Source organism: Sturnira hondurensis, unplaced genomic scaffold (genome assembly GCF_014824575.4).
Source record: "Sturnira hondurensis isolate 20B ecotype Veracruz unplaced genomic scaffold, ASM1482457v3 Scaffold0003693, whole genome shotgun sequence".
NCBI lineage: Eukaryota > Metazoa > Chordata > Mammalia > Chiroptera > Phyllostomidae > Sturnira > Sturnira hondurensis.
Genome location: NW_028076324.1, coordinates 3,272,526 through 3,394,691, shown reverse-complemented (window position 1 = coordinate 3,394,691; position 122,166 = coordinate 3,272,526). Strand labels below are relative to the sequence as shown.

Here is a 122,166-nt window from a genome sequence, read left to right as displayed (position 1 = left end):
CACTTCCTGCCCAAGCCCCTTCAGTCGAAGGCTCTGGTACTGCTCCCTCTCAATCAGCAGGGCACCAGGATAGGTGGGACTGGGCCTATCTTCCTGTGCAGGCCAAGCCCCACCCCAGGGCCCTCCTAGCTCCAACCTGGGTGCCTGCTTTCCTATGCGAGTTCCTCACCCTTTTGAAGCTAACAACGGGGACATACTTATTTTTAAAATAGTCCACTATTTTATCTTCTTATTCTCTGAAACAAAACTTTAATATACAAATATAACCTTTAAGGCAACATTTGTTCATGGTAAAAATTCAAATAATAATGCTCAAGTTATAAAAAGATCCCACCCTTTAAAAATTTCTTGAGAATTTCATGAAAGTTTCCTGACAACCTGTTTTCTTTTCACAGCGACCTCACCAGGTTTGGATGCTGAGCAACATCTACGTGAAGGCTTGCCTGTGCCAAGGTTTTACTCAGATACTTAATTTTTCTCCACCACCGTCTGTCTTCGTTAAACAATAAATGTTCCAAAGGCAGTTCACTTCTTCACCGTCACACAACCCCAATCTCTGACTGCCTTTCTTCTGCGCCGCCCTTCACCCCACCTTTGGTCGCCGCCGCGCACACCTGAACCCATAGGTTATGAGACCCACACGCTCCCCGCCCCGCGCCCCACGCCCCGCGGCCCCCGCCCGGGTAGAACCCGGCGCCCACCCAATGATGACAAAGCCCCGCCCATCCCACCGAGAGGGGCAAGCCAGGCCTTCTGCGCACACTCCGGAGCGGAACTCCGTTCTACGTCCCCCCCAACACCCAAACAGAGTCACGTGCCCACACAGGAGCAGGGGGCATCGCTCTACACCCGCTTTCCAGCCCTGGGCTAGAGCCCGGCTCCCGGCTGCCAGAACGACGTTGAGCGCCCAGCCCGGGGTCACATCCCCGCGCAGACGCCGGGCACCCAGTACTCCCAGCTCCGGTGGCGGCGGGAGGGCCTAGCCTAGGGGCTGCGGGCCCGGAGCCGGTGAGTGCAGCAACCAGCCCGTCCGCACGGGCCGGAGAGGGCGCTGCCCGCGCCTGTTGTCACCTTGTTACCGGCGGGAAAACTCAATTACGGAAAATTTTACTAGCGTCTTCTACGGAATCCGCACCCCTGGCCATTCCCCCCCCCCCCCCCCGGGAGGGATGCTTACCCCCGGGTCTCCCTCCATTTTCTCCTGGGAGGTGCACCAGAGTGCCCTGTCTCTGCGCCCACCTCTCCCCACCCCCCGCCCCGTTCGCTTTCACCCCATCTCTAATCTTTGAAGTCTGTGGTGGAGGCAGTTTGCTGCTCAGTTTTCCATCTTCATAAGTATACCTAGAAGAAGCACGCCCTGTGTCCACGTACCTTCAGGATTAGGTGCATTTCAGAGGGAGGCTTTTTCAGAAGCTTCCTCATTAGAGATGACCAGGTCACCGAGAGCTGGTCGAGATGCAGGTCCGCCGCGGGTCTTCTTGCAGCCCATCAGTTGTACCGCTGTAGACTCGTGAGTGTCTTGAAGGTCCCATTAAGGGAATATCACTACATTTTAGTGACTGTAAAACACTCAAATTTAAATACACATTGTTGAGTGTGCCGCTCACTGTGGGAAGGCGTGGATTGTAAGAGACATCCCCATTCCAGAGATTTTAAAATGTTCTTTTGACTTGCTTAAATAGAGTGGCAGACACCACACCAGGTACCTACTCAGTTCTTTGGATTTTCGTCATTACTTAGAGTCTCATGCAGGTGAGGAAACAGGTAGTTAAGCAGTGTGCCCTGGGTAAGGGCACGGGGTGGGGGGGGACCCCTGCGTGGGAGAAGGGGGGTGCAGGCCATGCAGACTCAAAACACCTGAGTGCCTCTCAGACTCTTAGTGAACATGGGTGGTTTGGAGCAGGGAGAGAGATGTGGAGGTAACCCTACATCTGAGTTAAAGTGGAACCCCAGCTGTTTCTCAGTTACCAGGGATAAAGATCTGTAGTTAAGCTGGGTGTGACCTCTTACCAGCTCGGAACCGACAGGTCTCTGTGTCTGCACTTGTCCTGATTCTGAGCTCTACACTGTTGTCACATACACAGTGCCCTTACTAGTGAGGTGATCCTGGGAGGGCTGGGTGCCTTTCAGCCTTCTCTACCAAGACCATCTCTTCCCTAAAAAGTATGTGGGGGGAGGTGAGTGGAGGTGGATAGATCAGCAGCAGTGGGTTGGATTGGTTTTGAGAGGAGGACAGAGAGTGTGGAGATGAGTAAGGGGCTCCTGTCCAGGCTAAAAGCCGCAAGGGGCTGCTCCTGTTCAGAGCTGCTGCAGGCTCCAAGTGCAGGGCTCCCTGAGGCGAACTGTCGTCCCACACTGCAGGTGCTTGATTGTTTGCTACATGAAGGAAGGCGAGAGGACCTGGAAAGGGAACCCATACCTGGGAAGCTGGTGCAGCTGCTCAGTCTCTTTGACACTCCTCCCAAACCATGCCCCCTTTTGGGCCATGTATACTGTTTAAGTTGGCAAAAAAAAAAAAAGCACTGCTTGGAGCTTGACACCCATCAGAGATGCTAGAGAGAAACAGCCATGTCATTTCTGCCTGCAGGGATGCCAGAGGGGCCATCTGTGAGGAAGTTTCACCACTTGGTGCGCCCCTTTGTGGGGCAGCAGGTGGTCCAGACAGGGGGCAGCAGTAAGAAGCTGAGCCCTGCCAGTTTCCAATCCCTGTGGCTCCAGGACACCCAGGTGAGTTCTTCGTCTTCCTCACACAGGTGGGCCGGCTCCGTCAGCATGTCCTGTGCCTCCCCTAGAATTTATCTCAACACCTTCCATGCCATCACTTCTTTGAACCCAAGACAGCCATCATAGGACTCCACGCAGCCCCCACCTCTTCCAGTCTGATGTTTCTCAGCCGGAAGGGGCATCACAGTGGCCCATGGAACTATAAAAAGAAAAAAAAAAGGTACAAACACTGGAGATTCTGATTCAGGGAGCCTAGAGTGGTTCTGATCCCTCCAGCTGACTCTACACCTTTGGTTGGGAACCACGCTTCATCCCATGAGGCAGCAAGGACATAAGGGAAGAACATAGCCTTCTGATAGTTTTTTTTTTTAATTTTATTTATTTATCTTTAGAGGGGAAGGGAAGGAGAGAGGGAGAGAAACATCAGTGTATGGTTGCCTTTCGTGCATCCCCTGCTGGGAGTTGGCCTGCAGGGAACTGGCCTGCAACCCAGGCATGTGCCCAGACTGGGAATTGAACCTCGATCTTCTGGTTTGCAGGCCTTTGCTCAATCCACTGAGCTACGCCAGCCAGGGCGCCTTCTGATAGTTTTTAACCTGGATCACCTTTGCCTTGGATGTTAGGCAGAATTCCCTCAAGGCACTCCCAGGGTTGACCCTGCCCTGCATCTCTTACCTAATCATATTGAAGGTTCTGGAACTCCTCTCACACATCCTTCTTGCCCATGGCTTTGACTTGCTTCTCCCCTGCTTAAACAAGTCTTACTTTATTTTCCACCTCTGCCCCCAGTCCTGTGTCCTCATGTTACCGTGGTAATTCTAGTCTTCTGGATTTAGCCTTGCCCTCACACTGTCTGAGAAGCCTGCCTTGCCTGCTCTGGGCTGGGGAGAGCATTCTTCTCTGTGTTTCCATGGCACCCTCTGCTTCCTACCGTTGGGCCCTCATAGCTGAATTTTTCTGCCTGCTTCATGGAGGAAACAGATAATTGGGGCAGGGGGTGTGTCCTCATCAATATTGTATCATTGGCACTTAGCGCAGGGCCCAGCACTTAAGAGGCATGTAATAATGGCTGTAGAAAACAATTAAGGAGCTCTGTTGCTTCTTAGCTGTGCGCTCCTAAGCAAGTTGCTTAATCTTAGCTTTAGTTCCTGCAGTTGTAAATGGGGACAAATCACTGAGCAGTAAAAATGGTTGTATGAAACAGGCTTTAACCCTAGCTGGTATAGGTCAGTGAATTGAGCACCAGCCTGTGAAACAAAGGGTCACTGGTTCCATTCCCAGTCAGGACACGTGCCTGGGTTGTGGGTCAGGTCTCCAGTAGGGGTCACATGAGAGGCAACCACACATTGATGTTTCTCTCCCTCTCTTCCTCCCTTTCTCTAAAAATAAATAAAATATTTAAAAGACAAAAAAAAAGAAACAGGCTTTATGCTTGGTGCATCATAGGTGCTCAGTAAATCCTAGTTTGCTTTATTGAGATAAAATTCACATAGCATACAATTCACTCCTTTAAAGTGTGCAATTCATTGGCTTTTAGTGTCTTCATACAAACTTGTGCAGCCATCACCATGATCAACTTTAGAACATTTTCGTCACCCCGAAAAGAAACCCAGTGTCCACTTGCAGTCACACTGCATCTCACCCCAGCCCTTCGCTGCCAGCCCTGAGCAGCCAGTGACCCATTTTCTGTTTTTCTAGATTTGCCTTTGTTGGGCCCTGTACACACGTTGAATCCAGCACATGGTCTATGTGTTTTCCTGTGACTGGCTTCTTTCACTGAGCATAATGTTTTCAGTGTTTATCCCTGTTGTGCACGTGTCAGAATTTTCATCTTTTTAAATACTGAATTCTGAGAGGGAAGGAGCAGAGATCTACTCATCTGGGTGCGCCTCACAGCCTGGGACACTGTCTGGCTCATTTAAACTCAGTGAGTGATCAGCTGTTTGCAGTGCTCTCGTGTCCCAGGAATTGAAAAGAGGGGCAGCAGAAATTGCCATGGTTGGAGCAGGTACAGGAATATCCTGACAGAAGCATTTTTCACCCCGTAAATGATTTAACCCAGAGGGGCATTTGGTAAATATTTTCTTCAGCATTATGCCACCATGGGTGAATCTGTATCGAGAAAGCATTTTCTGGAGCAAATTCTGTTATGCCCACTTAATTCCTTGCTCTGCATTTTTTATTTTTGAAGATTTTATTGATTTATTTTCAGTGGCGGGGGGGGGGGCGTGCAGAAAAAGGGAGAGCAACATCAATTTGCAAGAGCAACATTGATTCATTGCAGGGCCCCAACCAAAGACATTTCACTTTGCTGGACGATGCCCAACCCACCGGGTCACGCCGGTCATGTACCTGGCTCTATTTTTTATGTAGCACGCGTTCCTCGTGTGTAGGTGCAAATAGCTGTGCTCACATTTGCAGATAATGCCCTCTTTTGGAGAGAGGGTTGCAACATACTGCTACAGTTGGAATTTCTCTGCTCACTGAGAAGTTGGAGGTCCTGTGGTCAGAACCGTGGTCTTCAGTGTGTACCTTTGGTGGCACCTGGTTTTACAGTGTGCTGTCTTTAACGGCTGTCAGTCTGTATGTGGAGCATGTGTGTGCTGTTTCTTTTTTAAAAAAGCATTAATCTTGAACACAGGGATGACAATTTCTATTCATTTCTTAGCTAATCCATGAAAAACTTGGGGGTGTTTCCCTTCAGGTATTCTAGGATGACCGTGCTGTGAGGAATGGATCTATTTTGCTGCAGATCCAATTCCCACTTGATTCTAATCACTTTGAAACTGTGCTAACTGCCCACACCTCTGGAGCAGTGAGCAAAAGTCAAGTCCAAAATCCCCAGCTTGGGAAAGCTTCATGGAAGGGGCAAAGTGGAAAGATTTGCATTAGGATAAATGTCCCACCCACCTGCTCTGGCCCTCCCCTTTCTGGGCCTGTGTAGTCTGTTTGTGCTGCCATCACAGACTGGGCAGCTTGTAAAACAGATACTTATTTCTCAGTTCTGGAGCCTAGAGATTCAAAATCAAGGTGCTGGCAGATTCACCTTCCTGACTCAAGGACAGTCATCTTCTCCCTGTGCTCTCACGTGGTGGGAGGGACCAGGGAGCTCCCTGGGGTCTTCTTTATGCGGGCAGTGATAAAGGAGGCCCCCACCTGAGTCATGACCTCATCACTGTCCAGAGGAGCACCTCCAGATACCATACCTTGGTGGGTCGTGTTTTCAACACCTGAATTTGGGGGGAACACAAACACATCTATAACAAAGGCTTGGGTTATGTTCATTTTTTTCTAGGTCCATGGAAAGAAACTATTCCTTAGATTTGACCCGGACGAAGAAACCAGGTTTCCTGGCAACAACCCACTGCCAGAACCTCTGCAAAAAAGAGAGCAGAAGGAAGGGGCTGGGGACCAAAAGCAGACCTTGGGTCCCGACTCCCAGAAAGTCTCAGACCAGTCAGCCTGGCCCCTGGCGCGTGTCCACAGCGGGGACAATGGCTCGGAGCGTCTGGGGGCGGATGGCCCTGCGGGAAGTGCTGAGAGGTGGCTGCAGATCAGCTTTGGTTTGTTTGGCAGCATCTGGGTGAACGAATTCTCCAGAGCAAAGAAAGCGAACAAGAGGGGTGACTGGAGGGACCCCATTCCAAGGTAATGGCATGGTGGGGTGGGCCATGGGCAGTGTCTCTCTGCTTCCCCGTGGGGTCTGCAGTGTTCCCCACAGCCCCCACGGTGTGCCTCACTCTGTGGGCACACTCAGGTGGCTCTCCAGCAGTCTGCTTCCTAGGAGAGAGAAGACACTTTTCTGTCTCCCTGTCATAGAATGTAGACTGTGGTCTGCACCCGGAGAGGAATGGTCACATCCTGGGTAGGGTTAGCGAAGGGGGACAACTTGTCCAACAAACGTGGCCCTGGGTGGTGGAGGTCTCTGAAGAACATTGGATGGTTTAACGAGTTTAACTCTGAATTTAGGGACAGAATTGTCTCAGTCTTTAATCCATTAACGTTGAAACGATCTCAGGGCATAAAACGGCATCCGTGTCGGGGTGATTTCGTCACTGCACATTCCCAGAGGGGTCACTGCTGAGCAAAGAGGGTGAGCATCCTCAGGGCTGAGCGACCTTATGACTCACAGAAATGCTCACTCAGCTGAGTTCTCGCTGCCATGGATTGTCTGTGCATTCCATTTATTACTTTGTAAAAGCTTTTTGATACCGTGTGTTACCTTTTGTGGTATGTGGTCCCAGTATTGTTTCCTCTCTGTCCTTTGGGAGTGTTCGTGCCCTTTGGCATTCAGAATTTTCCATTGTATGGAAAATACTAGTCAGCATTTTTTAATAAATAATTCTTATTTTTCAATTACAGTTGACAAAGAATATTAAATTAGTTTCTGATGTACACCATAGTGATTAGACATTTATATAACTTACAAAGTTATACAGTCCAGAACTATATAACTATATGGGGTCAGTATTTTTCTTGCTATCTCTGAAGTTAACCCCTTTTTGCTAAATAAAGAAGACCCTTCTGCCCGAAAGTCACATTGCTTTTTCTATTTTCCAAAGCCTCATATTATATTTTATTACGCTCAGATCTATAATCTTTCTTTCTGGTGTGATTTATGATCCAGTAGGATTCTTTGGACTGTAAAAAGAACTCAGGCTGGCTTAAGTTGGGAGGTGATTTTTCTGTCTGTTCACATAGTTGGAAGTTCAGAGGGAGGGTGGGATTTGGCATCGACTCACATCCCAGGCTTTGGCTTCAGGTTCTTGTGATTCTCCGGTATTTGCGCTTTTCCACACGTTGGTTTTGTCTTTGGAACAGCAGGCCTATTGCGCACAAAGAGAGAGGAAAGAGGAGGAGAGAGGGTCGTTTTGAAACGTTCAGTTGAGCAAGGAGAACTTTCTCAGAACCCCCGCCCACCTCCCACTGCTGCGTGGCTCCGGGTAGACCCCTGCAGGTGTGGGGCGAGGGGGGTTTGCTGCTCGTCCACGGGGAGGGTTCCCCCCAGGTGTTCAGACCAGTTAACCCATCACTTGACATTCCTTTTCAAGACTTGTCAAGTTCTGTGTCCCTTCTCTTTTTTCATGTGTTACCTATTACTTTGTCCCCCACCCCTTTTTTCCTTAATTAGGCTTGCCAGAGTTTTATCTACATTGTTGGCCTTTAAAATAAATAACATTCCTTTTAAATAGTCTGTATGTCAGAGTATTTCCTACTTATCCAGAGGGTTGAGAGTTTGGAGTCATTCTTTTGTTCGGCTGTAATTTTTTACCGGACTGTGATTGGTATTATGATCATAGCCTGCACATTTTCTGCTTTGGGCATTAAGAGTTGCAGCCAGATACATCATTGATCTCTGCTTACACTTTATGTACGTAAGTGCACAGTGTGTTTGTTCAAAGTAGAACACACTGGAAATGTTAAGAACAGATTATGACATCGGTAACTCAAATACTCTTATGTTTTGTTTACTTAATACATTGAACTTGGGAAGAGGCACCCAAAGGCTCCCAGAGTAGTCGTGGTTTTGTAAAGTTTCTCCTTGTCTTTTTGAGCATTTTTGTTTATGTGCTTTCAGCCCAGAGGTTCCAGGCATCAGGTTCCCTGACTCTCATAGGTTCTTTACAGCTTCATTATTAAATAACATGCTCTTTCTTTGCCTTTGGTCCTGAATTATACTCTTCTTGTTGCTGATAGTGCCACTCGGTTCTGCTGGCCCATCCCTTGCTCTTCCCTCACTTAGTTGTAGGGTTTTTTTTTCATTTATTTTAGGTATGTTTCATATAACCTATGAACCAAAGTTTTATATATTTCTAAACTCAACCTGAAACTATTTTGAAATGGGGATAACTGAGGTATATGGATTTTCTTTCATTTGCCATTTTATTGTACTTTGTTTTCTTTTCTTTTTTTGGATGTATCATTTCTTATATTTCTTATCAGCTTCCCCGCAACCCCATTAATTTAGAAGGATTACTATTTATCTTCATTCTGTTGGTAATAATTTTATCTTAAATTATACTTATTGTTTTCTGAGTTAATAGCCATCAAGTTAAAAAAATTTTTTAAATTATTTCTCAGCCCTGGCTGGTGTGGCTCCATGGATTAAGTACAGGCCTGCAAATCAATGGGTCGCCAGTTCGATTCCCAGTCAGGGCACGTGCTTGGGTTGTGGGCCAGGTCCCCGGTTGTGTGTGTGCGAGAGGCAACCAGTTGATGTGTGTCTCACATCTATGTTCTTTCCCTCTCTCCCTTCTCCTCTCTCTAAAAATAAGTAAATAAATAAAAATTTAAATTATTTTTCGATTACATCTGACAGTTAGCCATCACATTTTTAATGACATTAATAACTTTTCTCCCTTGTTATTGAAACTGGTTTTTTGGTCACATTCCTTCACCCCTCTGAGATGAGATGAAGTATTTCTACTTCACCACTTCTGTTCTGTTACATCAACACCATCTCCTGCATTTGCTGAGATAGTTTAGAATTTTAGTTCCAGATTGCTAACTAACTATATTGTGTAGCTAATTATGTGTAACTAAACTGCTTAAGAACCTTGTGCACCCACAGGCATCGGCGGGGTGTCTGGTGCTGCAGTTGGCCCCCCTTCCTGCTGCAACTCTCTCCTCTCTCTCAGCTCTCTCCCTACCAGATCCCCGAGTTCTCCCTCTGTCGCTTTCATTGGAGCCAAGAATGCATCCTGTCTTGTTCTTCCATGCTGGTGCTTCCTCCACGAAGTTGAAACGCATATTGGCTGACCTGACACCTAAGGAACAGGACAGAGTTAAGACAATTGTGGGCTGAATCACTGTGGACATGGTGTATGGTGGCATGAGGGGCACGAAGGGGTCAGTGTATGAAACATCAGTTCTTGATCCTGGTGAGGGTATCTGTTTCCAAGGCTACAGCATTCCCGAATGCCAGGAACTGCTGCCCGAGGCGAAGGGAGGGGTAGAGCCCCTAGTGGAGGGCTTATTTTGGCTGCGGGTAACTGGGCAAATCTCCACAGAGGAACAGGTACCTTGGCTCTCAGAAGAGTGGGCAGAGAGAGTGGCTCTGCCTATCGTGTGCTCACCATGCTGGACAGCTCTGCCGCCAATCTACACCCATATCTCAGCTCAGTGCAGCCGTTACAGCTCTCAACATTATAAAACTTTATAAACCACGACCACCCTGGGAGCCTTTGGGTGCCTCTTCCCAAGTTCAATGTATTAAGTAAACAAAACATAAGAGTATTTGAGTTATCGATGTCATAACCTGTTCTTAACATTTCCAGTGTGTTCTATTTTGAAAAACACACTGTGCACTTACGTACATAAAGTATAAGCAGAGATCAATGATGTATCTGGCTGCAACTCTTAATGCCCAAAGCAGAAAATGTGCAGGCTATGATCATAATACCAATCATAGTCCGGTAAAAAATTACAGCCGAACAAAAGAATGACTCCAGACTCTCAACCCTCTGGATAAGTAGGAAATACTCTGACAGAAAGAAACTTTGCCACAGCAGAGCACATCAACAGACTGGGCACTGGGAGTTAGTTTATGAAGACTGTGGATCTGCTCGCCAAGCTGCCTTGCATTGCCGGAAAGATCTACTGGAATCTGTGCCTCGAGAGCGGCAGTACTGGGGCCACTGACTACGCTGAACTTGTCCCTCAGTTTCACCAACGTGTTAGGCTGTAACGATGCTCAGTTTACTGAGCGCGTGCACTTGTACCTCACCCTCGACAGTGACCGCGAAGGCGGCAGTGCAGTGCCTGTACCAGCCACTTGGGGGGCAGTGCCTTTCCAGATCCTTACCTGTCCTTCACAGCAGCTGTGGTCGGCCTGGCAGGGCCCCTACATGGACTGGCAAGGTGGATCGGGAAGTGCCTGTTTGACCGATGCAGCCAGAGAAGAAAGCTGGCAAAGCTGTGTCAGACGAGAAGTCACAAGACTACATCTGGAAGTACTCAGCTCAGAATGGGGTGTCCCAGGCTATGTCCCAGGCTTTGTCCCAGGCTATGTCCCAGGCAGTACTGAGGAAGATGGATCCGCGGTGTATGTGTCAGTGAGAGACTGTTCTGAAACACCTGCCTTATGACGCCTAGTTGAGGCTGGTTGCTCAGCTGTACAAGAGTGTGTCCAATGTTCTCTTTGAGCAGGGCAAGGCCAAGAGTCCTTGGCCCCATGCAGATGCTCACGGCGGGATGCTTAGGCCCACCTTAGGCCAGCAGACCAGGAATCTGCCCGCTCTGTTTCTGTAGTCACCACGTTGGATTGTCAGCTGCACCAAGATCCGCTGCCCTCTCCCATGTGCATAGACACTTCCTGGAAAGGCCCCTTGGTCAGCTGGACAGGCTTCGGCAATATTTTTTCTGCGCCAGGTGACCATAAATGGCATTTGTTGTTACTGGTACCCAGTGTTTGATTTTTATCAAATTATCCCATAAAAATTGAGATCTGGGACTGTTCTATTCCCCACTACTTTAGTACTCCTGTGAGATTTTCTGTACGTGCTGAGCTCAGGCTAAGGATGCTCTGGACCTTCCCCGTTTGGTCCCTGCTAGAAACCTTTCAGCAGGTTGTATAAACTGCTGTCTGAGATACGGTCTTTTCCAGTCACTTGGCTCTATCAGAGCTTAACACGAACTAGTATTTTTAGCCATTGCCCTCTGACTTTTGTCCCATAGAATAGGGACTTGGGAATGAGCAGCTCGGTGTCTTCATGGTTCGGTCCTAGGGCTACTAGCACTTTTTTCTGAGCAGGGAAACGATTTTACTTTGGACGTAGTCTCCTTTGAATACCAGGGTCTAGGTCTGAGCACATTAAGAATAGTAAGCCTCCCTCCTCATCCCCTGCCACATGGGAAGATCCCTTTATGTATCAAGGTCCCCGTCCTGCCCGCCCCTTCCCTGAGAGCTCCCAGGACAGGATCTGTTTACAGCCTGGTCTGCAGGGGCTTCAGTGACTCAGGATGCTCTACTGCCTTTGTTTTCTATAAGAAGGGGTTGCAGTACACTCCTGCTGTGCCCGCTTCCTCCCGCACAGCTCCCGCCCGTTTGCATGGGCCCCTAGTCCCCAGGACCACGCTGCCGAGGTGGACACGCTGTCCGTAAACCCCTGGGCGACTTGTCAAGTCGTGATGCATACACTTCAGGCTGCTCTGTGTGAAACACAAAGTAGATGATTTCATTAAACAAAAGACATCCCCCAAACTAATAATATTAAAAACATACTAAAATAAATATCTTTGGTTTCAGAAATTCTTTCCCAGCACTTGTAGTTCTCAGTTGCATAATCATAATCCATTTTACATTTTACATTTCACATTTCACAATAAATATCACCAATCTAATGCTGCTTACTATGTTCTTTCCTTTTCATTTCCCCCATCTTAAGATTTTGGCTGATGTAATTAATCACATCAGATACCCGGCATAGGTGTTTTGGGGGTTCCTGTGCTTTTAAGGTCACCTTTTATTGTCACATAGAACATCACCTGGGTCAGACGCATGAATCCCACTCTTCTTCCGACGAGGAGGAAGTCCCATTCCAGCCTGTGTGTCTTCTTCCTTTGCAGAGTGACCCACCCTCCCTCCCTTCTTTCCTTCCTTCCTTCCTTTTCAAAGATTTTATTATTAATTTATTTTCAGAGAGAGGGGAAGGGAAGGAGAAGGAAAGGAGAAGGAGAGGGAGAGAAACATTGATCAGTTGCCTCTCATACTCCCCCAAACTGGGGACCTGGTCCACAACCCTGGCACGTGCCCTGACTGGGAATCAAACTTACCACCTTTCGCTTTGCAGAACGATGTGCTACCCGCTCACCCACGCTGGTCAGGGCCCCATTTCTGTATCAAAGTTCATAAGGGTTCTTCTCTGTCCTCAGGGTTCAGGAAGCCCATGGGAGCATGTTTAGGTGTGTCTTCCTTGGTAAATCTTGTCTGAAACTGGGAGTGGTGTCTCTCTAGCATCTATCTGTCCTCCTTTCTAATAAGCCTGTTTTTGTGCAGGTAGCTTTAGCTCCTGAACTTTAGACTTTCTGTACATCCCAAGTTGTCTTCAGTGAACGTGTATTGTTACGATCAGGAAAATGAAGTGCGCTGTATGTGTTTTCTTTTAATTACTTCATTTAGCCCCGAAATTTTTATGATTCTGACAGAGCCACTCCTTTCCTCTGCCGGGACCTTAGCTCCCCCAGGTTAATCCTGACAGGGGTGTGGGCTGCGTGGACGTGTGACCTGACAATACTGTGGTTACTCTAGGTGCCTGTGATCTTTTCTTTCTTCCCAGGTTGGTCTTGCACTTTGGTGGTGGTGGCTTCCTGGCATTTTATAGTTGTCAGATGTCTTGGAGCTCTTCCCCAGTGATCAAACCCACCTCTGACATCTTGTCTGCAAAGTTCCATCGAGGACAAGCGTTGGAAGCTCTGGGCCAGGCGCAGCCCGTCTGCTACACACTGTTGGACCAAAGATACTTCTCAGGCTTAGGTATGATGGATGGGAAAGGGGTGAGCCCTGCAGAGTTATTTAACAGAAAAGTCGCTCGTCTGGGAAGCACGGAACTGAGATCCACCCCAAGTGTGAGCACTACTGGTGTTGAGGTGAACCCTTACTCTCTTTGGCTTTGCTTCCCCACATTTTTAAACGGAGGCAGTTAGATTAGACAGTTTCTGACTTCTTCCCTGGCTTCAGAATTCATACCCTAATCCTGTTATCAGTTGTAGACTGCCTGATAGCCACATTAGCATGTGACCTCCAAGAGGGCAGGGTCATATCTCATCTATCCTTGAACCCTTCAGTGCTTAGCACTGTGCCTGGGACACAGCAGGCACTTGAAAGGTGACTGTCAGGAAGCCAAAGGCATGCAGTTTGCTAACAGAGAGCAGAGCATTTGTCAGTGGGGTTGCTCAGGGCAGATGGAGCTGCCCGATAGTCAAAGCAGAGCTGTCTCAGGTCTACACCAGGATCTTATGAGACATAAGTGAAGAAGCAGGTTTGCCCTCTCTGTTCAGGTTTCCTGAGCAATGAAACTGTGAGTGTTTTGATGTGGAAAGAAGAGTTGAGCAATTTGAAAACTAGGGTGGCTAATTAGCTGGCCTGTAAGAATATAACCGTCCTTACGGTAAGAGGGGCGGAGCCAGCAGCGAGCAGGGTCGGGCAGGACAGGTCCCCCGACCTAGGCGCGCAGGCAGCCCGGAACCAGTTGGGGTGCAGGGCAGACTGACCACAGTCGCACATTCGCGCACAGTGAGACGGACCACGCAGGCCCCAGGGGGCGAGGGCTGACGGCGGTGGCATACTCGCGTGCAGTGGGACAAAACGTGTGGGCCCGGTGATGGCAGCAGCTGCGGCACCGGTGAGGGCCACGGCGGCAGGCGGCAGATGGGACGCCATAGTCCCTCTTTGACCCCGCCCCCACATACAACGTCACAACCCAGCGACTTAGTTGCCCTGCTCTAGTGAACACCTTAGGGCTCCGATCCTGCTACCTAACAGGCATGAACAGCCCAAAAGATGGCGCAAGAAGAACTCAAAGTCCCAGAGCTGATAACTCTCAGCAACCGAGAAATTGCCAGCCTCTCAGAAGCACAATTCAAGACATTGTTTATCAGGATGCTAACAGAACTGGTTGATTATGGTCACAGAACTGGTTGATTAGAGGAACATGTGAAGGCTAAACTAATTGAAATGAAGGGAGATGTCCAGGAATCCAATAGTGATGGAAAGGAAACTGAGACTCAAATCAATGGAATGGACCAGAAGGAAGAACGAAACATCCAACCAGAAACGAATGAAGAAATGAGGATTCAAAAAAATGAGGAGAGGCTTAGGAACCTCCAAGACATCTTTAAACGTTCCAACATCCGGATTATAGGGGTACCAGAAGGGGGAAAGAAACAGCCACGAGTGGAACACTTATTTGAACAAATTATAAGGGAGAACTTCCCCAGTCTGGCAAAGGAAATAGACTTCCAGGAAATCCAGGAAACTCAGAGAGTCCCAAAGAAGTTGGACCCAAGAAGGAACACACCAAGGCACATCACAATTACATTAGCCAAGATTAAAATGAAGGAGAGAATTCTAGAAGCAGCAAGAGATAAGGGGACAGTCACCTACAAAGGAGTACCCATCAGACTGTCAGCTGATTTCTCAAAAGGGACCTTACAGGCAAGAAGGGGCTGGAAAGAAGTATTCCAAGTCATGAAATCCAAAGACCTACAGCCAAGATTGCTTTATCCAGCAAAACTTTCATTTAGAATAGAAGGACAGATAAAGTGCTTCTCAGATAAGGTCAAGTTCAAGGAGTTCATCATCACCAAGCCCTTATTATATGAAATGTTAAAGAGACTTATATAAGAAAAAGAAGATGAAAAATATTAACAGTGAAAGGACAGCAAACACACAGTTATTAACAACCACACCTAAAACAAAAGCAAACCAAGAGGACAGCTAGATCAGGAGTGGAACCATAGAAATGAAGAATGCATGGAGGGTTAGCAACAGGGGAGTGGGAGGAGGAGAAGGGGGGAGAAGGCACAGAAAATAGCATAGACAGTAGGTAGAAAATAGATAGGGGGAGGGCAAGAATAGTGGGGGAAATATAGAATCTAAAGAACTTGAGACACGTGGTTATAAACTAAGGGGGGGATAATGGTGGGGGAGGGAGTGTGCGGGTGGAGGGGAATGAAAGGGGGGAATAGAACAACTGTAATGGTTGTTCAATAAAATATATTTAAAAAGATAAATAAATTTCTAGAAGAGGGAAAAAAAAAGAACATAACTGTCCTTATTTCCCACAGTGGGACAGCACATGTCCCTCTGATTGGCTGCCGAGGCAGTAGGGTAAGCTGTTGACGATGGAGTCCCCTCCATAACCAAGGCATTGTTTTGTCCCCTGCAGGCACAGCTCACCTGGGCACGGGAGACCTGGCCCAGTAGCTCACCAGACAGTGGCCTTGCATTCTTATGTTAGTACCGTGGGGGTCCCTGCACCTTGAGGAGCAAAAGGCTTTTACGGTATATATAGCAAGAGCTGATGCTCCACTAACAAATCATTATCATGCACAATAGTAATAACAGGCAGTATTTTACAGGTGACTCTAATGTGCCAGGCATGTGGTTTCATCCTTATTGCTATTCTGTAGGATAGTTATTTACTAGTTTACTCTTCATTCAGATGAGGAAATGAAAGCAAAGGACATATTGCCAGAAAGTGGTGCAGCTGCGATAGGAATCCAGGTAGTCTGCCCGTGAGTTTAGAGAGAAATTCTGTGTGTAGCCGGGAGTGTGATGATGAAGCTCTTGGAAAGGGAGGTCGTTTCATTCACCCATTGACTGCACAGGGGTTGAGCTTGCCTCCTGCCCAGCCCAGCCTTTGCTGCTTAAGGAGATTATTGTTTAACAGCCCAACAGTTTGGGCCCAGTTCACCGTAACTTGAGACAGATTGAGATAAATGCCTAGTAGAGATTAAAGAAAGTGCATTGTTGGAACATTATGAAGAGAATTATTGACTCTAGAAGGGATCAAGGCCAGCTTCACAGGGAAAGAGGCAAGAATAGAAAAATAATAAAATAATACCAAAATAATAAACAAATAAATAATACTAAAATAATACCAAAAAGTGCCTAACACTTTTTGTATTTTAGGCATCATGCTTGGCATTTTAAACAATAATAACAGGTACTATTTACTGAGTACTCCATGTACTAGTCACTGTGCTCAGCGTGTGTGTGTGTGTGTGAAAATTCCCACTGCTCACAAAAACTAGGCAACGTCCCCATTGTACAGACAAGGAAACTAAAGCCTAAAGAAGGCGAGGGACTTGCCAGGGTTAGATAGCTAGGATCTGGAGGAGCTGGGATTTAAATCTACAGAATCAGGTTGCAGAGCCTGTTTTGGTAACCACTTTGCTATTACTTGGGTTATGCATGAGTTTTATCTCCTCCCATCTGCAAAGTAACCTTATCAGTAAATGTTGCCAAATTCATTATATAGGTAAGGAAATTAATTGACTCAGGGATTATGAAACTTCCCCAAGAGCCTGGTGTACATGGCAGGGCTGGCCTTGGGTTCTCCTGAGGCTCTCCCCCTGCTGCCATCCGCCTCGGTCCTCTTTATTAACTGTGCGCACTGGCTTTGTTATAGGTATGTTCTTTACTCTCCCCTTGTCCTCTCCCTGCTTTCTTTCAGGGAACATCATTAAGAATGAAGCCTTATACAGAGCTGGGATCCATCCCCTTTCTCTCGGCTCACTCCTCAGTCCTCGGCAACTCGGGATCCTCGTGGATCACGTGGTGGAGTTCAGTGCAGACTGGCTTCAGGGAAAGTTCCAGGGCAGACAGCAGCACACGCAGGTCTACCAGAAAGATCAGTGCCCTGCCGGGCATCAAGTTGTGAAGGAGGCCTTCGGGCCTCCAGGTGGCTTCCAGAGGCTCACCTGGTGGTGCCCCCAGTGCCAGCCCAGGGTGTCGCCAGATGAGGTGGAGCAAGTTCAGCTTTCCTGAGGCACTCGGGCCTCTTCTTCACAGAACCCTGCCCTTCGGGGAGCACGATGTTGGAGTGTCGAGAAGGGAGTGCGGGCAGGGATTGGGAGTGGAGGCAGAATTAGAGGGAGGAGGGGTCAGGAGGATGTCAGTCCTCCAGATACTCATCTCACTGAAGTTCTGTCTAAGACAGTTTTCACAGGGTTAGTTGTTTTTTTTCAAGTGTTGGTTAAATTTTTTTAATTAAAAAAAATTTTATCCTTACCCAAGGACATTTTTCCATTGCTTTGAGCAAGAGAAGAAAAGAGATAGAAATAGCAAGTGGTTGCCTCCCGTATTTGCCCCAGCTGGGGTGGATGTTCCAGCCAACTGAGCCACGCCACCCAGGGCGAGTGTTGGTTAATTCTTCCTGTCTAATTCTGCCACTGTGAAAGATGAGAAAAGTTTTTTTTTTTTTTTTTTTTTTAAATATAATTTTTAAATTTAATTCTTGTTCAAGTATAGATGAGAAAAGTTTTGATGACAGTTAAGGGAAAAGCCTCCCAGAATGACAATGGGGTAATGTAAATATAAGTCTGTGGAAAATTGCTGCACCCCAGCATTGCGGTTTGGTTTGGGTTTTGAAAGGCCCTCCATTTGAGAAGGGGGAACACAGAATTGTCTTTTTTCATTCCCCTGGAGGCACCCAGGGGTGAGGATGGAGGAGCATGAGAGTCGTACTCGTATTCAGCCTCCAGACTGGGTCCTTTTCCATGGGAGGGGGACACCAAGAGCCGGGGTCAGGGAGGAGGGGGACCAGGAAACAGGCCACCTTTCTGGTGGCCTTTAGAAACAGCTCCGTGTTCCCTCCTCCAGGAGATTTGCTTGTGACCATCACTCTGGGGGACTGCCAGAATCCAGGGTCATAGAGACACTGTGTAAAGTGGTTAGCAAAAGCTGGAGGGAACTAGGGTATGAAAATAAAGTTCTGTGTGATTTTCTGTGGTTATCTTTATTTGGCTGGAACAGTTCCTACTCTGTAAATAACCGAGTTCTTTGTGAAGGTGGCGGCGTAGGACTTGTTGAGGGGGCCTGTTGGGGCCACTTAATGTGAGTAGCATGGGGAGCAGGGATGAGAGCACCCCTGGCCGCCTCCTCCACCCCACGGGCACTGCATTGGCAGCAGGTCTGGTGAAACAGATAGATTTGACTTCTGTTGCCCTATCCTCTGGCACGTAGGCGCCAGTGATTTGTGTAAGCAAAATTAAAAACAGGGGCTCATCTTTCTGGCTTTCCTTTTCTCTCACCTCCTTAAGGAATGGAGAGTTGTCAACAGTGGGTTAAACCCCTTTTTGGCAGACCTAGAGCCTGTACAATAGCTTATAAGCACTGACTGCTTGCCATGTAAAGCATGTAGCGTAGTTCTTGCCATGTAATCTGCAAAAAAAAAAAACCAAAACAACACACACACACATGAAGATAGCTAGTCACTCTTACTGTCTTTGTGTTATAAATGAGGAAACTGAAGTGTACACAGGCTGAAGAACTTGCTTGCGTTCACACGGTTAATTAACCAGGGCCAGGGGCACAAACTTAAACACACCTCATAGCCCCCTCTGTGTCGGGCTTGGACAGCTGCACCGCAGGCATTGGTCAAGTCCTGGCTGACGTCATTAAGGGTACGTCTCACAAAGCAGCCAGCCTTTGAGGTGTATGGGTTGTCAGCATCATCACAGACTGGGTTCCGCATGAAAGAAATGGGGAAGCGGAAATGTGGACCGCTAGCAGAAACCACATCCACAATGCCTCTCCTTAAGATTAATTCTGCGTGTCAGGAGGCTCTCAGCAGAAGTTTTAATTTTGTTCTAAAAGGATCAAGGGGAGGGAAGAAAGGAGGTAACGGTGGCACAAACGGCAGGGGTGGGGAATTGAACAGTGGGAATTACTCCTCTTGTCCATGTCTCTGGTGGGTATAAAGAGAGGCTTTTGCTTGACAGAACCATAGATGGGGGGCATGGAGTGGGCAAGTCCAGGTTTCCCTTTGACGTGAGGAGAGGGGCAATATTTGTACTCAACACATTCCAAGCGGTATGTTAAGTACAACATGAGCTTGAGTTTCCAGGTTATTGATTGACATTGTGGAAAACTTGGAATGTAATGTTAGGTTTCAGTGGCCTTAGCTATTCAATAAATATTTCTTAAGTGCCTCTTAAATGCTAGGTTTGGGAATACAGGATAAAGAAGACAAGAAGACCCCTACACTAATAGGAGGGCAGCTTGTTACAAAGAATGTTACATGCTTTGGTAGGTTATGAAAGAAGTGCTATGTGAAGCTGGGGAAGACACACAAAAGATCCAGCACAGTCCCAATTCCAAGCGTTGCTGTTCAACACAAAGCAGCACAGACTTGTTAGTGGCAGGCACTGTGCAAGGTGTACGTTCAGACATGGTCTCAGACCTTGAGGGGTTTGTGGTGAGGCGAAGGGTCAGACGAGATCGTTAGAATACAGAAAGTTGAGGATGAGAGTCACTACTGGACAGGGTTGAAGGGGTGAGGTTTGTGGAAATAAAGACCACCTAATAAGAACAAACATGACGCTTTTTAATCAGAGATTACTATATAGCAAGGGCATCGGCTACCATTACTAGCATTTGGCAGAGACTCAGTGGCAGCCTGGGAAGTGGGACAGCTTTATAGTGGAAAAAAAAAAAGGCAAGTCTTCAGGTGTGCTTGGGTTGGAGGAGGTTGGCATGGGGAAGCTGGAAGCAGGCGAACTAGTAGTGGGGTATCTTAAGTGATTGGTTTCGGGAGCATATTTGGTTATCTGTGGTCAGTCCTGTGTTGGAAGTGGGGGCAAAAATAGAGAAGTACTTGATTGAAGCCCAACCATTCCAAGCCAGTTGCTGCAGAGGTTGTGGAGTAGTGTGATGTTACTGTAAATGGTCTGATCTTTGTCCATCTGTGCATGCAGTCTTCAGCTGGACACACAGTAGGTCAGATTGTGTGAGCTGGGTTAGGCTCCAGCTATGTAATTGTCATCCTCTGATCTGGAAGTTCTCTGGGGTAGAATATCATTGTACTCATCTTTATTTCCAGCGCTTGCCATATCGTTGGTGTTGGATGCATGTTGGTTCAATCTGAAGAGCAAATAAAGGAGAGGCCAGTGAGCTTCAGAAGAGGATCCCTGAAGCAGGGTATTCCACCTGAGCTGTAATGAACGCATGGCAGTAACTAGATGAGAAGCAAGTGAGGAAAGGACAGCCCAGGCAGGTGCATTACTCGGGCCAAGACCTGGGTTGTAAAATCCTGTGGACTCTTTAAGAAATGGAAGTGCTGCCAGGACTGGGTCTTGGTTTGAAGGATGTGAAGTGACTGAATAGGAGGCTAACATTCAAAAAAGGGCATGTAAGTGCTAAATGACGAGGGAATTTTTATTCTATGCCAGAATTCTTGATTTGATTTTGGAAGGCATTTCCTTTGAGGAATTTAAAATTGAGGGATTGTTGGCAAGAGAGTAACATAATCAAGTATATGTTTTAGGGAGATGGGAAGTTGTTCTCAAAATAGTTTGGGAGAGGAGATGGGGCTTACACCAAGATGGAGCAAAGAGGAGAGATTAAGACAGAGATGGTTGTTTCTTAGACTCCACAGGATTTGGTGAGTGATTTCAAAGGGGTGTGAGGGAGAGAAAGGAGTTAGGGGTGATGTCTGGATTGTATAATTGGTGACTAGGAGGCTGTTGGTGCTCTTCCCGGGAGAAGCAGACTCAGTGGGAGAGACGTCAGGTATGGGTATGTCAAGCTTGCTCAGTTTGGGGGTCATTAAAAAGGAGGTATCCTAGATGCAGCTCAATTCAGTAAGTATTCATTGTGCATCTAGTGTGTGCCAGGCATGAATCTAAATGCTTGGGGGTGAGTTAATGAACAGAACAAAGACCTGTTGTGATTGAGCTTATATTCTAGCAAGGGAAAACAGCCAATAGACAGCATAAGTAAATTATGTGTTGTAATAGAATGTGGTAAATATTATGAGAAAAAATTAGAGTAGGATGGAGGATCAGCAGTGCTTGTGATAGGATGGTGCGAGTGAGCTTATATGAGGTGAGGTTTCAGCGAAGACTTGAAGGAGGTGAAGGAGGTAGCTAATTGGATGTCTGGGAGCAAAGTGTCCCAGGGAGTATGGAGTGAACAGCTCGATAAAAAGGCCCTATGGTCAGAAGTAAAAGTTGGGTGTCAAGAGAGGTAATGGGGATGCAGGGCTAATCATGCAGAGCTTTGCACATCATTATAGGGATCATTGTAGGGGCATTGGCTTTGTTGAGTGAAGTGGAGAGAAGTTGTAGGGTTTTATTTAGGCAGTGATCTGATCCGACAAGTTTTTAAAGGATCCTGGTTGCTGTGTTCAAAAAAGTTGGAGGGTGGGGGGCTGCGGTAGCAGGTAGTTTCTAGGGCTTGTGAGAAGTCTAGGGTGGAAATACAATTTCCTCATCACCTGTGTTATGTTGAGGGAATGCTTGAAATCCTTTTTGGGGACTACCTGGGCCTAAAGCAAGCATCTTGAAGAGGGGAGCTGAAACTCCAGAAGAGCGTTTGATTATCACCCTGAGAGAAGTGAAGCCCATCAACAGGAGTTTTATTGCTGGGTTGGACAGCAGGTATTCTACGGGGCTGCATCTGTAACAAGAGGCAGGTGAACGGTACTGTCAGGCGTTTGTGTCCTACGTGGGTTTGCCAAGCTTTTGCACTGTGTGCTGTTGACAGTAAAGACCCGACAACTTCGTGGTGGGGGCATATGCCTTTTAAATGTTCGGCAGTCGGGCGCGACCGTGAACGCAGCACATCCAGGAAGAGCTAATTTGGCCAGCAAGATAAACAAAATTTAACACGTGGAGGGCTTGTTGAAACCATGGCGGACTCTGCCTTCTCTCCTAGTCTCCTCTGGGCTCTCACCCAACGCCCAAGCCTGAGCTGGACTTCACTACGCTGGAACTCCGGGAGGGCTAGGTCTGCGTCCCCAGCCCCTCCAAGGGCAACCGGAGAAAAACAAAAGCCTGGTCCTACCAACCCCGCTCCCCCTCCCCTTTCCTACCCCTCAGTTGGCTTCTAGGCGAAGTTCTCGTGCTATACTCTTCCTACCACCAGTCGGTCAGCGCCTCGCGAGTTGCCCTAGCCAATCAGCGCCCCTAGCCCCGCGAAGGGTTGGGGAGAAAACATGGGCCCGCCCCCAGTAGGAACACCAATCTCGCTTGCCTTCATCTTTCTCTCTTCAATTAGCTTCTAGGATGTGGTCATCACGCCAGATTATCCTGCCTCCGATTGGCCAGCGTCTCTCTGGTGCGAACAGCTCTGGCCAATCCGCGCATGTCAGTCCAGCCTACAAACCACCGGAAGTGTCTCGAGAGCCCGGGGCTCGTTAAGAAGGGCGGGGAAGTGGGCGTGGCGTTGCCTCTCTGGGCCCGCCTCTGTTCCTGCCGGGTCCTCTGTATATCTTCCACAAACGGGTGCCAGTTGGGAGAATTAGGGAGGCAGTCACCGAGGCTTCGCATCCTGCTCTCATTATGGAGTTCGTAAAGTGCTTGGGGCACCCGGAGGAGTTTTACAACCTGCTGCGCTTCCGGATAGGGGGTCGGTATAAGGTGATGCCCAAGATGGACCAGGTGGGTTGAGCGTCCCTGCTTTCCTGCCAGGTTGGAGACGTTGTGCACGACGCGGGTCTTTCCGACCTGGCCCGGCGGGACCAAAATGGGGAATGAGGGGCGCGGTGAGCGGATGCCCAACGTCTTAGGCTCCCTTCTTCCTTCTGGGAGCAGACACTTGCCAGCCTGGTTCATTCCCTCTCCTTAATCCCGGGAGGCGCCCGGCTGGGCTTGGTCTCCTACGCAGACCTTTTCTGGCCCCTACCCTCCCTCAAGTTCTTTGCTGCTTAAAATGTTTCTGCTCGTTCAAGACATTGGTTTTCAGGTAGTTTTGCTTCATATTTTGTTCTTTTTCTTTAAAAAAAGATTTATGTATTTTTAGAGAGAGGGGAAGGAAGGGAGAGAAACATAAAGGTATGGTTGCCTCTCTCACGCTCGCGGGGGTGGGGCCAGCAACCCAGGCATGTGCTTTGGCTGTAATCCAACCCCCATCCTTTCCGTTGTCAGGACAATTTTCAGTCCCCTGAACCACACCTGTCAGGGCCACATTTCATTCTTCACGTTGATGATTATCTTGATGTAATCTTTGTTTACAAAATAGGCTGTGTGGATAGTGTGAGTGGGACAGGACCTTGGCGAAGAATATGTGAACAAAACGAACTATGTAGAATGAAACCGGACTTATTTTTCCAGTTTTCTGTTATTCCATGTCCTGCAGAAGCTTCCCTCGCTTTCCTACAGTCTGATCAGTATCTTCCTCAATGCTTTCTGTTTTTTTATAACACTTATTTACTCTTCCAAGTTCTTAGTAGTACACTTGTATGTTGATTAGCTACATTGTTGGCTTCTTGAAGGCCAGAACTGGTTTTTTAATTCATATTTCACCTGCCTCATTCATGTACCTTTTGTTAAGTGAATACTTACAAAGGTATTTATTCCAACAAAAAGTTATTGTAAAGTGGCTATTGAATTACTGAACACCTTCAGTTGTATTAGTGGGTTATGTCAAGAGTTGTAAGTTATTTTTCCCCAGTGGAACTATCACAGTGAAATACTGTTCTTTGTTTAAATGTACCCATAATGAGTGTTCTTTGTTAAAACACTTTAATTTCAATGAAAACACCTTTTTTTCTCCTTTGTCTCATGACTCAGAGTTATCTTTCAAGGTCTAGCTTCAGTGAGTACCACCTATTGATCATTCAGCAGTCATTTGTTAAGCGTCTGTTCTGTGCTCAGCGTTAATAGAGGGTTCAGCATGTATGATAAATAAAACACCCAAAGAGCTCATCATCTTGTCAGATCAGTAAAATGTGATGAAACTCATGTCACCTGTGACAGGGAAAACCGTTTTCTCTAGCACTGTTTTTTACCTTGTATCAGTATCATAACCTTGTGTTGTGGTTATTTGTGTATTGGCTTTATGTTCCCCAAATCCCTTTCAGATTTAAGATTCTGGATTTTAAGCATTTTGAAAACAGTAATCTTGTTTGATGTATCTTTAGTGAGTTAATGAACAAAAAGTAGCTGCACTGCCCTGAAGAAGTGTGTAGCTTTTTAAACAAGATAAACATAAGTAAATGTGGCAGATAATAGTAAATGCCATAAGGAAAATCATAAAAGTGAAAAATCACTTTTGGATGGAATAAGGGCTTAATCTTTTGAGGAATGCCTAGAAAAAACATGGCTTTAAGTTGCCCTTGTGCCTTACTCAATAGATATTTTTTTAAAGATTTTTTATTTTTTATTTTATTTTTAGAGAGAGGGAGAGAGCGAGCCACATCAATGTGTGGTTGCGTCTCATGCAGCCCCCACTGGGCACCCAGTCCCACAACCCAGGCATGTGTCCTGACTGGGGATCTAACCAGCAACCCCTTTGGGCCAGGGCTCACAGGCCAGCACTCAGTCCACTGAACCATACAAGCCAGGATTCAATAGATACTTGTTAAACTAGAGATTCTTACTAAGAGTTCTTACTTGGAGCTTACCTGAAATTATTTGGAAAAATTTGTTGGGAATTTGTGTGTTTTGCGAGGAGGAGAATGATGTCCTAGAGAATGTTGTCACATCCTCCCAGGAGGGATCTGTAACATAAAACAAATAGTTGTTTACAACCCAGGTGGTACAGTCACCTGAACACCTCCTATGACTCGTAATTCACTGTCTTTGGAGACGGCCCATTCCATCTCCAGATAGTTTTGGTTTTGAGACATTGTTACCTAAAGTGAGTTGAACTTCCTCCACTCAGTTCTCTCTCTGGAGCCGAAGAGTCTGATCCTTATTTCATAGGACAGTACTTGCAGCGTTTTAAGAGAACTTCATATCCTCTCTCTATGTAGATACACAAGCCAAATGTTCTTTGTTCTTCCACTCGATATCCATTCCTCTTTCCAGGTCATTTACCAACCTGGTCTGTCTTTAAAGTCTATTGTTCAAAACTGAACAGTACTTTAGGTGTGATCTGGTTATTTCAGACTTGAAATTTCTTTCTTATGGATGTTACATATTTTTGATGTTAATATTTTATTTATGACCAGAGTAGCATAAAAGATTTGTTTTCCATGCTCAAAAAGAAGAAAAAGCTCTTAAGCAGATCTGCTGCTTATCTCTCATTCCTCACATCCCAACCTTCTGTTTCTTGGTTTTTCCATTACACCTATGGAGAGCTTCATTGCCATTGTGAGGAGTGTCATAATGCTTGGCAAGGCACGTCACATAAAAATAGTCCGCCTTTGATGTTGTGTTTCTAATGAACGTAGGTTAAGATTGCTTTAACTTTAAAAAATGTATTTTAGTTATAAAATATTTCAAGCAAATAGAAAAATACTGAAGATATTGTATGTAACAAGCTATTTTGTGTCTGTCTCTAAAATTAACTACGTGTTAAGTTTTTGCTGTATTTGCTTCATCTCTTGTGTTGCTTTTGTTAAGAAATAAAATGTCCAGATACAATTACAGTTCTTTTCCCTGTCTCACCCTCCCACACCAGTGTTCACTGGCCTTTTTAGGCAGGCTCATCATGCTGTGGACTTGAAACTGTGGCCACTCCTAATCCCTAAATATACTTGTTCAGGACCGGTTCGTCCTGAACGAGAGACGGGAGACCTGCCAAAAGGTCATCTCTTTAAATCTAGACCTTTAACCTTTTAGATAAAGGCTGTCCTGATAATGCTTACTGTTTACTGAGCTATTGCTGTGTGGCAAGCGCTATTTTAAATACCTCCTTCCATCTGTTGTTTAAACCTTCCCAGTAACACTATGAGGAAGCAAGGATATACTTTTTTTGTCTTATAGATGGAAAAGCAGGCACAGAGAGGTTAATTGCCCGAGGTCCAATAGCTACTTAGGGGTGGAGCCTACTATTGAGCCTGGCATTGTGACCTGGAGCTCATTCTCTTAACTCCACAATGCTGCTTACCATGAGGGTGACAGGTCTCAGAGAGACAGTAAGCAGAGTGTTGTCCAGATTCAGCTAAAAGGTGAACTCACTTTGGTGTGGTGGATGCAGAGTTGGACATGCCTACTCTAAACACAGTCTGATGGAGGATGGATGTACAAAAGATAACCTAGGAGGTGCCAAGTAAGCCGAAGGACATTTTGGTTTCAGGAATCTTTACTGAAATGGATATGTTTTACAGTGAAAAGTTTTCAGAAAACACAGGAATCATGCTTTGTAAGGGTTAAGGCCTTGAACAGGTATTAGATTCTAGATTAGGAGGGAGGATCCTCAGTGGAAAAAGTCAGCAGGAGCCAAGTCCTGTAGCTAGGATGGAGCACGAAGCATGTGGAGTGACAAGGAACCCACCCTGGCTGGCACTGCAGAATGTAGACTGGAAGCACGAAGTTGGGTGAGTGTGGGTTGGGGACACAAGCTGAGCTGCACTCAGTCAGAGTGTAGGTAATGGTTAAAAGCAGAACTAAGTCATGATGAAAGCAGTGTTTCTGAACCACTCCTCTGGTGGGTGAGGGGAAGTAGGAGATTACATTGTGAGTCAGAGTAATCAAATTAATGATGATGTTAATAGTAGTCATCATTTATTGAGTTCCTGTGTTTGCTAGGCACTGTGCTAAGCTTTTTAAGCCTGTTACCTCAGCATAGGAGCAGCTGTCATAAAACAGTAAGTTTTATGTTACATATATTTACTACAATTAAATGAAAACAAACGGACCGAAAATGACAGCTGAGCTCACACATCTCTAGAACGGGGGTTCTAGTCTGGGCCAGCTCGGTCGATTTCTCCTGGGTTTGCTCAGCTGACCCGTTCGGCTGTGGCCGGACAACCCGGTGGTGAGCACACTGGGCCCTATGGGTCTCATCCAGCAGGCCAGCCCGGGTGCTTCTCCTGGTGGCTGGAAGAGCACAAAGTTCGGTGTGCGTGCACTTTTCAAGCCTCTGCTCAAGTTATATTTGCTACTTTTTGGCCAGAAAAGGTCAAAGGGAAAGCCCAGAGGAGGTGGAAAAGGCCCCATCTCCTAATCAAAAGAGCCACAAAATTTTGCAGCCATTTTATAACTTAACCACACTAGTCAGTCTTGACAACAACCCTGAAGAGAGAGAGTCCTATTATTGCTGCCATTTTACAGATTAGGAGATAGTGACATAAAGGAATACAGTAACCTTTGTGAGGTCACACAGCTCCTTTGTGGTGGTGCCACGGTGCCAACTTAGGCTTGTCTGAAGGCCTCCATGTTTTCTAGTTTGGAGGCCACCTGGTGGGATAAAGAGCATAGGCTTTGGCTGTTCCCCACAGCCAGTCAAATGCCAGCGCTGTCTGTCGCATGTGCTCCCAGCTCATAGCAGGCATTCTACCGCTTTTCTTCCCTTCCTGCTTCTGCCCTGCTTTAACGTCCTTCCTCCCTCATCCTCTTCCTTCCTTCAACAACTGGAGATAACAGCAGTGAACAAGATGGTTCACACCTTGATCTGAGAGTTTGAAGTCAGGGTCCGGAGACTGGACTTCTCGGTGTCTCATTTTTCTCGATGTAAAATAAGACTTGGGAAAAGTGGTAGCATTGGGTACTTCTAGAGAAAGAAATGGGTGGCCATGGTAAAGGGGTAGGAGAAAAGCTTTTCACAGTAACACCTTTTGAAATCTTTTAAAAAGACACTCGGGCAAGTCCCTCTTCTATCTCTGAGATTTGATGAACAATACTGTATGACATTATTGGTTTTGTTAGTTGCCTTTTTTCTGAGCCCTTTTTAACCCCTTTGAGCCATTTCAAAATAGTTGAGTGTACCTAGAGCAAACAGCAAAAACCATTTTCCTTCACTTAATATCTTAGTTTCTCTCTTAAATAACGAACAAGTTGGTGTGGGGGACTTGCACTTACCAGATATGCAAGGCTGATTATTTCTGTCAGCAGGATTTGGCTATAGGAATTCAGAGTTCAGTAAACTTGATTTATACTGAATTTTTAGGAGTGTATCAGTAAATGTAGGACACGCTGCCACCTGTTAAGTCTAAATCCTGACTCAGTTATCTGAATAACTTTTGGTCATTTAACCTCAGAGCAACAGTTTGTTCACTGGTGAAATAGATACCAGGTCACAATCCCTGCAGCACATTTCCGAACTCCAAAATGGTCTGAAAACAAAGAGTTTGTGAATGGAAGTCTGGCGCAAGGTTATTTTGTAGCAAAAAAAAAAAAGCTCTTGCCCTGGCTGGTATAGATCAGTGGATTGAGCGTGGACCTGTGAACCAGAGGATCGCGGTTTGATTCCCAGTCAGGGCACATGCCTGGGTTGCAGGCCAGTTCCCGGCAGGGGACTCACGAGAGGCAACCATACATTGATATTTCTTTCCTTCCCTTCCTCTCTAAAGACAAATAAATAAAATCTTTTTTTTTAAAAAAAAGCTCTAAATTAAGGTGATCCCACTTAGTATAAATATTCAAATGTTTTGCTGAAGAAATGTTAAGATCAATTATGGGATGCTGCTCCGCAATGATTGTGGCTGTATATGCATTTTATTGCCTGTTTTCTACAACACAAAAAAACCTGAATTCTGCTGCATGCCAGCCATGAAGATTTCAGGTGGATTGTAGGTCTGTAACACCTTCCTTAAAGGATTTTTTCAGGATTAAAAAGGTACAGCAGGTTAAGGATTTACAGTGATATTTGCATTGTGCTCAGCATGTAGCTACCCAATAAATGGAAGTTATTAATCTTGTCACGTAAACTCAGTTCTCACGTTTGTGGGTCTTTCCCCCGCTTCTGAGGGAACTACCTAAAGTCTTAACGGAAGTCTGTGGAGAGGGTTGGTAGCTTTTCACCTGTGGAACTGTCTTTCATCTTGAGACTGGAGCCCCAGTCCTGGGAGTTCAGACCTGCGCTTCTGGCCGCCACACAGGCTTCCTCTAGATGCCCTCAGTCCCGTCTGCTCTCACTTGAAAGTCCTTGGGAGTGCACTTAATTTCAGCAGTGGTAAACGGCAGGAGGCTCCAGGGACAGGCAGCAGGAGCTTCGGCTTTTTTTTTTTTTTTTTTTTTTGTCTTTTCCTCAACTGGGAATTAAGCAGTGGAAATTTTTAGTGAGTACTGTTTTCTATCGTGTGTTTAATAGTTTTATCTTCCTGTGCATTGGTGATTTGAGAAAATTTATTGTTACAGGGTGAAGCACTGAAACAAATAGGTACTGGAAGGAGACAGGGTTGTGATTTATTGACCTCAGTCCCCTCTTGGGAATGCAGGAGGTGTGCTGGAAAGGAGGGGTAGTGTGTGCTTTAAGAATGTTGCTCTTCAGAACCAGTGACTGCACCATTGCGTTCAGTGAAACTTGAGGTGACATCAGCCTCCAAATCGTTAGATTTCGCTGAGGAGTAAACATGTGGCAAAGGTGTCACTGCAGCCTGGGAACAGCAGTGTATGTGACGAGCTGGCAGGGAGCTTAGCAAATAGCTCTCATTCTTTCTTTTATTTTACTGTGAAGTCCTTGGAAGGAGTTTGTGAATCACCTTTGAATACTCTATGGATGTGTTTATTTATTAATCAGACCTTTACTGAATATTTGATTCTAATACAAGATGTTTAGTATATACTTTTACTAATAATTTTTATTGAACATGGCAGTAGAATTAAATTCTTCTGATTGTGTAATTTAAAAAAGAAAAAGCCAGCCCTGGCTGGTGTAGCTCAGTGGATTGAACGTGGGCCTGTGAACCAGAGGATCGCGGTTTGATTCCCAGTCAGGGCACATGCCTGGGTTGCAGGCCAGTTCCCACTTCATGGCAGGGGACATGTGATACACATTGTGTGTCCTCGGCAGAGGCAACCATGCATTGATACTTCTCTCCCTCTCTCTTTCCCTTCCCCTCTAAAAATAAATAAATAAAATCTTTAAAAAAAGAAAAAGCCTTACTCTTGACGAACTAATATGCATCCATGGTAGGAAATTTAGGAAATGTACACAAATAAAAAGAACATAGTTTACCTAGACATCCCCCTCCCCACCACACACACCCCAGAGTTATCATTGCAATGTAACTATGGGATTTCTGGTGGATATGCTGTATTGTATTTGTTTAACTACGCCCCTGTTAGATAATTCAATTTTCCATTTCTCTTTTAATGAGAGGGTGACAAAGATTGGGGGTGTAGGGGAACACCTTACCTTTTTTTGAACTCTATACTTTTGATTCAGTTTTCCTGTAAACATTAAAACTGTTCTAAAATTTTGATTCTATAAAACACACAGTAGTTCTTTCTGATATGCTCGCATATCAGAATATGGTTTTTTTTTTCCTGGAAAAACNGACATCCCCCTCCCCACCACACACACCCCAGAGTTATCATTGCAATGTAACTATGGGATTTCTGGTGGATATGCCGTATTGTATTTGTTTAACTACGCCCCTGTTAGATAATTCAATTTTCCATTTCTCTTTTAATGAGAGGGTGACAAAGATTGGGGGTGTAGGGGAACACCTTACTTTTTTTTTGAACTCTATACTTTTGATTCAGTTTTCCTGTAAACATTAAAACTGTTCTAAAATTTTGATTCTATAAAACACACAGTAGTTCTTTCTGATATGCTCGCATATCAGAATATGGTTTTTTTTTTCCTGGAAAAACAGTTCTTTTTTTCCTTAGGGAATAATAAAGTTCAGGAAGCAGCTAGTTACAGTTAAGATTTGCAAAGGAAAAGAATAGAAATCTTAAAAATAAAAATAGTTTTCCAGAGACTAGTAGAGGTTTAGCAGGTGTGAAAGAAAACACAGCTGAACAGTCGTTAAAGCGGTAAAAACCGATTTTATTCAGAAAAGCTATTGCAATAGGGGAAAGAGACCTCAGTTATAGAACTGGGTTTCTGTAACTCCTAGTACCAGGGGAAGTGGGGATTTATAGTCGAGGAGCAGGCAGAGTGGAGGGAAAAATTGTGAGGAAACATCTGGGACAAGGACTTTCTGGTGCAATGACCTAAAGGGAGCTTAGGCCAGGTGCAATGGGATGGTGCAATGGGATGTCGGAGGCGGGGTCCCATCGGATAGTGAGGTTGATCAGGTATCCGGGTTTGGGGAGTTTGGCCGAACGAGTTTAGGACTTTTGCTAAAATTGGGTGATACAGACGCACAAGTGCAGACGTGGAGAATTCAAGGGAGCCTGACTGAAGTTTGATCAGGGAGAGATGCAGTCTCAGGAGGTAAAAGCAAGCTTCTTGCAAGTGGAGCCTGCACGGTTAGCTGTACCTTTGGGGTCTGGGGAGAAAGGGTTGCAAGCCAGAGGCCAAGGGGCGGGCCCATCTCCCGGTGTTCTGAGGACCACAATTGGCAGTGGGCGGGGCCGGTGGGCGGACTCTTGTTCGAAGCCTGCCAGTCTGGAGTCTTTTTGGAGTGGAAGGAGAGATCGCCCCGCCCCCTTGGTGGGCGTCTTCCAGCTCCTCTTGGGTCTATGGAGGAAAAACTTGGCGCTGGAGCCTCTTTTCTCATGGCTGCAGTCGCCTGCGGCACCAAGGCCATGTCCCTCTTCAAGCGGACCTTGGTGCTGAGCCCCGCCGCGGCACCCAGGGGCATAGGTAGCCCCCCGCGCTGCTGGCCCTCCAAAGAGTGGCCACGGGGAGAGGGTGTCTGCCTTCGGCCATTGAGCCCAACAGCTGCCTGCCGCTTGCCCCAGGCCCACTCCCACTCCCACTCCTCGTCATCCGCTACCTCCGTGTGTCTCCTCTGCCCGCAGGACTCGCTCAGCAGCAGCTTGAAAACTTGTTACAAGTATCTGCATCAGACTAGTCGCAGTTTCGCAGCTGTTATCCAGGCACTGGATGAAGAAATGCGGTGAGTGGCAGGAGCAGCTCTCTTTGGCGTGGGAGGAAAGCTTTCCAGAGGGCTTTGTGTCGTTCCGAGCAACTTTTTTTGACAGAGCCCCAGTCATTACATTCTATGTGCTTGTAGTTAAGCACAACGTGCACCACTTGAGTAAAGGAGAAGTTCCCTCTTGGAACGCCCATGTATTTACTTTAGACGGCCCTTCCAGGCACCTTGCCATCTAATGATGTCCCTGCAGGCCCAGCTCTTTCAAGGAAGGCGGGGGTTGTTTATTAACTTTTTTTAGTCTTGGCAGCTGAACCTGTCTCTGAGCAGGTCATGTATTTTTCTTACGCTGCTTTATATTTGTGCTATACTGGGGTAATTCTTCTCAAGTTGCCTCTGTGCAGGTTACATGCCTACGTGAATTTAGACCAGTTGCCTTAATGTACAATAATATTTGTATGAGAAGTTGTTATCTCTTGACTTTATTTTTTATATTGCAAATATTATTTTATCTGCAAAATATTGGTTTCATCTAAACATTTGGTCTTTGTACAGTTGTTCTGCATTAGTTAATTGTAATTCATTGTGGGAGTAGTGACATCCAGATAGGTTTTTTATTTTTATAAATAAACTGTATCAGCCCATTGTTGCTATACAAGAAAGGAAAACTAAGATATCTGAGTATGAAAAGCCTGGGATACTCTTTCGTAGTTCTGCAGGCTGTAGGAGGGTTTAGAAAATGGCCTGGCGTAGATGAAGTGTTATTTTGAAATAAGTATCTTTGAGAGTTTGTTCCAGTAATATCAGTCTTCTCCATGTTTTACAGCAATCCAGTGTGCATATTCTATCTGGTTCTCCGAGCTTTGGACACTCTGGAGGATGACATGACCATCAGTATAGAAGAAAAGATCCCACTGTTACACAACTTTCACTCGTACCTTTATGAACCTGACTGGCGGTTCATGGAGAGCAAGGAGGAGCATCGACAAGTGCTAGAGGACTTCCCAACGGTAGTGGAATTACAGATCTCTTCTGCATGTCCTTGACAGTGTTTACAATCGATGGTAGTGTCCCCTAGCCTGCACATCTATAGAGAACCGTTAAATAAGCAGTCTGAGGGCAGCATGATGTAATGTGATTGGTAAGACTGCCTGAGTTGGAATCCCAGCTTTCCCATTTATTTACTGCTGCTTAGTTCGTAGCCTGCCAGTGCCTCATTTTTTCCCCATCTGTAACAGAGAGGTAAAAAATAGTATCTACCTCATAGTACTGTTGTGAAGATGAAAAGAGTTAATACAGATAAAGCTCTAGAGTGGTGTTAGCTACTGTAACTACTATTGGTGTAGTGTTTGGTCCCATGTTTACTCCTGTGGAAAGATGCACTCAAGTTTCAGTGGCGTAAAGAGGGACTCTCAAGCCAGCCCACAAAACGTATCGCCTATGACACAGCTTAGGTGTGCAGCACTGCTGGCGTCCTGGGTGTCCTCAGCCTGGTAGCACGGATGATGGGCTGCTGACCCCGGGGAGCAGCTGGGGTGAGGACTCAGGGCAGGATGATCCTCTGTAGCTTCTGGCTGTGTAGTGGTGGACAAGTTCCTGCACGTCTCGGTGTCCCAGTTGTCTCATTTTTAAAGTTAGAACTGTGAGGATTGAGTAAGGTCATATGTGTAAAGTACTTGGAATAATGCCTGGTACATACTAAGTATTCTAGAAATATTAGACGTTTAGTCCATTCTGGAGTAAAGTGGATTATCATTAAAATCTTGAGCGTTAGAAAATCCCACAAATTTATGTGAAATATGTGACTGGGCCCTGCTTTTCTGGAATTTGCACATCTTATCACACAAATAAGTGATTCTTTCATATCTTTAAAGTTTTGATTTAGCCAAGTGTCATGTTCCCTAATGACTCAAGGGGGCCCTTCTTTGTGCACATAGTTGCTGGAGCTTTTAGGCTCTTGCTGTTGAAACAAATCTACGTCCCTGAGTGGAGAGGGAGGGGTCCGCCCGTCACAAAAGAGCGTTTGAAAAAGATTCCTTTGAAGTGAAGCCTGTTTCAATAACTGAGAATATGTTTTTAGTGTCAAAGCCAAAAGCACAATACAACACAAACAAAAACGTCTGCAGAATAGTTCTGTAGAGTTGATACAATACAATGCAATATAAAAGAAGACGGAAGGAAAAGAATCTATGAAAAATAAGTGAAGAAATAGAGCTCACGCCTTTCTCCATTATACTAGTGGACTCCTCCTGGTATCCTTCCTGCAGGCACTCAGGGCTCTCCAGAGGCTTTGACTCATTCCGAGCAGCTTCCTGACACGCCACAGCCATTGCCTTCTCTGTGCTTGTGCTGGCTTGAGCGGAATGTGCACCCCAAGTAAAGGAAATGGTGGAACGCCCGGGAGATCTATGGGGGTTGTGAAACAGAATCACCCGGGGGAGTAAAACCCAGGTCCTCCTGGCTGGCTTCAGTGGGCAGAACCTGCTGCTGTTCGAGATCGTGCGAAATGGTCACCGAGTTTGGAGTGTCAGCAGGGCTCCCCTCCCTCCCTCAGGCTTCTGGGAAAACTGAGCTCTTCCTTGTCACTGTTTCCTAGATATTTTTGCTTTCATTTTTTAAATTTATGTAACTATGTAACAAGTTCCACAGAGTTGTTGGAGGAGATGGTTCAAATTCATCAGGAAAATGTTTATTTCAGAGTTTTTAAGGGTCTAAGCTGTCCCTCCTCCCCCGCTCCCTGGCCTTTTCTCCCTTATAAATAGAACTGACCTGGCCAAGGATCCGGGGCAGGAGCGGGTCCTGGGGAGACTGAGGGATCCAAAGAACCTTCGGTGGGCTCGCTCGATTGTTTTAGTCCACCTAGAGTAATTCTGAAGTGACTTAGGCTTCTGAGTCCCTTTGCTGCCCTGCAGGCAGCTGGCTTTCCCTTGGGCCCTTAAGTTTAGGAGTTTCCTGAGGAAGTTTTTCTAACTCTTCTGTAAGCACGACCAGGTATTTCTCACACCTTTCATGCACATCAAAGTCTAGTCACTGTCTTCGGTATTGTGTGTTGGGTCTAATGGTATTTTACAGCATTTTATTTAAGAAGTTTCATGGTGTCTTTATATTGTATTTTCATAACTTACAAACACTTCTTTGAACTTAAGGTATTTGTGCAGTAGCAATGAATTTCAAAAACATCAATAGTACTTTTCTACATTAGAGCTTGGGCTACGGGGGAAAAAATGTTAGGTAGAGTGCCTGAGAATGAACTAAATTGAGTTCAAAACCTGACCTGGTAGTGGGGAAGACACTAGAGCTTCTTTATGTATGCTTGGAAACTGATGATAGAAAATGGTTTGCTGATGGCTAGAATATAAACGCCGCAGGAACATACATTTCTGGCTGTTTGTTCCCAGTCTCCAAACAGTGCTCATTACACGGGATGTGCCAGATATGTTAACACTCTTAAGAGCTTTGCCTGAAATGAGGCACTCTTCCTACAATTCTTAAATTTAGGCCCAGTTTTATGTTGAAGCATCTCATTTATTAGAAAGATGAGTGTATATTGAGACTCGGGATCTTCTTTTGAGTCTAGAAACTACCATTTTTAGACCCTTTCATTCTAATATTTCTAAAATTTGCTGGGTTTATTATTCAGGATATAGGAAACTAGAGTAATCTAGATGATAGGCTGATAGATGAATCATTTGGGAGTCTTACTTCGCAACTTCTAGTATTGCTTTGCTTTATGATCTAGGTACCACATTGGTTCCCAAGGTAAATATATATTTCATGTGTTCTGTTTTTTATATCTCCATTTCAGATCTCCCTCGAGTTTCGAAATCTGGCTGTGAAATATCAAACAGTGATTGTCAACATTTGCCAGAAAATGGGATTTGGGATGGCAGAGTTTTTGGGAAAGCGTGTGACATCGGAACAGGAGTGGGACCAGGTTAGTGTCCCTGTGCAACAGTGTGTGGTGCGTAAGGTGGAGCTGGCAGTCCTCACACGAAGTGAGGAGGAAAAGGTTGTCCACCAGTTGCAGGTTTTCTGGTTTTACAACCCATCTGTTTAGCTTGAATGACTCAGCATTAAACACGCATCATAGTTTAATGCTGGAAATAATCTGTGTTGTAGAGAGTTTACTGTTAAGTTAGGCCAAAGTAGACATAACTTGTCCTGGAGGTACAGACATTAAGCTTATAAAAGTGTCTCTAACTTGCTGTGAAATTTTAGTAAATGGCTAAATTACTTCATGTCATGTAGAGATATTAGTTTCAAATGTTAAAAATGGGGTATTTTTCTTCTTTTTCACCACCAAGTCTGTATGTATATAAAACTTAGTATCTGAGTTATTTTCAGTTCTATCTTAACACAAGGTCACTTTTTAAAAAAATAGATTTTATTTATTTATCTTTAGAGGGGAAGGGAAGGAGAGAGGGAGAGAAATATCAGTGTATGGTTGCCTCTTATGTGTCCCCTGCTGGGAACTGGCCTGCAGTCCAGGCATGTGCCCTGACTGGGAATCGAACCACAATCCTCTGGTTCGCAGGTCCGTGCTCAATCCACTGAGCTATACCAGCCAGGGCCCAAGATCACTTTTTTAAACTGTTAAATTATGTGCTTGTTTCCAGAGGAACAAAAGCAGTTCATGAGCATCCACAGGTATTAATTTTAGATTATAGGTGTACTATGCTGAGGGGTGAGTACCCCTCTAATACTTCTTTCTTTCCCATCATATCCTTACAGAAATAAGACCATATGAGATACTCCAAGTTTCTTGACATGTCCCCATTCCCCAATTCGTATTGCAATAACACATTTATGTGGGAATGGCTTTCATTTGGCCAGAGTTTATTCCTGACCAGCAGCTGTGAAGGATGTGGACCAGGGGAGGAGTTCGGGGCTGGGAGAGTGCTTCTCTAGACAAAGTGACCTAATTGATATGGGGACTAAAGAACACATCCAAATACCAGGTAGGAGGGAGGGGGCTCGCTGCTGTTAATAGGAATGATGTGTGTGAGCCTTAATTCCTCACCCCAGTGGAAGCTACGAGTTTTAAACGTCTAGACTGTACATATTTTGTATCTTTAATAGTGTTTAGGTTAGGATCACAAAAGGCTACTGTTCATACGTACTCACTGAGTAAGCACAAGTCAAAACTTGATGGTAACGTCTTTGGACCTGCTGGTAGGTGCTCCCTGAGACAGCGTGGGATGCAAGTGATTGCTGCTGGGATGTTAGTTTGTGAATTTAAAGTTAAAGCTGCAACTTCTGGCCAGTAACCAGCGCTGGCTATTGCTCAGTGACTTCCTTTTCTGCTGTGGAGCTCGAACAGGAAATGTGATTCTAGGTCATTGAGCGAAAGTTCTGATCAGATAAAATTGACTACTTGGGAAGATTTTATTTCTCCTTCAACTTTGGAGAAAGTTGAATTCCAGGAATATTTACAAACAAAGACTCCTATCTTAAGATATATTTTTCCTTAGACAGCACTGTGGATGTACTAATGCTTTTGAATTTGTAGTAATTCTTTTAAAATTTTTTGTAGTTGTCCACAGCTTATTTCTTGCTCTCTAATTTCAGCATATCTTTACTCTTTCCAGAATCTTCTCCTAGAATTTTCTCTTTGCCATTTCACTGCACCCTTGATTAGTCCCTGGCATTACTTTCAGCCAGAGACACTTCATAACTCCTCTCCAGAGAGTACCTTCTTTAACTCCTCTTCACTTCTTAAATTCTCTAATGAATGTTCATTTTATTTTATTACTTTTTTAAAACCACTTTTTATTGTTATTTGAATACAGTTGTCTCCATTTCCCCCCCACTACTTTCCCCTGCCCCACCCACCCCTACCTCCCACCCTCAGTTCTACCCTTCTTTGGCTTTGTCTAATGGACGTTTAATTGATAAAAGCATTGCATTAACTTGCTTTGGAATACCCTTTTCAGGAGAGGATAGCTGTGACAAACCACTTTTATGGGAAAAAATTCTTTGGCAATTATTAGTTTACTAAACTCTGTAGAGAATAACAGTTTTAGCAAAGTTGTTAAAGCCTGCCTCTTAAGCCAGAGGACCTGGCTTTGCATCACTAGCCTCTGACTTCCTAGATGAGTGATCTTGGGCAAGTTAACTGACTTCTCTGCCTCAGTTTCCACATCTGTAAAATGGTAGTAATATTTTTATGTACTGCTTAAGATGTTTGTGAGGATTGAATACACAAGGTAGGGCAAATGTAGGTTTACAGTTATTCGTATGAAAAATAATATAGTAACTAATAAATGATAATAAACTGTGTTTCACATATTCACAAGTGTAGCGCTGCTTTTGCCCCAACCTGTACGGAGTGCTTAAAGGGTGTCTAGAGCACCCCGGTAGCACTTTGTTCTTCTGTACAGTGAGGACTTGCAGATGCTGCAAGATCTCGAAATATCTTCATGGTTGAACTCACTATTCTAGTTCCCATTAGAATATATTTTATTCCCACATTGCCTTTACTCTGACTTTTGGATATCAAAAAGTTTATTGTACTAGTTTATTTTTTAAATAACTTTTATTCTAGAAGCAGTTGCATGCGCATTGTAGAAATACAGAAAATACAAGTAAAAAAACAAATCACCCCAGCCAGAGGTCACTTTTATTAAATCTTTTGTGCACATCCTTCTTGGATGTTTTTACTTATTTGTCCCTAGTGTATATTTGTGTTTTTAATCAAAATGAGATCTTGTACATTCTATTTGGAACCTGTTCTCTTGTAGCTAATGATCTCTAGCACTTTGATTTTAGTAAAATTTTTATTATTGAAGTACTTTAAAAATAATCTTTTACAGTACTGTCACTATGTGGCCGGGCTGGTGGGAATTGGCCTTTCTCGTCTGTTCTCGGCCTCAGAACTAGAAGACCCTCTAGTCAGCGAAGACACAGAGCGCGCCAACTCTATGGGCCTGTTTCTGCAGAAAACAAACATCATCCGTGATTACCTGGAGGATCAGCAAGGAGGAAGAGAGTTTTGGCCTCAAGAGGTAACAAACCCAGGGGACTTGGGGAAAGACTTTTAAACACTTGCTGAAAACAAATCCCGCCCTGGCTGCTATAGCGTAGTGGATTGAGCACGGGCCTGCGAACCTCAATTCCCAGTCAGGGCACATGTTGGGTTGCAGGCCAGTTCCCAGCAGGGGATGCACAAGAGGCAACCATACATTGATATTTCTCTCCCTCTCTTCTTCCCTTCCCCTCTAAAGATAAATTAAAAAAAAAAACCCAATCCCATTAAACCCTTTTGGTTGCAAGTGACAGTCAGATCAAACAACCTTAAGCAACATAAAAGAATGTATGAAGCAGGTTAAGATTCAGTTTGTTTCATGTAGGTAGACTGGTTGAATCCAGGGGTTCAGACCATGTGATCAGGCTCTGCGCCCTTTCTTTCTCTCCTGTTGGGCATTGGCCAAGTGTTGGGTACAATAACCCGTGACTCTCCACCTACTAGCTTAACAAAATGTTCTTAGGAAGGCCTGATAGAGGTGGTTCCTACAAATCATTTACTGTATCCCTTAATCATTTACAGAACCCCAGGGATGAGTGGTGTGTCCAGACCCAGGTCATATTGCCTATCACACAGTGTGGATTCTCCCCAAAGCAAGAAGGATTCTAGGGCAGGAAGAGGGAAAAGATGCTAGATAGGCAAGAACTACAGGTGTTCATCTTGACAGACAAGCGCTGATCTGACACTTAAAGACTAGAGAAAGGCAGGGCTTTGACACTGATTTTTATTTAGAAGGAAAGCTAGAAAATCTTATGGCTGTTTGCTGATTTTATTCCAGCATTTACCTTTTACTTTCCATAAAATGGAAAGTTTCCTAAAACCAAGTGTTTTTATTTATTTTTTAACTTAATGTATTTAAAGTTTCCATTCAGTGTTATTTTGTATTAGTTTCAGGTGCACAGCACAGTGGTTGCATAGTCATGTGCCTTACAGTGTGGCCCCCAGCTATGTCCAGTGCCCCCCAGGCACCACCCACAGTTACTGCAGTATTACTGACTCCGCCCCGTGTGTGTACTTCATGTCCCGTGGCTGTTCTGTGACACCAATGAACGTGTGATGCTGGATCCCTCCACCCAGTCCTCCAGCCCCTCTTCCTCCTGGCAGCCATCAATCTGATTTCTGTTGCTGTGAGTCTGTAAAACCAAGTGCTTTCAAAGTGAAAAAAGGCAGGTGGCAAAGTGGGAAAATATTTGCAACTTACACCACAGATAAAGGGTTAATATGCCTACTATTTTTTAAAAACTGCTAAAGGTTAAGAAAAAGATCAAGCACCCTGTAGAAAAATGGGCAAAGAGATAAGAACAGTTGGCTCACAGTAAGAAAGATGCAAATGATCCTTAAACATCTGAAAAGATGATCAGTTTTACTCTTAATGGGGAAAAACCACATTAAAACTACCCTGAGCTGAGACATCACAGTTTTTCAAGCTTCCCAGGTGACTGTTATGCAGTCAGTGTTCAGAACAGCTCTTGACCACCCTTATTTGACACCATGGCTTAGAGAAGGGACAAGGGTTCTTAGGATAGCCACTGAGTCCATGGTCGCCCCTGAAGGGAAGCTGCCGTCTCCTGGGTCAGCCCAGTGCCCGTCCAGAATACCCTGCTGCCTCTGCAGTAAGCACCAGCTCTGCGACCCTGTGTACCTCCCTCCACCCCGCCCCCACCCTGCTTCTGTGAAATGGAAGCGCAGACAGAACTGCAGTTGACCCTTGAACAGCACAGGTTTGGACTGTACAAGTCTGGTTAATCCCGATTTTTTTTTCAATAAATATGTGGTCAGTCTTCTATGTCCTTGGGTTTTGAATCCCACAGTTCAACCGGCAGTATTTTTGACTGGTGTGAAATCCATGTATGCAGAAGGCTGACTGTATCCATTAGTCTGCACCATTTTATACAAGGAACTTGAGCATCCTCGCATTTTGGCATCTGTGGGAATCTGTGGGAATGCTGGAACCAGTCTCCTTGGTGGATACCAAGGGACGACTGCAGTTAAATTTGGGGAGAACCAAAAGTTAATGTGGATTTTCAGCTGAGTATGATTACTAACAATAACTGAAGATATTTTTATATATGTTAGCCTAACTCTCTGTCATAATAGACAGCCATTACCTACTCTAATATTTCCCTTACCCCACTTACTTGGTCTTGGTTTTGTGCTCGCCACCCGTCTTTATGTTGGTGTTTCTCGTCATTCCGGTTTCCCGAAGGTCCTGCTCTGGCAGACAGGAAAGGTCCATCAGAATGTAATTCCCTATGCTTACATATATATATTGGTAGTGGTTTATCAATATGTTTGTGTATTTAAACTATGTATAATAAACTTTGTATTTGATTTCTCTGAATATAAAGCTTTAGGTCTCATTGTTGGGCATCCTGAATGTTTTACTACCATTCTCTTCTGCTTTAAAGAAGCAGCAGATTTTTCAACTGGCTCTTGAAAAATCTAATGGTAACTTACCTTCCTTGGTAGAAATAACCCTCAGTAGGGTTCTTATTTCTTTTCCTTGGTGGGCATTGTCTAGATCTATTTTCATTGGAGATACTAAATGGTGGGATCTTAATTCTATCATCCTTTCTGCACTCACCAGCTAAAATTTGAAGTTTTGTGAGGGTGGCAATGGTGGCGGCAGCAGCTTAGTTTTGGGATTTTTCCAAATTCTCACCAAAAAAAGATGAAAGCAGCTCGACAAAGAAAAACCAAACAAACAAAAAACAACCAAACAAAACCCCCAGAATCCAGCTCATGGGCAACATGCACAAAACCACTCAGGAGCACGTTGTCCCAGGAACTCCAAAACACTAGCAGGCACAGACAGAGCACCAGCACCGCAGACAGAGCCTGTGCGGGGCACGAGGGTGGCCAAGGGCTGCCTAACACCTGGAAACGGGAGGCCCCGGGGGAGTCGATTGGCAACCGCTGGGCAGCAGGGTGGGCCCCGTGGAGAACAGGTGAAATGGGGAGGGTTGCTCCTGTTCCAGTGGGTGAGCCCCCGGGGGCAAGGTGACACCTGGGGGAGCCGGAGTGGACTCACCCCTTTGAACTGGACAGTGATCAGCCAGGATTCTCTTCTAGGTTTGGGCCCCTCCTTGTGGAGGGAAATGAAAATTGACAGAATAGACCTAAGGAACACCAACCAAATGCAATATATGGATCTTGTTTAGATCTTTATGCGAACAAACCAAGTGGACTGGAAAGTGTAGATAATGGGGTCATTTGAACACTAAGTAGATAGTTTGTGTTTTGTATTCAATATTTATTGTTAATTTTTAGATGTGATAAGATAGGTTTAAGGTTCCTTAGAATCCATAATGGAGTATTTGTGGATAAACTGATGTATTAGGGCTTAAAAAAAAATAACCAATGCACTACACTGGGCTGGGGTGGGGAGATGGAACAAGATTTGGCCAGGTGTCAGTCATCTGGAGGTGAAGGTGATGGATGGATGGATGCCTAGAACCTAGTTTCTCCAGGTTCTGCAGAACAATCTAGTACGATCAGTCTCGGTGGGTTGAAGTGCAGGTAAAGAATGGATAACAAATTTGACTTTCCATAGAATTTCTTAGCCCTTTTAGGCCTAGCCATTTATTTTGGGGAGTGTTATTCTTTAGGAAGTTTAAGAATTATCCAAGAATAAAAGTAAGTTATTTGCTAGCTTCAGAGAGTCCTCTAAATACAAAAAATATCAGTGAATCTCACATTGAGGGTGTTATTTCACTTTCAAGTTCCCAAGATCCAGGGAGGTAACGTTTGTTCTTAGGGTATAAATCTAGTTCTTTTTCCCCAAGTGTGCTCATCCAGTAGTGTTCTTACCAGAATTGAGAATGTGATATTAATCATTAATTATTTTGAGGCCTGGCAACCTGGAGAATATTTACCTTGAACTGTTATAGCCAATTTTGTATCTATCTGGTTATTTTTTTCAGTAGACTAATGCCTTTTGGACATAGGAGGCATCTTTAGTCTGAGGTTACAAAGTATTGCTTCTAATACACAAGGCACTAATTGTCCTAAAGGGACACTTTCCCAAACAGCTTCCTGGACTGTGAGGTTGTAATTAGATCTTGACTTGTAGTCATAAATACCCATTGGTATAGCTTAAAATGGACTTGATTTGGTGAAAGATGAGTCAGCAGCTAAAGAACTATCATAGCTCTTATTCACAAAGATTTTTTCATAGTGCTTGGACATTTTCCTTTGTGCACCTCTTGACTTCTTTTTTGATCTTTTTATCTGTCTAGGTTTGGAGCAAGTATGTTAAGAAGTTGGGTGATTTTGCTAAGCCAGAGAATATAGACTTGGCCGTGCAGTGTCTGAATGAACTTATAACCAATGCACTACACCACATTCCAGATGTCATCACCTACCTTTCCAGACTTAGAAACCAAAGTGTGTTTAACTTCTGCGCTATTCCCCAGGTATGGAACAAGGCTGTGCTTGTTGTATGTGGGAGAGGGAGGCCAAAGGGAGTGCTGTAGTGGGGGGCAATGGGGGTGGGTGGAATGCAAGTACTGTTTTGGACTGCTGTATTCAGGAGTATGGCTCTTTAAAAAGATGACTCTAGTTTTTCCTTTTTTGCTGTGGGCAGGCAGTGTTTAGTAATACCTCCCCTTTGCCCCAGCCTTCACCCTCAGCTAAGCCTTCATGTGAAGTCTGCCCATGTCCTAGGTTTATGGGGAGAGCTATGTAGGTGAGGTTGTAATAATTAAAAAGTCTCAAGTAAACGCCTGAAATTTGCTGTTATTTTCTTAGACTTGGGCTAACTCGGGCTTATGTTCTTTGTAGGAAAAATAGAAAGAAAAGCAAAATAGAGAAAACTTATCATGCATTACTTTTTTGAGATTAGTTTTCACTTTTAGTAACTCATTGCCCTAGCGTGGAAACTGTTTCATTGGCTTGTGTTTGTTGCTCCCAAATACAAAAGCACTTTGGTGGCTAAAGCCCGGAGTTATTTAAGACACCACTTGATTCTTGCTTGTTGTTGAGGAAGGGAGGAGTGGGAAAGGTGAAAGTCTTGACACACTTTCTTCATGGGTATTTTTTCTTGGTTAGTTACATCTGGGCTCTTTGGCAGCTCTTTCTCATTCTATAGAAGGCTTCCTTACCTTTTCACGATGATAATTGCTTACAGGGCTGTTTCGTTCTCTTGTTTTATGAAGTGAAATGAATTTGTGTTTTTTTTCCCTCTCCCCCTATTTCCTGTTAGGTAATGGCCATGGCTACTCTGGCTGCCTGTTACAATAATCAGCAGGTGTTCAAAGGAGTAGTGAAAATTCGGAAAGGGCAAACAGTGACCTTAATGATGGACGCCACCAACATGCCAGCTGTCAAAGCTATAATATACCAGTATATGGAAGAGGTGGGTTTTACTCAACCACGTAGATAATTTGTAACTTTTTATAACTTAAACAGTGCTCACTTATGTAACCATTTCACCTTGGCATGTTAGATGATCCTAGCAACTCCCTGGATTGTGGCATAAAGAGAAAAGATTGCGGCCTCGTTTAGGAGAGGAGTGTGCACACTGGGAGCTAGCTGGTTGTTCGGAGCTGCACAGGCCTCTGGTGAGAGTTCAGTGAAGCAAGGCTGCAACTACTAAGTAGAGTCATGTTTTTTGAACTAGGAGATGATGTTAGGTCTAGACCAATCTAGCTGCTTGTTTACAGGTGAGGAGTCTGTGGCTGAGGCTTGTGAATGCTAATGCATTATCTGATTGATGGCTCTGGGGCCCCAGTCCTCACCTCCTGTCCCCAGTCAGTACTTCCCATTCTAGCACGGGCCTCAGTTGAGAAACCACTGTAGCAAATTTTACAGAGGAAAACCATCAAGTTGCACTTATTTCTATATTTTCTAACACAGATCCCATTTCAAATACCAAAACTATCCTGTAAAATAAAACATACCGGTTTAGGTCAAATCTCTGATAAACTGTGACTAGGTTGAAAAGAACAACTTCTTAGTTCTAGTGCTAATCACCAGCCCTAGAGTGGTAGTCCGCAGATGGAGGTGATTTTGCCTCCCCCGTTCCCAGAGGGGATGTTTGGCGACATCTAGAGACTTGGCTACCTGGAGAGTAGAGGAGGCCTCAAGATCTTTTTGAAGACTGAGGTACTACAGGAGTATTTGAAACCATAAAATGACACCTCCCCCGCCCCGTCCCAGAGCTCACCACTGCTGATAGTTTTGTGCGCCCCGCGGTCCCCTGGTTATGCCCTGACAGGAATGCAATTTGTGACGGAGGTTTCATCCTGACCGAACTCTGCAAAACCATTACTCCCCCTGGTTTCTGTTGCATATGGCACGTTCTCCTTGTATCTCCTTCCTTTTTTTGAACCTCATCTTTTATACCAGAGGCACCTGTAGAAGGTATAAGAGAAGATCTAATCTTTTTAAAATCCTAAAATTCTTTTAGTGACTGGATGAAAGTGTTCAGCCTTCGACGAAAGATTTTTTGCCGCTGAGACTCAGAACAGTCCCGTTCACCATGTAGGCAGCACTTATGTGCGGCTTACTGTGTGCCTGGCACAGGACTGGTTGGGTTGGTACTGTCAGGCTCAAGGAAACCTGAGGCAGTAAACCCCACTGGAGCCGTAATTCGGACCCAGGTCTTGCTGACTTCGGAGCCTATTGCTGTTCATGATTCTAAGCGGTTGAATTAACCCTTTGACACTGAATACAGTCGGCCCTCCATATCCTCAGGTTCTACATCTAGGATTTAACCAATCACAGGTCAAAAATACTTGGAAATAAAAGTTACCTTGTTGCTGACATGGACTGTGTAGTTAAATCTGCAATGGGTGTGTCTCCTACTGAAGATGTACAGATGTTTCCCCCTTGCTATTATTCCCTAAATAATGCAGTATAACAACTATTTACATAGCATTTACATATAAGTAATCTAGAGATTATTTAAAGTGTACCTAAGAGGATGTGAGTAGGTTATGTGCAAATGTGGTGCCCTTTTACTTGCGGCTCGAGTTCTGGTGTCCTTGGGGGTGTCCAGGACACCGCTGCGGGTGCCCAGGGGTGGCTGTGGGGCCGTTCTAGCCATCGCTTCCCCATTTTCTATGAATTAGAGACATTTTATGTGGTCTGTATGTAGTTCAGGGAATATTTTAGTTTTGCCATTTTATTTTTTCACTAATTTTAGAAAGTCATTTTTAAAAATGCTCTAGGCAGTTCTTTATTAAAAATTTGGATTTTATTTGGTGTTTTTTCTTAACCTTTGGAATTAAGTCCTAGTGGTGACTGACGGTTGGATTTAGGGTAAGGGTAGGCCAGCCACAGTTGGCTGATCCCCTGTGTTCACAGACGACTTTTTCTTGGAACACAGCCACGCCTAGTGTTCACCGCCCAGCTGCTGGGGAACACGGTGCGGAGTGGAGGAGCAGCTGCGGCTGAGGGCAGCCCACAACGCTGGCCTCTGCTCTCAGCAGCAGATACTTCGTTTAAAGTAGTCTGTCTTAGCAGTGCATATGATGCTGTATACATTTATATATATATAGGCTTATAAAAGCATAGCAAGAGTAGGCATAAAAGTAGCTACACCAGCCTGCGACTGAGGAGGAGTAGTGTAAGAGGATTTTGACATTTTTGTAGTCCTTGTTTTTTACAATTCCATCATCTAAATTTTTTGAAAGAAATTAAAGGAGAAATTGTACTTTCATCCTCATTTCTGTTTTATATTGTTGTCCTTTCCAGCATAATATTAGATAGTAGACAACACTAGTATAATTCCTCTATGCACATTCTTTTATTTTCTTTAATGAAATTGCAGCTGTGCTTTTTGGGGGGGGAGAGGGAAAGTGACGAGAATAAATGTTTGAGGCATTTATTTTTTAAATGCCTCCTCTCTCCTCTTCCTCCACTTTGCCTGTGTCTCAGCTCAGATCCCTTCCCATCTTAATAGCCTCCTGATCGGTTTGTTACTGAGTCAGTAAGCATTTATGGAAGGCCTGCTGTGTGCCAGGCACAGTGCTCGGCTGGAGATAAGAAGATGAATAAGATGAGGTGCCTTTGAGCCTGCAGTCTAGTTAGGGAGACAAATACAAAAAGAGGATTTGAATGTAAGAGATAAGGTTGGAGTATGTACGGGAGAGTGGCACTTGGCCCAACCTGGAGGTTCAAGGCAAGTTTTCTGGAAAACATGATACCAAAGTTGAGACAGGCAACAGGTAAGAGTCCGCCAGGAGAAGGAATGTGGGAGCAGCATTCATGCAGAGGGAGTGGGGTGAGCAAAAAAAGGATCGGAGCATGCAGTGGCAATGCGCGTGCAACACAGCACAGGCAGTTGTTCCTTGAGTGAGGAGGGGAGCAGCACCGTGAGCACAGGCCACGCCGGCCTTGCCTTCCGCGTTAGGAGCTCAGACCATGCTCAGCTGGTGCAAGGGGGCCACTGAGGCTGTCAGGCCGAGGTTTTAGATCTTTTTGCCAGTGTGGAGAACAGATGCATGGATTTTTGGAGTTAAGCATAGAGGCAGGAGCTCAGTGCTTAATGAGAGTTACCTGGGGCTGAGCCAGGGTTGGCACCTGGCGGCATGTGGAGGAAGACTGGGTTTGGGAGATATCTTGGAGGTTTGCAGGGCGTAGGAGGTGTGGTGGTGCAGGGAGAATTCTAGGACGCCTCGCAGGTGCCTGCTCCCACTTGGGCCTTCTTCACCTAGCCTCCTGCCTGTCCCACAGCTTCAGTCTGCTTGTCCTAAGCTGCGTCCCAAGCCTTCCTGCAGTTACTTCCCCCTTTTCATGGTATTCCACACAGTCTGAAAGCTGTGTTGACGTGCCCAAGCCCCTGCTGTGCTCTCTGCTCTGGGAGCCGTGGGGACAGGTGATTGGTGAGGACCATAGGACGTCCCGGTGCAGCGGGGCTCAGGCCTCCCTGGTAGCATGGGCTTTGGGGTTCCACAGGCCTGGGATGACATCCTGCCTTACTAGTGGAGTGACTTGGGCTTGTTACTTCCACACTGTGTTTCCTCATTGGTAAAATGGACTTAAAATCTCTCCCTGTTTGGGGCTGTTGTAAGAAGTCAACACAGAACATGTTTATCAAGTTCCTAGGAGTCATAAGTACACTTAACCGTATTTTCTTTCTTTTACAGATCTATCAGAGAATCCCCGACTCAGACTCATCTTCTAGTAAAACCAGGGAGATCATCTCCAGGATCAGGACACAGAATCTTCCCAGATGTCAGCTGGTCTCCCGAAGCCACTACTCCCCCATTTACCTGTCATTTGTCATGCTCCTGGCTGCCCTGAGCTGGCAGTATGTGAGCACCCTGTCCCAGGTCACCGAAGACTATGTCCAGACTGGAGAACACTGATTTGTTCCCCATGAAGAGGGTTGACCTTTTTTCCAGGATAGATATTGGCTTCCCCTTTTTTCCCCTCCTGCTTTAATTCTGTAAGAAATCTGTGGGCTTGGATCTTGGGAAGCTGTGGCAAGCAGCTGAGAAGAATAAAAGGATATGTCATCTTCAGCACCTGGTCCTTGTAGGTTGTGCTCACCTGGGCATGGTGGCTGATGGCCAAGCCCTGGGTGCTGCCTGCCAGGGCAAGTGATTGCAAACGGGACTGCTGAAAGGTCTTAGCATGGGTCCTGGCTAGAATTAGAGTGGAATGTATTGAATTGGAAGCAACCTTTGAATACCCACCCTAGCAGCAAAGTGAATGAATTTTTCTTTTGTGTGTTTTCTGTTTTGCTCACCGTTTTTACTTTCTTTGGTTGATTTGAATGTAGTAGCTGTAGTAGCTCTAGGTAATTTTTCTGTTTCCTAAGAATGCAGACTGTCTTCTGCACATGAAGGCTAGGCATTAACTTCTGGGTGTTCTGGCCTTATTTTCTTCTTTAAAGAGAGTTTAACTCTCCAAAAGAAACAGTAGGACCACCTTGGTCCCATTGTTGAAGGTCAGGCTTCCCTTCTTGCGTATGTGTTTGAGGAAATTTTTATAGTAATGAATGAATTACTACTGCCACCACCGAGCCACTCAGCAGTGCGGAGAGGGGACACAGCTGCCTGGCCTCTGCTTGACTACCTGCTGGAAAAGGAGCGAGTGGCTGCGTCACCTCCCGCTGCGGCCGATAGCCTGCACTGACTGCCAGCCTTCTGGATTTCGGGCCAGTTCTCTTAGCTGCGTTCAGAGTTTTAAGTTCAGCTTTTTGTTTTTAACTACCAGTTTATGCACTGAAGTCTCAAGAAAGGCAAAAGCTGTGTGCAGGGGCTTGAAAGTGACACTCAGCCTGATTCTCCTAGCACTGCAGTTCGCCTTCCTCCTCACCCAGCACAGCTGAGGTTGATGATGGCCTCGTACTCACAGCGACTTGCTGAGACCTCAGCCTGGAGTCAGAAGGATGTGGCCCCCTCACTAGGGGTGTTTGAGGAGGCCCCGCAGCCTGAGAGTCAGAGGTGGTAGGGCCTCCGACTGCTTTCTGGAAGCCATCAGTGCTCGGCATTTGTAGTCTAGCCTCTTTTGCTGCAGTTCTTTATGTTCAGTGACTTACAGAATTTGAGGTTTTTCCAGCAGTAACGTTGGATTGCATTGTTACACACATACCACACAGACTTCCCTCCTCTGACAGCCGCTCCCACCTGACAGTCTACTTAGTTCTTTGGTCCATGAAAGCTTCTAGTCAGGCGGTTCGTTGAGGCTCAGTCCTTGATACACTCAGGTGACTTGCCACGTACCTACCATACAGCTCTGAGTCAGACCCAGTAATCTGCCAAGTTGTTTAAAGCATCAAAGCTTGTTTTGAGACTCCAGGGTAGGTTAAAAGTCTTGAAATCTAAGGTTGGTTCTGCTGGAGTTCATGCTAGACACAGCCTTGATCTGAGGTGGACATACTGGAATTTCCTGGCTCAGCCATAGCCTGTGGGACTTGTGTGGTTTAGGTGATCTCTCAGGTCCCTCCCAGCTGTGCGGCTGTGTGATGTTGACTCACCCACTGGGGCAAAAGTCTAAGACCTCAGTCCCTCTCCAAAGTTCGCTGGTAGATGCTTCCAAGTTTTTCTCTACTGAAACTGCCAGATAAAATGCAGGTTAAACTTGGATTTCAGATACTTTTTTTGGTGTGAATATCTTATCATTTCATGGGACATACGTAAAAATTACTGACCTGAAGTTCAAATTGGGCGTCCTTCACTGGCAACACCGCCCCCCCAAGGCAGTGCGTCACATGCCGTGTTCCTGGCATGCAGCCTACTTGACCCCTCACAGTAGGACGGTTTACGTTTCCCTCAGGGAAGTAATAGCTGAGGTTGTTAGTGAGGTAATGATCAATGGCCGTTTTTAAGTTGAGGTTTACTGAAGTACTGGTACTGATCCTGGTTATAAATTTTTTATGGATTTTCATTTTCTAACAACTCTTCAAGCCGAGTGTGAAGGTGACCTGTGATGTGCACACTTGCACTATTTATCACATCTCTGCCAGCTCCCAGGGTTAGGGTAGAGTCATGGGGCACACGGGAGAGGAGGGAGAGAAGGATGTGGAAATGGGAGTTACTCAGTTTTGGAGTAGGCAGAATGCCAACTTCATTGGGGTTATGAACATGTTCTGGTTGAAATGTTAATAAAATGATTACACATTGGTAGCTTTGGTCATTCTTGCTAACCGTTCCCCAAACATCATGAGTCTCACCCGTTTTCCCTACATTGTGCACAGGGTGTTCCGAGTCGTGGCAGAAGGCATGTGCTGCGTGATTTTGGGAAGAGCTAGTCCAGCTCCTTTGGGGAAGGGAAGCAACCTGTATCCACAGGCCAGGGAGATGGGTTCCTGTTCCCCAAGAACTGGTGGACCTCGTTGGCGTGTAGTCCTTTAACAAGGCCTATCCAAAGGAAGTTATTAACCAGCAGCGTAAATTGAGTCAGAGGGAACTCCAAATAGGGCACACAGGCTCTTGCCTCCACCCCACCCCAGCACCGGAGGGGACCAGAAAGCTGGTCCTCCAGCAGGACACGGGTTGGTACCACCAACACACCACACCTGTAGAAAACCTTAGGTGTCTGCTGGTTTGTGGTTGGTTAAAAAGAAAATACGGAAACTAAGTTCTTAGCACTTGAAGCAGGGGCAGAGCTCATCACATGTTGGGCGCACTGTGGAGATGTGTTCAGAGAAGGGTCGATGAATGACAGGGAACTAAATAGACAGGAGCTGTGGTTGGAAAGTACGCTGGAGCAGTGAGAAGCCAAAATTGTGTTTATTTCCTTCCCTCCCTTAGCAAGACAGCCCTGATTGGAGTTGAGAGCCTCTGGATCCATGAGAACATGGTTCTTCTGGGGGACAAGGACCGGCAGCGGCAGCTGCAGGTCTGCAGACAGAGGCAGTCGGCGATCCCACCTGCACACACACTTCACATTGAAGGAAACCTTTTATTGGCACAGTCATTCCTTTCCTTGTGATTTAATAGGCGGGCGGAAGCAGTGGTTTTTAAACAAGGGCTGGTTTCTCCCTAACTATTTTCACTGTATATCAGAGGTCAGTAGGTCAGTCAAATCAAGACCACCCGGGTTTAAGGAGATGGTCTAGAACTAGCACAGCTCTTCCAACTGTTAAGACTCACTCTCATGATCAGCTGAGGTGCACAAAAAAATAAAATTTCTATTTAAAAAGAATCATGCCAAGGACAAGATCAGAGCAGGTTAGCAACACTACAAAGCCTGACAGATGCAGGGGCCCTGGGGGAGAGGCTTCCCCGCAAAGGGCTGCAGTACCAATTTTCTTCTCGACCTATTTCCGAATCTAGAAAACTACTCTCTTGGAAGCACTGCTGATGGGCGGGGAGGGGGCGGGGGGGGGGCCTTCAGGAAGCTATCTTGTTAAGAAATCGACCTTCGTCCTGGAAAGTCTACGAACCCTTCAGGTCTGTGGTGCTCCATGGTGATGCACAGATGGGGAAGGATGGAGGATGTGGCGGTAGGTTGCAGCGACAGCCAGAACAGCATTAGTCTTGGGGAAGGATCTGCTCTGCTTGCAGCAGTGGCTTATGTGGTCTAAGTGCATTGTGGCAACAGTCCATCGAACGGCTGGGAGGTAGCCCGGCCTTGGGGTGTCTCCTTGGAAGAGTCCTCGTGGTGGACACGAGGTTTGGCCCAGTCCAGCCCTTCAGGCCTTGTGTACAATCTCTTGTTTGCTACTTGAACTCAAAGAATAAGACATTCCTATCCCTCTTCTCATCCCCAGGCCCACTGGCTGCATGTAGGGAAAAACTGCCCAGGACTGGCTGGAAGGGCCCACAGCAGGTTAGATCCTTTCTGAGTAGTGCTCCGTGCATGNGAGTCCTCGTGGTGGACACGAGGTTTGGCCCAGTCCAGCCCTTCAGGCCTTGTGTACAATCTCTTGTTTGCTACTTGAACTCAAAGAATAAAAGACATTCCTATCCCTCTTCTCATCCCCAGGCCCACTGGCTGCATGTAGGGAAAAACTGCCCAGGACTGGCTGGAAGGGCCCACAGCAGGTTAGATCCTTTCTGAGTAGTGCTCCGTGCATGGGACCCCAGCCACAATTTCTGATTCGATTCCACAGTGATCCCGGCCTCTCAGGATTTTAAAGAAACCTAGAAAGCAAAAATAAGGTACCTTTAAAGTGGGCCTTGAGTGCTGGCTTTCGCCAACATGTTCAGACTCATCCCTGAAAAACCTGGGACCCGACGTCACCAAGGTAGCCCCTGAACAGACCCCAAACCAGCACCAAACCAGCAGGGCGCTCTCGAGGGGTCCACTGTTTGCCCAGGGGCCCAGCTCCATCCACATCACGGGGCTGCTGGGTGCTACTCCCATTTGGCCTATGCGTCCTGTCACTGCAGCTGGTGCAAGGGGAATGGGCAGGCACAGCCATCTGAAGCTGGGCCCAGCTCCCTGCCACCCCTCCCAGGGTCAGAAGCTGCCCTTGTGGCAGACGGAAGCCCCTGCCCTAGCACCTGGACACCTGAAAGGTCACGGCTAGGCCTGAGGCCCAGGGTTGGAGCTCTGCAGTGGGCAGAGCAGAGGAAGACAAGATGACAACTATGTTCTGGCTCTTAACACCCTACTGCTTAGCAGGAAGGGAGCAGCCACTCACCATTGTCACCCCAGTCAGTGTTCCAGGAATTGCCAACCAGCCAGTAGGGGGTGCCATTCTCCACTCCCCAGCCCAGGATGCGAACTGCGTGACCTCCCACCATTTCTCCAGCGACATGCTGGTACACTCCTGAGAAAGGAAAAGTAGTTCAGGCTGAGACCAAGCCACTGCCCCATCTCTCACAGTATCCCCCCAACTCAGCTGGTGCCCCCAGTCAGGGCGGACAGGGCCCAGGAGGTCCCAAAGGCCTGCCATTGTCTTCAAATGGGATTCTACAGGCAGCAAGTTATTTAAATGTATTTTTGAAAGACCAACACACACAGGTATGTTAATATTAAAATGGAGCTAACAAAACATGCCTGTTGGTTGCTTTTAAAACCAGAGTTATAAATTCTAATTTAAGAAATAGAATGTTAAAATACCAATCATCTGTTTCACGTAACTGGAATTCCACGTAACATTTTATTTATTATAAGCCTTCTGTGGGGGTGGTGGGGAAGCCTTCTGTGGCTGAAAGAGTTAAATTGCTGCTCTGGGGTCATCCTGGAGAGGCAACAGTAGAGAGGCTGGCCAAAGAGCTCCAACCGAGCTTGCCCCTCGTGGTTCACTTGCTCAAGCTGGAAATACAGCCTTTTATAACACAGGTGGGGACTGTGTTAAGAACTATCAGCTTTATAAATATATTTTTTTCTCGGGGGAGTGGACTATAAGGGACTACAAGGCAATGGGAAAAAAATACAGTAAAAAAAAATCTAGTAACAAATATTTTTTTGCTTTCCAGAATTATCTTCCTTTGTCTAAACCCTGTCTATAAGAGTTGAGAGCTTTGGAGTTTTCAGTCTAGCAGAATGTACATGAGACAGAAGCGGTCAGCCCAGACCGCTCATCTGGACCTGGGGTTTCTCAGACAGTTCTTGGGCCGAGGACAGTCCAAGGTCTGTGCCACGTGGCACACAGCAGGTGCTCCCTGCTTCCTCATCCACTAGATGGTCAGCATGAAGCTAGGGCTTTGCCAAGACAAAGAGAGCCGCTCTGTCCAGACACCCAAATCCTACAGTTACACTGTGGTGAATGAGCTGATAAAGCAATGGCGGTGAATGAAGGCGGGGGCCCGGGGCTGCAGGGAGGCAAGGAAGGACTTCCCCAGGATGATACTTGACCTGGCTGCGAAGGGATGAGTGCCACAAGCAGGGATTGGCCATGTATTAATAGAAGCACTTTGGAGAGGGGATCTGAATAGCACATGCAGACGAGGCAAACAGGTGCAAGAGAGCAGAGCAGGGGCAGCTGCTGAGAGCAGCAGTTGTGAGCATCGGGCCAGCTGCAGAGGGGTCTGCAGAGCCAGGCGAGGGGAGGCCTGACGCCGCCCTTCGCCTGCACACCCCGCCTTCCTCCTCTGCTCAAGCCCTGTTGGCCCACCTGAACCCAGACCTCCCGTGCGCGCCCCCTGCCCACGATGCCATCGGGGGTCGATACACACCAGACTTGTACAGCAGGAAGTCTGAATACACAGAGAAGGCCGCCTCCACTGGGCCATTTTTGTAGATCTCCGCCATGATCTCCTTCTCATCACTGGGGACACTGTAGGCGTCGCATCCTGGCAAATGAACCAGGAAGTGGGGTGAGGAGTGCCTCCCACAGCTCCAATCGGCCAATCATGCAGTAATTCACGGGGAGCCACCAGGCTAAGACTGAGCAACTAAGGGACCTGCCAGGCCTGGAGGGGGGTTGAGGAGGATGGGGGCAGTGGTGGTGATTAGGGACCCCCAAGGGAGGAGTGATGGAGCTGAATCTGGAAGCTGAGAAGCGGGAGACCATGGCCTTGGAGGGCACAGCAGGACCCAGGGGGACCTGGCCACGTCACTCCCCTGTAAAGAGGGCTCTGGACCCCTCCTCCAACTCTTGAGAGTCTGACTTGAAGGCAACATTCCTGAGATGGAATTCAGGGTGGATACAGAACACATGGCAGGTTCGCAAGCAAGGCATGAATGCCCTCCCTTTCTCCAACCTGGTGGCTGATTCTAAGACTCAGCTGCCCTGGCCTCTCTCCCTTTGGCTGGGGAAGGCTGTCAGCAGGTCTCTGGCAGGCGCGCTTACCGAAGTGTTTGTCTTCTTTGTACGATGGGCTGTAGCCTGGCTCACAGATCTTGCTGCACTTGGGGGTGTCCCCACCCTCCCCTGAGCACGGGGGCCGGGAGCCATTCACATGGTGCTCACAGGGAGGGATGGAGTAGGGTCTGCAACCTGTCACCAAGCAGAAAGAAGGGTGTCAGCCAGCAGCCCCTACATAGGCCCCTGGATGCCAGAAAGGACCGGGGTGATGGCTGGCGGGGACAGTAGTTACCCACCTAGGCTGTAGCCTGGATCTGTTCTCCCACCCATTGTGAATTCTGCCATTGAGGAGATGGGCTTGTCTTTCTACCCTGTGTTTTGGCCCGGCACTCTTGCCCTTAACCCTCAACCTTCACTTCAGGGTGGAAAATGAAACCATTATTATTGATTGCTTATAAAACCCATCTGGCCAAGCAGGGACTCAGGGCAGACACTCACCTATATGGGAGTCATAGAGGCCCCCAGAGACCAGGCCTTGTTTCTTCCAGAAGTTCCAAGCACCGGAGGGAAAGCCCCCATTACAGCTAAGAAAAGAGCCACTCGTTAAAGTCATTATGACGGAGGTGCTAGACCACTCTCTGGGGGGCCCACCACTGCCTTCAGCAGCAGGCCCTATGGTTCTCCCACATCCCGAGAGACCCCCCAATCCATCCTCCTGGACTGTCCCTTCTTCCAGGGAATCACCCAGGTTCCCCCCACCCCTGCCCATTAAAACCCTTGAGAAGAGAGAAGGACTCTCACATTCTTGTCCCCACCAAACCAGGTTGTGTCCTTTCTACCACAGGGACTGTCACTCAGGCAGCCCAGAGAATTCTCTGGGGTCCCTAAAAAGACACCAGTGCCAGAAGTTCTAACTTGAACACGGTAAGGCCTGGACACAAGGCGTTTTTGATGATGTTGTTTTTAAGTGGGCAGCACCAAGGCACTGTGACCAACCTGGGGAACCTTTACTCTCAATCACAGACAAGGAAAAAGGCCCGAGGCACTTTCTTGGCAGGAAAAAGGAACAAGGGGGACAAAACCAGATCATGAGATCAGAAATTTAACTGCACGTCCTGAGCCCATCTGTTGTACCCAGAACCCACCGTCCACAGTGGGCCAGTCTGTCCATTGGTCCCTGCGGGGCCAATCTGGTTTCAAGAACCTTCCAGAAAGCAGCAGCCATGCTCTACCACCATCTGTCCTAAAGGAGCACCACTCCTATGCCGGGGGCCTCAGTCACCACCACCCCTCCACCCCCGCCCCCCGCCCCGGAGGAGGCCTCAGGCCAGGCCTCCCCGGTACCATTCCCGGAGCCTGGGCCCCCTGAGACTCACCCCTCCCCACACTGGAAGCCACAGCAGGTGAGCAGGTCCTCGGCAGACACCTCCACGTTCTGAAGCCCATTGCTGAGGATGCAGATCCGGTCAGAAATGGCTTCCACAGCCCCAAATGCCTAGAGAAACGAGCCCCACTCAGGTGAGCCCAACTCCTGGGCTGTGGGGCGCCCCCAGCCACCACCCTGAAGCACCACAGTGGGCACCTCAGCACACCCTTCATTTCTGAAACATGCAGTTTTGATTTTTTTTTAAAATATTTTATTTATTTATTTATCTTTAGAGGGGAAGGAGAGAGGGAGAGAAACATCAATGTATGGTTGCCTTTCGTGCATCCCCTGCTGGGAGTTGGCCTGCAGGGAACCGGCCTGCAACCCAGGCATGTACCCTGACTGAGAATCGAACCGCGATCCTCTGGTTCGCAGGCCTGTGCTCAATCCACTGAGCTACACCAGCCAGGGCACAGTTTTGATTTTTAATGTAAAACGCAGCTCGTGCAAAGGACAAATATTCTATGGTTTCCCTCCTACGAGGTAGCCAGACTGATCTAAGTCACAGAGACAGAAAACACAAGGGCAGCTGCTGGGGGCCGAGGGGCAGGCAGATGGGGACAGAGTTTAGGGAGACAGCAGTTTGGTTTGAGAACATGAGAAAAGCTCTGTGGGTGCGTGGTCAGCAGTGGTGCCTACACAATGGGAATGTTCTTAATGCCACTGAACCGTCCGTGCACCTGAGAATGATGAAGACGCTTCAGTGTATATTGTTTTACCACAGTTAAAACAACAAACAAAATTAAGGCAGCTCACTGATTCAGAATGGCTGAGTCTCCATGACGCCGAGCAGAAGTCAAAACTAAGGCTATCTGCTGACAGACCAGCACAGCGTGTCAGACGGGGAAATAAACATATCTCACATCCCACACACCGGCCGTGCCCTGTGCGGGGCGCCTCGCACATTCTTCCTTCCACCCCGTCTTTGCAACAACTCACGGTCGGAGGGATCTTGACTACGCTCATATTGGTGAAGACTGAGACTCAGGAAGGTTTCGTATTGTGCCTAGTCACAGTTGGTCCACTCCCAACTCTCCTGGCCATTCCCAGACCACCCCCACCGCTTGCTCCAGCCACCCCCAGCCAGCAGGGCCTCACCCAGCAGGAGCCGCAGGAGCCCTGGTCTCTGATCTCCTTGATGGTTGGGCACTGCGGCCACTGTTCTCGAGCATCGAAGTTTTCGGGGAGAGCGATGTCCCCAGCGAACGAAACTCTGGATGAAGGAAGGTCTCCATTAAAAGCTTGCACCTTACCATCTGTGCTGCCCACCCTACCAAGGCCAGCTGACAGCGGACTGTCACCTAGAAAGGGAGTGAGGCCCACGACATGCGGAAGAGGGATGTCCCCTTGGAATTTGAAATTTTTTATAATCCTCACCTGAGGATATGTATTTACTGATTTTAGAGAGAGGGGAAAGGAGGGAAGGAAGGAGAGAGAGGAAGGGAGGGGGAGGAAGAGGGAGAATCAGGTGGCAAGAGAAACTTCAACAGACTACCTCCCGTATGTGCCCCCAGTGGGGATCAAACCCAGAACCCAGGTATGTGCCCTGACTGGGAATCGAACCCACAACATTAAGGTGTACAGGATGATGCTGCAACCAACTAAGACATCCAGCCAGGGCATCCCCTTAAAATTTTAGAAAACAAAACTTAATTCTACTGCTTAACACACCTTATCATTCCATAGGCTTCTTTTTAGACTAATTTTATGAATATTTTTCTAGAGTTTTAAAGATTCTTTTTTATTTTTTAGTTTTTTTATTAAAGGGTCTTTGCAGATATAATTGAATAAGGAATCTTTTTTTTTAAGATTTTATTTATTTATATATCTTTAGATGGGAAGGAGAGAGGGAGAGAAACATCACTGTATGGTTGCCTTTTTGTGCGTCCCCTGCTGGTAGTTAGCCTGCAAGGAACCGGCCTGCAACCCAGGCATGTGCCCTGGCTGGGAATCGAACCTCGATCGTCTGATTCGCAGGCCCGCGCTCAATCCACTGAGCTACGCCAGCCAGGGCCCTATTTTTCTAGAGTTTTAAACGCAGGGTCCAGACAACTGTGTTTCTTGCTTCCCCCACCCTACGCCCCATCAAAAATGTCTGCTCACATCATTGTTAATATTGTCACCACCGTGGGATGTCCCCCATGTGTGATGTCCCTCACCTTCACTAGCCCATCCTCCCTGTAAGGTTCTTCTAATGCTTCCTATGAGAATAATAATGTCTACACGAAAATGCCCAAAATGTTCTAGAAAAACAAAATTTGAATGGCCGATCACAGGGCTTTTCCTAGATTTTCCTCATTCAAGATCAGGCCTATCCAGACAGCGGCACCCCAGACTCGGGACCTTTCGCCTGCAGAAGCACGACAAACAGTGGTACTTGGTGCTGAACCCTGCCCCTCGAGCAGGGTCTCTGGGAGAAGCGAGCAGGGCTAATGCCAGGGAGGCCTTCTCTCCTCCCTCCTGCCCACTGTCCCAAACACACACACCAGCTCCTCACACCCTAGGGGGTGGGCTCTCACCTCTGGGGCAGCTTGGGCCCGCCCAGTTTGGTACCACACAGCTTCTTCACGTAGCTCGGGTGCACGTTGTAGAAGTTGTGTCCAGCCTGGAAGAGAGCCCGATCACAACGGTCACCCGCCAGCAGAGCGGTGTGTCCAGGGACATGGCGTGTGAGGGTAGGCACGCCGCCCTCATTCAAGCCCTGACAAGGCCAGGGGTCCCTTCCAGCTCAGCAGAGCAAGGGGGCCAATTTCCTGCTACAGACCAAGTTCCCCCCAAATTCATGGTGAAACCTATCCTGCAGTGGGATGGTATCGGGAGGTGCACTCCTGGAAGGTGCTTAGGTCATAAGGTTGGAATCTTCAGGAAGGGGGTGAGTGCCCTTTTAAAGGAGACTCTAAGATGCCCCTCCCACCAAGTGAAGACAGAGAGAAGCCAGCCATCTGCAACCTGGAAGAGGGCCCCCACTAGAACCTGACCATGCTGGTACCCTGACCCTACACCTCCAGCCTCCAGAACTATCAGCAAAGAGGTTCTGTTTATAAGCTACCCAGCGTATGGCACTGTGTGGTCGTGGCCTGAACAGACTAAGATGGGCACCCAGCAAAGCAGGCCAAGGCCTGCCCAGAGGGACCTGGTGGGTAGCGTGCAACACTCAGTGCAGTGGGTACCTCTTCTTTTTGGTGTCAAGAGAGACGCCCGGAGCCCCGAGCATGTCCTCTTCCTCATTCTTGGTTCCCAAATTCCCAGGCCTTAGGACTGGGCAGAAGAGAATCAAGGACCTGCTAGTGTGGATGAGCCATAACACCTACTCTGGTGGAGCTCACAGGTTACCCAGCTAGGGACACTTCCAGAGCTTGTTTACTCCCACGCCCCTCCTCACACATGGGCAACACACACACGGGCACGGGAGGGGGCAGGGAGGAGGTGGGCATGGTCTTGGGCAGCTGTGACTCTGGATCAGACTTTCAGCCCTCTCTCGGGCCGCAGCCGCAGCCCCCTCTGCTGGGAGTCAGAGTGCCCAGACTGACACGACGGCCCGTGGACGGGAAACATGCAGGAGGCAGCCCCGCAGCCCACCTTCCAGGTGGTGTTCCGCTTATTAACGTAGTGGACCAGCTCATCCGACAGGGACTGGAACTCGAGCCTGCTCCGTGCACTGGTCAGCACTGCCAGGCAGCCGAGGGTGGCCAGGAGCTGCCACATTTTGGAAGCTGGATTCTAGATGCACCTAGAAAGGAAAGGACCCAAGGCGTGAGAGGCTGCTCTTCCTTCACTCAATTCACGTGCTCGACACGCAACAAGGGCGCCCCCTCTGCCAGCGTGGGCCTGGGGCCAGGAACAGGCCAGTGGGCAAAAAAGACCCATGCTTCTGTCCTGGCTGCCACTTGCCTTCCTTCTGCCCCCCAGTTTCCTCTTTAGTCAAGCCTGGATGTGGCGACAGAGAACCCTTGAGGACCTATGTGCCTGCAAGCTCCTGGGCCTGGTCTCAGTCCCAACCTGTGGCTGTGGCACATAAGACCATGCTGTGGCCCAAATGCTTGCTTCCCCCAAATTCCTGTTGGAATCCTACCCCTCAAGGCTAGGGGGTTAGAAGGTGGGGCCTTGGGGAGGTGATGCGGTCATGAGGGTAGAGCCCTCATAAATGGGATTCATGTCCTCATAAAAGAGACCCCAGAGAGATCCCTCAAGCCTTCCACCACAGGAAGACACATCGAGGAGTCTGTGACCGGGAAATGTGCCCTCACAGGCATGCTGGTGCCCTGACCATGGATTTCCAGCCTCCAGAGTGTGAGAAATCATGGCTGTTTGTAAGTCACCCAGTCTGTGGGGTTCTGCTGGAGCAGCCGAATGGACTAAACCAGACCACGTGTGCTTCTCCTGCAGAAAGGCCTCTGAGCAGCTGAGTGCTGTCTCCCTGGACGGGTGGTTTGTGGCCCAGACTACCTTGACAGCTGTGAGGACCAGTCCAGGCTGACCTGCTGTCTACGAAAACCCCAGGGCCCAGGCAACAGGCAGCATCAATGCGCCTGTCCCGCACCAATGAGGACATCTGCATCTCCAGGCTAAACTGAGTGCCCTCTCTGTTATCGCCAATCCTCCTCCCCCTGGACCTGTGGGCAATGTTGAGACTTCCCAAGTTAGTGCCCTGAAAGAGTAAAGTCTGTCCCTGTGATCATGTTGCAAGTGGATTTAAAAAAATGCAAAACAAAATAAACTTTAGAAGCCATGTTTTGGATATAAAACAAGCAAAACAGAAGCCAAGCTGAGGCTGGCATGTGCCAGTCTTGGAAGAGCCAGGGAAGCAGAGCTGGTTTGGCTGGTGGCGCCAGCCTCCTGGGATTTTCTCTGGTTTTTCCAGTTGGCCAAGGGCTCGGTTTCCAGTCCCAGAGACGGGCCCTCCCAGGAGGGGAAACCGCCACCTCGCAGCCACCGCCCTGGGATCCAGGACGTCAGAGACTGCAATTCAGCCCCTGAACCACGCTCAGGCCACAGCTCTGTGAAAACAAGAAGTGCGTCCTGGCGCCACGCCACGGCCAGGCCTTGTGAGGTACCCACTGGTGGGGCCCGTGGGCATGTGTGTGTTGGGAGAATCCCTGTGAAGGGGACATGAAGATGATATGACCTAGGTGACAGCACTTAACACGCCGCCTCCCACACAGCGCATTGTATTTGAGGGAATGTTTAAACCTAGTCGTTGCTGAAGCAGCAATTCATCTGGAAGAATAAATGCATAAGGATAGAAAGAAAAAAAAAAAAAGAGGAAGACAGTTGTGGAAAAAAGCAAGGGAGGAGGCCTGGCCCTCGGGGTAGTAAGTGTATTACAACACCCCCCCCGCCCCGCCTTGAGGCTGACACAGTCCCATCAACAGAGCAGACACAGTCCACTCAAATGCATACCCCGCGTGGGCATCCAGTGCGTGTGGGAGAGGCGAGCGAGCAAACTACGTGTGTTTCAGTAGATGGGGCTTACACAACTGGCTACGCACTTTGAAGAAAAAAACAAGCAAGGCTGACTCTTTACACTTGATCCCTTACACACACAAAAGGGAACAAAGATCTTGAATAAAAACACCGAAGTTGTACGAAGAAAATAAATGCACTTAAAAAATGTAATATTGGAGTGAGGAATGCCTAAGACTGACATAAAGCAGAAGCATAAAGGGAAAATGTCTGATTACATAAAAATAAAACCTCTTTTCTAGAACAACAAAAAGTGGTGTATACTTAAGGCTTCCATATACTTAAGGTGCTGTTTCCTTAGCCTGCAAAGGGCTCTTAAAATTAGAAGAGTCAGTGGAAGAGAAAAATGACAAAAGGACACGCACAGTGAATTTACAGAATTAGAACTACAAATGGCCAACACAGACATTAAAAGATGCTCAACCACAGGCAGACACAGATAAAATTAAGGCGATATTCATCTTCCACCAGAGTGGCAAAGGCAGGACATCTTGATAGTTCTGGGCAGGGGTCAGATGTGGGGAAGCAGACATGTCACACTGCCCCCTGGTAGGGGCCACACACAGAGGCCTACCCCACCGCCTCTATTGGCTTTTTAATCTGCGTGTCCTCTGACTCCGCGATCTGACTTTCGAAATTTATGCTACCAGCCGCGCAAGGCAAACATACTGGGTCACGGATGTCCCCTGACGTCTCTGTGTTAGCAGAAGACCAGAAACCAAGCAAGTGTCGGATAACAGAGTAACTGTTCAGTTATAACCAGCTGTGAAATGGCTGGATACAAAGCAGCTGCTTCAGAGACGAACTGGTTGAAATGAATCACATTGCCTCACTGGACCTACAAAGTAAACACACCCAAGACCTTCTCGCAGGTGAGTCATGCTAAGCTTGTGAACCCAGTAAGCAACGTACAAGTATATTCCTGTCACTATGTGTAAAATGTCAAGAAAAACACACAAAAGCAGTAACTGCAAAGTTCCCCTTACTTTTCACTATATATATATATTTTTTTTTTTAAAAGATTTTATTTATTTATCTTTAGAGGGGAAGGGAAGGAGAGAGAGGGAGAGAAATATCAGTGTATGGTTGCCTCTCATGCATTCCCCATTGGGAACTGGCCTGCAACCCAGGCATGTGCCCTGACTGGGAATTGAATCACAATTGTTTGGTTCACAGACCCGCGCTCAATCTACTGAGCTACACCAGCCAGGGCTTCACTATATATTTTTATTTTAAAAAGTGAACATACTATATTTGAAGCTGTGTTTTCAGGAAAGACAGTGAGGGCCACTGAAGATCCGGTGCCATCCACCTGGCGAAAGCACACTGGTTTCAACCAGCCCCCACATGCACTTACAGTCACCTTCCCAGCCGCCCACTGAGGCTTCCTCCCTACCAACTCTCCGCTCAAAACACTTAACCTTCCCCCTTTCAGTGACTCACAGGGAAGCTGCCATTCATATGACCACGTGCCAGGGACCCACGCACCCTCCAAACTGTTAAGGGACTGTCTTCCTGTGTCCTCACATGGCAAAAGGGGTAAAGAGCCATCTGGGGAGCAAAGCAGTCAGGTTCATGTCTTTTTATTGACACCCTCTGCCTTACACTTGGCATCTTAACATTTTTCCAAGATAGGAGAACCTCGTGCAGAGGGCAGTTCCAGTGCAAAGCTCCCTAAACGTCAACAGGAGTGTCCCGGCGTGCCCCCTGGGTGCTCAGCCATCTGCTGAGATGCCAAATCATAAGCAGGTGGAGAATGAAGGCACTTCCATGGCAACTCAGATTTTAAAATGAGGTTTCTGTGGTTCACTGGTGGGAGAGACATGGGCACCTCCCACCTGCCAGATGGCTCTCAGCTCCTGCACAGACAACTGCATGGCCGGCCCCTAGCCTGAGCCCCGAGTCCCACCAGACCCCTGCCTCAACAGCACCAGAGCCTTTCATGCACACACCCTGCTTTTCTTTTGGTTCCACAGGCCCTCCTCATTTCCTGCCAACTTCATTCTCCCTCCCTATCCCCTCAGTGGAGAACCAGGACCCTCCAGTGAACTACGGACCTGTGACCCACCGACTCACAGCCCATCCGGACTGAGGAAGCTCTTCCTTTAGCCCCAGCTTCCCAGGCGCAGCGCCGCGGCATCATGGGAGAGTGTCTGGGCTGGGCTTCAAGTCGGGGCCAAGAGCCGCCTCAGCCAGCAGTGAGGATGAGCATGGGACTCGGGGTCAGGAGACCTGGATTCAGATCTCACCTCTTCCAACTCACTGACTGCAGCCTTGAGTGCCAACCTGCACTGAGCCTCAGTTTCACTGCCTGTAACAACAGGGAGCTCACAGCCCTGGTTCCTCCGGGCAGAAGTCCAGAGGGAAACGAGGGCGGGCAGGCCCTGCTGCAGGCTGCTCTGCGGTCAGGAGGCAGCGCAGGACTGCTCACTGGGGCCGCTCAGCTTCCAGGTCCAAGTCGACACCCTTCTGCCTTCCCTTCCTCTTCTTTCTCACCTCTACCTCTCACCTATGCCGGAGAACTCCGGTCCACTCCAAACCTGTCCAAAATGCCGCCACGTCACAAGGAAGAATTTGAGTTAAAAATGAGATGTTAACCTTAACTAACCCCCCAACAGGCTTCCATTTTGAGGGTAGAGATTATGGAGGGCTCAAAGAATACTAAGTCCATCCTCGGTCCCGAGGGGACAAAGATAGCAGTGGGGATGCCATTTTCTTGAGCACCAGACAGTTCTCCTTTTCCCCACATGTGCGCACATCATGAACACGGGACAAACTACATGCACGTGGTGGAAACAACAGGCTGTGCTGTTACCAAGCGGTTCGCGGGTCCCATGGCCTTGGCACTAAGCAGAAGAGCTTTCACTTCCCCTCCTTTTGGCACATACTTCTCTTTTATTTCTCAATTCTGTGCATTTTCCCCTTAATCACAGGAGAGAATGAACAGAAAGTTCTTACTTCCTGAGAGAGAGGGGCCCAAACAGGACGAGAGCACTGCAAGTCACGGCACTGCCTTGCGGGGTGTGGGTGGTGGAGGGAAGTTCGGGGCAGATGTTAGTTCTGGTCCTTGGTCAGCAGGGCTAACTGCATAGACCTGGGATTTCATAACATCCTGCCTCCCCTTTACCTTTTAGCCAAGGTAATATCTGGCTAAAAGGGGTGGTGGAGGGGTTCTCTCATTTCCTTTCTCTCCAAACCCCTGTAACACTTGCCAGTTTACATGAAAGCACATCCCACAGAAGTTCTGTAGATTGTCCTGTGAACAAAAGGGCCTATGGCTAGGCGATCCTCTCTACCTCCCCTCAGAGAGAACTGGTCCCCAGAAAGCCCCAAAGCCCTTCCTGGGACTAATGTGGACCTTGGGACTCTGGGAAGAGGGAGAACGAACACAGGAGGGGAGCGGCTGATGCCACAGGAGGCTCTGAGTTCTGACATCCCTAAGGACACAGAATCAGTTTGGGCTGCCACCTGCCTTGATTTCACTTTTTAAAAGGTGATTATAGAGCCTGTAAGTTAACTGGAATCTTTTTTGTTTTTTAATCCTCACCCAAGGCCATGTTTATTGATTTTATAGAGAGGGGAAGGGAGGGAGAGAAACATCAATGTGAGAAAGAAACATCGATCGGCTGCCTCTAGTACATGCCCCAACCAGGGACCAAACCTGCAACCTAGGCCTGTGCCCTGAACAGGACTCGAACCCGAGACCTTTTGGTTTGTGGGATGACATTCCAAACAAGTGAGCTACACGGGCCAGGGCTAGTTGACTACATTCTCAATCTGTACTGAATCTAATGAGAGAGGACATCTCTAACTAGACTTTCCAAATGAGCCAGCTGCAATCTCCTGGCTAATAGAGAAAAAGATGAGTGAATATCCCCCAAGTGTTCTACAACCAGGACTTTGCTCTTCCTTGTCCACTGCTGCTGTTCATACATCGCTGACCTTTCACAGCTGGTTCTAAAGGACCAAAACATCAAGTGCCTGTACTCTGCCAACAGCCACAAATTAGATTCCCCCCATATATGTGTGTGTGTGTGTGCGCGCACACATGTCTAATTGATTAGGGGGAGAGGTGGTGGGATGTGAAGATTTAGTGAAACCTTGCTAGAGAACTCTGTAAGTCTCTCTTCCACCAAGACTGGTCTTGCCTCTTGCTGTCGTTAATGGCTGTGATTCTTGAACTTCTGACTAAGCCAGCACACACACAAAACAAAAGGAGGCAGGTCTCCATCCCTCCCCTCCCGATCTGTTTGTCCAGTTACACACCTCAGTGTGGGGCAGCACCGTGATGACCCAACACAAGTGCCTTGGCTGCAAATACACTCCAATGGCCCTGAAGTAAACCCAAGGCTTTTCCCTTTGGACTCTGAATCACAGCCTTTGATTTGGTCTTTTCTGTTTTATGGGTTTGATCCTAAGGCAAACATGGTTACCTGCTTCTTAGCTTATCATCTTTAAAACTAGAAAAACAAGACAAAACAGAAAGGGCTTCCAGCTCTCACCTGTCTCAGGGCTGTGAGGACATACGGGTACCGGGTCGGCTGTCCATCCCCTAGAGCCTGGTTTCCCGCAGCTGAAGCGCCCCCCCCAACCATAGCAAGTGCTGGGACCCAGAAAAGCCATCCACTGTGGTTGGCCACCAGCAGCACTGCTCATCAGCCCCGCAGGCTCCAGGGGAACCGGGAGAGGCAGTGCGCTGGCCCCACTGCCCCAGCGTCTCACTGGCACTCCCCCTGCTGCCCACCTGCCAACCACCTGTCTGCAGTAAGTGACTAATTCCCAGCAGGTTCGGCAGGGTTGCTACCCCCGCACAGTGCCTGGAAACGGCAGCTGCAGCACCCACAAATGGAACACTGCTCAAGATCAGCCACGACAGCCCACATCCTGCAAATAGAAGAAAATGATGACCGTAGGCTTAACACAACGGACCCCAGGAAGTCCCCGAGCAGTCCAAAGATGTTGTGCAGTTGAGAAACAAGACACAGTTCAGACAAAGTTCTGGAAAGTTCTGGAAGCTTCTGTTCACCAGCTGAAACTAACTTACTGAAATGCTGAAGGGGGCACCACACCACCATGTCTCGGTTTCTAGAATGGGCATACTGCCTGCTGAGGGCACAGACAAGAATCAACCAATGAATGCATCAGCAAGTGGAACAACAAATCGATGTGGCTCTCGCTCCTCCCCCACCCTCCGCCCCTCTCTCTAAAATCAATCAGTGAAAATGGAATAAGAATGGGCATACTGCCTGGACGCTGAAGGCCCGTGGAACTACTTTATCAAAGCTTTTAGAAACCCTTGGATATTTAAACGAGATTAGTGCTCTATGTTTCAGCAGCTTGCAGGGACACGGCAGCGCCCTGATTCGGTCACAGGCTAGATCACGTCTCCCTGCCAGATAGGAACAGGGCGACCGAGCCGGTGGAACCACAACAGTGAGTATCAGAAAGGCTTCATCTCTCCGGCTCAGTCCCAGTCTCCTCTCCTGAGGTCCCAGGGAAAGAAACTAACCTCACAAGGCTGTTGGGAGACAGAAAGAGATGCCCCTTTTCAAAGAGCTTTTCACGCAGCCTGCCTCCAAGCCCTTGCAATGAACTGCCACTTGGAAACAGCCCCTCACTCACTGGCGGGGTGAATACACATCTCTCCCTACCCACAGGCCAGTTAACTGTTGCTGTCTCTGGGCAACTTTTTATTCTCAAAAGTGTCCCAGTATATGGATGAAAAATTATGATCCTCCAACTGCCAGTGACAAGCACTCAAACGATGGTTTGCCGTGCTATGGTGACCACCAGAACCAAGTACCTCCCAAAGAGCCGCAGGGTTAAGTGGGTTGAGAATGGATGGCGAATGGCTCCCGGCTGAGGCTGGACAATGCCTCAATCCTGCAGTGACTAAAGCCACTGGCTGGCACCACCTACCCAGGTCTTGTGCAAGCCTGGGAGCCATGTGACTTGTGTGTGCACGCACACATTTTGCCCAAGACCAGGTCAGCAGGTCAGAGAGTCACAGAGAAGCCCAGCCTCCCCCGGGTCTCTCAGCAGAATACGCAGGAGTTTTCAGAGTGCTCCAGGCTGATTCTGTTTACTATTTTGGATGTATCTGTCCCCACGTCCTCTCTCCCCATCTTGCTAGGTTATCTTGATGACCAGACTAAATGAGTTATTGGCCTGCGGGAGTCAGATAACGCAGTTGAGAGAGCAAGCATCCCTTCTTCCTGGCACCCAACATTCACTAAACAGTAACACTGGAAAAGGTCTTGTATAGGCTCTTGTTTTACAGGCAAGGGAAACTAGCGCTTGAGAAAAATCAAAGTCTGATAGTATCCAGTGTCGGGAAATAGGAGGAACAGGAACTCTCAACACTGTTGGGCATCCAGGTTGGTAAAACTTCGCCTCCATGCACTCCGTTTTCTTCCCGCAAAACGGAAGATACACACCCATCATGACCCAGCAATTATTCAACTTCTCCTGCTTTTGCCCCGGAGAAACTCTTGCAAAGTGTCTGAGAGATAGATCCATGGATATTTAATGTAGCGCTGTAAGCAACAGTGAAAAAGCAAAAACCACCGAAGTGTCCCTCAGTAGACAAATACATTGTGTGTTTAAAATGAATGAACTAGAATTCTGTCAACATAAATAACTCTGATAAACACCAGTGGGAAAGGATACATGCTATATAATTAAAGTTAACGCTAATTTTAATAACATTGTTCATGGACTGATACAAAGTATTAAAAGTAGAAAAAAGTGTAGGGGAACTACATAGAGAAGAGCAGAAAGGAGCTACAATGTCCCTTAGGAAGACCAGAAGCCAAGTGGTACTGAATGTGGATCAAAGAAACGCAAACCCGTTCTCCTACAAAGGGAAGCTGTGACTGAGAGGGAACCCACTCACACACAAGCCTGAGACTTGGAGGCCCTGGTGCTGAGGAAAGGGAGTGAGGATGAGGCTTGAGGTTAAAAACGGGACTGGTTCAAGTCTGGACCTGTGATGACTTTGATCTAGGTCCCCCTCCCTATCCAAACTGGGGCAGAATAGGAACACGAACAGCCAAGGAAGGACGCAGGGTTCATCTCCCTCCCTCAGGCGGCTCCTAGAGTGTATGTAGAGAGTGCAGAGATGCCAACGCGGGCCCAGGGCACCCTGCCCATTGCCTCCCGATGCCCAGCGAGCACAACCAAACCTGTGTGTGCCTCAGCTTCATCAACTCACTGCCAATCCCCTCACCTCTCTACCCGTGAGGCTGGACTCCGTGAAAATGCCCAATTTCCATCCTTGATGTTCACAATTTCCACTTCATACAGTTCTACCTCATATACTTCTCATACTTTCCTTATGCCAAACTCTCAAAAATAGGTGGCAGACACTTTAAGTCGTCACCCCCTATTATTTCAGTCCTCATTTTAAAAAAATCACCCAGCAGACATATCAAGGCTCACCTAACATGCTGTCCCTTCACTTCTCAGTCCAGCTGCCACTAGTCACACAAAGCATCTGTCACCCCTAAAAGGTGGGCAACTTCCTACTCCACCTCCCTGGCTTAGCACTTGGGAAAGAACCACAGGCCTCAGTGCAAGCTGCAGAGTCAGCAGTACATGGGCAGGTTTTTCCTGGAGCCATAAAGCTTCCACTCTCTACCTCTGACCCGATAGGAAACAGGGTTGTCCAGACCCTGCATCACGGGAGGAGTCGCTGCAGCTGGGCTGGGTCAGGCCTGGGAAGCCCCCAGATGAGGAATCTGCACCTTTCCACCGGGCATCACCCCAGCTCTCAGACAAATGCCCAGAAAATGTCTGAGCAGAACCTTTCTCCAGGGTGTCTTCAACTCTCTCTTTGGGAAAGCCCCACAGGGTGGGGCCCGCCCAGCCTCCTTTCTCATGCTCAAGGGCCCTTGCTCACCATCACCAGTGCCAACAGGAAACAAGTCTCTGTTACTGTAAGGACTTCATGGAAGAAAAGAAAAGTGGCCTTGGCCAAGCCAGACACCCTTCCAAGCCTTTCACCTTCTCACTCAGGCTTCCTGGAGAGACTCATCTAGATGAATGGATCTCAGCAGCCTTCACCTCAGAGTGAAGGCACTTGGGGATGGGGTTTCCCAAGGTAACAAAAGGGGTTAGGCCCCCTCCCACCATGAGGGTTTCTAGGGGGCTGGGCAGTGGGATATGGGGCCCTGGGCTGCTGTCCTCCCTGCTCCTGCTGGTCTCCTCGGTGCCCAGGGAAGGGGCTGACCAAGGCCCACAAAGAAGGCAAATCACAGTCATACCTACCTGGACTGCTTGCTGGTTGAGCCCCTCAAACTAAGCCACTCCACAATGCTCCCTAAATGTTCCCTCTCCCAGGACTGCAGAGTCCTTAACTGAAGAAAGAGCTGATGCCCCCCAGGAACTCGGCCCTGCTTTTCCCTTGCCCACTCCACCCTGGGCCTGAGGTGCCCAGTCAAGGGGTAAGAGTGGCCTTACCCCTCCCAGGGCGAGGTGGACTGGGATCCTATAGTCTTCTATCCTCCTCTGTGGATTTCTTTTCATGTGGTTTCCAGCCCTATCCACCCAGTCCCAGATTCCTGTTTTCAGCTTTCCGTCTTCTGGGGTCCTAAATTGTCTGATTGTGTGCAGAAAGTTGCTCAGGCAACCATCTAGTATTAGAAAATACCTAAAACATATGCAGGTAGATACTATTATTTCAGAAGTTTGCTAGGGAAACTGAGGCCCAGAAACCCACAAGGCGCCAGGTAGCCAGATTCTAGCTGAAAGTCGCCGGGATCCGAGCCAAGCCATTCCTCGCAGGCTCCTCCCTCGAACCACCCCTGCAAACTGCCGGGCCCCGCCCGGCTGCCTCCCGGGCCAGGCCTGGGGACAGGAGGATCGTGGGGTCCGCACGAGCCCGCCCGAGACCAGAACACAGCCCTAGAAGCGGCCCGAGCGAGCTTCCCGGCCGGATGGGGGCTGGGACCCCGGCTGCTGGCGATCGGGTGGTTTTCTGCTTTTCTCACCAGGGAGACCTCTTAGCAGTGCGCGGCCGCCATCCCTGCTGGCCCGGTTGTGATCGCCTGAGGGTCCCCCGACCCCGCGGGTCGCGGGAGCCGCCGAGTGGGCCCGACAGGGGCGCACGGGGCTCGCCTTCTCATCCCCTGCCAAGGTCACTTCCGCCGGGGTGGCGCTGCGCCCGCGCCCCCACCCGCCGCCCACCCCGACTCACCGAGCTCCGCCGCCTAGAGCCTGGGCCTGCAGCCGGGAAGGACGCACCGAGTCGGTGCCGGTGCCGGTGCCGAAGCAGCCTCCGCAGGTCCCGGGCCGCCCCGGCTCCTATTTACCGCGCCGGCCCCGCCCCGCGCCGGCTGACTCACCACGTGACCCGCCGGGGACCCGCCCAGCACCCCTACCCCCTACTCTTCCTGTTCCCTGCACCCCACCGCATCCCAGGCACCCTAGTGAGCTTGGCACCCCCTCCAACCTTCTGCTTTTCCCGCTAGCTGCCCCCGACCCCCACCCCGGCTCCCGCACCCCACCCCCTCCTCCTGCTGGGCGCCCCTGCGCCACCCGCGCCCGCCTGGGCTTCTGGAGATCCCGCTGCGGGTGGACACGCCGGCAGGGGAAGAGGGGCTCTGAGCCCCGCCGGCCTCTAACCCTGTGGACTGGGGCGTGTGGGGAGCAGAAGGGAACTGAAGGTGTCCCTAAGGGCCCCTACCCAGCTTGGGAAAATTACCCGGGGCCCGCGGCAGCCGGAAGGCCGCGCGTTCAAAGCCCTCGGATCCCTGCTTGGGGGAGGGGGTAACTGTTCCGTGTTTCATTCATGCCGAAACCACTGCCCGAGTTGGGGGTATCAAGACAGCAGAATTACAAAAAGATCTTTAAAAGGCTCCTTTAGCGTTGATGTCCTGAGCCAGTGTCAATAAGATGCTCCAGCTATGTGATCATAATAAAAACAATAGCTAATACCCCTGAGTACGTGCTAATTGTAGGAGCTGAGTCAGAATTTACATACAGGAGGACCTTGAGACCAGGATATCTTAGCAACCGGCTCCAACCCTGTTCCCCTACAGCCCCTGCATCACTCTTGCCCACTAGGAAGTGGACAGAGCTTAGAATGTGCCACGTGGAACTGTGTGACTTTGGGTAAGTGACTTAAACGCTGTCTTCTTCAGATTCCCCATCTGGCTAGTGAAGAAGGTGGTATTTACCTTATATGGCTGTGAGGACTAAGCGGATGGGGTTCATTCCGTTTCTTCTCCACCTGTATCCCAAACCCCAGCATTGACACAGTCCCTGAAATAAATTTGGGTGGTCTCCATGGGCAGATTCGGCTCTCCTTGGGTCAAATGGTTCATTTGGGGCCTATCACTTAAACCAAGCAGAACTGTGATTGGAATTTGAGTTAGCAATTAGCACCCCTCAGCCCCAGACGTGCCTCGTGCCGGTGACTTCCAGAGAAGGTTTGGGGCAGCAGATAAGACCTTTTGAAGATCTCCTGGGGCCCCTCATTCTCCCTTAATCCCTTAGTCTCACTGGATTAAGCTCCCTTTTATGACCCTGATAGCTTAATCTCGTGAGACTTCTGGCACTTAGAAGGAAGTGTTTGGAGAATTTCTTCTCTCCTTCCTTCTCCCCATCCCCTGCCCCCAGGTCATCTAAACCTACAGGGCCAGAAACACCACCAGATTCTACCGTAAACCAGAATCTTCTGAGCTTCCTGGGGGGCTCAGACCAATGGGAAAATGTTGAGAACACTCCTTTGCCCAAGAATCTCCTTTCTCAACACTGCTTTGTTTCACTAGTCCTGGCCAAGGTGAAAAAGAAAATGGAGCCAGGAAAAACCTGGGCTGGATTCCTAGTTCCCTAGTTGCCTCACCTGTCCCACCCTCGGAGCAGGTTGTTTCAGGGAATAAGTTTACATTAGCTTCTGTCTGGTGTGCGCCAACCACAGCTCCATACATGCTTTGTGATGAAAAAGCCTGTCCCATTTTCCAACGCTCAGAGCCAGACATGGTATAGAAAGACCTGGTCTTACTAAAAACAGTGACACCCCAAATTGTTGGCAAGAATGTAGAGCAATGGGGGTTCTTGTGTATTATTGGAGAGTAAAAGGGGACAGTTACTTTGTCTTAAGAAGTGCTCTTAGTCCCTGCCTGGTGTAGCTCAGTGGATTGAGTGTAGGCTGTGAACCAAAGGGTTGCTGGTTTGATTTCCAGTCAGGGCACATGCCTGGGTTGTGGGCCAGGTCCCCAGTAGGGGGCAACCCTGTAAGAGGCAACCACACATCGATATTTCTCTCTTCCTCTTTCCCTTCCCCTCTCTCTAAAAAGAAATAAATAAAAAAATTTAAAAACACTCTACAGTTTTGGTTTTTTATTTTAAAAATTAAGTATTCCCTCACACTATTACCCAGAAATTCCATTTTTATGTATTTACCCAACAGAAATGAAAATATATGGCCACAAAAGACTTGTACAATAATGCTCATAGAGGTTTTATTCATAGTAGCCCAATACTGGGAACAAACCTGATGTTCATCTGTAGGAGAATGGATCAATAAGCTGTGTATTCAAAAATATTTCCCAAAAAGAAAAAGGGGTGATGCCGTGACTCACAACTGAAACCAGAAAAGACACCGGAGTTTGGTCTACCTGTCACTACCAAACCCAATAAGCAGAGACGAGGATTGAATCTTTATAGGCACTTTGTGCAGATGTCTGGCAATCTGAGAAGATGGCGGGTTCACACCCTAACAGACCATCTAGTCTTTTCTTTCCAGGCCAAGGGTGTTGTAGCAGGGACTAAACACCGTGTCATGAGGGGTTTTGAAATTCAGGGAGGAGTTAATTGGATCGAAAAAAACAACTCCAGCATTCTTGCCCCAGGCGGTGGTCTTCAGCTGTGTCCTGGGTGGTGGGCATCTCACCCTGGAATACAATGGCTCAAATCGCGTCTTGAATTGCTTGCAGTCCTCCTGAGCAGCAAAGGTGGAACTGCTTATGGTCTCCTGGAGTCAGGGTGGGTCACACCTTAGGTTCCTAGAACAAAGATTTTACATGCATTGATTACTAAGCTTATTGGCTGTTACTTAAAATAAAATTTTCCAACCCTTGAGTCCCCTATCATAACCACAAGTTCAGTCTCAAAACATGTTAAGCGAAAGAAACTACATAAAATAATGCATACTATACATAATTCCTTTTAAATGAAGTTCTAGAACAAGCAAAACTAATCTACAGTGGAACAAAAATTATACCAGTAGTTGCCTCTGAGGGTTGGTGAAGGTGGGAATCGACCAAAAGAGAGTTGAGAATTTTCTGGAATAACGATTGTGTTCTTTATCTTGATAAGGGTTTGCGTTACAAGTGAATGGTGAATGTTTTTGTCAACACTTTGCCAACACACACTTCAGATTTGTGAATTCCATCATTGTGGGTAACATTTTACATTAAAAAAAACTATAAGCAAATACAGTGGACACTTGCACATGGGTTGGACTGCGCAGGTCCACTTATACGTGGATTCTTTTTCAGTAAATGTTGTAAATGCGTTTTCTCTTCCTTATGATTTTTTGATAACATTTCTTTCTTCTAGTTTTATGGGAAGAAAACAGTATATAATACAAAAAATGTGTTAACTGACAAAATACGTCAGTTGACTTCTTATGTTATCAGGAAGGCTTCAGTCAACAGTAGGCTATTAGTAAAGTTTGAAGGGTCAAGAATTACAGGCAAATTTTCTAATTCAAGGGATTGGGATGGGGAGAACAACACAGGCAAAACAACCCCTGTGCTGTTCAAAGGTCAACCACACTGGACGGAAAGGAAGCTGCAGAGATCTGCAATGTGGAATTTTAAATGCATTAAGATGATGGGTGGACGGAGGAAACAAGGGAGGGGCGAGTCGATGCCTAATGTGCAATAAACAAATTCGGCAGGGTTCAGTAGTCCCTGTTAAGGAAGAACCTAGGGAGGCATTAGGGCCGGTAACACAGTGATACAAACTGCTGTAACAGACCTGGAAAAGGAAAAGTCGGCATTCGTGCTGACTGTCACCACCAGAACTAACGAGCAGAAATAGGAATTGAGTCTTTACAGGCGCTTAACTCAGATGGTCAGCGGTCTGAGAAGATGGTGGGTTGTGTACCTAACAGACCAGTCTTACATTTCCTCTCAACCCAGCCTTTTTTATAAGGAGAACAAAGTGTAGGTAAGGAAATTGGAATTCTAGGGGGAAAAATGTAGATAAGGGATTTGGAATTCAGGAAAAAGTTTAGTCGGATAAAAGCTACGATCCGGTCCTGCAGTTTCCCTAAGGCCCCTTCCCTTGTTGACCCCTGATTTTTTTTTTTTATCTGGGTCTTTTGTGCTGTGTCCTGGGTGATTTTCTTTATCTGTGTCCTGGGGCTCTCCCTGGAACCCAGTGGCTCAGATACCACCCTGATTGCTTATGGTCTCCTCTGGGGCACAGAGGTTGACTCACTTGTGGTCCCCTGGAGTCAGGGTGGGCCGTACCTTCAGTTCTGAAACAAGAGCTTTTTACATTCATTAACTACTAAGCTTATTAACTATTACCTAAAACTAAAATTATCCAACTCTTGAGTTTCCTCAGCAGACCTATCTCAGCAACAGTTTATTTCTTATTCAGGTGGAAACCAGTGAGGCTTGGTCTGGGGGGTGGTGCGCTGCTCCCCTCTGGTGCTGCCGTCTTCCACACCTGGACTCCGAGGTCCCAGCCAAAGGGAGGCGGGTGGATGGGGTCACTCTCCACGTGCTCTTCCCCTCCCCCTCGTATGAGCAGTAGGCAATGCTTTCACTTACGTTCCACTGAAGAAAACTCTCTGGATGCAACAGGGCTGGGAAACGTGGGTTTTTTTGTTTGTTTGTTTGTTTGTTTTAGCTCTGTGCCCAGGGATAAGGAATGTTTTAGGTGAGCTCTGGCTGGTCTCTGCCATGAACTCATAATCCTGGTTCCCCCACTTCCCAGCTGGTGACCTTGGCCTTGGGCGAGTTCATTAAACTCTATGGGCTTCTCTTCTCTCATCTGTAGAACGGCAGTAATGACAGGGTTGATCTTACAGAGATGTTATGAGATCAGGGGAGCATCTTACTCAGCCGAAGCTGCAGCAATAAAATACTAAAGACTGCGTGCCTTCAACAACAGGACTTCATTTCCCACAGATCTGGGGGTTGGGAGTTCAAACCAAGGTGTCTGCAGGCTTGGTGTCTGATGAAAGTGCTCCTTTTGGGTTGCAAATGGCCTCCTTTCCACTGTGGCTGTGACTGTACCTGGTCTTTCCTCCATGTGGGGGTGGGAGATGGAGAGGAAGCAAGCTCTCCGGTGTCTCTTTCTTATAAGGGCACATTTGCACCTCACCGGAACCTAATCACTTCCCAAAGGTCCAATCTCCACAGACCATCCATTGAGGGTTAGGGCTCTCACATGTGAAATTGCGGGGGACACAATTCAGGCTGCGGCAGGGAGGTAATACATGTAAGGCTCTGAGTGCCCAGCACAGAGCGAGCTCAGTGCATACGAGCTATCATTCCACCTGTTCCAAATCAGTAGTCCCGACAATTCACGTGAGCCTGTCTGCACTCATATGGTCCTGAGAGTTTACAAGAAAGACAGTCTCACTCTCACAGCCTTTTCTACTTGGAGCCTCTTCACTTACCTGTGAAGGAGGCTTTTTCCAGACGAGAAAACTTAGAAGAGTCTGGGCCGTGCGCCAAAGTGACATGCACTTAGGCAGCTAAGCCTCCGGACTGGGTCCAGTGTGTCTCCTGCCTCCTTTTCTGATATCACAGTTACCACCTTTAGCACAATGTGGCCCTCTTACTGGACTCTCACTTTCTGCTGCTGAGAAGCTTGCAAAAAGGTTCTGAGTTACAGAGAATTGCCGAGTCTATTTCAGGTTCCGTATTTTGTGGTGTCATGGAATGTTTCAGAGGACTTGTGGCCTAGGCACTAAATGCCCCCTGGGACAGGCCTACTGACTTAGCTCTCTGTGGGACAGCAGCACCAGGCCATCAGCCGCGAACACCGCAGGCCCTGTCAGCAAAGTTATCGGGAGGAGTGACGAGGGGAAGAAAGTACCCCAGTTCAGGGTGTCTCAATCATTCTTGGCCCAGCCCATAGTCCAAATGGGAGAAAATTAAATGCCGTACGCCAGCAGAAACAGCTTCTGCATCCAAGATTCTTTTTGCTAAGAATTGAGGAAGAGTGAACTGGTCCCATTTAAATGTGTAACCGTGGCTCTGACTCACTTCCGACAGCAGGAGGTCATCCGTGGGGAAGGGTCTAGTATCGATTTCAGAGACATTGGCTTGTTTGTTACAGATGGCCAGTAAGTAATTCAAAACTCACTGAACTTCAAAGAAGGGTTTTTTATCTCTTGTGAATTCCGCTTTTGCTTGAGGATGTCTCAGATTTCAGAAATCCATAGTGAGGCATGAAGTCCTAGGTTTCCTCCAGATGTTTACCTGTGTGAGCTTCCGTCCTAATTTGTTTGTCTAGGGTCCTGTGTAGGTGAGCGGTCCTCCTCTAATTGCTATGCGTGTCTGTGACTGGATGTATAAAGCATTTTTCGATTGTTAATCATCTCATTTGTGTGAAGGGAAGTCATGGGACAGTCCTCAGGGAGCAGGAGGGGGAAGTTGGTGAATTTTGCAACAAGAGCTGAGAAGGGCTTGAACATTCCACGGGGGTAGGGTCTGGCCTCCATCCCAGTCCAGGTTACTGTCTTTCATTCAACCAGAACGTGGCCTTCGGTTTTGGAATGGGAGCTTCATGGGGTTATGGGCTCATGAACCTGGAAAAGAATGTAGCTTCCTGCCAACAGAGGGAAATGACATATCGGAGGCAGGGTTCCAGCATGACCGGGCTTGTCATAAGTTTGCTACTGGCCCTGAGCCGGATATAGGTCAGAAAACCAAGGGGGGAATGCTCACGTATTTACTTAAGCCTGGAGCCAGACTTCATGACGAACCAGCACTTGAGCTCAAGGCCAGGGGGCAGAAGGGGAACCGGGCAGGGTGTGTGTGTCTAGGACAACCTGAGTTAATTAAGGCAAAAATACGTGTGCTCTGTTCCCTTGTCCTTTGTAGGCTGTTCTATTTTCTTTAAGTTTTCAACTGGGGCCTCCCCTCCCTTGAGATCCAGGTAAAATGGGTAGACACCTTCCATTTTCATGCTCTCAGATGTTTAAAGCTGTCCCCAAGGTGTGTGCCGATCTCAGGTGACGGAGGAGTGCTGAGGGAGAGGAGAGTGCTTGCGTTCTGCACACGTAAAACTCTGTTTCTCACTTGATTTCCTCGCACGTCAGAAGCTCACACAAATCCCACTGAGTGTAGTAGACACTCCTGGAGTTCCTGGGGTAGGCAGTGAGGTTGGGCAGGAGGGGACTGAAAGATGGAAGAGGATTTTATCCTTTTTCCAGAGCGTAAGGCATCTCCGTTCAGAACATGTTCTTTGGTGATCTCACAGGCGGGACTTCATTCAGTCCCGACCTCTCCATCTTTTGGACCCCTCCCCATTTCACACCTCTCTTCTTACCTTTCATTGGCAAAACAGCTCAGCCCTCCCCTGCCTCCCCATTCTCGGAAGTCTGAGTTCTTGCTGACATTCATCCCACAAAGGGCCTGTTTACCCGACCTGCCCTCTCCAGGCTCAAGGTCGTTCCTGCACCAGTTAGAGTTCTGAGGCCAGCTGTGCTCTCTTTTACGTTTCACTTCTCTAGGAAATTTCCTTTTGGGGATTTCAACCTCACTCAGCTGAATTAAGGGGGTCAGAGCAGGACTCCTGGTGGGGCGTGCGTGCCTGGAGACACAAGCTTGTCCTGGCTGCCCCCCCACTCCCATCCTGGGGTGTGCCCATAGAAAGCAGACCAGCTGGACGGCATGGGAACCCAGCAGCGACCTTGGGGTTTAGGGTGTGGGGTGCGACTCCTCAGAGGGCATGATCACTGCCCTGGTGTTTCAGAAGCCCTCCTGGGAGAGGGACCATGCTTTAGACACTCACACACTTGGAGAGAAAACTTGTCCAGAAATTTTTAATTTGTTTTTTCAATAGATTTCAATTTTTAGAGTAGTTTTAGGTTCATGGCAAAATTGAGAGGAAGGTACAGAAATTTCTCATATACCCCTTGCCCCTTACAGCCTCCCCCATTAGCAACATCCCTCCCCCCGCCGGGTGGCACATTTGTTACAATTGATTAACAACCTGCATCAACTCAACATTATCACCCGAAGTCCATAGTTCACATTAGGGTTCTCTCTTGGTCTTGTGCATTCTATGGGTTTGGACAAATGTATGATGACATGTATCCACCATTATTCAGTATTATCCAGTGTAGTTTTCTCTCTGTAGAAATCCCTGGGGCTCTAATTATCCATCCCTCTCTCACCCATGCCTCAAAGTTTTTATCTTAAAAATGAATGTGAAGTTTGACTCTCATTTATAGTACACTCATGGTTGTACTGATATAAAAACAATGTATTTTTTAGGTTTGCAGTGTTGACACTCTCACCTTGCACTCTGTGCCAGCCACTACGCTAAGCTTTGGGAATCCAGTGGCAAGCGTGACTGATACGGAATCTAGAGTCCAGGGGGCAGACGGATGTCGGGCAGCCGGCCCATCCAGTGGAAAGCACCAGGGCCACGGCATTTATCTGGAGGCCGCGTGCCTTCGGGTCTGGTCAACAGGGTTGTTAGGAGCTATCTCACTCTTTCTGAGACGTTCTATAGCTTTCCAATTTTCGGTTCACAGCAGACACTTAGGAGACGCAGTCCAAATGGTTGAGCAGAGCGGTAAATGCCTAAATCACAAAATGTGACTTGGATTCTCACGTTGGAGTGTGACGGTTAACTTTGTGTGTAAACTTGACTCTCCAAAGAGGTGCCCAGGGAGCTGGTGAGCATGATTTCTGGGGGTATCTGTCGGGGCATTTCTGGAAGAAATGACCATTTGATCCAATAGACTGAGTAAAGACCCCCCACACCACTGTGGGTGGAAATCACCAACGCACTGGAAGCCCGAATGGGACAAAAAGGCAAAGGGGAGTGTGTGTGTGAATACTTTCTCTTTACTTGAGTAGGGACCCCCTTCTTCTGCCTCAGCCATTGGAGCACCTGTTTTTCAGGCCTTTGGACTTTAGGGCTGACACCAGGTGACCTCCTGGTTCTCGGGCCTTTGACCTCAGATTAGGACTTCCACCATCAGCTCCCTCTGGTTCTCAGGCCTTTCTAAACTACACCACCCGCCCTCCTGGGCTCCAGCTTGCAGATGGCAATTCATGGGACTCCTTAGCCTCCTTAACTACGTGGGTAATTCCTATAATAAATCTCCTCGTCTCTCTCTCCTTCTCTCTCTCTCTCTCTCTCTCTCTCTCTCTCTCCGGAGAGCCAGAGAGAAAGAGAGGGAGAAGGAGAGAGAGAAATAGCTATAGCTTATTGGTTCTGGTTCTGCCCATGCTGCCCGTCCTTGGAGGCACACTCAGATGACTGACATCACCATGTGGTGCAGATGTCCATAAACATAACGCAGGCGATCACCTGATAGGGACCATCACCCAGCTGGTGTCACCATGGCCAGAGTTAACAAAAGCCAAGGTCATGGTGTTGATGCTGGCTGCTTCTCTAACTCCCTGGCCACCTGCTGGAGTGTGGGCCAAGGACATGGAGCTGAGAGAAACAGGGTACTGGGACCCAGTGAGGTTGGCTGGGCAGGAATGTGCCATCTGTAAACTATCTTTGCTCTACTCCTGGCTGGGTTCCTGTTTTAATGAGATGGATGACGAGGCTGCCATCCCTGGAGGTCTCCTGGCTCTTGTAGTAGTCCCCACACTGAAGCCTCCTCTTGGGGGGTCATTCTGAGGGGTCTTATGGGCAGCACTAGTGAGCTGCAAGGGTGTGCCCTATGAATTCTGTTGGCGTGAGGCAGGGTCATGGAGAGAAAGGACAGGTTTTGGTGGCAGGAATTTGGGCTCTGTGCCCTTGGTGTGTCCTTCAGGTTTTCTAAGCCTCAGTTCCATCTTCTGTGTCATCTGTGACTCAGAGGCAGTACTTACCTCACAAAATAGATGTCAAAGATTAGAAATGACATATGTCAAGTGCCTAAGCATAGTGCGTGGCAGGTGAAAGTTGTAGGTGACAGTCATCACCATAATTGTTAAGTAGGAGACCCTACTCTCTGTTCTCCATGAGGCTAGAGGCTGAGGTTAGGGCTTATACAAGAGTATCCCCTTCAGAGGGCCTTGGCTGGTGTAGCTCAGTGGATTGAGCGCGGGCCTGCGAACCACTCGATCACGGTTCGGTTCCCAGTCAGGGCACATGCCTGGTTTGCAGGCCAGTTCCCAGCAGGGGACTCATGAGAGGCAACCATACATTAATATCTCCCTCCTTCTCTCCTTCCCTTCCTCTCTAAAGATAAATAAATAAAATCTTTTAAAAAAAAGAGTATCCCCTTCAGAGTGTGCAAAGGATGCCTACCCCCGTCCCCAAATGCTTCCTGTCACAGGCTATGGGATTCCATGTGGTTCTGGAACAATGTGAGGTCTTCATGGGGCTTCTTCTTTCAGGTGGACACCAGGTCTCCTTGCCCAGATGGCGTTGATGTGAGTGGTGGAAATGCAAGTCCAGGAGATGATTAGACTGGGTGCAGCCCTGTCACCCTATGGTATTAGCAAAAAATCTTCCATTAGCTTTACTAGGCAACTTGATGTAGTAGAAAGAATGTGGGTTTTGCAACCCGAAAACTGGATACCGAATCCTCTCGGCTCTGCCACTCACTCGCTGTGAGAACTGGGACAGATTAGCTGACTTCTCTGAGCCTTGGTTTCTCCTGCAAAACAAGGAAATCAATCAGAGTGCTCATAAGAACGAAATGGCATATGCCAGGTACGAGAGTTTCCTAGGGCGACCGCGACAACCTACCACAGACATTTATCTTCTCAGAGTCCTGGAGGTTGCAAGTCCAAGGTCGAGGGGTCAACCGTTTGGTTTCTGAGGACGCCTCTCTCCTTGGCTTGCAGCTGGCCACCTTCTCTCTGCCATCGCATGATCTTCCCTCCGTGTTGAGCATCACGGGCATCTCTCACTGTGCGAGTTGCCTCCAAGGACACCGGTCAGATGGGATTAGGGCCCACCCACCCGGAAGGCAGGGCCTCATTTTAAGGCTATCGCATCTTTAAAGGCCCTACCTCCAAACACAGTCACATTCCGAGGGGCTAGGGATTAAGGCTTCAACACAGAAGTCTGAGGGGGCAGAGTACAGCCCACTAATGGTCCCCATAGCTTCTCATTTGTTTGATAGCCCTCCACTTCTACCCCCAGCCTTTCTTGCTTCTCCTAATCCTGGAATGTTTCTGTGGTTTGAGAGCTGGTAATTCCACAGGGTGATACTGATACTTTTCACAGAGTCTAATAGTAAAAGCCAATTAATGGCAGGAAGAGAGAAACCTAAGAAGCCTGCTCAGCATCATTCTATAAGCACAGTCTACCCTCAGGTGCTTTTCTTGGGCTCTTGGTACTGAGAAATCATTGGCTGGTTGGGGGCCTAGGCAGAAAATGTGTTGCAACCAGGTCCAAAAACATGCTGTGGTTACAACTCACCTCTTAGGCCACTAGCAACGAGCTGTTTGCCGCATATGTGAAGAAAGGAATATGACCACATAAGTGGAGTCTGTTTGGTGAGAAGGCCTTTCTCGGTAGCATTATTAGTTAGGTTCTAGGCCTCGAAAGAGTCTAAGTAACCTTAACATTGAAAGGCACCTCACGCATGATTGAGAGCCTAGTACGTGCATACAGATTCTGTACCGAACACTGGGCGGGCAGAGCGGGCCCTGAGCGCTCATCGCTCTGCGGGAAGGCTCCCTCGCACCCTTGTGACGAGGCAGTAACACTTTCTATATGCAACGTGCACCCTGGCTGTGGTCACCGGCCCTGTGCTTGAAAAACTGGGGTGAAAAATCAGGGGGCTGGGATGCTTGCTCCCTCACAAGGCCTCTCTGGTTTCTGAGTTTCCTGAGACAAAGTTGGATTTCTGTCTACTTGCATGCCTCTCACCGCCCCCCGCTGCCCCCCCCCCCAGCCCCAGCTTCAAATATCGCTTTCTGCCCAGCGAGTCAGATGTATCTTCCGACAGAGAGCCAAACGGCCCCAGCTCTGTCAGCTCACGCTCTTGGGACACGGTTCCCAGGCCTGACATCAGCCTCGGTGGGCCTGTCACCATTGGCCACTGTCTTCCTGAAAGCGTGACCTACAGAATGTGCAGCCCGCAAGGTGGGGAGGAGGGACGGCACTCCCCACCGAGACCCAAGTGCCACCTCCTCCAGATGCGGAGGGGTCTTGGGTAGTTTTTCTGAAGGCAGTCCTTTTTCTTTCTCAAATTTCTAATGTTCAGACTCTTCATGAAGTCACTGGAGTTCTCTCTTCTCCACATTAGGGTGGCCTAATGAAGTCATATGTCTCCCATCCTTTCAATTATTATGAATAATAATATTTGTTTATTTTTAAAAATGTTGACCAGCTACGGAAAGTCTGTTGTAGCCAAGGTCCTGCCCTGTTTTATGACTTTCTCAAAGCTTGACCTGTGGTTTGACCTGTAAAGAGAATGACAGGGATTCCTTTGTCTGTCCAGAGTTGTCCCAGGTCTCTGGGCCCAAGGCTACAGGTCAGTCTCTCTTGCTCAGTTCGTCATTGAAACAAATTCTTCAAGGACTTTGGAGGACTTTGTGAAAAGGACTTTGGAATTCTCAAAGACAGAGTTTAAAATATATGTGATATATACATGACACATATTTTAAATATAAATGATAATAATCAATATGCATGTTCAGTTAATAATGTCATCCAGTACTTACATCAACCCTGTAACACCTTCTAACAGATGGGGAAACTGAGGCACAGACTGTGAGGTACTCCATCCAGGGACCCGGAGTAGGTCAGCAGTAAAGCCAGGACTGGGAGTCAGCTCACGTGGCTGGGATTCCGTAATCAGCCCAGAGCAGTGAGGAGACCAACCCAGGGCTGTCTTTGAGCCAAGTGCCCATGATAACACAGGCCAGGGCCCCAGAACCCACCAGGCAGTGGTCTAGCTGGGAAACTATTGCCCTTCAGTGTCACACACACCCACACACAGTGTCAGGCAGAGGAGGGGGAGAGAGAGACTGTGACTGGAATTCTGACTGGGAGAACCAGGGAAGGACTTACAAAACAGACCCTGAGACTTCAAATGACAGTAGACTTTCATTAGGAGGGGGGTCGGTGGGAGCAGGTGCCAAAGATCCTTTCAGGCCAGGGAACAGCAGGGTCGAAGTTTCCTGGGGAAGCACACGGCATTGCACGTCCCTGAACAGGACTGGATGTGGCCAGCATGTGGGACCTGGCGGGGGTCGGGAGGCGGAGGTGGGGGGCGGGTTACACAGGGAAGGGACACGGGTAAGATAGACTAGGGCGGCTTCCATTCTAAAGAATTTTCTTTTTTTTTTTTTTTTTTAAAGATTTTGTTTATTTATTTATCTTCAGAGGGGAAGGAGGGAGGGAGAGAAACATCAATGTACGGTTGCCTTTTGTGCGTCCCCTGCTGGTAGTTAACCTGCAAGGAACCAGTCTGCAACCCAGGCATGTGCCCTGACTGGGATAAAGAATTTTCATATGTATTCTTCCACGTGAACTCTTTCACAGTCACACTTGAAATTTGTTTTTGCCGTGCCCTGGGCTTCAAATGCTCTTCTCTCTCCATTTCCAGCTCAATGTTCCAGGCTAAGAATAAATGCATTTCCTCCCTGAAGGGGTTATCGATCCTCGTGGCAGGAAGTGCGCTCTCCCTCTGCTGGGCGGGGTTCTCTCTAGTCACTTAGCGGGTCTCCTCCCTCTTGATTGGATGCCCTGCTCTCTCTTTCCCATGTTCCTGGCCCTGCACCTGGGTCTGGGCGCTGGTCCCGCCTCCTCCTCTGTCTATCTTCCCAGGCACCTCCTATTGAGTTAGTCTCCTCCCCAATCCCTCCTGGTTCCTGAGGAGCCTCAGCACTCACAGTTCCGAAAAGTCATTATTCTCTGGGGAGCAGATGGAACTAAGGTGTGACTGCTGATCATTAAGATTGGTATTCACCTTCCACAGAGAATATGCCAGGCAAAGAAAGGAGAAAGCCTGCTCTTAAAATGTATTCATTTTGCCCTGGCTGGTGTGGCTCAGTGGATTGAGCACCAGCCCGTGAACCAAAGGAATTCAGTTCAATTCCTCATCAGGGTACATGCCTGGGTTGCAGGCCAGGTCCCCAGGAGGGGGTGTGCAAGAGGCAACCACACACTGATGTTTCTCTCCCTCTCTTTCTCCCTTCCTTCCCCTCTGTCTAAAAAGAAATAAATAAAATATTTTAAAAAATGTATTCGTTTCTGATTTTATTTAGATAATTTGTAATAAAGGAGAGGGGCGGGGGATAAGAAACCCAGATTTTGAGGCAAACTTTTTAGAGCAAAACTTTTGCAAGCAGGGACGTGCAGGCCTCCGTTGACCGAATTGTGGTGGTTGTTTTCTGGTTCTTTCCCCCGGTTTGCCTGTTTCCTCCAGTGCTGTGGGGTGTGATTTACCTGAGGCAGCCCCAGGCGGCCCCTGATGCCGGGAGGGGCCGGGGAGAGGGCACGGTCCACCCAGTGTCAGCCATGGGCTTCGCGGTGCAGTGAAACCCACTCGTCTCCTTGGTGCTCATCTTTATTTTTGGCACTTTGTTCCCTCTCTGGATACTGGGGCCACTAGGTGACGTCAGTGTCTTTTGACCGGGGAGTCACATGCCTTCCTGTTCTTTGAGGTCTGAGTTTTCTCAAGCGCCAGCTCGTCGGCGATGGACAGAGTGTATAGACCTGATGTCAGCAGTGGGGAAAAGTCTTTCTGTAGGTTTCCATCCACGTCCACATGCTCCCAGTGACCCCGGGGTAGACTCTCCGATAGAGGACGCTGCCCTGTGCACAGTGTCCCGAGACAGGCCCTTAGTGGCTGGTCCCAGTACTTGGCACCTTCGTCTTAGACTGCTAGCGTCCAGACTGTGAAAAATGAATGTGTGTTGCCTGAGCTGCCCGGGTTATGGTGTCCCTGTGAAAGCAGCCCCAGCTGCCTGAGATGAAACCCAGGCTTGACGGGTGGAGTGATGCAGCAGTAAATAGAAGGGCAGGGACTGAAACCCAGCCCTTTGTCTCAGGTTTTGTGCCCACCACCCATGTTTGTTATCTTTTGCTGAGCAACAGATTACCCTGAAACTAAATGGTTTAAAACAAGGGCCATCATTTATGATCTCATAGTCTCTGTGGGTTAGGAATTTGGGAGCAGTCATAGCTGGGCTCTTCCAGCTCGAAGTCTCTCCTGGCATCCCATTCAAGATGTTGGCTGTGGACCGCTGCCATCTGAGAGCTGGACTGGGTTGGAGGAAGGCCTCTGGGAAAAATAACAATTTCCCAGGTGAGTGCTCCTTCCTGCAGGAGGCCTCAGCGGCTCGAGTGTCCTCACCGCATGTCGAGGACAGGAGCCGAAATGTCTCTTGTGACTTTGCCTCAGAAGCCATATTGTTGTTTCTGCCACACGCCATAGGTTGCGAATGCCAGCCCAGTGCATTGTGGGAGGTATGACACAGTGCGAATACTGGGAGGAAGGATTATTGGGGGCCATCTCGGAGGCTGAGTACCACATCACACGTTGCCCGGCTGTATGGAACATCAGTGCTGGTTGCTGGAAAACCCAGTGCAGAGAGAGCATTTTCATACTGGTAAGTGGATTCCAGAATCTGAGAGCAGGCAATGTTTAAGTGTCCACAGTTTTATAACAAAAATTGGACTCAAGGGCGTTTGCTCACTGATAATGTGAATGTTGGAAAGGATCAATATAAACATAGATAGTAATGGGGGGCAGATATTGGATGAATAAACATTTTAAACATTCATGTATGTTTTTCTGCAAAAGAACATTCCCCAACCTACTGAAACTTATGTTATTATACCAGAAAATGTAACCAAATCTTTCCCTGGGTCTTGTGAAATGTTCTAGCAAATTACTGAAACCGAAGAGGGGGTCGTGGGATTTCCTGATTTATAACTAGTTGGTCAGAAGAACAGGAGGCTTGGACTGGCAATTAGTGTCTGAAACCGGGGGCAGTCTGTGGAACTGAGCTCCTAACCTGTGGGGTCTGGGCTAACTCCAGACAGTCTTTGAATTAAACTAAATTGTAGGACTATAGGGAACCAATCCTTGTGGCAATGGCAAACATAGTTCAGCTGTGGTTTGGAAAACTGACAGGCACGAGGCAGCACACAGAAACCAGGCCCACAGATTGGCTTTCCCATGGAGAACCAGGCCTGCATTATATCTAGGCTGCTCTGAGGCTTGCTTTTGGTAAAACTCCCTCACCCTGAGTCAAGGCAGAAAATGTTCAACGCATATCTTTGAAGTAACTTCCTAAAGCCTGTGCAAACCTCCCAAGGAGGGAGTATAACCAGTTCAACCACTTCTTCCCTTGCATTTGCAACATCCTTTTCTTTGTTATCTGTGAAAGGTAATCACCTAAAGCAAACCTATACATGATGAATGAGGACCTTCCTTGATGTGATGCTCCCAGAAAAGCAATAAAAGCTTGTCCAGGCACGGGTTGAGGCGCTGTCTTACTCAGAGAGTGGCCATGCTGTCCCTTTTCTCCACAGGACTTCTGCAGTCTGTGTGATTTTGTTTGTTGCATCCACAACACCGAGGACATCGCTGGCAGGAGTCAGCATCATAGGACCCCTGGTAACTGTCCACAGGAAATTGGGGAATTGGTTGGTATGAGTAGAAAATCCTCCACATTTGTTAACAGAAATGCTGGAAGCAGAGAAACAGTTCTCATGTAGCACTGACAATAACTCCTGGGTTAGTGGCTGATGCTGGTCGCTCCATTAGGCGGGTCTGTTATCCCCCTTGAGGCTAAAAAGTTATGTTTGGGTGCTTCTCTGGAATCTTACAAGTGCCTGGTTGCCCCTTACCATTCAATACATACTTTCAACATTAAGAATCCTTGATGGGATCAGCAATCTTATTGAGATTGAAAAATAACAATTTCCCAGTTCTATCAATCTTTTTGTTTATTGATTAATAATGCCTACTGGCATTTTTCTGCGAGGTAGAGCTTTTGTCATCTCCTAATACAGCTCCTGCCGGAAAAGCAGAGTGAACGTTAATTCCTTTCCTGTCAGTGGTTAATTTTCAGTGTCCAGGGCTAGTTTTATAGTCACCCCAGATCGTAACAAGTGATGTGTTTTTTTTATTACCTTAGGTTTATTTCTTTTCTTTGATCATTATTAGGAACTTATGGATTTTTCTTAATTTATGTTTTTAACAACTATATCATAATTTTTGACATTCTAATGCATTTTATAATTTAAAAATATCTTGTTTATTTATTTCCAGAAAGAGGGGAAGGGAGGGAGAAAGAGGGGGAGGAGACATCAGTGTGCAAGAGAAGCATCAGCTGGTTGCGTCCAATACACCCCCAACCAGGGACCTGGCCTGCAGCCCAGGGATGTGCCCTGATGGGAATCAAACTGGTAACCCTTCGGTTCACAGGCCAGCACTCAATCCGCTGAGCCACACCAGCCAGGGTGATGTTCTAATGCATTTTAAAACAATTACTTTGAAGTATAGTTGACTTATGGTAAACTACATATATGCATAGCATAACTGGATAAATGAGACATACGCCTGTATCAGTGGAACCACCACCATCATGAAGATAATGAAGACTTCCATCTCCCTCCAAAGGTCCCTTATGCCCCTATGGAAATCCACCCCCACTTCTTCCCTTGTTCCCAGGCAACCGCTGATTTGCTGTCTGTTGCTAAGTATTAGTTTCCATTTTCAAATTTTTTTCTATAAATGGAAACATATAGTGCATTCTAGTTCATGCCTGCTTCTTTCACTGAACATAATGACTTTGAGAATTACTTATGTCATGTATCAAAAGTTTGTTCCATTAAAAGAATTTTTAAGCCCTGGCTGGCATAGCTCAGTGGATTGAGCGCGGGCCTGCGAACCAGACGATCGCGGTTCGATTCCCAGTCAGGGCACATGCCTGGGTTGCATGCCGGTTCCTTGCAGGCTAACTACCAGCAGGGGACTCACAACAGGCAACCATACATTGATGTTTCTCTCCCTCTCTCCTTCCCCTCTAAAGATAAATAAATAAATAAAATCTTTAAAAAAAAAAGAATTTTTAAATGTTAACAACTTTATTGAGGTTTAATTGATGCACAATGAACTGCATGTGTTTAATGTGTGCATGTTGATAAGTTTTCACCCATGAATATACACCATGAAAACATCCATTACCCCCCAAAGTTTTCTTGTGCCCCTTGGGGATCCCTCCTTTTGCCTTTTCTCTTGGTCCCCATTCTCAAGCCACCACTGATCTTGCTCTCAGGACAGATTCAATTACATTTTCTAGAATTTTACATAAGTGGACTCATAGAGTGTATGTTCTTTTTCTGTCTGTCTTTTTGTTTGGAGAATCACTGGTGCAGGTGCATTGTCAGCAGTTCACGCTTTCTTATTGCTGAATAGCATTTCACTGAATAGACCACAGTTTGTTGATCCATTCACTGCAGGTGCAAGTTTGTGTTGTTTCTTAGGCATCTTAGGGCACCATAGCCTCTGGAATAAGGCCCAGGTGCCTGGGAATGTCATTGAGTCTGGCCACTTCTGTCTACTTTTTGGTCCCAGCACTCGTAAGGCTGTGGATTGAAATGCCCTCAAACTACAGATATGTACATTACCAGGAAAGTTGACGGCAAAGAGCAAACAGCTTAATCCCATCTCCAGAATGGTGTCTGTGTGAAGGAGAAGTGGCAGGAGTGGGGCTGTGGTGGTCTTTTGCCCTGCCACCTCAGAGAGGGTCTGTGGGTCCCTGGGCAATGACCGATGATGTCACTGCAGTATTGATGGTAAGGGTGAAGGTATTAGTGACTGTTTACACCGACTGAGCATGTAACAGTTTAAAAAGCATGTCCTTCCTTATTACAGTTCTTCCCTTTGTGATAGGCAGGGCACTGATCAGTGCTCCGTCTTTACAGTGGAACAAACTGAAGATCTGAGAGGTCGGGAGGGAGAGAAAAGCAAGGCTTCTCCCGTCCAGAAAGACCTTGGTGGAGTCATTTCCAGGGCTAGCTTCTGTGTCCCCTGGATTTGACCCTGCACATGACTCTGACACCAGGGTTCAGGCCTACCTTCTCTCTGTGCCCTGTTGACCCACCCGTCCCATTTTTATTTTGTTTTTTGTGAACAGTGCATGTTTGTGCAGTAAACAGCAAGAGGAGAACTGGACTTTGGAGCCAAAGAAACCTGAGTAACTCCTAGAATTTCAATGGACCAGTTTCCTGGACTATGAAATGGGCAGCCCTTATTCCAGCCCTATCATTTTATGCAGTTCTTCTGAAATCACTTTGAAACCAGCCAAGAGCTGGGGCCCCGAGTTCTAATCCAAGCCTATAGGTGGGTCTCTGGCCGTCACCCCAAGCTTATTCAGCGCCGCGGAGCTCCAGGACCTCCGTCACTTCCTAACCCACCTTCCCAGCAACTGCAGAGCCCAGCGTCACCCTCTGTTAGTGCCGACAGCGCCACCCTGCGTCCAACTTGGAGAACAGCAGCCATCAGTGTAAAAGGGATGTTCTAGGCGCAGAGCCGGTGGGCGGACAGCGGACCCCTTTAGTCCGGATCCGATCCCATTGAAACCATCTCGGGCAGGGCGGGGCCTTCGGCCACCGAGGGGGAAGGCCACGCGCTGGCCAACTGAAGCCACAAAAGTGACTTAAGCTCTTGTGACTTAAGCTTTTCTCTTTTCGCCGTCGCGCCGGGAGTGGGATCCGTGATCAGGGCTGCCCTGAAATCAGTCTCAGGACCCTCCTGGCTGTGCCTGCAGGGCCTTCACCGACCTGGCCAGAGGGAAACCTCTTCTTCCCTCCCGGCTTCGCTGGGATTCCCGGCCTCCCTGCTCCTTCCCCTCATTTAACTCCTCAGTTTTCTGGACACCCAGGTGTTTGGCTGCTGAATGACCCAAGAGACTTGGGATCCAGACACAGCTGTGCCGCGTGTGAGCATCTTATTATCTTCTGTAACGTGGGGGTTGAGAGGCCTGACCGTCGGAAACGAAGCCTCCTTGATCGGCGTGCACTCTCCCAGCCCTGCTGCGGAGGCCCCAGCCTGTGGATTAGAGGACGGAAGCAAAGCCAGAGCCTGCAATTCCAGACCCCACAGGCCGTCTTCAGCCTGCTCTTCCAGTCTTAACTCGAACTTCTCTCTACCCAGGCAGGTGGGCTCACTGTCCCCCTCAACCTTCCCGTGATCTCCCACCGCCACACCATGGGCGGCGCCATTCCCTCGACCTGGACGGCCTCTCCCCTGCTACCCCAGGTCACTCCGCCTAACATCTGCCTCCTAAGCCTTCCAGGACCAAAAGCTCATATTGAATGTGTGGATTTGCTCTGTTAATTATCTTATTATTTTCTGACTAAAAGGTTAATATATGTGCTGTTTTAAATTTTAAAAAAATTTAAGGAGAATCAGCCATTATCCTATTTTCCTGATCTATTACTATTTTAAAATTAATTGTAATTATTATATTCCTCTAGACTTAGTTTTTTTTTCTGTGTAAATACACATATTTTACAAACATAAGATCATATATATTAACCACCTTCAGTGTGCAAAAGTTATGTTTCTGCATCTAGCTATTGAGCTTCCAGGAAGCAGGAACTCCTACCCAGCCTTCAAAGCCCAGCCCATGCCACCCCGCCCTGTAGAACTCTGCTTCACACAGGCAGTCACAACCACTCTCACCTGGGGGATGACGACACCTGGCCTACAGTTTTGTAACAGGACTTACTGTCTGGCTTTTGGCTGTTGGTCTGTGCATCTAACTTCTCCACTGGATGGGAACTCTTTGAGGCTGGGACCCTATCTGGTAGATTTGTTTGTATTCCTACCTGTTAAGGAGAAATCACCCCGACACTTGTTAGAACGGCAAGCAAGACTTTATTCAAGGATGCAGCAATGGGGTCACAACTACTGCTGTAGGGGAGACAGATGGGGCCCAGCTCCAAATACAACAAAGACAAATGGGGACTCACAGCTGAGGACCAGGGTGGGTGGGGGACAGTGGATGGAAAAGTACTAAGAGAAGACATTAAGGGGAGGGCGGGGGGATTCTTGCTAAAGTGATCTAACAAGGTTCTTGCTACCAGCAGAGCAATCAAAGACTTAGATATCAAGGTTGAAGCATGAAGACCTTGGTCAGATACCCAGGGAGAGCAGCCATCAAGGTGAGCAAATATCGAGAGTAGGTTGGTTTTTGCAAACTGATTTTTCCAAAAACTGGGTTAAGCAGCCTGAAGACAGGCTGAGGCCAAGGTCAGTGAGGCCTAGTCTGGAGGAGGGCTCAGAGGAATCAAAGTCAAGTTCAGTCGAGGAGAGTTTTTGTCACAATACATGTTCACTGAGTCTACGTACAGCGTGGGGCAAAAGTAGGTTTACAGCTGTTTATATGGAAAGAGTACAATAATTAATAAACAATAATATAAGAATAAATTCTGTGTTTCACATACTCAAACTGTAAACCTACTTTTGCCTTACCCTGTGTCTTGAAATAAATATCATGCACTTAATTCACATATATCACTGGATCTTTTTAGCTGTTTTCTGAAAGAGCAAGATGCAAAGTTCTTCTTAGGGTTTGTAGAACTGAAAAGGAGTTTGGTGCCCTATCACTCACCCTTGCTGCCAGAAGCCTTCTGTACAACAAAAAAGATTTACAAAGACCAGGGATCCCCAGCCTGACTTCTATCTGGGCATCTCAAACCCCTCAAGTCTATTATTTATTTTACAAATTTATTGGGCACCTGCAATGTGGCAGGTACTGTTCTAAGCACCGAGAATATAACAGTGAGCAAAACAGATCCCTGCCTTCTTTGAAGCTTACACTTTACTGGAGGGAATCAGGCAAAGACCCAAATAAATTAGTAAAATATATCATCCATCAGATTGAAAAAAAATAAAGGAGGGGAGGGACAGCCCCCTCCTTAGACCTGGGCAGGAGGGCCCCCAGCGCTCAGCCCTGCGCTCCAGAGACCTGCCCTTGTTCTCCTGCAGAGAGAGTGAGGGTTTTGCCAAGCCAAGGGGATGTGCCCCTGGGCATCTGAACCCCCTTTCTAGACCACACTCTGGTTACCCAGACTTCAAATTTCCTGCCCAAATGGCTGGACCCACATCCGGGCTTGCAGAGCTGTCCCCTGGGTCTGACCTTTGAGAGTAGAATGCAACACAGGGGTAGGTACCCCTAAGCCCCAGGTATAACCAGGGGGTGATTGTTTGCAGGGGGTGTAGCTGGGATGTTCACATGTATACGTGAAGCTCCTTGAGGTGCCTGCGTGGAAGTGGGGGTGAGAGGAGAAAGGGGGTGGGCATTATTTTGGGAACCACCATTTTTACTTTAGCTCCAAGCTCTAGAACTATCAGTGGCGGGCCTGGGAAGATAAGGATAGGGGCTTTGGTGGGGGGCGGGGGGAGCTGTCACTGCAATTTTGAATGGGATGGTCAGGGAAGGCATCAGGGAGAAGGTGACATTTTACTGAAGATTCAACAAAGTTGAGGAAAGACGTGATCTGAATATCTGTGGAAGAGCATTGCAGGCAGAGGCAAAAGCAAGAGCAAAGGACCTGAGGCAGGAAGGTGCCTGGCTGCCCCCCAGACACCTCAGTGGGGCCCTGCCAGATTTGAGCTTGTGCAAAACATTTAAGATGCTCCATCAGCATCATATTGAATGAATGAATGAAGGGGCCAGCTTCCTGGAGGAGCTCCCCCCCCAGCCCCCCCAGCACACACACACAGCACACTCATATGCATCTTCCTCCTCTGCTCTGTGCCAGAGGGTGTTTCGGGGCGGGCTCTGCTCATCCTGATGGCCAGGGTTTCCCCACACTTGCTGTTTTTAAAAATTGATTCCAATTTCCTCGAAACTTTCCTTATCACCTCTACTTCCTGTTTTTCTTTCCTGCTTGACACCCTTGATCTTCCCATGTCTGCCTGTCCCCAGGGCCCCCTGTGTCTCGGATGTGGTTGCAGACACAGAGCTGAGAGGGGTCAGAGGGTGTGTGCGTCGGGGGTCGGGGAGGCCATGGGTCCCTGACTGAGGAGACAGGGGTGAGCCCTGAGGAAGGAAAGACTCAGAGGTTGGAGGCTTGCCCTGGTCTCAGCTGAGGGGGAACTTATGAGAGTATCTGCAAAAATAAGAGGAAAAGAAACAAATAAAAAAAGAACTTTATTTTTGGGAACATGCCTTGAGGTTTTGACCTGACGTGGAGACTGGGTGTCAGCTTTTCAGCTGGTGGCCTCTCAGTTTTGCTGCCCCTGCTCTGAGCACCTTCTGTCCTCAGTCCCTAAGACGGACATGATCCCCCCAAAAGGGAGGAGGAGGCTCCCCATTCAGAGACATGGAGAGGGCCTCACCCCTGGGTCTCCCCTCTCTCCTGCCTCTCTCTGCACAGGCTGCCCCTCTGGGCATGCCCTTCCCACCCACCCCTGCTGGGTGGCACCTGCTCATCCTGAGGATGCTGTGTGGGCCCCTCCTCCTCTGGGCAGCTGGTCCTGGCCCCGGAGGCAGGGTGGTATACCCTCCCCATGTGACCTCACCCTTTGTTTTATTGCCCTGAGCACTCCTACCTGATGAGATGATATTCTTCCCTTGGTGCCAGAGGTTATTCTTATTCTACATCCCCAGAGCCAGCATACGCTTGGACACACACAGTAGGTGTTCAGACTGTTAGTTTAGTGAATGAATGGTAGGAAGTCGACCCTGAAATATGCCCCTGGGACAGTTTAGTGCATCTGAGGAGGTATCTGAGGTGGAGGGGATACCCCAATGTTTATCGGGGTAAAAATGGAGGCGGCACTTGGCTTGGGTCAGCATTTCCTGTGTAGTTTCTGGAGGCCACGGTGGGTCGTGCCTGCTGCTTGGATTGGCAGGGAGGAGCCAGGGAGCCTGGGGAGCACTTGACCCAAGTTTGTAAAATGCTTCAGACACAAAGCATTTAAATTTGCCATCTAGTAGGATGCCCAGTTCAAATGGGAGGTAGGCAGTGATACTATTCCCATTGCGGATAGAGAAACTGGTGCTCAGAGGGGCCGCTTGACTTGCTCACTGTGCCCACATACCTAAAAGCAGGGCCAGGGCCGAGCCCCGCCTGGGGTCTTCTGGGGCTCCGTCCATGCCTTCTTGCAGCCCCTTGGTCTGCCCAGCTTCTTCTTGGGTGATGGATACAGGCACGGCTGGTTCAGGGAGCACTCAGGATGTGCGTCAGCAGGTCCCTTCCAAAGGGCACCAGGCTTCTGAGTGCAGAACAGGCGCCCTCCACGGCCTCCTGCACTTCTGTGTCAAGGGCTCTGGCCTCTTTAGGGCACTTGTAAAATGTACTCTTTCCAAATTTGTATTTATTGATTTGAGAGAGAGAGAGGGAGAGAAAGAGAGAATTGTTGTTCCACTTCTTGATTCTTGTATGTGCCCTGACCAAGGATTGAACGCATAACATTGGCGAATTGGGAGAACACTCAAACCAACTGAGCTTCCCAGCCAGGACTCAGAAGGGCTCTTTTCAGATCTGCTCTTGAAAGGGTTCTGTTGAGAGAGCCAGAGTGACAGAGCTGGCTGTGCTGCCAGGAGGAGGTGTCGTGGGGCATCCGTCCCCCACGGCTCCCCACCCCCAGGGCCCTGTTGGCAGGTCCTCCAGTTTCGTAACCACCCTCATCATCCTAGCCCAGCATCACTTGGGAAAGGGGTAACAGATATTTGTAAAATGAGACAGTTTGAATGAAATCGCCTAACTTGCATGTAGAATTTTACGCAGCACTTTCTCATACATTTGAAAGTAAATATCGTTATTCCCACTTTGTAGGTGAGTCAACTGAGGCAGAAGTAATAATTCTAATCAGACGCTTATGAAGGACCAAGTACTTTATTTGGATTCTTCATTTGATCGTACTGGCTTTCATTTATTGAATACTTAACTACATACAGGTACTGTTCTGAATCCTATGTATACATGAACTCATTTGATTTCTGCACAAACCCTATGAGGTAGCCCTGATGAAGCAATGAGGGCTGAGAGAGGGCTCACAAACTATCTAAGGCCAGACCAGGGAAGGAGTCAATCTGGAATTTAAACCAGGCAGTGTGACCCAAGAACTCACACTGAGAAACCCTGCCCAAGCCACATGGTTAGTTACTGGTGGGGTGGGGATTTGAACCTGGGCAGTCAGACTCCAGGGCCACTGGCAGAGCCAGAGCTGGGATACAGACTCTGTTCTTCAAATGCAACTGCAAAAGCTTTTTTCTACATCATGCCAGAATCATGCTGGGCAGTTTACCTACATGGTCTTGAGAAGTAAGAATGTTGTTTTTCACCCCTGATTTCCACAAGGAGAGGCTGTCCCTAAGAGGACACTATGCCTGCCCTGGTCCTCCGCCGGGACCCGACAGGGGAGACCATCTTGTCTGGGGCTCTGTTAACAGCCCCATTTGGTGAGTGGGTTGGGAGCAGGCTCTCCAGCTTTACTTGTTTGTTTTACGTCACAAAATGTTTCAGAATGTAGGCAGGAAAGTGAGGTTCTGTTTATCAAGTGTACTCTTGGAGACCTCACCGTTTATATAGTACCACCAACCAAGGGTGGTATTAAAACCACTTTATATTCGGGATGGGACAGGAAGGAAAAGGGCCTGCATGATGCTGGAACATGGTCCTAGAGGCCCCCGTCATGCTAGAGGTCACTCCTGTAATTGCCGGCTTGGGTGGGGTGCAAGAAGGTCCCACTGGAAGGATCAGGAAAACTGTTGTGGCCAAGGGACCTCCGGGAGGCTCAGGAGAACAAGTATTTTAGAACTCATCGGCATGCTGCCTGAATATTAGATTGCTTAAGCCCTTTGGGGATGTTTATTATCCCAGTTTACAGATTAGGAAACTAAGGTCCAGGGAAGTTTGTTCAAGTAATTTGTTCAAGGTCACTTCCCTATTATGAGATAGAGCTGGAACCCTTACCCGTCTGGCTGACTTTGGAGCAAAGTGCCCCCTCGATGAGAGGAGGCGTCCCACTGAACACTTGCGGGGGCGGTGCCTGCGTCCACACATGGAAGCCCGGCCAGAAGGTGTTGCAGGAGCAGCTTCTGAGATGGTCCCCATGACCTCTGCCTCCTGATACACCTATCTAATCCTCTCCCTTCGAGTACCTTGCTTTCACTAACTGAATGCCCCAACACAAGGAGATGTCACTTGCATGACTAGACTGCAAAAGATGTGGACTTCTGTCTTGCCAGCAGGCTCTCCTCTCTCTGGCTGGCTGTGATGAAGCAAGTGTGGGAGACCCACACGGCAAGGAAACGAAGGCAGCCTGTAGCCAGCTGTCAGCAGGGAACTGCGGCTTTCAGTCCGTCATCCCCAAAGCAATGGAATCCTGCCGGTAGCCACACAAGTGAGGTGGGAAGCAGATCCATTCCCGAGCCTCAGGCCCTGGCTGAGGGAACCTCAGCCTTTGCAGAGAACCCAGAGCAGGTGACTCAGATAAGCCATTCCTGGATGCCAACCCGAAAAGCTGGGCGATAATAGATGTGTGTTGTTTGATTGTAAATCCCTAAGTCTGTGATAATTATGATGTGGCAATAGGTAGCAAACATAGGTGTACCTCAAATAACATGAAACACTATGGGAATTATATTTATCCAGATAAGTGAAAGGTTAAGACACAATACTTTTAGTTTTAAACGTCTTGGTAGAAGTTACAAAACTTGTCCTTTCAAAACTGCATGCAATTTTCTGTATTTAAATTTCCCTCTGAGACAGGATGGTTTTCAGTTGAGAGGCCCTACCAAACCATTAGGTAGATAGGTGTTAAATGAGTGTGATCTGGCCACGGCACAGGGCTGTTTGGGTTATTTGGAACAACTACCCGCTGCTGAAAACCATATACTTCGGAATTAAAATAAAAGGACCCTAAAAGTATTTAAGTATGAACATAACAGCACCAAGCTATCACATCAGAATGGAACTTCATACAAGTACTTAGAGATCTAAGCAGGATCTGGAAACCACTTTGCCTGGAGGACATTCACCTGACAAATTTGGACTTTCCTTTGACAGCCTTTTGGATTGGATGATGAGGTTCAGCAATAAAAGTGCAAGCTCACGTTTTGGGGAATAGAATAGAAAATTTTCCCCACTGTGTGCTGGCATCACAAAGGGTAATTGTGAACGAGATGTATGTCAGTCTTTGTTGGGGTAGCAACTGGGGCCCTCATTGCCCAGGTGGACAAGTGACCTTAGCTTTGAACTTGGTTCAGGGTAGCTCTGGAGGAACCTGACACAAGCAAGCTAATATCTTTTTGGAGAAAGGTGGTTTCATCCTAGATCTGAAATTATTGCTGTAAATACTTTGTTCAAGTATCGTGAGCAGCTCACAGCAAAAGATTGCCTGGCACCGAAAGGAACAAGGTGCCATGAGAAGAAACGGCAGAAAGAACAGGCAATAGAAACAGATCCACGGACACTGTGCCGGTTGGGATAACGATGCCAAAGTCCCCTTGCTGGCTGATTATTCTAAGCGTACTTCCACACAAGACACACTTAGTATGCGAAAAGAAATAGAGCTTTGCAAATAGCCACAGGAAACTCCCCAAAGCGCTATTAACAGATCTTAAGCGGAACAAAGTAGGACTTTAACAAATGAAACATACAATACCCAAAATGTAGAAGTTCAATGGGGAGTATAACAGATGAGACACAACGAAGGAGAGAATTAGTGAATAAGAAATTAGCCAAAAGAAAATATCCAGGCTGTCACTCGCAAGGTTAAAATCTAATAGAATAAACCCCTATGTGAGCAAATGACACATGCAGCTACATGAGCCATACCTTTGTAAAACCTCAGAATGCCAAAGACAAAGAAAAAAATCTTAAAACTAACTGGGGTGGGATGGGGAGGGGAGAGATTATCACATCAGTGATAATGAAATCCAGAAGGTAATAAAATATTTTTGAAATATCTAAGAGAAAAATAACTGTCCAACTTATAATTTAATACAGTAAAAAACATTTTTTTTAGGAACAAGAGCAAAATAAAGACATTTTCAGATAAATAAAACCAGAAGGAATTTTCTAATATTAAGCCCAGGTAAGGGAGTTCTATCAGATGTATTTCAGGCAGACAGCAAAACAGACCAAGATGGAAAGACTGAGAGGCAAGAATCAATAAAGATAAAAAAAAAGATGGGTAAATGTATGGCTGAATTTAAATGAAAATACACTATATAAAACAATAATAGTAATGATCTGCAAGATTGGAAAGAATTGGGAAACTGAAATATATAGCAATAGCACATAAGCTGGAAGGACAAGTGGAATTAAAGTGTTATAAAGTTCTTATGTTGTCTGGAGTCAGTTAAACACATTGTTCAACTTTAGGCTTTGGTAAGAAATTAGCTCTGCAAGTTGCAATTTCTAGGCTGATCATGATAAAAATAGGGCTTCTCACTTCCAAGGTAATAGAGGGAAAACACTGACTGAGGAAATGGACCAACTCAGGCTCAAGTCAAGTAATAGCAGGAAGAGGAAGAAAAACAAGTGTTGAGCAGCCGGAACAAACAGAAAGTCGTGCAAGATGTGGCGAATTTAACCTCAGATATGTTGGTAATCACATTAGATGTAAATGCATTACATGCTCCTGACAGATGTGTAAAGTAACTCTCCGTGGACCAGAGAGAGGGAACGAACCTGCCCACGGTCCCCCAGGAGGTCAGGGTCAGCAGCCAGGGACCTGCTTCCCAGGCCTGTGGTCTGTCAGTCCCCCCTAGGGCGGCGGTGCAACCCAGTCCTCTTACACGGAGAAGCTTGCTGGGTGCCAGGTGGTGTCAGGCTTTGGAACACAGAGATGAGTAAAACATCTGTCCTTACATCTGTCCTTACGGTTTTTTCCTAAATGAGGACAAAGAAAGTTTTAGCATGAATTCTCCTATACATCCTTTTCAGGAGTTTAAGGTCACACCATGTCCTTGTGGTGGTGGGGGGAGCGTATAAGGAAGGGACACATTCTTCTACCCTCAGGGTTTTCTGGCTGGTTTGAGAATCAAATAGACACAAGACAAATTAGCAAGTTTAATCATACTTTTAATGAAAACCCTGCATACATAGAGAGCCAGAGAGGCCCTGGTTGCCTGAGAGGTTGGGAAACAGACAAGGGGATTGAGGTACCGAAGATGTCCTGGGCTGGGGATGAGGTAATGCACCTTGGGGGCTTCAAAGGGTAATCTCAGGGTGATAAGAAGAACAGGACAGTAAATAGAAGTTTGCCCTGCCCTGTAGATAGGTCAGAAGAAGTAATCTCTGATAGTCTCTCCTGGGCAAGACCCCTAATTCAAATTCTTGTAGGCAGTTAAAGGGAGGGGTGGAATTTTCTGGAGCCTGCCGCTAAAGTTGCCTTGAGCTAAAAAAAATCTGCATACTGCTGCTGAGGCACATCTTGGGGAGGTTGGTTCTGAACCCCCAGAGTTGGTGGTGATGGTTTCCAGGCTGTGTCTGGGAAAGGCACTGCCCGTGTGCCTGAGTGTCCACCGGAGTGGGACTGCGCGAAGACGGAGGGGAGGGTGGGAGGAGGCAGTTTTCTGAATGGAAATTCATCAATGTATTTCAGTCTGCTGCACTTATCAGTGTTGCTATTTCAGTGAGTAATGGTGGAGCCTTCACCCAGCTCTTGCCAGACGCCGGGGGTGGGGGTGTGGGGCAGCGATACGGCAGGGGTCCTCTCTGTCGTCAGAAAACATGAGCTCATGCCAAGGTTTCTGCAGGTCACCGAGATAGCACTGGCTCTCTGGAGACAGGCGTGACCCTCGGGTCGGCTCCTAGTCATTGAACTAAGTGGGCTCAGATAAGGGCCGGATAATGGTAGCCAAACTCCCATGGCCTCTTCAGGCCTCCCCCAGGGTCCCGAGGCCAGAGGGAGGGCAGGTCAGGGAGGGGCCAGGGGGAGGAGTGCGGCCCAAGAGGCTGTTCAAAACCCTCTGGAAAATGCCACAGTGGGACCCGGATCTCCTGAGGCTCCCGCCCACACCACTGGTCCATGGCCCTGCCTCGAAGCCAAACAGTTGTTAGGACAATGGGAAGCCGCTGGCCATCATGAACTAGAAAGACACAGAACTGGCAGCTCTTCCTTCTTTGGACTTGTTGTTGTTTAATCGAACCTGCTGTATCTGTTGACACATTTTAGTGCGTGGGGATGGAGGAGATGTGTGTGTTCGGAGTTCTGCTGCGGATGGGGAGGTGGGGGTGGACTGGGGCAGGGTTAATCTGCCCAGTGGTTTCAGGAAAGACCAAAGCCTGATCACAGTCCAAAAGGCTTCTCAACTTCTGTGCTCTCTGGCCCTACATCCACTGTCTCACTGAGCTTTCCTGTGAATCTCTGCTGGCTGCTACACAGCCTGGGGGTGGGGGGGTGGGGAGGGAACAGACGGTGGGGGGCGGGGCGGGGGTGAGGGTATCGGGTTTAGACCTGGAGTCTTCTCTGGGGATAGCCCACCCCAGGCATGCTCGCTGCCATGGCCCTCTGTTGGGTGTGGATTAGGGAACCTTTCCTTTCTCTGCCCAGAGCAGCCCCCAGGGAGCCACGCTCAAAGGGCCAGAATCCGTGTGGGAGATGCAAGGATATGCTCACCTTCGAATGTGTCCAATTTCCTCACTCCGAGGCGGGGAGATGGGTGGGGGTGGTATGCTGAGGCCCAGGGAGGGAACCTGCCTGCCCGAATCGATGCAGCCCGTTAGTTGAGGCACTGGGACTAGAACGCAGATTCTGCCAAACGCCCTAAGGGGTTCTCCCACCTCTCTGTTCAATGCCTTTCTCCGCCTCTTACGGGGCTTCTTTCTGGGGGAAGAATTAAAAAAAATAATAATCTGAGATTTCATCGCATACAGTGCTGCCTTTAAGTTTTGAAAAATAAAGCTCCAGGATCTTGCGTGTAGATAGTCTCAAAATGCAAATGAGTTAAAACTCACACAAGGAAACCTCAAATCTGTCCCTGAGAACGGGGGCGGCGGGGGGCGGGGGGCGGGGGGGAGGAAATCTGTAACCCTTCAAGACTGGAACGCTAGTGACACCTACTGGAATGTGCTGGTTCTGCACGTGTGTGGCGTAACCAGTCATTCCCTTCATTCCAATGCCACTCCATTTAAGTAGAAATTTCAAACATGTGCAGTTCTCTATGTATAAAAAGTATAAAATATTCTTGCAAATGATAAACACAACTTAAAGACAGTTACCTCTGCGGAGAGTAGGGATGGAGAGCATGGTGAGGGTTTTCACTTTGTAATTTTTTTTCCTTTAAAGAGATCTGAGGCCAATATGACAAAGTATCAACATCTATTAAATCTTGGAGGTGGTAATATTGGGGCCTGTTTTTCTGCACTTAACTCTTTGTTTAAAGTAGTTTTGTAATAATGGTTATAATAGTTATATCCAGTGTATAGTATATAGCTATAACATTTATTTATCATTTATTTTAAATAAATATATATTATTTATTATATTATATATTATTTATTTATTTATATTTAAAGAGAGGGGAAGGGAAGGAGAAAGAGAGGGAGAAAAAATCAATGTGTGGTTGCCTATCATGTACCTACTATTGGGAACCTGGCCCGCAACCCAGGTATGTGCCCTGACTGGGAATCAAACCAGTGACCTTTTGCTTCGCAGGCTGGTGGTCAATCTACTGAGCCAAACCAGCTAGGGTATAACATTTATTATATAGTATAATACATATATTCCTTTTATATTATATAATTATATTTGTGTAAGAACAGTAGAAAATAAGATGTAAAATTTGGGGCCCAGGTTCTTGCACCTGATAGCAAGTTTAAACAGCAGAAGTTGTTCATATTTGCTGACTACCATTATCATCATCATTAATACGTTTGATGGCATTGATGCAAGTGTATGAATAGCAACCACACACTCACGTACGGGCCAAAGAGGTCACTTCATGCGACAGAGGGGAGAAGGTGGAGATGAGACATGCATGTGCTGGGTTAGCCCTGAGCAGCCTTGCTGCTTTGCTCTTGCCGGGAATCAGCTCATTCCCCACGGGGAGATGTAACCCAGGACACCAGAGTGTTAATGGCACCCAATCCGGGCTTTGCAAGGAAGATCTCATGTAGGAGGCAGAAGGAGGTAGTTACAGCCCACAGTCAGTATTGTTTCCAGATTGAGTGTGCAGCCCCAAAAACGATCACAGGCACCGTCCCCCTCTTGGGGACTACGGCCTCACAAAGGCCACAGGGTGAGGGCGGGGCTCACTGTGGTTGGACACTTTGGGCCCACCTTCATGATTTTTTGGCACACCCAGGTACCTCTTGAATGATTATTACAGAATATACTTTTATTTAAATAACCTCACATTTGATGAGCAGAGATTTAAATGTGATTGGTGCTGGTTGTGTCCTGGGATTTTAAAAATGTTCCCAGTTGACTCTGATATGAGCCAGGGTTGAAAACTACTTCTTTACAGCAGAAGGGGGAAATCCCGTGGTTCTAAGATTGAAGAAGGAATTGAAAGCCAGAGCAGTCAGTGTGAGGACTGACGGCATGGGCTGTGGAGTTGGGGAGCGGTGGCATCTGACCAGGAAGCGGGTCCCATTGGCTAGAGGCTCGGCTTTGAACTTTCCCACGGGGGCAGGTGTTGAGGCCTCAGCACTATAAGAAAAGGAAGTTGGACCTGAGAGTCCTGCATAAATCAGGGCCTTTGAAGAGCTGATGCTTAGTGAAAGGGGAACTAGAAAACCCTACCCATTGGTGAGGGAGACTTTTTTGCCTATGGTTCTTGGTGGGTAAAATGTCTCTCAGAATAACCCAAAACTCCAGCTCAGTTAAACATTACTCTCAATGCAACTTTCCATCCGTGGACAAATGGATAAACAAAATGTATGTGTGTATATGTGTGTGTGTATACACACACACATATACACACACAGTGGAATAGTATTCAGCCTTAAAAAGGAATGAAATTCTATTTATTTATTTTTAAAATTGAAATATAATGGTCACATAATGTTATATTAGTTTTAGGTATACAAGGAATGGGATTCTGACACCTGCTACAACTTGGATAAACCTTGGTTATGCTAAGTAAATTAACCAGTCACAAAAAGACAAGTACTGTATGACTCCACTTATATGAACAACCCTCACCCACTGGAGGATGGGAGGGAGTAAATAAATGTCTCAGTTCAATTGTCCTTCATTGAAACAATCCAAGGCACAGACATAAGTTCTCCAAAGAGTCCTCTGCCACACTGAGCTCCAGTTAGCCACAGTGATAATCAGTTTAATAATGCACACTTTATGGAATTTTCTGTTTGGCTCTCCTTTCCTCACTACCTCTGACCGCTGGGATCATTTCCTGAATAAATTTGCACTTAAATCCTTCTTTCAGACTCTGCTTTCAGGGAATTCAGAGTAAGGCTAGAATGAGGAAATACAAAGAACACATTATTTTAAGAGGCAATATTTGAAGAAACAATATCTGAGAATTTTCCAGAATTAATGAAAGCCTGGTATACTTAGACTTAATAAACACTGTCCTAAACAGGATTAAAAAATAATCTATTCCCAGACACATTGTAAAACATCAAACATAAAGAGAGAAAAGATGCACTAATATACCATGGGATGGCAATTAGATTGAGAACAGACTTTTCAACAGCCACAGCAGCCAGGACACAACGAAATGAGGTCTAAAGGAAAACTAAAGGAAAATGACTGGTAACCTAGCATTTTGTACCCAGCTAAACTACAGTTCAAGAGACCTGCTTTGGACTGGGATAGAGGACTTGGAGACAGTTTCTCTTAACTGGTTCTGCTTGGCCTTCACACCCGCCTTGTGAGTGGAGGTTCCATCTGGGGCAAAGAGATTTGGGGAAAGGGTCTGTAGAGCCTGAGAGCTTTAGTCTTCACCTTCTGACCCTAGGATCCCTGGCTCCCATCCTCCAGGTAGTGAGATTTTGGATTATTCTGGTAGAATCTATGGGCCTGCTCAGGTTAAGGACTTTGCCAGAATTTCTCCTGGGTGGGTGAGTGAACATCTTCATTGCTGCCTATGGATGGAATTCCTCTCCTCTCCCCCACTGCCCAGAGAGAGGGGGAGAATTAACTGCAGAGTTGCAGGAATTAATTTTTACTCTGCTCTACTTCTTCAGGCCTCAGTTCCCCAGTTGGTAAAATAAAGGAACAAATTGGCCTAAATTGACCCTTTTTCTATATTGAATTCTATGGGAAAAACTTTCAGCCACCCTCCGTGGGCTCTCTGCATTTGTAGCTACTTCTCAGAACAACACAGGTGAAAATAACCCCACTCCTCCCCCTGGTGCACTAGGCAGGGCAGGGTGTGGTGGAGACCCAGGGGCCTTTCTTCCAGCTTGCTCCTGCCCCTGCTCCCTTCTCCACCTCGAGAACCAGGGTGAGTCTCAGGCTTGCCTTGGAAAACAAGATATTGATTTTCTGTCCCAGTTTTTGTTTAGATCCTAGGGTCTCTGGCGAGTGGATTCTAGTGTTGCTGATTTCTTTAAAAAGTTGAGAAGTGTTTATAATTAAACAAGTCATACAGAAACGTACATCTATGGCAAGGCTATTTGGAAAATGCACCTTTAACCCCAGCTCTCCCCTTCGGAGGCAACCACCGCTGTCATTTTTGTGCGCACCCCGACTCGGCCCTCCTGTCTCCCCCTCCACATAGAGATAGATACAGATATAGATATAGATATAGATATAGATATAGATACAGATATATATACAGATATAGACATATAGGTAGCTGTATCTCTGTAGAAGTATATTTCATTTTTGTTCCTTATATAGTACACTCCATACAAATTCTGTGATATGGTATTTTCTTACACATTTGGGGGAATCTTTCCAATTTGAGACGAAGATTTTTTTGTTCGTTGGGACTGATACTTAGCACACTATGCTATAATATATTTCACCACTCCCCTGTTGGTCGACACTTAGGTTATTTGTCATTTTGGCTGCTGCAATAATTCCATAATGAATTCTTGGGCATCTCTCTGGGCACGCGTGTACTATCTCTTGGGTAGATCTGGGAAGTAGACTTACTGGGGAAGATACATTTAGCTTTTCAACATTACAAACTTTCCTAATCCATGTATCAAAATATCCATTTCTTCATCCTTTCACCAAAACGGGTTGTTTTCAATTTTTTCAAAATGCTTCCCCAGAGGCTGTTTTTCTCCCTTCGTATCTCCCATCTCTCTGCTCCCTTTGCGACGTCTACTTTTCTTCCAACGTGTGAAATCCGAGCACACCCCACAGACTCATAGGCAAGTCATAAAATTACACAAACAGTGTCCATGTGGTCAGAAGCCACAGAGCGGAAAACACTCAAGTAGACACACAGAGGAGTCTGTGAGATCACACACACGTCTTCACACACAAACGCAATCTTCTTTCCAGTCAAGATAAGGGTGCTGGTGGGAAAAGCGCGGCCGCGCTATCTCATTTCCCCGTGTGGGCGTCCGGATCAGTGGGCTCCCACATCTGGACAATAACACCGCGGCCGACAGCTACTCCGCGGCTACAGCTGCCGCCGAGGAGCCTCCGGCCTCGTGCCTGCGCCTGGAGTGGGGCCCAGGGCACGGCCGGGGACAGCCCCGGGGACTTCAGGGAGGGTTAAACCCAGCACTGGGACATTGTTGGGGAGTTGGCCAGGTATAGGCGAGGGCAAATCAGAGCAATCAGAGTCACCACAGGGGCCTACGTTATCACTGTGGCCCGAAGGGGACCATTGTTGGCAAAGGGGCGCAGCCTGCCACTGAGGTGCCCGAGTTTGCAGGCCTCCTTCCTGTCTGTCCGCCGTTCCCAAGGCACTCTGGGCGGGGCGGTCCTGATAACCAGGCCCCCCTCTCCCTCCCGCGTCTCCCCGTTTCCTCACACCTCTCAGCCTCAGATTTCCAGCGCTGGCTGATGAAGGTTTCCCTTAGAAATGGCCTGAGCCTGTGCCCTCCAGTCAGACGCAGGCCCCAAGCCCTCGGACTTTCTCACTTTCCTATTCATTGAACGTGGTCATCTGAACCACGGCAGCACCCACCGGACTGAAGCCCCGTGCTCAGACGTGAGGGGCGATACCTTGGATGTGACCTTCCAGAGCCTGTCTGACTGAGTCAGAGGGACAAAGGGACAGGCTCTCAGCAGAATTCTTTCTGGGCCTTTAGGGTTAAGTATGAACCGCAGGGGAAGGTAAAGGCAAGCAGTGAGGCCAGAAGCAGGAGTATAAAGCCCAAGTGCAGAGCCAGGGATTGGAAGTTGGGTCAGGAAGAGGCTGGAGCCAGAGGAAAGGTTTGGAATGAGGAGGGGCAGGGTCCAGGCCAGAGCAGGAATATTTTGAGGTCATGGTTTTAAAGTGTTTTGAACCATGGAGTCCAACTGCCCTCTGAGGCGGCGGCTTCAGTTCTTACTGCTCTCGGAGAAGCGTGACAGTTCCCGTTGACCAGCACTCTCTCCCATACTCATAATTGGAATTAAGCAATGGTGTCTGATGAAGACTGTGGTCCTGAGGGTCCTCAAGCAAGGACTGTGGTCCTCAAGACCGTGGTCCTCAAACGCCCAGCATTCCCAGTGGCCCTGTGTCCAGTGCTCTGCAGGCTCCCTGCCCCACAGGCAGAGAGCTCTCCAGGGTCATCAGCTGACCAACAGACCGCTGGGCTCTTGGGCCTTGTCCAGCGAGATTCTGGAGGCCAGACCTGCGTGCCCCTGCACAGCTGTCCCTGCAGCAGCAGCTGGACACTCACAGGACCTGCTCTCCAGACCCAGAACCAGAAGGCCCAGATCCTAGCCTTGAACAAGGTGTGTGATCTTAGACCAGTCATTGGCTCTCTTATTTCTTAGTTTCCATGGAGACGTAACAGTGCCCTTCCAGTATATGGAGCTCTTGTCGGGGAGGTAGGCATGCTGAAGTCAGGAGACGAGAGGGTAAAGCTTCATAGAGATGCAGGCAGCTTTTAGAGCTGTTTGGAAGTAGATGGGCAAGCATGTGAAGTCTAAGAGCACGGGGGATGGTACTGTCCAAGGCCCGTCCTGCTCTTCGTCCACCTGTCTCACATTTGACCTCTAGGAGGGAGGTGCAGCATCTACCTGGGACCTGACGTTGGGCCGAGTCTGCACAAATGTTCGAGAGAGTAAGCTGGCCTGGTGCTTTGCACACAGGCACAGGGAGCGAGCGGAAAGTGAGAGAGAGGGCCTGGGGAGAGCGCTGCTTCGGGGAGCTGCTGTGAGGACATGCTCCGCACCCACTGGCACCCTTCTCTGGCACAACGCAGTTCTCCCCTGATGTTTGCTGAATGTCCACTTGACAAAGTCTGCGTCTCTGAGTGGTGATTTCTGGAGTCAGGAGGTAGTTCAGGGGCCTGGGCCCCAGGAATCGCCATGGGAGCTGACCTGGAAGGAGAGGATGGAGGCCAGGGAAACCCGTGGGTCCTGGGACGCAACATGAGAAAGCCTAGGGGTTCCAGTGGGGAGAGAGCCCCAGTTTGTACACCCAAAGGCTGTGTGAGCTGAGGGAGACAGGCAGAAGCTGACCTCCCTGCTAGGACCCCTCTATCAGAGAGAACGCTGACACTAGACAGACCCAGGTAACAAAAATAACACGTGTTGAGTGTTTACTACTGCTGGACGTGAAGTGCTGCTTTGTCAATTTATTTGATCCCTACAACAGTGGTCTGAGAGAGGAACAGTTATATCCCTGATTTACAGGTGAGGCAGTTGGGGTCTGGAGAGGTTAGGTAACTTACTGCGCTCAAGGTCCCATGGATGCGAGGGCCAGTAGCCCAGCGCCAGAGCCTGTCCTCTGTGGGCAACAAGCCGAGCCCTGCCTTGGCCAGGTCAGTGACCAGCACCCCTGAAGTGTTGGACCAGCCTGGAAAATGGTACCAGCAGCAAAGCCACCAGAGCAGTGACACGTCCTGCTGATTCAGCCACCCTGCTCCCCACCTCCTCCGCTGGGCCATGACTGCAAGAGCAGGGCTTAGCCAGGCCCCCTGCATGTCCTCTGCAGTCACACTAGACACTGTAAAGGAGGTGAGTGGAGGGGTAGGAGAGTGGACCCTGCAGGTGGAGTGTGACAGAGACATCAGTTCCTGAGCCGGAGTGGTGCTGCACTGAGCGGGCCTGAGACGATCAACACGGGCAAACACAAAGGGTCTGCCATCCTGGTGCGGGGACTCAGGACCTGGAATGGGAGTTATATTTCAAGGGACAATGGGAGCCTCCTCTGTTCTTCTGCATCTGGCTAAGTGGTGGCTGCCAGTTGCAGCTGTCTCGTACCCAAGTTCAATTCAGAGGAGTGTGGGGGCCAAGCTGGGAGAGGTGGCCACGTGTGGGCAGCAGGAACCCCCAGAACGAGCCTCCAGTGATTTGAAGGCTCCGGCTGACACTCCACAGAGCCCCAGCCTGTGCCAAAGTAACCAGAGCGCAGGCCAGCCCCTGCCTCCAGGCTCCTTCCCCACTCCGGTCCCAGGGAGGCCGGGCAGCTGATAGGAGCTGGGTCCCGCAGATGAAGTCATCTGTTTTGGTGCCAGGGAAGGGAAGGGCTGGGGGGAGCCGGCAGAGCGGCCATGGCCCCGCACTCCGTCTGCTTCTCCCAGGCTGGCGCCACAGGTTGGAAAGCCTGAGTCTTATCTGGGGAGTGCCCCTTGGGGGGGGCGGGGCAGGGGGCTCTAGGAGGGCAGGGAATGGGAGAGGAGCATCTGCACTGTTAGCAAATCAGGGAGGGAAAATGAGAGTTGGGTTGAAACGTCAGGGGTGGGGGAATTGCAGGTCTCTTGCCAGTGTCGTCTAGATGATCCTGTGAACGATTCAGTCCGTGATCAGACCTGAGCGCTCCTTTTGCCCATCGCCCTTCTTTTCACAGAAAAGAACCTTGAGGATATTACAAACGGTAGTTGCGTTGCCTTGCTCTTAACGCACTTCTGTCATTTGTCACTGTCATTGAGGAAGCCCCGTGAAATTTGCAGGTTTCCCTGGGTGTCAGATTCATTTTTACGAAGAGAGATTTGAGCACGCTTCCCAGGGTCACTTCAGTTCTCCGCAGAGACGCTGAGCGTACAGCACAGGTGTCTCATGTGGACAGATGGGTGCACTTTTACAAGCGGATCTGCCCGCATCCACGCCACGTGGACACGTCTCTCTGCGCTCCTTCCCAGTCTCTGTCCAGCCCATGGCAATGCTGGCTTCTGTCACAGCTTTGTGCGTTCTCCAGACGGGTGTAAGTGTAGTCACGCAGCCTCGCGCTCTCGTGCCTGGGGCCCCAGCTCGTCCTGACGACGGCAAGGCTCACGCTGCGCCTGCACTGTGGTGAGCAGCAGTAGTCCATTCTTTTCTTCTTCTTTTTTTAACAGACTTTATTTTTCAGAGCAATTTTGGGTCCACAGCAACGTTGAGCAGAAGGTGCAGGGATTTCCCACACGCTCCCTGCCCCCACCCCGGCCCCCCCTTTCCCCGCTATGGACACCCCCAGCAGAGCGCTACATTTGGTACACTGGGTGAAGCCGCATTGCCACACGGTTACCACCCAAAGCCCACAGCTTCTGTGAGGGTTCCCTCTACTGACTCCGACAAATGTATAACAACATGCAGCCCTCATTATAGTAGCATATGGAGTATTTTCTTTTTTGTGTTTATGTTTTATCNTGCGCTCCTTCCCAGTCTCTGTCCAGCCCATGGCAATGCTGGCTTCTGTCGCAGCTTTGTGCGTTCGCGAGACGGGTGTAAGTGTAGTCACGCAGCCTCGCGCTCTCGTGCCTGGGGCCCCGGCTCGTCCTGACGACGGCAAGGCTCACGCTGCGCCTGCACTGTGGTGAGCAGCAGCAGTCCATTCTTTTCTTCTTCTTCTTTTTTTAATAGACTTTATTTTTCAGAGCAATTTTGGGTTCACAGCAACGTTGAGCAGAATGTACAGGGATTTCCCACACGCCCCCTGCCCCCACCCCGGCCCCGCCTTTCCCCGCTATGGACACCCCCAGCAGAGCGCTACATTTGGTACACTGGGTGAAGCCGCATTGCCACACGGTTACCACCCAAAGCCCACAGCTTCTGTGAGGGTTCCCTCTACTGACTCCGACAAATGTATAACAACATGCAGCCCTCATTATTGTAGCATATGGAGTATTTTCTTTTTTGTGTTTATGTTTTATCACATTTATTGGGGCAACATTGGTTAATAAGATTATACAGGCTTCTAGTGTCCATTTCTATGATAGCTCACCTGCCTTTTGCCCTGTGCGCCCACCACCCAAAGTCAGATCATCTTTCGTCACCATGTATTCGGCCCCCTTTACCCTTTACCACTCCCACCCCCTTCCCTCTGGTGACTGCAGACAGTACAGGTGCGGAGACAACATATTTTCACTGTCCTAAAAACCCTCTGGTTCTGCCTGTTCACCTGTCCTTCCTCCAGTCCATTTTTTCTAGTGTCCAGTACCTCACAGTTCCTCACCCATTCAGTTGCTGACTGGCGCCTCAGGACCTGGCTCCTGCGCAGAGCTCGATGGGCACTCCCAGACACGTTCCGGGGCACATGCGCACCAGTTTCCTCGGGGTGTGGCACTGGCACCTCACTGCGGTTTTATTTTGCATTTTCATGTTGACAGCAAATGAAACTGAGCATCTTCTCATGCGCGTCTTGGCCGCCTGACCTCATTTCCCAGGGTCACTTTTTAAATTTGGGCATCGATTCATTTTCCCCTTGGATNCCATTTTTTCTAGTGTCCAGTACCTCACAGTTCCTCACCCATTCAGTTGCTGACGGGCGCCTCAGGACCTGGCTCCTGCGCAGAGCTCGACGGGCACTCCCAGACACGTTCCGGGGCACATGCGCACCAGTTTCCTCGGGGTGTGGCACTGGCACCTCACTGCGGTTTTATTTTGCATTTTCATGTTGACAGCAAATGAAACTGAGCATCTTCTCATGCGCGTCTTGGCCGCCTGACCTCATTTCCCAGGGTCACTTTTTAAATTTGGGCATCGATTCATTTTCCCCTTGGATATCAGACTTTACAAAAGCACTTATTATAATAGAAATAGCTGTGAAAGTGGTGCTTTTTTTTTTTTTTTTCACCTAGGAGTTCAGTTGCTCAGAGAGGCGAACAGACAGACTCTGAACTGCAGGCGTCTTCCTCATCAGCTCAGATCCACCAGCAGGTGGGTGCAGGAGAAGCGGACAGAGAGGGAATTTTGGAGGGGAGGTAAGGGAAAGGCATTCTTAAAACGTGGCTGCATTTTAACGCCTTTGAGTAAAAAAATACATCCAAGGTTAGACATAGGTGAGTCTTGGACACAAATGGCAAAGGCCCTCCCCGCAGTGGCAGGGGTGGTTCACAACCGGAGGGCTGGTAGAGCTGGCAGCTGGCATCACGAGCTGGCTGGCTCTGCACTGCTGTCCACTTCCTCTTCAACATCCTTAACTTTTTAAAGCCCAGGGGTGGTGGGCATATGAGCCTATTCAGCGTAAGGGCACCCATGGGTGTAAAACCAAACTGACCGGGAATCAGGGCAGTGAAGCCCAGGGTCCTGGCTGTGCTGTGTGGTTAAGGCTGGGTCTGTTAGGGAACAGACAGGCTCTCTCTCTCTCTCTCTTTTTTAAAGATTTTATTTATAGAGAGATGGAAAAAGAGAGGGAGAGAGACATTGGTGTCTGAGAGATTAATTGGTTGCCTCTCACACACCCCCAAATGGGGACCTGGCCCACCACCCAGGCAGGTGCCCTGACTGGGAATTGAACTGGTGACCCTTTGGTTCACAGGCTGGCACCCAGTCCACTGAGCCACAGCAGACAGGCAGGTGGACCTCAAGATGAGGTCTTGATGGGAGGTGGATTAGAGCAGGCAGAGCCTTGGAGAGTGGGAGCAAAGAGCAGCAGAGGAAGAATCACTGATTACTTGGAACTGTGATTAGTGGAGCATGAGGGCAACTGAGTCCAGCACTGGCTAAATCTCTTGGACCGCACTGAATGCCCATCTTGGGATCCTTGGCCAGAGACAAAAACCTCTTTCTCTTCCTTAGGAGTGGGGTATGATATATGAATGTACAAAGCAAAGGAGTCAGAAATAGATGGAAGCTGAAAGTCACCGAAAAACCAGGCCCAGAGCTCAGAGCAGCTAAGGCAAGAACCTCGCCCCTTTTGCTACGGTGTGAATGTTTGTGCGTCTCCCCAAATTCACATGGTGACATCCTAACCCCCAAAGATGATGATGTTAGAAGGCAGGACCCTTGGAAGGTGCTTAGTCAGGAAGGTGGAGCCCTCCTGAATGGGATCAGTACCCTCATAAAGAGACCCCAGAGAGCTCCCTTGTCCCTTCCACTATGTGAGGGAGCAGTGACAGACACCCAAATCTGTCAGCACCTTGATCTTGCACTCCCCAGCCTCCAGAACCGGGAGCAATACACTTCTGCCGTTTCTAAGCCGTCCAGTCTGTGGTATTTTGCCAGAGAGGCCTGAATGGACCAAGACACCTGCCAGCAGAGGTGCCAAGACATGTTAGTCCCCTCAGCTCTGGGCGGGGCCTGGGACAGCAGCCTCCTCAGGGCACAAAGATAGGGTAGGGGGTAGGAGGCAGATTCTGTGCCCTCTGTGCGCGTCCCAGATTCAGCGCTGGTAGCAGGAGAGAGGCTCCATTCTGGATCCTCACCGGAGGCCACTGCAGATCCCGCTTGCCCATGACAGACCAGGGGATTCTGGAGGAGGTGGTGCTCCAGGTTTCAGGTGCTCTGCCCCGGTGTAGTGGGCAAGAGGTGGGAGGGTAGGACTTCGGGTGAGGGCTGCTGGTGGGCTGGTGGCTCTGCAGCTGTCTCCATTTTCCATCTGCTTGCGTCCTGCTGCAGCCGAGATGCTGTTTACGCGGCAGCCCAGCCAGCTGGGAGCAACTGCTTTCGAATTGGAGCTTCATCATTATTTTCAAATATGCCTTCGACAAGTCATCATCATTGTTTTTGTATGTTTCACATGGATTCAAAAGCCATTCTCATGTCACAAACTAGTTGAACATTATATTTGTCAATGAAAGCAAAGGAAGAGCTGTTTGATTTTTCATGTATAATTTTAATTGTTGCAAATCTTTGAGTGACGTAAAAATGGTTTTAGTTGATTTTTATCACTTAGAGCATGCACAAGATTTCTCATAGATGGTGACTATTAAAAATTTGAGGAACTCATCATTAAAAGTCGGTGGGGAATTGTCTGTAACTACTTGAAGTATGAAAGTAGACATGAAAAATACTTATTCAGAGAAATAACTCCAAAGTTCTTATTAAAAATTTGAAAGGATTTAATTGCAGGCTTTATTCCAGCTTCTAAAAATTTAATAGTTTTTATGTTTCTTAATTATGTTCCGTGTTTACACTTAATTATTGAATATTTGACTTTTACATGCAGAGAATACTGGTTTGTGTAGTCCATTTCTTATTTTTGAAATGATGCCTTGGTTTGGGCTGCCATAACAAAATACCATAGACTGGGTGGCTTAAACAGCAGACATTTCATTTCTCACAGCTCTACAGACTGCAAGGTCCAAGGTCAAGGTACTGGCAGATCTGATATTCGGTGAGGGCCACTTCCTGGTTTGTAGATGTCTGTCTTCTTCTGTCTTCACGAGGCAGGGAGCGGAGAAAGGGAGCAAGCCCTCTCCGACTCTGTGCGGGCACTAGTCCCATGCCTGAGAACTTCATTTCTTCACTGAGTCTCCCGTGGTTGTTTCGCCTCCCCTTGTTTTCCAAATGTTTATGTACAATGAAAGAAAAAAAACCCAACCCCACCTCCATTCGATACATGTCATCAACTTACCTTTGCTAACGACTTTCACCTCTTAAACTGTCAGAAACAGATTTCCTTTAAAAAACTGGGGTAAAATATGCTCTCCCCACCCTACAAACGCCTCCCCCGCCCCCCCCCCCCAACCAACAATGTACAGTTTCATCTCTGGTTCCTACTGTGTGGTGTGACGTTCATATCCCAGTTCACACTTTTCCAGTTTTCTGTCCCGCTCTTTCAAAAGTTGTTAAAGTCGCCTCCCATAGGTGGAAAAGTGGCGTGAGTAGTCTTCCTGACCTTGGGAGGACCCACAGAGTGGGAGAACAGTGGAACCCTTTCACCCCCTGCCCAAGCTGGAAAAACACCCAGGCCGCGCCCCCTAGTGGTGGACATGGCCTTTCTTCCTGTCGCGTCATTCTCACCTGCAGGGCTTTTTATTCGGCGTTGGCAGGTTTGAAGCACCAGACCCAAAGGCTTCCAAAGTCTCGGAGAAACTTTTCTGTGATTTAAGTTCCTTTTGCATCACCACTGGATTACATTTAATTTTGGCCAATTCCTTTCTAGCCCTACACAGTTGGCATGGATCCATTTTCCAAAGCAGGCAAGGTTGAAAACAGATGAAAAAATTTTAATTGTGGCCAATCATTTTGGCCAACTCTCTTCCCTCCATACAGCTGGTGTGGAGTCTGGAGCTCCAGCCGCCTCTCAGAAGACCTTGGGTCTCTGCTGGTTCCGGGCCTCACGAGAGTGGGGATCCTAGGCAAGCCCATCCCCTCCTCTCCACCCTCTCCCACACCTGGCCTCCATTTTCCAATCTGTAGAGGTCATTTCTAAGGACCTTTCTGGATGCAGGCATTGCGGTGTGTGTGTGTGTGTGTGTGTGTGAGTGTGTGTGTGTGCGTGTTCAGACGAGGGAGCTGCCTTGGGCTGCGCTTTCCCGTGGCTGCTGCCTCAATAGGCAGTGCCTCACTTGGTCAGACCCAGCCACACGGGAGCGCCTGCTTCCTTGGTACCTCCTCACCCAGCCTGTGACCACTCCGCTGATCTACGATCTACGGTTAGGACACTCGTTGCTCTCATCCTTGGCTTGAATTTTTGTGTGGGCTCTGACTCCCACTTGCTGGGTGGCTAGGGCCACAGCTTCCACGTCTCTGTGCTTTATTTCTGTAGACTGTCCTGTCCTGGAAACAAAGGTTACAGAGTACTCTGGAGAGTGGACATTATTGTGGAGAAATCACAGCACCCAGGGACTGCTGCCTTTATCAATGTACTTTTTTTTTTCTTTTTTTATTGAATGCTGACTCTAAGTGAGACCTCAAAGGAAATGAAGTAACTGATTGTCAAGCAGGACGTGAGAGAAGACACTAGGGGCGTGCACTCAGCGGGTGCTCACAGTAGTTGTTATGTTTCGGAGGGGGAGCAAAATGGATCAAGGCTGCCACCTGGTGGCTGGAAAGAGTGTTACTCCGGAAGAGTTAACTGCAGCCCTGGCAGAAGAAAACAGGGAGGAAAGGAATTTTTTAGAAAAGGTTCAAATCATAAAGCCCTTTCAGAGTTTCAGTGTCCGAGGCTAAGCATCCCTGTCTTATGGTCCTATTCAAGGGGCTGGTTCCTCCCGAGTTCTGGTTCGTGCTGTTCTAACCTTTTCGAACAACCTCTAGGAACTAGGGGATCCCTTTTGGTGCTCACAGAGTTCTCAGAGGGCCCAGGGGCCTCCTCTCCTGGGTCAGGACACAGACAGGGCCTGGTGATACCTGTGTGGAGCCCCAGCTTTGCTCTGAATGTTGGTCTCTCCACCTGCACTCCAGGCTGTGAAAAATTTTAGCCCATCAGCTCACTTGATGGACTGGCTATTTGTGGAGTCATCTGCTCCAATTCCAGGGAACAAAATTCTGAGACTTCTTCACCTACAACCTTAGAAATCAGGACAAGGGACTTGGGCGAATATCCAGAGCTCACAGTCATTCCTTCCTGTGTTTCCCATTGGTACTGAGTCCAGTCTGAGTTAAGAAGCCACAACCCAGAGGAAACCTGAGGTCTGAAATAGTCAAGTCATTGTACTTTGGCGTGTGGCCATCAGCATTACCTGTTGCAGCCCACACTCTAGGGCTGGCTTTGCTGAAATACGCTGTAAATATGTAGCATTTGAGTGTTTTTTTTTTTCAGGGGGAGCTTAAGTAACTACTGCTCTCACCAGTTCCATCATGGTGTGCTTGCTCTTGTCTTCAGAGACTGTAAGGAGAGCTGACATAGTGTGTCATTTGAGAAAAAAACAAACAAACAAAACAAAACTGCCTGAATCACCAGCATATGTCGAAGGCATTGTGAGCCAACAGGTCGATTCAAAAGTCCTTCATGTCTTACGGAGTTAGACTCTTCCTGCTGGGGCTGGTGGGGAAGACCTGCGAGGCACAGGCTGTTGTGTAGGGCGCCGCGTCTGGGTCTGACAGGTGGGCTTTGCTGCCTCTCTGCAGTCACTCTGGAGGGGCAAAACGCAGGGCACCCAGCCTCTGAGCTGCTGCAGTGGACTGTACCTTCCAGCAGGCCTGAGCCCCGATGTCTGCCTGTGGTCCCCCAGCCACACTGGGCTCAGGCCCGTCTGCCAGGATGTCTGGGTATGTGCCCCGCACTGTGGCTCATCATCGTGGAGGTTGGGGACACATGATCCCTGCCAAAGGCCGGTCTGGGGAGACGCGAGAGGTTTCTTCTGTTGGGCTGGAACTCCGAGTGCCCAAGAGGAGGAAGTAGCTAGTTTTGCTAATAGAATGTTCTTGTTAGGGTGGGCGGGGGTCGGAGGAAGCTCCGGCTGGACTTTGCCAAGACGGACATCCTCACAGTAACCCGAGTCCGAGGAAGAGACCACCGATGCTGTATTGCTGCTTTGTTCAGAGGGCACCAATCCCCAGCTCCCACAGGGGGCCAACGAAAATAAAACCCCACTACATTCCCTGCTTGGACGTGACTTTTCCCGGCCTCATCCTGCAGACCTGGAGAACCTCTCCCTGGTGCACAAACCCCAACAAAGCTCTTTATTGCCTACTTTATGGCTGGTTGGCATTTCTTTCTCAGCGGAGCCTGAGAGGTAGGGTCTGGCACGATCCCTGTGATGGTGACATAACAACAACTGCTATAGAGACGATAGGACCTGCTTCCGTTGTGCAGAGTCCTGGTGGCTCATCTCAGGCCCCAGCCCGTGGCTCCCAGGCTTGTGGCCGGTGGAAGAACAGGAACTGGGGCTGAGAAGGACACACAGGGGCACAGCTTCATGCGCGAGAGTGGTCTCCAACTTCGTCCCCCTCTCGCTGGTGAGAGAACATTCGCTCTTTCCCTTCCCCTAGTTTTCTTTGCCAATTTTTTGTTATTTAATTTCACTGCATTGATACTGCTTTTGTGAGCTTTTGTAGCCCTTCTCCTTTTATTTAGGTTAAGGGTTAGATTTAAACGATCCAATACAGGTACCTGACCTCACAGAACTTCTCTTGACATAATCCCACATTGCTGCCTTAGGAGGCTTTCCCTGCGGACTCGTGAACAATCCTGGTTTCTTCTGGAGGACTACCGGTGTGCAGGGGCCTGAGAGGTTAGCATCCAGCACTGGTCCTTCAGACAGGTTTCCTTCAGGCATGTCCTTGGGAAGGGAACCCGCTCCTGCCCCCTCCCCCCCCACCTGCTGGTTTTTTCTTTCTGAGAAGATAATGACAAGGGTCTTGATAAAGATGTTCGACCTCTGCCTTGGGTGGGGCCCCTGGGGAGGGGGTGGGGAAGTGCTGCGGGAACAGCGCTGCAGCAACACGAAGAGGGAGGGTGCCTGGTCCACTGTGACCCTGCAGTGGTGACAGGAGCAGTGTTTGGTGTGTGGACTCTTGGGGTAACACTGGGCTTGGATCATCAGAGCCCCTGAGTAGAGTCACACATGCAACTTAGCCACCAGGAGCGTTATAGCGGTAAAGCCTTAGGAAGATTGTTGAGGGGCTTGGAGTTTCATGGACCTGTTGGATTCTGGGCTTCTCATTGGGTGGCAGTCTGCAGTCGCTACACACCACCACCTACACTTCCAGCTCAATTCCTGTACTTAGCAACTGAGAGGTGGGCTTGCTCAACAGTGAAGACAGTGGATCAGGACTATCTAGGTTCAGCTCTGGCTGGTGTGGCTCAGTGGACTGAGCATAGACCCGAGACCCAAAGGGTTGCCACTTCGATTCCTGGTCCGGGCAAATGCCTGGGTTGCAGGCCAGGTCCCCAGTGGGGGGCATGTGAGAGCCAACCACACTTGGATGTTTCTTGCCCTCCCTTTTCTCTCCTTTCCCCTCTCTAAAAATAAATAAATAAAATATTTTTAAAAAACCACTATCTGGGTTCAAACCCAGTGCTAAGTAACTCTTGCTACTTGTGTGACTGGAAAGTTTCTTTAACTGCAAAATGGGAGAAAGAATAAACTTTGTTGTGCACATGAAGTGATTTAAATATATTTAGGCCACTTGAAATTGTGACTGCCACCTGGTAAGTCGTTGCTGTTCAGCTCAGCTAAGATTATATCTTTGGACTGGTAGTCATGTGTTAATCAATTGAATTTGAACTTGAAAGAGGAATTAGTGTTGGAGATGAGAGGGCGAAACAAAACTGAATGAAACAGAAGATGCCTTTCATAGCCGTGCCCCTTTACAAAAGGCTTCTGAAATTTTCCCAGTAAGCTGGTGAGGGTCTGACCTCCGTATGCTACCATGGTTCATTAAGGATGCTTACACAAAGACGGAAGATTTCGTCATTTGAGCCATTCTCGAATCTTTTAATTGGACCCAGGAAGTGAAGGTCAGTAGTGCTCTTTGACCTGGGGTGGTTTGTTTTTCTTCAGTTCCGTGCAACAGGAAAGCAAGCTGTAACAGAAGGAAACCCATTTCCATCCAACTGGACAGCCAAGAAAACATCTGCCACCGAGATTCGTACAAAAGGGAATGTTCACGCCATCATTTCCAAAGACACTCTCCCCTGAAGGTTGAAAAGAAAAACAGAAAAGAAAAATCCCTCTTCGAGAGGCTGGGAGAAACCCTAGGCCTGCCTTCTCTTCCTGCTGATATTTTATTATTTCTGTGATTTCCTCTCTGGACGCCATTCTCTCACCTCCCACTACACTCGGCGAGGGCCACCGAGTCTGAGGCCAAGCGGAGGAGGGCGAGGGGAGGGAGGGGCTTGGACAGCTGGACAGCAACCTGCTTGCTGTGGGGCCGCTCCCCTCTCCCGAGCTCCGGCAGGCCTCCGGGATGGAGTGACAGAGGCGAAGGGCAGGGGTTGAAGACTGCTAACCCGATTCCATTCCTCGCCTGAGGGTGCATCTGATACTGGGGTCCCCTTGCCGGGCTTCTACCCACAGGGGCTGTAAGTACCACAGTCCCCAAGAGAGCCCCACTTTCATAACCAGACCTGTACCTCCCAGCTTACCTAGAGGCAGTGAGATCACCAGGAGGAAGAGCACCCCAGACAGACAGAGCCTCATGGCACCGGAGGGCGGGGAGGGAACGTCCTGAAGGCGGCTGCTGGGAGGCCCTTTATAGAGCTGGGTGAGCCTGGGTGGAGCTGGCCTCGCTCTGCCTGCAAGGGCGCCCAAGAGAGGCAGGCTCACTCAGGGTTAGAGGAGAAAGTCCCTGGGTCATTCCATGCTACTCTCTCTTCTACAAATCGTGGAACAAGGGACTCAGCCAAGACAGAACAGGAGCAGAGACCCGGCGCTGCCCATGCCCAGGCTTGAACACTTTCCCTCTAACCTCCATCGTATCTTGACAGAAAAACGTCAGGGAAAGGGTCACCTTTGCTTCTCTTTTCCTTCTGAGTTTCACTGAGAACGCAGGAGCCCAGAGGAGGAGTGTTGTAAAACACGGGTTTCACGGAGGGCCAGAAAGGATGTGAGCAAGAAGTTGCTGTGTTGCACAAAACACAGGGCCCCAAGGTCTGTGCCTCAGGCCCCAAGGTCAGGGCCTCAACTGCTGGTCTGACCAAGAGTGAGGGAGATGCCCAGACAGAGCCGAGAAAGAATAGCCTGGTCTTTGGGTGGCAGATTGAGTCACCTAGCTGGAGGCGTAAGCTGCAGCAACTCTTTCCCCAGAGAAGTTCACCAAGGGGCTGGGTTTTCCAAATGGCTCGTATGAAATAGTAGCCAACACCTGGAAACTCCGAGTGTTCTGGGAAAAGTTGCTTTTTTTTTTTGGTAGTTGACTGGAACTCTCTCTCATCTCTTATGGGATGAGCCAGTTCAATGCTGTGTTCCAGGTTAGATGCCCTGTGTCAGGAGTGGGGCAAGACAGTGCTTCCCCAGAGCTATATGGATGCAGCTCGTAGGAAGGGTCATTAGGTCTGTCCCCACTAAAGTGGTGGTGGGGGCGGGGGCCGAGAGTTGAGAGGACACTCACCTTGGTTTTGTTCTTGTGCCTGGAGGCAGGCTTGTACCCATCTGGCTCATGGCCATAGCATTCTGTGTACAGTGGCAGCAGGNGGATGAGCCAGTTCAATGCTGTGTTCCATCAATGCTACGATGCAGCTCGTAGGAAGGGTCATTAGGTCTGTCCCCACTAAAGTGGTGGTGGGGGCGGGGGCCGAGAGTTGAGAGGACACTCACCTTGGTTTTGTTCTTGTGCCTGGAGGCAGGCTTGTACCCATCTGGCTCATGGCCATAGCATTCTGTGTACAGTGGCAGCAGGGCATGGTTTTATTAGTTACGCTCTGTTTTGCAGCCGTATGCTCTTGGATAAATTATTTAGCATCTCTGAGCTTCTTCAGCTTCCTCTTCCCAAAATGTGCACTGTGAGAGGTTTTTGAGGATGAAATGAGATAAAGGCTACAAAATGCATCGCACTCTTCCTGGCATAGATTAGCCCCTCCTCCTCCCCCCTCATTATTGTTATTACACAGCTGTTTTGTTTTCTCTTGTACAGAGCTTCTCCAAGAGACTTCTTAGTGCATGTCAAATATCGCTGGGAGAGTTCTATTCTGGTTCCAGCAATACGTATTCAGCTGAGAGCACTGCTGTGGGTTGGAATGGGAGTGGGGGAGAGATGATGGGCTAGGAGAGGAGAAGTCGGTATGCCAGTGCTGGGTCAGGGCTGAGGATTCCCTTCATGACCCCCTGGAAGTCTTCCAGCAGACCCTGCGCTGGGCATGCAATTCCAGCTTGTAGAGTGCAGGCCGTATCCCGACCATTTGCTACGATAGACGTAGCTCGGACTCAGTGGTACCACCTCATTCTTTTA

General features: G+C 48.1%; 4 protein-coding genes and 2 long non-coding RNA genes across 9 annotated transcripts; 3 read left to right on the top strand and 3 right to left on the bottom strand.

Moving 5' to 3' along the window:
* Nucleotides 1-815: 815 nt before the first annotated feature.
* On the top strand, nucleotides 816-17,413 carry NEIL2 (nei like DNA glycosylase 2). Its single transcript, XM_037042172.1, has 5 exons — nucleotides 816-1,008; nucleotides 2,588-2,727; nucleotides 6,020-6,372; nucleotides 13,002-13,198; nucleotides 16,902-17,413. Exons 2-5 carry the CDS (start codon nucleotides 2,590-2,592, stop codon nucleotides 17,213-17,215), a joined length of 1,002 nt encoding a protein of 333 aa, XP_036898067.1. The 5' UTR covers nucleotides 816-1,008; nucleotides 2,588-2,589; the 3' UTR covers nucleotides 17,216-17,413.
* A 2,341-nt stretch (nucleotides 17,414-19,754) lies between these two features.
* LOC118984316 (uncharacterized) lies at nucleotides 19,755-22,258 on the bottom strand. The gene is made up of 2 exons (XR_005065902.1): nucleotides 22,124-22,258; nucleotides 19,755-20,311 (listed from the first exon to the last, which is right to left on the bottom strand). It is a non-coding gene; the product is annotated as an uncharacterized LOC118984316 (long non-coding RNA).
* Nucleotides 22,259-22,632: 374 nt separating this feature from the next.
* Nucleotides 22,633-50,648, top strand: FDFT1 (farnesyl-diphosphate farnesyltransferase 1). 2 transcript variants are annotated; one of them, XM_037042167.1, is made up of 8 exons: nucleotides 22,633-22,830; nucleotides 31,975-32,072; nucleotides 32,875-33,058; nucleotides 35,854-35,982; nucleotides 38,861-39,052; nucleotides 43,311-43,487; nucleotides 44,276-44,428; nucleotides 48,165-50,648. In XM_037042167.1, exons 1-8 carry the CDS (start codon nucleotides 22,732-22,734, stop codon nucleotides 48,384-48,386), a joined length of 1,254 nt encoding a protein of 417 aa, XP_036898062.1. In that variant the 5' UTR covers nucleotides 22,633-22,731; the 3' UTR covers nucleotides 48,387-50,648. The 2 variants fall into 2 exon arrangements, with proteins under 2 accessions (XP_036898062.1, XP_036898061.1); XM_037042166.1 differs by lacking the exon at nucleotides 22,633-22,830 and having other exon boundaries at nucleotides 31,626-32,072.
* Nucleotides 50,649-51,242: 594 nt separating this feature from the next.
* CTSB (cathepsin B) lies at nucleotides 51,243-71,371 on the bottom strand. 3 transcript variants are annotated; one of them, XM_037042169.1, is made up of 11 exons: nucleotides 71,254-71,371; nucleotides 60,174-60,324; nucleotides 59,114-59,199; nucleotides 57,693-57,807; nucleotides 56,545-56,663; nucleotides 55,667-55,752; nucleotides 55,214-55,360; nucleotides 54,597-54,713; nucleotides 53,117-53,245; nucleotides 52,523-52,613; nucleotides 51,243-52,307 (listed from the first exon to the last, which is right to left on the bottom strand). In XM_037042169.1, the coding sequence occupies exons 2-11, from the start codon at nucleotides 60,297-60,299 to the stop codon at nucleotides 52,301-52,303; spliced, it is 1,023 nt and encodes a 340-aa protein (XP_036898064.1). In that variant the 5' UTR covers nucleotides 60,300-60,324; nucleotides 71,254-71,371; the 3' UTR covers nucleotides 51,243-52,300. The 3 variants fall into 3 exon arrangements, with proteins under 3 accessions (XP_036898064.1, XP_036898063.1, XP_036898065.1); XM_037042168.1 differs by having other exon boundaries at nucleotides 51,243-52,613; XM_037042170.1 differs by lacking the exons at nucleotides 56,545-56,663; nucleotides 59,114-59,199; nucleotides 60,174-60,324; nucleotides 71,254-71,371 and having other exon boundaries at nucleotides 51,243-52,613; nucleotides 57,693-57,766.
* LOC118984317 (uncharacterized) lies at nucleotides 56,013-66,588 on the top strand. The gene is made up of 4 exons (XR_005065903.1): nucleotides 56,013-56,092; nucleotides 57,422-57,429; nucleotides 66,274-66,280; nucleotides 66,578-66,588. It is a non-coding gene; the product is annotated as an uncharacterized LOC118984317 (long non-coding RNA).
* A 48,367-nt stretch (nucleotides 71,372-119,738) lies between the features above and the next one.
* Nucleotides 119,739-120,419, bottom strand: DEFB136 (defensin beta 136). Its single transcript, XM_037042756.1, has 2 exons — nucleotides 120,365-120,419; nucleotides 119,739-119,914 (listed from the first exon to the last, which is right to left on the bottom strand). Exons 1-2 carry the CDS (start codon nucleotides 120,417-120,419, stop codon nucleotides 119,739-119,741), a joined length of 231 nt encoding a protein of 76 aa, XP_036898651.1.
* Between the last annotated feature and the right edge of the window lie 1,747 nt (nucleotides 120,420-122,166).

Excerpts from the sequence above, each read along its gene's own strand:
- NEIL2 (XM_037042172.1), top strand. The coding sequence starts at position 2,590 with ATGCCAGAGGGGCCATCTGTGAGGAAGTTTCACCACTTGGTGCGCCCC. Across the intron at positions 6,373-13,001 it reads TGGAGGGACCCCATTCCAAG|GTTGGTCTTGCACTTTGGTG; the intron begins GTAATGGCATGG and ends CTTTCTTCCCAG. Across the intron at positions 13,199-16,901 it reads AAGATACTTCTCAGGCTTAG|GGAACATCATTAAGAATGAA; the intron begins GTATGATGGATG and ends GCTTTCTTTCAG.
- FDFT1 (XM_037042166.1), top strand. The coding sequence starts at position 31,693 with ATGGAGGAAAAACTTGGCGCTGGAGCCTCTTTTCTCATGGCTGCAGTC. Across the intron at positions 33,059-35,853 it reads TGCTAGAGGACTTCCCAACG|ATCTCCCTCGAGTTTCGAAA; the intron begins GTAGTGGAATTA and ends TCTCCATTTCAG. Across the intron at positions 39,053-43,310 it reads GAGAGTTTTGGCCTCAAGAG|GTTTGGAGCAAGTATGTTAA; the intron begins GTAACAAACCCA and ends TTATCTGTCTAG.
- CTSB (XM_037042168.1), bottom strand. The coding sequence starts at position 60,299 with ATGTGGCAGCTCCTGGCCACCCTCGGCTGCCTGGCAGTGCTGACCAGT. Across the intron at positions 56,664-57,692 it reads GCTCCTGCGGCTCCTGCTGG|GCATTTGGGGCTGTGGAAGC; the intron begins GTGAGGCCCTGC and ends TCGTTTCTCTAG. Across the intron at positions 53,246-54,596 it reads CTTCCTGCTGTACAAGTCTG|GAGTGTACCAGCATGTCGCT; the intron begins GTGTGTATCGAC and ends TTCCTTTCTCAG.
- DEFB136 (XM_037042756.1), bottom strand. The coding sequence starts at position 120,419 with ATGAGGCTCTGTCTGTCTGGGGTGCTCTTCCTCCTGGTGATCTCACTG. Across the intron at positions 119,915-120,364 it reads GGTGATCTCACTGCCTCTAG|GGGAGAGTGTCTTTGGAAAT; the intron begins GTAAGCTGGGAG and ends TTCAACCTTCAG.